This window comes from Thunnus thynnus, chromosome 21 (assembly GCF_963924715.1).
Source record: "Thunnus thynnus chromosome 21, fThuThy2.1, whole genome shotgun sequence".
Classification (NCBI taxonomy): Eukaryota; Metazoa; Chordata; class Actinopteri; order Scombriformes; family Scombridae; genus Thunnus; species Thunnus thynnus.
Genome location: NC_089537.1, coordinates 7,838,813 through 7,982,991, shown reverse-complemented (window position 1 = coordinate 7,982,991; position 144,179 = coordinate 7,838,813). Strand labels below are relative to the sequence as shown.

The 144,179-nt window shown below is 37.9% G+C and overlaps 1 protein-coding gene across 2 annotated transcripts; it reads left to right on the top strand.

Annotated features, from left to right (window-relative positions):
- Window positions 1-36,201: 36,201 nt before the first annotated feature.
- LOC137173299 (RNA-binding Raly-like protein) lies at window positions 36,202-140,112 on the top strand. 2 transcript variants are annotated; one of them, XM_067578061.1, is made up of 9 exons: window positions 36,202-36,640; window positions 74,358-74,631; window positions 124,112-124,187; window positions 125,327-125,374; window positions 128,043-128,221; window positions 133,267-133,380; window positions 135,311-135,480; window positions 137,687-137,725; window positions 139,782-140,112. In XM_067578061.1, the coding sequence occupies exons 2-8, from the start codon at window positions 74,376-74,378 to the stop codon at window positions 137,717-137,719; spliced, it is 876 nt and encodes a 291-aa protein (XP_067434162.1). In that variant the 5' UTR covers window positions 36,202-36,640; window positions 74,358-74,375; the 3' UTR covers window positions 137,720-137,725; window positions 139,782-140,112. The 2 variants fall into 2 exon arrangements, with proteins under 2 accessions (XP_067434162.1, XP_067434161.1); XM_067578060.1 differs by having other exon boundaries at window positions 36,217-36,640; window positions 133,264-133,380.
- The last annotated feature ends 4,067 nt before the right edge of the window (window positions 140,113-144,179 follow it).

The window sequence follows — 144,179 nt, the reverse complement described above, 5'->3', positions numbered from 1 at the left end:
AGTTACTGGACCAAACCAGGGATAAAAAGTGAATGAATATTGGTGTCTGTGTCTAAGGTAATGATACAATAATACTGTTACCAGGTAATATTTTATTGGCCATAAGTGCTTTGTAGGCCTTTAATATATCAAAACTCAGATGCTTGCAAGTTGTTTCTGATTTTTCTTTCCCATTGTGGTCAAAAATGGTTTGATGCAGCTTAAATTTCTTATATTTCCTGAGGAAATGGCAAATGTGCATCTTAACAGCATTTGATTTCTTCATTGCCGGTCTTCCAATTTCACCACCCAACTGAACAACAGCGACTGCACCTTGAAAAAATTCAGGTCATTTTTTGAATAGGCAGTATATTGGAATTTATGAAATTTCTACTTTATTTGACTGGATTCAATACAAAATTGTAGGATACTAAGACTCAAGTTTTGCATTGCATTTATTTACATCACTTCTTTTTCAACAATACTATTTTAATTAATGTCTAACTATTGCAAAAGTGAAGTATAATGCTATAATCCTATAACTTATAACATATTCACAAGTTTTAAATATAGTTCATTAGATAAGTACAATACTTCAGCTATTGGCTCGATACAAAAGTCTAACTAGAGATGCACACATTACATTAATAATGGGTCTTTAGTCACTGCTGATTTCCTATGCTGAACTTCTCACTGAACTCAACAGGAAGATTAGCCTGCAAAATTGCACTCATTAATGGCAAATTATGCACTTAAACTGCCGTGGCAAGCTTGGTCCTGATTCTATTTTCTGCAAAGGTAACCAACAGAATTGATTTGCAGCTCCAGGAAAAGTACATTCTCCTTATTCTTCTGCTCTTCTGTGACTCTGATTGTCTTTCAGAGAAAGATCTAAACAACTGGTGAAAATCTTTCCAGGAAATTTGGCAGGCAGTAGACCTTGGTCCTATTGAAGGACTTTCAAATCTCACTGTGCACTGCTCTCTGCTCTGCTGCATTACAATGTGACAATAACCAGCACAAAGGCAACAATAAAAGGTCCACTACAATGGGTTACTTATCTCAAGCAATGTAGTCTCTTTTAGCTTCGAGAGTTTCTTTCATTATTCTTCCTGAAAAGGTGAAACATGACATTTTCTCTCCACAATCTAAGCTAAACTAGAATTTATTGTACAGGTTAATAAAATTGACTGAAAGTGTGTTCAAACTGAACGTGAAGTTAATTTTTACCTTGTTTTATGTGCATGGTCTTGCCAACTTGCATCGGTACGTCTTCACACCAGTTGATGCTACCTAGAGTGACTTCATGTGTTTTCACACCCTATTATGTCTATTTATTTATGTTTTTTAAGTCTTTGTACACAGTCGTGCTGCATCTAAAATTTGCATTGCATTCAGTCTAAATACACTAAACAGTCTGAACAGACTCAAGTGATATGTTGCTGAATGCTAACAAGATTTACAAATGTATACCTTAAATTTAAAAAAATGTTTACCTTTTTGCAAGAAAATGGGCTTGTAGCTTGCACAATGTCCCAAATTTGGGAAAAAGGAGGCTTTATGTAAAGCCTTGTTATGTCTTATGAACATGGAACAGACATTATTGTCAAACTAACTGTATGGGAGTGTATTGACATAACTTCCTACTTTCCTAGACCTAATTTCCTCCTAATGTCCTGTTTTTATTCTGTTTGTCTGCTATTTTTGCCTCTATAATCACCTTGACATGTATCCCATTATTCATCTACTTCCTTCTCAGAAACAATTAAATGAAAGGTAATTTTGTACATTGAAGAACTACCAAAGTGAGTCTACTACAGCGCTTTTCATCTGTTTAATCTGTTTTTTTTTTTTCAGTAATGTTCCTGCTCTCAGATCATTTCTAGGGAACTGACTCATGACCGGCTATTCTCACACACTGTACTGTGAGGACACTGAACTCATCTTCCATTTCCACCTGCAATGTGCCAAAATAAAAGCTATGCCCACCTGCCTAGACTTCTGATCACTTGTGTTCTCCACAGCAAATACAAGCAGCCGGCACATTTCACAATAACAAAGAAGACTGTTTTTTACAATGATGGAATATCCAAGCAGCCCTAAACCAAGACTCATGAGCTTGCTTTAGATGCATTACTATTTCGGATGTGCAAAACAACCAAAAGACGAATTAAGCCAATATAGATAGGCTGCATTGGGGTTCATCTAAAGAGACAAACAGAATGAAATGAGGAAAACAGTTAATGGTCCTTAAATGGGAGCAAACAGATAAACTGAGACTCTTGTTTGCCAGAGGACATTGTGTTTGATTAAGTTTACATTTGCTGTACATGAAAATTTGCATTGCTGTTTAGTTGTTCTTACCAGGAGTAACTCAGGGGAGCCCATATGATTGTTCTGCAGTGGAACTAACAATGAAGAAAGAGTATTATTACTAATATATGTAACACAATGCATTTGTCTTGGTACTTTGATCAAAGCCATGATGAAAAATTAAAGGTAGTTTTCAGGATGAGCACACTAATATGTGATGTTAACTGACAAACACTTACCTTCACTTATACCTTAATAAAAGTGGGCTTCTTCTAACAGAGCAGTGAGTGCTCCTCGATGAGAAACAGTCTGCTCAAAGCCGTCACAGTTCAGGAGTCGGGTCCAGGTCACATTCATTAGCAGAGACAGAAACAATTATTCTAAAAGGATATGGGTCAAGAATAAACATCAGGTAAAAATGGGAGGTTGGGGGTAACAGAGCCACTTGGTTAATTGGCAAAATCCTTCAAAGTGTTGGTTATAATTGGCTTCACATGACATTTTTACTTTGGCTACCTTTTTGTAGACCTCACTGGAGTCTGAGCGAGCACAAGGTCAACATTTAGTTAGACTTTACAATGAAAAATATAACTCACACAAATGAGCCAGGTGTTCACTAACAACACTATGAAGAGGAGTACAAGTTTGATACAGTATCTCATTGTGACGGTTGACATGGTGCTCCAGGTTAATTGTTCCCAAGGAGGATTTCTCCTGTGATATTTAATACAACATAAGTTACATGATGAAACATGTCAGTTTAATCAAAGGTTGTTGAACTCTTTGGCTGTGAGCACTTTAAATTGAATCAGCCATCTCAAAGGAACAGAATGTGTCTGTGCAAACAGTCTGAGCTGCCCCATGTAAGATTTGTTTGTTTCGGTGTTCATTGAAGCACAGCTAATGGGGTTTTCCTTTTTAGTGATTGTGCGATAGTGGAAACATGCTTGATGTGACCACAAGACAACAAATCAACTAAAACTGTCTAGAATTGTAATTAACAGCATACATAAATTTGCCCTGAACAGTGTTGGAAGGGTGAATTTTGCTATCAGCTCAGGGTTGGTGACCATCACCAACCATTTGATTTGAAGTGTTTGTAGCTCTTCATGTATCTGCTAAAGTAAAGCTTTTCTAACATAAACAATGAACAAAAAGGCTTTTGAATTAGGTGACAATACTCATGATTTTTATTTGTCCGCAGATGTTTCAACAGGTTAAGAACACAGTGGCTCTCTGTTAAATTCTTCATCTTAGATGAAGTACTGCATCAGTGAACATAACAATGTTCTGGTAGACACACAGTTTAGCTCATAAGTCACCACATAGACAAAGGAGCTTCCGACAACAGACACAGTCTATCATTTTTTTATGTATAAGTATCTTAGTTTAGGCATTATTAATCATCACCTTTATACTTTATGCATTGCAGAGCTTGACAAGCTATTTTGTCTCTGATGCTTTAATTTTCGGTACCTTGGAGGGAACACATTGCTCAGCCACAATTCTATGGTGCGGATGATGCATTTCCATACAAAGTATGCACCGCAAAGTCTAACCCGTGATCCTGACTACCTCTACTTTTATGCATGCATACATGTACAGTTTAGATGACAGGATGCAATTTTCATCCATCATATTTTGCTGGCACAAAGGTGGGAAATGAATCAAAGAACACGGGGATGGACTGGACTGTAAAATACTAAAATAACAGCAATGTTTTGTTGCACAAACCTTAATTAAAATTAACCTTTTAGTCATAACAAAAAGAAACATTTTTGTTCATATTGTGAAAAACAATACCAGTGTGAATGCATGCAGTTGGGTGATCTCTTTCTTCATCCTTCTTGCCAGAGCATTAACAGGACTTGATGAAGCATTAGCTTCTGGTTTAGCCAACACAGATTTGGTTCTGCTGCCTGTTGTTTTGGGCATCGATAGTACGCTTGCGGTAATTGTAGATGCTTAAAAATGAGCCAGCTCCATCTGCTTTGCTTGGAAACTGAAACAAAGCATACACATACTGTATTCTTTTTTTGTTGTTGTTATTGTTTTTTGGGTTGTTTTTTTGTGTTATTTATTTATTTATCATCATTTTCAATCCAAGAAAACTGCTGCTTCCACACTGAGCAAAAACAGCTTTTCACTTTTCACTTTGTAATTCAAAGTACCGGCCACCATGTGAGCTCCACATATCTCTCCCGCTAACTCTGAGGTCCAATCTGATGTGTCAGAAAAGGCAAAACAGACAGGAGAGTGGGCGCGTGGCAGAGCAGAGACACAAAGATAATGGGCTTTTAAATGGGTGAGAAATAGGATCCTAAAGTTTTGTTTCTGGCCTCAGCACAGTTTTACCACTGACTGATCATCTGACCTCTGACTACATCTTTGTATCTCTTGACCATCAAGAAATCCTTTTTATCAAACCTTTTATGAACTCACTTTTTTTATTTTTTATATGAAGGAAGTTTTTTTTAAGAATTGTAATTCTGCAAGTATAACTGTAAAATGAGCTGTATTTTTAACTTTTAACTAAACTTTTTAACTAAACAAGCCTCAAAACAGCACCCAACTCATCTCATACAATTCAAAGTAGCACTGACATTTTGAGCCCACCAGATATTAGATGGAAAAGATACAACAGGTCAAACTTTCAGACAATAAACAAGTAAACAAGCAGAATTTTCCATCTGCTAAAATTTGGCAAGATGCAAACAGCTGTTGATTTCACCAGAGAGGACTCATCATCTGTTCCTTTCCCTAACAAGCAATCTTTGGCCTAGTCCAGACACAGACTTCCAGAAAGCACATTAGCTCAACAACACCCGATAATTTCATTTGGCTTTTGGTCCAGTTAATTATGGAATCAGATTTGATTAACTGTAGCTCATATAAACTGCTGCTGGCAACGTTTGTCATTTCAACTCCTGAAAAAGAGAGTTCAGTGTAGGCTAAAAGTGAGACGCATGCTAGCGTATCTTTTCTACATTGCTCTTTTAGAGATAAAATGTTCTATATGAGCGTTGTTAGTGTCGGAGCTGGAATGGCAATGAAACCTAGAAATAAGTAAATATTCCCAAATTGCATCTGTAGAGGAGAAAATTATTTTATCTACTGTCATGTTGTCATGACACCTTTGCCTTTTAAATTTCCCTGGATACCTTAGGTTACGTGGACGATTTCCTTTGTTTTTCAATTTTGCATTCTGAAGAACATCTTTGAATAATTTCCTTATATTACAATACATTTTAGTTTTAAACCTCAAATACAAACAAAACAGAAAAAATAATGACACTATTCAGCCTTTCAAAAAAAAAGATCACATTATACACACAGTAACTTCTGAAGTGCTTACAAGGTGACAAAGCTTGGTAAAATGGTGCACCAGTTTCTTTTGAACAAAAACCAGCTTGCACAGTGTGAAGATGCTGGATGCCTGTTTTCACAACTGGCATAAATCATCATGCACATCTCTCATCCAGATGGAAGGATTTAGACATATGGGAAAGGAATGAAACAAAATAAGGGGAAGACAGTCTTGTCAGTCTTGGAGGAGGGTGATAGGATATGATTTCTGGATGGAGAGTGCGCTGGCATGGATGTGAGTGATGAGCAGGTGTAGGGAAGATAGGACACACATGTGGAATTATTTTGCTATTGAATAGGAATAGGTCATTTTCATCCAGACGTACTGTAAGCTGTCAGAGGATTTTTTTTCTTTCTTTCTTGCACATGGTGAGACTGATAAAGTGGGGTTGTTCAAACTTCTTGATGTCTAATTAAACCCCAACAGAGGCCAGTTCCTGTCTTCATCAAAGACTCTTCGGTCCTCACTCTGTGTTATTATTTTCAAACTTTTCAGCGCATTATGTGGTAAGAGGCGTTTCTAAGAGGTGGTCAGGACTAGTGTGCATGAAGCATATTAGCATGCAGTGCGGCATGCGGCGCAGTCTCATCAGCTTGTCAAACTAAATTACAGGTGCAGAATACACAGTGAATCATTCATCACCTCACACTGTCCTCTCTGGTTTCCAACTGCTTCCTCTTTGTTTAGCCGCAGTTCTCTATTGGAGATTCATCCAATCAATGTAATTGCGGGTGATTGTTTGACTCAATCCAGTGCCTCCTTACAATCACTGCTACGATCAATGACCATTGCTCCCATCTTCCTGCTGTCACAGTAAAGGATTATTCAGGCGCACTACAAGAGGAGAAATTATTTTATGTGAAGATTTATCTGATTATTTCTGAAGGATTAAGCGTTTTTATACCCGCAGACAGCAGTTCCTGTCTGCGGTATAGTGCCTTTGTTACCTCCTGTGTTATGTATTATGAATTGACCGCATTATTTAACAAGTCATACATTAAAATGTGGATTAATATTGGAAATCTAGATCTCTTCCACTTTAATTGCCTCCACTGTCTTTTCACATTCAATACCGTATTGGCCACAGAGAATGAGGTCTTTGTCTTGTGCAAAATTTGCATTAAGTATTACATTTGTCTCTGTGGTTTTACTGTTTTTTAATGATTCTCCTCGTCGCATGAAGTGATATTAGGATTCATAGTTTAGAAAGGATTTGACTGCTCAGCATTACACTGAAACAAAGCCAAATCTTGTGAAATACGTGTATCTTTTTCATGATGAGCTATGTAATAACTCAAGGAAATTAATCAACGTTGGTTGTGCTATTTATGGGTCAGTGATTATGATCAAAGAAAGTATGAACTTGTCTGAAATTATGAAAAAAAAGATTTTAGAAGGTGGCGATCAAGCTAAATACTTCTAATTTGAGGCTGTGACTCAGATATTTCTTTGTGAGACAAAGAAAAAAAAACAACAACTTTGTATCTGCTACATTGATCATCTGTGATTTATTAGATGCTGTATTTGCAAATCCTCTCATTAGATTCTTTAATAAAGATGAACTTTGATGCCACAGACAGCTACATCAGGGCTCTGTCTGCATTCTCCTCCAGCATGCTGACAGGCTGCTAATCCCCTCCCACCCACCCCCCGACCCCCCTCTCATATCAGCTTCTTCTGAAATCACGGCTTAGTTTTCATCAAGCGGGCCAGTGCATGGTAATAAGCTTGGCATTTTCAGAGCCTTCATAGCCATACTGATATGGGTTGTGGTACATAACACAGAGAAACTTCAACTTTAACTGAATAGGTGGTATATTTATACAGACAGATCTCTCTCTCTCTCTCTCTTTTTTTTGTATTTTAAATTACTGGCATCCTTAAAATGAGACCTCTCCCCTGGATGTACAAACTGCTAATGGGTTGAATAACCAGTAATAACAGTAACTATTAATCTAAGGGAAGATAAGTGATTGGGGCTATTTTGGGAGCATACTGAAATGTCAGAATGTAATACGACTGGCTGTGTCTGTGCATCGTTCCCGCTCTGCCTTCTTTCTCGCTCTCTGAATGCTGCTCTTAGATAATGACACAAAATGTGCAGGGTGAAAGTGCGATTTGTCTCTGCATTTCCAGCCAAAGCGGTGTATGTCAGGCTGCGCCTCTGCCACGGTGCTGAACAGTGGCGATGGACCTAAGCTGTGCTGATAGATGACTTGGCTGCAGGCTGCCAGGCGCTGGTGCTCTCCTCGGCTCCCACCGACGCACCGCGACCCTCTAGCCCAGACTTAGAATGCAGCTATTAGAGCAGTCCGGAAGATTTCATGAGCTCATTAAAGTCAAGTGTTGAGCACACATGCACACAGGCAGACACCGACACATATACAGACAAACACAGCAGCCACTTAGGATGCAGTTCCTTGAGCAGAAAGGGCAAGATTTACTGGAGCTTGACAAAAAATCAGCATTAAGACTATAAAGATTGAGCATGGTCACCACGGTGTGTTTAGAAACATTCACAGGAAATTGTCAGCATTTTACAAAAAACCTGAGACAATGAGACAATTTTACAATTTCAGAGTGACGGCATCATTATAGAGGAAGCAGATCTGCAGCAGATTTACACCTCAGGCAGGATGGGTTTTCAGGACTATAACAGGTGCACTGTCAGATTCTGTGACTGTTAATTATGTTTGCTTGCGTAAGTAGAGCTTGTAATTTTGTTTGCTTCCACCAATAGCATTCTCAGCTTCTTTTGCATTCAGTCAAGTTATGTAGGGAAATAGATTCTGTCAGCAATGAAAAGCAAGTGTTACCAAAAGTGTTATCGAATGTGATATAGTTCATTATGCAGGTCAGTATTAATAAAGCTTGCTCTAATGGGTCTTTGATGATAGAATATGCCTAGAGTGGTACCATTTAAAATCATGAGTGTTGAATTTTGTTCATCCAGTTTAATCAATGTTTATTAAAGGGCACCTTTTACTATATTTATGATTATTAAGAGATAATTAATACCATATTAAACACAGGTATACAGAGTTATCCCTAAAGCACATACAATACAATAGCTCATAATGAATATGTATGAATGTCACCAGAGAGCTAAAAGTGGAGAGTCGGCCAGGAAGCACCGAGCCACAGAGCAATTAAGGGTTTAGTGTCTTGCTCAAGGAGACTTTAAGAGAAGTTGACACTCACTGGGGAACCGGAGAGCACCTTTAACATGAAGGCTAACCCAGTCATGACCATTAATGCAGAAAAAAAGTCCCAAGTCATGGCAGTGATATATTATTGCATTCCTAGTTTTAAGCATATCATTTTCATCTTTTATTACCGTAATTCTTTCTCATTCTTCAGACCTATACATTCATGAAAATATATGGTCATATACAAATAATTTGCATAAGCATATAGTATGTTTTGTAGAGAACAAATAATGCTATGTTTCTGCAAATGTCAGTCTGTCAGTCAGTCGGTCCATCACTTTTTAATTCACAATACTTCATTTATTACTAATACTTACAAATTACATTTTCACCAGGCTCAGCTGTGTTTTGTGTTAGCGCTAATTAGCAAATGTTAGCATTATAACATGCTAAACTAAGACGGTGAACATGGTAACCTGCCTAATGTTAGCATTGTCATTGAGAGTATGTTAATGTGCTTGCATTAGCATTTAGCTTAAATCACTGCTGTGTCTAAGTAAAGCCTAACAGAGCCGTAGCATGGTTGTTGACTCTTAGTTAATTTATCAATCAGATTACTATGTGTAAAAGGTTTCATTCATACTGACAGCATTTTTGGCATCTCTTCATTGTTTTTGTTTTCTGACACAGAACTCCAAGCTAATCAACCTCAGTTTCAGCTGCAACAGGCAACTATAGCTGGTGAACAAGGTGGAGTGTTTGGGGCCAGATATTTTTCTCAGGAGGTGGTGGAGACCAAAACATAATTGACGGGTACTGAAAATTGGACTTGACATTTGTCTGATGGCCAGATCCACAACACCAAATAAATGCTAATGTTCTTTTGTGCAATTGTTAGCTAGTTTTTATGCCCCCAGGCCCCAAATATCAGGTTGGGTCGTGCAGACTTTGCAAAACTCATGATTTTTCCCAAATCTTATAACAATCTACATTCGTCCTGTGTTTGGGATGTTTGAACATCCACCTTCACCTCCACTGTATGTCTTCTTTATCTATAAAAATGTATTTTAGGAGATATGGTTTAAGTTGAGCGGTGAAATTGAGAATTGAAGATAAATTGCCTTGCAAATAATTAACCAGTTAATTTTTAGGCTAAAAGACTTTACCTGTCATGCAGTTGGGGAGCTGTTAACTTGATGTCCAGCTTGTATTCTTGTATGTCTACTTTTATGAGGTAAATCTAATAAAATACTCACTGTGATTTCTTTACTGGTGGTAGCAGTATTTGTCAGTAAGTAGAGCTTTGCTTGGCTGGGGCTCTTATAGCTGTAGCTACAGTTATGAAGAACTAAGCCAACTGTTGTGGACAGTAAATCTGTAGTAGGTTTCACTGTAAAGACAAATCAAAAGGGAGTGTTGATGTATTGTGGGAAAACAGGTAAAGTAAGGAATTTGCAATAAAGTTGCTTACAACCTCGGATGTGTGTAGATAATCCCCTGGCTCCTCTCCAAACTGTCACTCAGCTCTTTGTTGACTTACCCAGCTGTAATGAGAAACACTCAGCCATGGCCACCCCATGAGTCCAGTTAGCTTTTTGATTTATTGAAATCCACTGCTGGCCTGTGCTGAGTCACCAGCTCTGTGGTGAAAACTCGACTGATACTTCACAGTTCCTGTCCCCGCTTTCACTCTACTTAGTATCATCATGCTGTCAGATATTTTTCTTTGCTTCTGCTGTGGCAAACGGTGCAGTCATTTATCTAGAAAAGCCACAATTGACAAGGGACACTTGAGTTGGGTGGCTGATAAACCTTGTTACACTTACAAATCCACTGGGTCAAATATCAGCAAAGCATATATTGGGATGTGTATTTATTTTCTGCTGAAATCCACTTTTACCGTCCTTTTGAAGTGAGTTTGAATGCCAAGTAATTTTCCACCAATATACTTAATGTACCACAGTTAGTTTCCGATCATAAAGCATGTCAGCACACTGGATGACATTAGCCCTGCTGGCTCTGGTCATTGTATAGAACATATCACATTGCATTATTCAGGCTTGATGGTAGTCTTTTGTTAAGTCATCCTGAGCCTTTATTTTTAAACATATGTGAATAGCAGTGAACCATATCTAAAGATACATAAAAAAAGAATCAGTGGAAACCCTGCAGAGGATTTATGCTTACAGGCAAAATTTAGTCCCAATACAGGAAGGAGTGTGATGGAAAAAGAGGGTACAATGAGTGGCATACTAAAGCTCCAGAGTTTATATCATGTCTCACTTCAAATGAGCATAGACTTATTCAATATCCAACCATGACCCCAATGTCTCCCCAACCTACTAAGTGGTTTAGTTGCATAAACATAAAAAACTCATTCAGGCTTTAGTTTGCATGAGAGAATGTTAGAAGGAAAAGAAATGGAAAACATGAAGTGAGAACATTTGGCGGTTAGATTGAGTCTGAACATTGTGCACATAGTGTGTTCACAAAGAAGGTATTATATGATTACTGTGTTGGTATGTAAAAAAAAATACAATCTATCTGACATTACATTTTCCCTACAATATATTGAGCTGGAAAATAGTTGCATGGTATTATAACTCAACACAAGCTAGTCCCTCAAGGATTTTGCAGAGTTTTTTTGTGATTATTGTGACCGAAAATGCTTGATTTTACAGCAGCTTTTCTGAAAAATGAAAATAAAGGAAAATAATGAAATCTACTACCAATGAACAGTCATATGTAATCACTTCCTGTACGCTGTGATGATATAAGTTATCACAACACAAAGTGTAACATTTGGTCCAAATCACAAGTGGTCTGTTGATTTGGCCATTTCCCTGCAGAAAAGTTGCAGTAATTCAGCAAAATTGCAAGCTCTCGCATTAATTATTACGATTGCAAAATCACAATTTCCTGGAGGGACTGTTAAATGTGGAAATTTTGCGAAATTGCAGGCCCCTGCAAATATTGTGGATATTGGTTGAATTTGCATTAATTATTGCAACCGCAGGATCATGATTTCCTGGATGCACTAACAAGCATGAATTAACAATGATGAAAAATGATGAATTCTTATGCAGGTACAAGTTATCAACAGATATAATTTTTAGCAACTTTGTCATACTATTCAAAATTATACACACATTTTTGAGACAACCACTATTTTAGATAAGAGTTATGACAAAGGGACAATGTCAGAAGTCATTATTAGTCATTAATTTACACTCAGTATATGCAATATAGAGTTTACTGCATATGTTTGTTAAAGGTGTGATGTTATAACTATTTGAGGAATGATCCATTTTGGTGCCAGTTTATGCTCAGATTGACCTGAATGCTATATTTTGAGCATACTCAGCTTTACATAATGAAAAAGAGAATCCATACATTACCACCAGACCATTAAACAAGGATTTAGATATTATAAAATAATATCCTTGAAATCAACAAAATAAAAGAGCAGCCACACAAACCCGTGCAACTGCAGACACACTTCACTTACCAAATTGTCTTTGACTGACAGTTCTGATAAAACATTCATTTTGCACAATTTTCTTCAAAGCTGCTGCTACTGTTGGTCAAAGATGTGCTTAAAGGTACTTTATGTTAAAAATTTTCTGATGAAAATTGTACCTTGTGTAACTTATCACATATCAACACACAGATATGAATGTTATACTTGGATCTAAAAACAGAACGTTTATTTTAAATAAATTCTTCACAACACTGTTTGTCTCATAAAATCCCAAACACTAGTTGCTCATTCCTTCTTAATCCAATTGATTTAATTCCTTGTAATTCTTAAATGGACCTATACATTCGTTTAGCCTCTAATTGGTGTTTTAAATCTTAATAGCTGCAGTGGTGAGATTGATGCTTTTATCATGCTGTTGCTGTAAGAATAAAAACATGATTATTTCCTTGGCTTATCTTTTCTTGTCTGTTATGATTCAATTTTCACCACAGTACAAGTCCTGGCAAAGACATTTAGAAGCCTTATCAGAGCTTCCTTTCAGCCCTATAGGCCTTTGTAGAAAAATCTCTGTCTGCACTTGCCTCTTCCACTCGCTCCATCTTCCTTTAGCCTGCATCTCTGGAACATTGATGATAATCGCTGAAACTTTAGACATATGCCAGCACCATCACAATCTCTGGACATCCTGTTTTTTTTGCAGTTTTTTGACCACATAAACATCCCCCTACTGTCCTGTTGCTTTGCTTACACGAGTTGTCATCTTGTTATTAATTGCTTTTAGATGAGATACTTGAAAGTCTTCATTTGTTAACCTTCATTTGTCATAGACTCCCCAAGCTGATCCCAGGCAATTACTCATTGTTGAGGATGGGAAGATGAGCAGTCCATAATCAAGCAGCTCAGAGTTAAGAAACTCCTTGTGATTGATAGCGAGTTGTCATTAATGGCGAAATAATAAAGGCACAGTGTGCCACAGGGATGCCTGACAGGCAATGGAATTGAGAAAAGATGAATTAATTACACATCTTCTCATTGAAATAGTCTATGGACCACATTGCCTCTACTCACTCATGTCACTCCTGTCCTTGAAAAAGTTTTCTTTTCAAATTTTACTACACCTCCAATGAATCCGGCCTTAGAGAAATTATTGTTCGATGTGTGTTCAAATATTGTGTTTTGTTTCCTGGGCTAGCTTTTTAAACTACTTTAAAGGACTGTAAATATGGACAGGGTAAAGTCAAAATTGAGATAAAGGCAGAATGAGGTTTTTAAATGAAATTTGGTCATTTCATACAAAAGTTTAATCCATCACTAAAATAAAAAATCTATTTCTCCAGCCAAAGACAAAAACAGTATCCACCATGCTAAGACAGACAGCTCTGAGGTCTTGCAACATCACTTTCATTTGATTCTCTTCTGTTTTTCCTTCAATATGGCAAATTTTCCAAAGGAAATCCACTCTCACACTAACACTGTGGAAATTGTTGCCTCACAAGAACCACAACATTTTCTTCTCTTCAACAAACAAACATACTGTATTTTTTTGCACCATGCTGCATTAACTGTCAATGTTGTGATTTTTTCAGGAGGAGGTGTTAGGAGAAACAGTTCATTACACTCTCAGAACACTGTGAAATATCACCTTATACGCTTCAGATAGACAATCGGTGAACACCAAACTGGTCCCCTGGGGGCCTGCAATGCATGAATGTCAGAAAATGTGAAGTCAGACAGTGATTTTTGCCAAAATGAGATCCTGCAATACTTCAAAATGCTTGGCAGCATATTCTTTAACTTCTTACACTCTTAATATGTCATTATGCTTTCCTAAATTATCAATCCTGCTGGAGGCGAGATCCCTCCTATGTTGCTCTTACTGTGGATTAATTTCATTTTAAAGGATTTTTGTATATTTGTTTTTATAGTTTTGTTAGTGGAGTTTGTGGATAAACTGTACTGATCAATGGTCTAGACATGTGTGTTGTACAGATTTTAAAGTTCTCTGAGGAAAATTTGTCATTTTGAACTATAAAGCCTTTTCACATGTTGAAATTAAATAAACGTTTGCAGGAATATTACATGGAAAGGTGTATATTGTTCATTAGTATCAGCTAATGTTGGTCATATTTTATCTGAAAAAACATAGAAAGACAAAGGTAGGTTGATGACATTTTAGGGAGCTTAAACGTCTGGATAATCACTTCTGAACTGTTTGTACTGAAATAAAAATGTCAGTGTTGCCTCATATAATTATAAGAAAGTTTTCCTGGTGCAACGAAAATGTAGCCTAATTTACTATTTCCATTCACCATTATTTTATTCACCACAATTCAATGCAAGTCACTGGATTTGGTCAAAACTGAGTTAAGACCAGACTCTGACTTTTTGGTGTCTATTTTACCATAAAAAATCTACAGAAATGTGTAATTTCCATGAAAACAACAAGAAAAGTGAACCAGAATAAAGAGTAAAAAATCTAATTACAACTGTACATTGTTGTATAGTTACTGCATTCTGGCATGTGAAAGCTAATTGGTGAGATAGCCATGGTTAGCCTTAGGTAACACTTAAAGTACTTACTTATTGATTTTTTCCTAGCCGTTATCTGTCATTGAAAAATATCCATTTTGATGAGCTCAAAACTTCAGTTTGTTACTACACATAACTAAATGAAGTAGTCACTAAATACAACTAAAAAAACTGCTAAAAGCTAACTAGCTGAGCAGAGCAGTAGCTGTTAGCTCAGCTTTTGACTGACGAAATTCATGTGATTTGCTGTTGTTAAGCTTTGAATTACATTATATTCAATTCAGTACTAATATCGAGACAGATAAACAGTATAGTAAAACAGATACACTTATTCACTATGTACTATAAATCAAAATTTGGAACTTTTTAGCACTTTGTCGATTGTTGCATCACTTTCTTCCTGTTTATGGTATTTCTTATGCTTGCCTACTGCCAGTTGTTTCTTACTTTAAAAAAACAAACCAAAAAATTCTGTCTATTTCTCTTTCTCATTGCACTTGTACCCAGTCAGCTACCTGAGAATTCGTACCACGGCTCTTCTGAGTCACTGTCTTCTAATGCTTGATTGTCTTGCCTTGCTTGTAAGTAGCTTTGGATAAAAGCACCTGCCAAATGACAAAATGTAAATGTAAATGCAATTGGACAAGAAAGCTAAAATAACACATGTTGCATTTTGCCCTCAACATTATTTGAAGATCCAAAAGCAGATTGCAGTATTCACATTTTCCATGGCAATTTTACGCATTATCAGCGTTAAAAAGCATAAAATGAAGGCATCACAAACTTTTCTATTTGTTACACAATTTGCTGGCCAGCCTGAGAAGTTTAAACCTTATTTTTTCTCAAATAACAGCTGCTGTATACCATACTTTGCATAGGGCAGGATTTGTAAATAGTATTTAATTTTGTTAATTATTGATGCTTATAATTATTCTTTAAGTGAAAAACAACTTCCCTTGCTTGTAATAACAGGCTGTGAAGTGAGAAAAAAAGCATAGAAATAAACCAAACAATTCAGAATCATGTTTCATTGTTCGCTGATAGACGTAACGAATCCACTGTCCTACCAGAGACCCGCTAATGAGCTGTTGAGGTTTCAGAAGGCCTGGAATTTCTACAAAAAAGTCAGCTGAGACGACAACGAGTTTACATAGAGTTCAAACATGTGCCTTTCATCGTGGCATGACAAACAACTGAGGTGCAGCAGGGGGTAAAGCAAATAGTAATGTGTACGCCAGGAAGAAGCACAGTGAGGAATATAAACTAGGATGGAAGCAAAGACTTGTGAAAGGAAAGAGGTCGAAGGGAATCTGTTTCAATTATGTTGAGAAAGGTCAACTGCTGATGATGAAAGATTGTTAAACATGAAATGAGAAACCACATTATTAATAATCCATACAATACATTGACATAAGGAACATTCATGAATACTAATTGTTGAAATAAAACACACTGTATGACGCATAATTCATTGTGAATGTATCCTCTTCCCCTCAGGTTCTTTATTTATATTTCCTGGATGTTTTTCTTCGATGATTTCTATACAATGATGCTGACAGGAGATATACCAATTATTTTGACTTGACTTGACATATAGCTCATGCATGTAGTCCCAAAAAAGTACTCTCCTGATGTTGTGGAATCATGTTGGAAGAAGTAGATCATGGATAGAGCCTGGATATTAAATAGATTTTATTAATAAATGTTTATTACAAGTTATTTTCCTTGCATATATATTACATATACAGTATATGAGGAACTATATACCTTCATTCATACATGAATTTGCTGAGGATATTTATTAGAGACGAAACATTTATTTGTCTATTTATTTTTAATTTATTTGAAGAACGTCATTGAAAGTTAAAGATGGTGTCATTACAACCTCAAATTGACCCACTTTATTTGACCCTAACGAACAGTTTTCGGTTCATTCCTGTTCTCTGTGTACATGCTCTCCCTTTGGTCCCATAATTTTCTAACTTTAATCGAAGTATCTCTATGAAGCTAGACACAGTTAGCAAGACAACTAAAGCAAAACTGCTTCAGTGCAATTCATGAATGGATGTCTAAAGAATTTAAAAAATAATTTTAACAAAACTAAAACTAATTTTTTTCTTTGGCCCAGACATTGCTGTGCACAGTTACTCAAATTTGAAGGGGTGTAAAAAAAAAAGTTCTATTTTATTTTCATTAAGTTGACTAAGTTGGCGGCAAAAAGCAGACGCTGAGACATCTTTTACAGCTTTTAGTCAATAAGTCAAACTCCAAAAATGCTGGATCCTACACGGATAGATCATGCAATTTCATAGCATTGTTCAGTAGACCCTCCCATATTTAAAACTGGTGGAGTGCCCCTTCAATTAGCAGGATACACAGTACAAAAATACCAAGTTTTACATCTGTGTATCACCAGCAGGCTCATATTAATAGATTTCTTCAGTCAATGGGACATTAGATGTGAAGAAATATCATCTTTCTTAAAAAAGAAAAGTTACTCAATTAATTTATTTTGCAACATGCTGACTTTCTACACACTCATTTGGCTGGCAGCTTTGAATAAAAGTGTCCAAATGCCTCAAAACAAAACCAATTAACAGAAGTGCAGATTGTGTCTGGATCCCACAGCACAGCACTAAGATGACATACAGGACTAATTAATTATCATCTTATTGGAACGTGATCTCAGCCGTCTGCTTCTCACATTCATTAGTTGCCTTTACCTCTTTCATAGAAACTGTAATTAAGCACTGCCCTCCCTAAGAAAAACAACAGAATCAGTAATTTAGGTGCCCCAAAAAAACCTTTCAACATTCATGTGACATTTTTGTTGGGCAACAATGTCCGTGTAGGAAGGAAGTCAGGGTGGATGATCACTCAGCCCTGCTGCTTATTTGTCCCAGTGGTCACTTGCGGTAGTGCAACAAAAAAATCTCCTGCGGCCCAAAAAGCATTTCCCTTACAGACCACCATTATAAAAGGTATGTCTGTAAAACTATCGACAGGACTCATCAAACTACAAACAAGGTCAATAATTACTCTGTGTATATTTCATTTTTAATCCATGAAGGTTTTATATTCATATAAAAGCTATTTTAAAGGGCCTGACACACAATGCAGAAGCAAACCAGAAGCTAGAAACATTTTTTTGGCTCATGCACTAGGTGAGCAATTTTCCTTCGAGTGAATGTGCACCGTCTTTGATTTAATTATGAGGATGTGACAAATAGATGGGTCAACAAAACATTGGACTATAATACAGGAGATTGCAGCTTGATTCGCATTACCAGTAAGTCAATGTAAATTAAAAAAGCATGACCATGACTGTCCCCTAACCGTAACTACGCGGTTATTGAAGACAAAGGCTGGACCAACAATGAATTTTGTCGTTTAATTTGGAGGAGTGTGTGTTTTCATCTTACAGTCACGACAATGATGAAAATTATAGTTGTACATGTACCTTTCATCATGATTCACTAGATTGCAGCAGTTCATGTAAATATTATGTTAAAGGCAAGCTGTGAATTAATGAAATATAGGAAAATGACTACGTTAACTATGTGTGTCAGTGCAACCCAGGTAAGAGTTGACATTATGTAGGTTTGGCACCGTGAAGCATCCAAGATTGACTGACTTGAATCTGTCCTTCACGTGTTCCCACATGGTTTTTCATACCTCATACTGTCGGTTCATATAACCACTTCAAAACCAATTTAATAGTGCAAAAATACCTTTCTTCAAGCTTTTAACACAGTTGTTTTTCTTTTCTCCTGAAAAGTTCACATTGTGGAAGTACAAGGTTGTATACTGTTTGTTTGTGTCACTACAGGTTAGTAAAAACTCATTGGGAGGGATCTAGTGATGATTTTTTCATCAAAACATAGAAAATAAATTAATTGTTGCTCAGAGGTTTCTGCTGGTAAAAAAAAAAAACAAACAAAAGAAAAACCATCACCAGACAAAAGAATCTTAGAAATACAAAAGGCGGGTGAATTATTTATAACAAATAATAAACAGAGGTAGTGCATTAGCGTGTTAACAGCAAGAGAATGAAAAATACATAAAATTTCTTCCTGTTTTCATGTGTACAGTTAGTAGAAAATAAAAGCCTTTATGTGAGTGTTGACCTTGCTAATGGTGCTCATTTTGCTTGGGTGCTGATGTTGGTGGAAGGATGACGTGTAACAAAATTTTACATTTTAACAAAACATTTTGAAAAGCAGGTTTCTGAATCCTATGTCTCTCTGCTGGCGATTCGTGGAAGTTTTCAGCCTGTAACTTTGTAGCTTGGTTCACTAGTGAGTTAGACATTCTGTAAGTCAAAGTGATCCTCTGTGGATGGGATAAATAAATCAACAGCACTTTCTCACTCTGTAATGTTGGTTGAAGCTCTGGTTTCAAATTCAGTTTTGCCTCACAGTTCTTTAACTTTTCCCTCATCTGCTCTCAGTATCAGATTTAATTTCCAAACAAATGTGAAGAAGAACAAGTCTGAATCCTTGCAAGTGGCTGGAGAATTAAGCTGAGAGTGATAATTAGATGCAGGCTAAGTCTCTTGTGTAAGGCATATAGTTTGAAAGCATAATTAATATTCATGTAGTTAGCATATAAGCTACAAATCCCCGTTGAGTAAGTGCAGCGTTATTGTCACAACTGGCTGTTTATGCAGAGAAACAAGTAGAAAAAGAGCCTCGGTCAGCATTTGCCTATTCATTCTAGTGCTTATAATACAAAACTGAAATTATGAGCAGCTAGTTATCTGTAAACAGATTCAGATCACTGTTTTTTTTTAATGCAGCCAATCAGCACAAATAAAAAGGAGAAGAAAACATACTGCATCTTCTAAAACATTGTTTTCTGTTGAAATCTGACAGAATATGTAACATAAAAAAAACGTCTCAACATTTTCAACATCAGAAAAATGCAAGAAATGTTAACATCCTCAGAAGGCCTCCATAAATGCAAATAATCAGAGATTTCCTGTTTGCCTGTATAGGTAATTCACTAATCTGTTTGTACATCACGAACACTAATAAATGAGCATTTGCTCATTAAGAACCCCATCATTAATTAAGTGTTACATGCTTAAATGGAATTTGGTTAAAAATTAGCTTTGTTTCATTTAGACTTTTTTCTGTTTTCCCACTGAGTTAGTAGAAGAGCCTAAGGTAACATTAGTATAATAATTACATTTATGATGAATAATTGCATGAATAATTCATTGTTGAGTTTTTAATTGCTTTAGAGAAATTGCTCCTACTAATAGAAAAATAAATATAATTTGTCCTTGCTGAGGTTTTTTTATGATAATGTAACTGTGTTCAGATGGGCGCCCTTAACTTTTAGTCTCAGTTTTGCAAAAGTTTCACGTATATGTGAATAAGATGTGGAGTACCGCTACAGTATGAATTTCTCACCAGTAAGGCATTATTTGTTTTCAGTGAATTGATAGATGTGTTTCCTCAGATGTTCCAGATTATGTTCTATGTGCTATCTATCCGTATACTTTAGCACTGAAGGTCACTGTTAGCATCCATGTCATGTAATAATGGCACTTCAACCCCACAGTCACATAACATTTACTTGTTAGACAGCAGACTCCAGAATTGTAGTCAGGCTGTGGGCACACAAATGAAAAACTGCACTCTGAATACCATTTAATTGTAGTTTCGAAAATTTGTAAGACTCTCTGGGGTCAAAGCCACTCTTTAATCATTTTGTCCAAGGCCACAAAACCAAATAAACTTTGTGCAAAGATGGCAGTAACAAAAGGAGTCAATCTAACATTCAGCTACAGTATTTACACAGCAAAAAGGTTTAATTTTCTTTTTGTATTAGTATAATGAAAAACAATAATGCAACACTGTAATACACAGTACAAACACATTGCTGTCCACGTACAAAAAAGAAAAAATGAACAAAAACACTCACTTTTTCCAACCCCACTTGTTTAGTTACTTTACCCCGTACCATCTGATACTGGTTAAGATTATTTTCAAATGCTATTCTTTCTTTCTTTCTTTCTCCAAATTATAGGCTTGTTTTAAATTTCAAAAGAAGAGAGTTTTTCCTCCTTCTGTACATCAAACAATAGATAAAAACAATGGCATGGGGTGTTTTTCACTACTGTAAAGTCTACTATATGTTGGTCATGTATATTTTTGGTCACACTGTACTTTCACTTTTCTCACTTTTACAGAACCAGAACATTGAGGTGACAAAGCGGTTTCAGTAATTATGACTCAGGAGCAAAGGAGGATGTCAGTCGTCTGTAGCAGAATGACAAAGTCCGCAGAGACTGTGAATGCACCGGTCAAAACATGGGACTTTAGGAGACCACAGTTTCCAACCCACAGTCAGCTATGTTTCTTTAACCATGACTGCAGCTGTATTATTATTATTATTATTAAATTATTATATTGTAACCATGATGACATATTTTGTTTCATTTGGATTACTTATTGTTGTTATTGCAGTATAGCAACTTAAAAATCTACAAGTTCTAATATTAAAATCACGTCAGGTATAACCTGATCCTGCATGGAGTCCTCGTGGCCCTGCAGCAAGACTGCAGCACCATACAGTAAGCAGTGCGTTTTAAAGCCAAGAGGCTCGTGGCACACAGCTGAGGCTGGAAGCTTGTCAGCGAGCTGCAAACCTCACATGCCAAAGCCACAAAAAGGCCATTCACTGCCATAAGGAGGTTCAATGGGAGGGAACAATAATGGGCAAACCCTTAGACTCTCTTCTGCCCTCAGTTTTCTGCAGAATGTGTGTAAGGAAAACCTGCATAGAAGCCAAACTACTCCTGGCCATTGTGAAACCTCTTTTCACTATCAGCTTCTGCAGGATCTGATTAAGAAGGATGTTCATGGCTTCTGCAGTGACCACTGGGAGCTCTCCTTCCAATCACCTGTACCTCCAAACCAAAGACCCTCCAGACCCTTTAACTTTGCTTGGAGATGAGCCTTAGGAAACACGCACATAAATACACAGACCACATTCCCCTCTTTGTTTATTGGTCTACCACTTCAGTTCCAAACAAGATCTTCAGTTCCAATAACTAAGACATGCTAAGACATACTTTTTCCCTAGATTAAGGGTTGGTAGTGGGAGAAAATTGCCCCAGTATCAAAAAGACACCTTGGTGTGGATTATAGCCCACTACATATATCATGTTTGCATAATAGAATAATTTAACCTTATATTTCCCCTTAGTGATGTTTGAGAATCTAGACAATGATCTCATTATGAGTCTCAACCTTAGGGCTTGTTTTGTCAATAGCTATAAATGTAAACTGTAAACTATTGTGCCTTTAATGCTTTGCCTCTGCAGCAATACAGTCTCGATATTAACAAAATGAAAGTAGCGCAACATTAAGAGAATAACCAAAACAAATAAAATCTACCCTGTTTTTCTTATCGCATGAAGGTGGAAATATACTCCTTAAATATTTCCATAACACAGAACTTTAGAGAATATTATGATTATTTACTACCTGCATCTTATGCATGAGCGGTAGGCAGTGATGAGGGGAAAATTCTCTTTAAAATGTGGAAGATTAGGGAAGAAAATACAAAAGATTGGCTTGTGTATAGAAAATATTGTAAATGTGTTCTGCGAATTAGCCCTTATCACATCACACCAACACTTTGATAAGACTCTGATCTCAGTAGATTTGATTGACTTCAAAGAGATCAGACCAGCTGACATTCAATAGCAGATACGTATCAATCAACAATATTAAATTGAGTTAAACTTGTAGATAATAAAGTTTTGAATAGAAAGACAAAATCAGGATTGGGTTGGGGCACATGCACTGCTTCAATGGCAACCATATATGGTGTATTGTACACCATATAGATACTGGGTAAGAAAAATGTATTTAAAATTAATTCTTCAAAAACATAACTGACCTGAGTGTAGCTCCACTCAGCTATGAAATTGAGACTAATCAGTCTAATGAAGTTTTGATTCCAAATTTAGCTTACCACTGTATGCTGTGCCACAGTGTCCTGTCTTGTCTTAAGTTTTAGCCTTCATTCATCAACATCAACTGTCACTTGAGGAAATGTTGGCTCAATTTACCTGAACAAACAGGAAGTTAATTAGCCATCATGCTACTGTTAACATTTTACCAGCAACTAACCCTGTATCAAATGCACACATTAGCTTGATGACTTCCCTGTCAAAAATAGTGAATAAATAAAAAAGTTGTCAAGCAAAAGGTGTTTTTTTGTCAACTAACTACAGGGACATACCACCTTCACCATCTAACATGAATATAAGATTAGCAGCTTAATGTTATATGAGGTTAAAATATTATACACCACAACTTGTACAGTATATTTTAGAAATGTAATGAAAAGTGTGACAGGAGCCCTGTGGATAAAACAGCCAATGTAGTTTCACAGTCAAATGGTGGACAGGCATTTATATGGCATTTATATTTACTTGTAATTCTGACTACCAGGGCGCAAACCTTAACTTCTGTTTTCAGCGGACATACTTTTTTCTTTTTCAGCAACACAGAGGCATCAGAAGCAACAAATCAGAGGTGACAAACAGTTATGCAGAGGTCTTTAATATATCAAAATCAAAGGCATCCCATGCAGGTCCTGTTTTTTTTTTTATTACAAGCTTGCAGGCAGACATAAAAATGGGAAACATACAAGTCTTGAATACCAAATAATTCTCTGTACATTTCATAAATGGCCTTGAAAATCCTGAGGACAAATTGACAATTTCAGGTGATTTTTTCCCCCCACATCCACTGCTGACAAATAATGACACTAGCCATTACATAATCTCACTTTACACAGTGCGTTCGGTCTTACCCAGCAGCTGCTTTGCTATTAGGGGACATTTGGAAAAGGGCAGAGAAAAAGAGGAGGCAGCTGGGGGTTGATAATGTCCATCAATACATATATATATCAGTACTCTATTTTTCCCCATCTCAAAGTTGAAACCGACTTTGTACTGCTGTTTGGAGCACATATAGCATTAATTTGGGTATATGAGGAAAAAAACATGCATAAACCAATATGCAGCAGGTAAAGAGATTTTTAAGTAACACATTAAAAATCAGTGAACTCATATTAATTAAGCCACATGCAATTTATTCCCCACAGTCACAGTTGGACCAATTTCATGCTCCTGTGATCAAACAAAGTACTTAAATGGTTTAGTATCTGCAAAAAATACAATAAGATGTCCATCATTAGAAATATTAAAGCCTAAAGCTAATTTGTTCCTACCTGTATCTTCAGCCAGACTGAGTACTGTATGCTCCGATTTGCAATGCAATAACACCATGGAGAAAGGGCAAGGCACACAGAGGAACAGTAACGCCACATGCAAACAGATTAAGTGACGTGGACTTATGTTAATTAATTATCAAAAGGGCATGTGCGGCACACAATACAATCTGCCTGTCTCAATCCCACAATGCTCCTGGCTGTGTAGTGGCCAGGAGTGTCCTGCTACTTTGTGGTGAAAAGGTCATCCTGCCTGTGTCTCTGCGGGAGCCTGTGGCACTCACACCAGAATGGAAATGTCCCTGTGCGATGTGACAATTAATCTGACTGCTGTTAACAATGTAAGTACATCAGACGAGCGCGCATCTGTTCACAGGGGCCTTTCTTCTTCCTCCTTTTGGTTCCTCCTTTTCTGTGTTTCAGTTTTGAATGAGCTCTGACACTGTTTACCTCCCTTTGCAAAGTCAATTATTTTGTTCATCAGCATGTACAACCCAGTCTCACATCAAAATTTGTAACGTTGGTCCACAGTGAAAAACGTATTAGTTTCGCAATAATGGTTCTACAATTGTGAGATGCCTACTTTTTTTTTTGTTTGTTTTTTGGCCTATTCTTTTCTATTGGCCTGCGTTTAAGTCATGTGACTGTCAGGTTTCTGTCTGCGAAAACAAAAACAAAAAACAAATGAAAAACAAGGCTGACTTTCCTTTTATTCTCAGTGGAGAATGCAATATTTTAAGGTAGTTTCTGGATTAGAAAGTGTTTTGATATCATTTCTAGCGAGAAATGTGCATTTTATTTTCATAATCCTCAGTCAGTGAACATATATGATGTTTAGTTTGTCAGTTATTATGAAGATTTTTTCAGGCTTTCTATCGTTGCTATGGTGGTTGCTATGGATGCTGCTATAGCTGAAACCACGTTGCATGCTGTTTGAATCACTGTCTGTCCATTGTGTAATTATGTTACATGAGCTGTTATGTTATTTATGTTGTTTCATGTAACTGTTTGATGATGTTCTTTCAATAAAAAATGCAGATTTTTAGAGTTAAATTGATTTTGAAATCCTGAATTTTAAGCTTTCTTTTAATGATATCTTTAACGTTTCTCAACACAAAAACACTAAAGTGTTCTTGATAACTCAACAATACAATACTTGATAATGTTTACTCAATAAAGTTGAAAAAAAACGGATCAAATTGTCAAACTAGGCAGTGCTGATCAAATATGGATCAAGATTCTGTTACTGCATTGCCTTTTTCTCGCTTTCAGGAACATATTTTAGTGTACAGTTTAGCTGTAATTGGAGAAAGTTTGTGACACGGCCACCATCTTGGAAACAGACATGGGGATTCACATGCACTAAAATGCACACATGGCCAGTGCAGCTACCAAAACAAAGAACAGAGAATCTCGGATAACAACACACACAGAGGGAGTGTGACTTCATTCACTGCTCAGGTCGCCATCACTCCACTATATCCTTACATAGCAAATAGTTGTTTCCAGTGAGGCTCAGTGTCATTTATGCACCTTCAAGGCCATCAATTTTAATTATTTCTCCCTTGATTCTGAGAAACAAAGTGTTTTTGCCAGTTTTTGATAGTGGAGGGTTAAAGAAGTGCCGTCAGTGGGCTTAATTCCATTTCAAATTGCCGCCCGTTGGCTGCAACCTGGATCCAAACACCACCATCTCTGTTAAGAAAAGGTGTTTTATAGCCTGTGATTGTAAAAAAAAAAGTTTCTCATTTAAATTTATATGTCCAAGGATACGTGGCTGAGGATATTTGATATGAAATAATCTTTCTTAAAACATAGTCTTCCTCAATTACTATTTAGCCACGTCATCCAATAAAGCACTCCAACGATCCGTGTGTGTGTATGTGTGAGTGTGCATCAAAGCTTGTACTATGGCCATATAAACAGGATGAAGATGGGGTTATCAAACTGGACTTTACATTTCACCTCCTTCATTTAATCCCTGCACTTGCTACTTTCATATATTTAATCAAACTGGACTTCAGATTGTTCAGTACATTCAGCCTCCACTGTTACATCATTCAATTATTTATGCACATGTCACATTTAATTTTTGCTCTTGTCACCTTCATATATTTCATTCACCTAATTTCTTTGTCCATAGCACAGTCTATATTTCCTTCGTACTGCTGTCAATATTTCATGTCAGGTTTTATATTCCATTTCAAAACTATTCCATTAATAATAATTAATAATTCCATTCTGTAAATAGATTTTAAAATTTCAATTTAATTTGAAGAATACTTTATTATTATTATTATTATTATTATTATTATTATTATTATTATTATTATTATTATTATTGACTTACTTTTGTTATTTTAATTCTTCTGTGCTGCCTTTTTTGGGGGGTGCAAAAACCAAGACACATTCTTCGTATGCTTGCACTAGCTAATAAAACAGATTCTGATTGAATGGACTATGTCATGCTTACATAAAACCACAGAAAATACACACAAAACCAAGAATCATAAAATACAAAAAATCTGCAGGGCTGTGTAAATAGTATCCTCTGCTTGAATGAGAACAGGTTGGTCTTTTCAGTCTTAACCCTAATCCTAACCCTAATCCTAACCCTAACTGAAGCACTTCAGGTCTTCCTCCAAGCCTGTAGAAATGCCCTAGATTGTCAGCAGTATTGTAATTTCTGAAGGTGACTCATATGGTCACTATTTCCATTAAAACAAACAAACAAAAAGCTTAATTTTATATATTTGGCCTTCAAAGTGCTCTCTGAAACTAGGCCTGGGATAGTTTGTGTCCATGAAATGAGAAAATTAAAACTTTGTCATAAAGCTCAACCAAATACATTGTTGGAAAGGTCTCGACCTAGAGAGTAACATACGTCAGTATGAAGATTCTACATGGCTCCTGCTTTGAAATACTGACCTTTGAACCTTGACCTCGGTGCATGTTTGAAGGCTTATAATTCATCAACAAAAGGGGCTGCAGACATGGGACCAACTGTTATAGAGAGCTCCTCTATTGTCATGTGAGTATAGTAAATAACTGTGGGCGCTGTCAAATATGGGTAAAATATGGTTATTAAATTAGATATTTTAAATTTGATTACACAAATTAATTTACTGCCCCCGTAAACTCGTCAGTTTACTCTCAATTACAACTTTCAATTCTAGGAAAAACTGCAATTCCCTAGAGCCGCACCATACAACTTGATACAAATCAGCACCACAGTTGTAGTTCTTCCAGTTTGCAAAGTAGGGTTGTAACTATGGTTGTAAAAAGATATCTACTGCATATTTCAAATATCTAGTACATCGAAACTAGTAATTGAACTGCATCCAGATGATCTATTTTAAGAAAAAGTAAAGATGTTGGTTTATTTCAGATATAACTCTATTTCTCAGAATCAAAGGAGAAATAATTAAAACTGCCTTAACATTAACCTATTGTATTGTTGAGTTATCAAGGACGCTTTTGTGTTTTTATGTTGAGAAATGTTAAAGATATCATTAAAAGAAAACCTTAACATGGTGACAGTGAGGAAAATGTTTCCAGGTGTCGGGTCCTCTGGTCAGCCAATCACAAAGCTTCAAATTCTGGATTTTAAATTCGATTAATCCCTGGCGCACTCTAAAACCTACATTTATCAATAGAACATCATCCAAACAGTTTCATAAAAATAACACAGATAACATAACAGCTCAGATAATTACACAACGCACAGACAGAAGAAGCTACATGGTTTCAGTGATGGAAGCATCCATAGCAACCACCATGGCAACGATAGAAAGCCTGAAATCTTCATAATAAATGACAATCTGATCATCATATATATTCACTGAATGACATTTCTTGCTAGAAATGTTATCAAAATGCATTTTAATGCCAAAACTGTCTTAATATATTGGATTTTCTACTGAGAATAAAAGGAATGTCAACCTTTTTTTTTTGTTGGTTAGTTTTGTTTTTGCAGACAAAAACTTGACAGTCACATGATGTGGACACAGGCCAATAGAAAAGAATAAGCCAAAAAATGTGGGCATCTCACAATTTTAGAGCCATTGTTGTGAAACCAGTAAGTTTTAGCTATTATACATTTTGATGTGAAACTGGGTTGGAATGTAACATGACCTATATTTTTTCCCAGCTCCTTGTCACTGAACCTAATTGGAAGTGTAAACGCTTTTTAAGATGGCAGTGCAGCACGCTGTCAGTTAATCGCCAAACTGAAGTTTGGTGCACGTGTTTGTGTGTGCGTCTACATGTCTGGCTGGCCATTTGACTGTCTGTGTGTGTCTGACCCTTTAACCTGTCAATTCATACTTTTGTTTACCTCTCTTGACAAGACATCAAAATAACTATTACTTGGAAGGGGAAGGAAAAAACAGTGTGAGTGAATATAGAACGCCTGTAATTGGGTCGTATTTCACAGCCAGACAACGCAGAGGAGAGCGCCTTGGTTTGCATGAGAATTACAACAACTGTTGAATGTTATTTTGATGAGAACGATTCAGCCATTCAACTCCAGTACTTATATAGCAAGCAAGCAAATGAGTCAAACAGACAAACAACCAAATGCAGTTCACTGGGGCATAGGTAAAAAAAAATTCTGGGCCCATCTTAAAGAATATTAATCAGAGCCTGGGATTTCTGTGGTGGCCCTAGCGTCATAGCACTCATGAAGTTCTAATAGAAACGGTTATAATTCTTTGGCTGTACAGATAAATAGATTACTGAATGAGTCTTATTAAAGGAAAATTCTGGTAGTTTTCAACCTGGGTCTTATTCTCATAATTGCGGACATGCTGAATAATGGCTGGTAATCATTTCCACTCTCAACCTCCATTGTAGAGATTCAGACGAGGCAGAGCAGTGTGGGCCTCCTCAATCTTTTTCAAGCCTTAAATTTTACATCAATTATCTCAAACACTGATCTCTAAGTCTGACTGAAATAAACAAGGAAAGGAGATGGCTAACTAGCAGACAATCTATTAAGCTGCTTTAATATTACATATTGTGTTCCATTGCATGATTGTACCTCAACAGAGGTCAACAGATGTTACAAAAATGTCCTGAAATTATTTTCCTCCTTTTCTTCCAGTTAAAATTTGGGAGGTGAAACAGTCTTGGGTTTGTTGTATTTACACAGTTGGAATCATTCTCACACATCTAAATTTTCAAAATCTGTCATCAACAAGTCCTACTCTTTGCAGAAAAGTTTTCCTCCTCACTTGACAATAACATGATACAGATGTGTGGCATATAGGATTTCTACCCAGGGCTAATTTGTGACCCCTGTCCCTGGTTGAGTTTTTCTACTTAAAGATACCAAAAATAAATTAGTTAAATTGATCACATAACAAATAGTACAGTTTCCTCCGCCATTTTATTTCGCTCCTTGCTTGTGTTCTCCGGTTCAAACAATATGTTTGTCCATCAAAAGGAAATGACACACGATCATGCTACAATAGCTGATCCGGGGAACACTTGTTCTTTGTTCACTTTTGGTCGGGCTTGTCTTTTTATTTTTGTGGGATTTGCATCTCCCAAATCTCTACAAAGGAGGAGACGCTCAAGTTCAAAATTACTAGGCAGCACAGCCATAAATATGAAAATAGGATTAGGGTTGAAAAATACGGGAATTCCCCTTTAATCCAGATTATACACCAGTGCAGAACCACAATCATGACAAGAAATTTGCATTTTTTTTGTAGGTATAACAAGAAAGGTGCAAAAACATAGTATCTTGTTGTGATGAGAATACCATCCAGTTTAAATGAGAAAAACAATCTAATTATAAAAAATTGAAATTGAAAGTGTTGCCACTTTCTTTCTACAGAAATAGTTGAACATGAGCATCCAGATGAACTAATCAAGTCTTTCTTTCCGAGCTAACATAGAATGAGACCGTGCTCTCCCTTAGCAATATAATATTTAATGGGATTGTCATTAGTATGCGGATACTACAAAGGACTTTTCCTACTCTATCACAGAGAGAACCAAAGTGAAATTTGAGTGCTGCATTATTCTTTATGGGACACCATGTTCCGCTATCTTTGTTCGTCTGTCTAACCTTCAGCTGTGACATGTGAGATCCAGTGCTTGTGTCATGATAAAAGAATCTCATTATGACAAGAGGGTGTTCAAATTATAATAAGATACCGTGGTTTTATTTATTTATTTATATGTTCTGCAGCTCTGTGCCTGTACATTTATTTATACATTGAAATTGTACAGTAATTAACCAGCTTTTAAAGCCTGTACAGGGTTTAAATGAGATAAGTTGTCTTTTTGACTTTCACTGCAGATCAGGAAATGGTCATCAAAGTCGCAAACTGACAGATGTATCAGCAGACCTTTGAGAGTTACAATACATAAGCTCTTAAGTCATGAGTTATAATCTTTTCCTCAAGTCAGGTAAATAGAGGGAAGCCCTTTATGTGGAACTTGGCAGTAGTATTATTATATCAGGCTGATTAATAAAAATCTCAGGGGACATATTTTCAGTTCCAGATTTCTATTATATTATGCAAGCTGCAAGATAATTTCTATGTTACATTGAACTTGACATTCAGAAAGTCATACTTTATCTGTTTTGAGCATAATACGTTTGTTTTGCCTGCAGTATGTCTACCTGACTTTGCCCAAAGTACACTAAATTTTAGCTTGGCCTAATATCTGTGTTCTACAAGATGAAATTCAAATACCAGGCATATTTGTTATGAGTAAAGCATACTGTCAAAACACATGAGCTTCAAAATGTAGTGTTTTCTGTTTCTTCTCTGTTTTAGGTTTTCTCTTTTCCTTTAATGAGTAGGATAAAATGTCTTGAAAGAGGTTTTTTTTTTTTTTTTTCCCATTGGTGTCTCAGTTGCCTTTGAAATTTTTTGCACTTGATGAACCCTGCTTTGTGCTTTATAGCAATGCAACCTAATAGCTGACACTGTAAAGGCCTGTTCACAACAGAAAGTGGCACAGAAAAACTCATGCTAGCATCTTTGTAAAAGAAGAAGCTTGGTGACATTGTGACTACTTGCAGGGTTAGTTAGTTAGTGAACTACTGGGCTGGTGAATTAATGGCTAACATTCTAGCCAGCTGGGATATGCTAATGCTAGTCAGTCACAAGCTTCTTTCTATTCTCACTGTATTGTGCTGTTTACTCCTCCCTTGCATTTTGTTCTCAGAATTGTACACCATTTCATTTTTATTGAAGAGGGTAAATAAGGTTTCGGGGGAAACTTGCTTACTTTCAGCTCGGTAGCAAACAGACAATAATTTCCAACAGTTATTCAACAGATGTATCTGTACCCTTGACCCTTCTGTTTGCAAACTCTCCTCTTTTGTGGAACAATTTATAACCCCACAGAGGAGGGATGAATAAAAGTGGAAGGTGCAACAAACTACAGTAATGAGCTACCACAGCTCCCTCCCTTTGGGCTCACTGGCTCTTCATTCCCTCAAATGTCACCACCGTCAAGACGGCTTTCTGTTGATCAATGGTGTGAATTTCCAGGTCGTAGCTCACCAGAGTTCAAATTGTCATGGAAAATTTCAGCTTTACTTTGCCCCCACTTGCATCCACCAATTGCATCAATTCCATTAGAATTTGTTGTTTTTTGGCACAAATTTTTGTCTAGGCCTTAAGGCTGGTAGAAACTATCAATCTTCTTGCTGATTATCTTGTTTACAATACTGAATCTCTTAAAATCTATACTGTATGTGATAAAATATGACACATAAAACCTTTTAGATAAATCAAAGAACTAGTTGTTTGTTTTTTAGTTAACTGAATTATAGCTATAGCACGTCTTCAAACCTAAAGTGTTAGCGGTAAAATGGTCCAGAGTCTGTTGGTTTTCAGTATACATATTTATAAGACCTCCGAACATGAAGATTCTCTGCAGGGTGACTGCTGTTCATGTCAGTAAGCCCCCCACATGCTCCCAACAGGCTGCTGTGGGTCAGTCAGCTTGGACAGAGTGCAGGCATTGACAGGGACAAAGGATGGAATGAAAATGAAGGTGCCACAAAAACAGATGGGAGTCTGATACCTAAAATGCATTGGTTGACATTTTTCTAACTGACCCAGCCCACACAAGCACAACTCCAACCTCTGAAATATGCATAATGGCAAAAAAAACCCATTCCTGCAATGATTCAAATAAAACCCATATTTCAATCCTGATATTAGCAAACAGAGGTAATGCAAAAAAGGCTTTCAAGTGTATTTTCATTTTTATTATTTGATATAATCCTTCCACCTCAAGCTCGGGATTTATAAATGTAACCCATTGATTGTAATGAGCATTAAATCCCCTTACAGTTATGTGTGCACACTCCATTTATTTTTGATTAAAATATCCAGCATGATTTCTGCAGTCTCCTTCACAAAATGGTAATTAAAGAATGCAAATCCTGTCATTGCATTAATAAAGAAAATTAATTCAGTCTATAGTTTTTTTTTTTCTTTTTTTTTTTGTATTGCCACTGGATCCCGTGCACTCCTTCCACACATTGAAGTGGGCCTCAGTTGTGTAGGAGATGAACATCATGTGACTAAATTATAGAAGGTTCATCCGATTTAACACAAAACATCACAGAAAAAAGAAAAGAAAAGAAAAAAGGGGACATTAGGTCATATTTTCTTAATGAAACAACATTTATTCTTTGCTTTTTTTATTCTTGGCATTTACTGAGAGGGGCATTGATGCTCTCTACTGTATATAACACCTTAGTATCATAAGACGTACCTGGATAACTGAATTGCAATGATAGTCATAAATTTTAATAAGTTTTATTCTTTTCTTTTCTTCATTTCTGTCTTTTAAATTTATTCCAACCTATAAATAATGTGCAAACAAATATTGATTAATGCACCTCGAGAAGAAAAACTCTGGATGTGTGGAAAAGCCCAAAAGCCCACATGTTTTGAGCTCTGCCTCTGATTGGATCTTTATGGCCAACGGCAATGTGTAGTTCTTGCATGGTGCTGTACTAATGAGGATTTCATACCAGGCAATGAATTATGATTCTGTTTAGCTTTATGTCTTATTTAATTTGTAAAACACTGAGATCCAGGTTCGCACAGAAATTAATAGAAAATATGTATGTTCTTGTTTATTTGGCTGTGTCAGTGCTGCTGGTGGCACAGAAAGAGCCCCACCATGTCAAAAGGTTGATATGATTGATATTTCTCATTTCAGATATTCATAAAGGGCGTTCCTTTAACCTAGCATGTCTCTTCCTGATGCACCAGCATGGCTGATAAACTACACAGACATGAAAGCTGTGTGTGTATCGCAGTAAACATGACAGCATCTCCTGTGTTTATGGTCACATATGTATAAATCATGTCGAGTGTGACGTAAATTATTTATTTTCCAGGTATATATCTCCCACAGCATGCATTAAAGGTTATGCAGCATTAAACTCAGAGAAAGGTTGATTAAAGAAAATGCCTATTTGTCAATAATAATGTCATGCATTAGTCAGAGTTTATTATAGGGTGTGGTATTGGATTACAAGGAATTATGCTGGCTGGGGTTTAATTGCATCATGTTCTTTGTCACCTCTACTCAGCCCATGTTTTGGCACCTATCTCTTTACTATCCAAGTCTTAAGTCAGACCTCTGCAGCTTTCTGAATAACCTTATTGACAGTGAGTTAGGTCATGAACACCCCCAGGCATTTATAATTACAGTCCAACATGTCTTGCACAGCAACGCTCTGACCGTCAAATTTAGTTTATAGGCACAGGGACCAATGTGCTATGACACTGTTGACATATCACACCAAATGAGATACAGTAGAAAAAACAATGATGTACAATATGTTGCCAAAGTGACTCTGGTGGTTAAATGAAAGAAGAGGTAAACACACTCAGTGATAAAGGTGCTAGATTTTGCTTCAAGGAAACTTGGATCACTGTTCTTGGACAGCCAATGTATTTTTTAGAGACTGTAAAGCATTTTACATTGTGCCTCCCCAAAGGCTTGGATGTGATCTGAAAAGAAAATTAAATTAGACAGTGCTTAAGGTGGAAACAGTGCACCAACCATGGTTATGATGAATGAATGGTGACAGTTGTCTCCAGCACTGTGTGTTACATGAACTTGTATGAATTTTGTCTGACAACTGCAGTCAGACGCTAATGCATCAATAACACATTATTACTTTCCTGTCTGGCGCAATCAGCAATAACCTATGTTTCTCAGGTGTATTTATTTAACAAATGAGCGTAGGTTTTGCAGAAAATCACGTAGGCACCATGAATCCGAAATGCCATTAAAAAGCTCCCACATAGAATCACCTTTTTGGGTTCTGGACCAAAATGAAAAAAAGGAAAAGAAATAACAAAAACAGCAGGCTCCATCCATGATGCCTGAGCAGTAAGTGTTTAGACACATTGACAACCCAGTTTCAGAACCATGGACAGTGCTGGACAACATAAAGAGTATGATAGTGTTGTTTGTTGTTGTTCTAAATTATGCTATGCTCCCTTAGCTTCAGCACCATGGACAGGGCTCTGGATGATGTTAATTGTATGACACTGATGATTGTTTGCTTTAAATCATACAATTCATCAGCTTCAGCAACATAGACAGGGCTAGGTGATGTTAATTGTATGACACTGTTGATTGCTTGCTTTAAATCATACAATTCATCAGCTTCAGCACCATGGACAGGGCTAGGTGATGTTAGTTATATGACACTGTTAATAGTTTACTTTAATTCATGCAACAAGCCTTCCGTTTCAGCACTACAGACAGGGCTATAGTTGATGTTAAATGAATGACAGCATTGATAGTTTGCTTTAAATCCTGCTCCATGGACAGAGCTGGGTGATGTTAATTGTATGATTCTTTTGATAGTTTGCTTTAAATCATGTGACAAGCCCTCAGTTTCAGAACCTTGGACAGGGATAGGTGATGCTAAGAATATGACTGTGTCCAAAATTGTTCACTATTCACTACATAGTCTCCTTTATGGTGTGTATGCCATTTTGTAGCGTTGACAAAATATATTGTGAGAATTTGTATGAATTATTATAGGCTACCCTATGTTGCAGACCCAAAATATCCCACAGTGCTGCATAAAAACTTGTGTACAATCTATGTTCAGTAACCACAAGCTAGCTACCATCATACAAATTTAAATAAATGCCAGATGAAAGGAATAACCAGTAGTTGTTTTTGCTATTTTGCACATTACATATTCCTTTACATAGAATCCTCTGTCCAGTGGGAATAAGCGAACAATCTGACACAGCCTATTATACTGATGTTTGGTCTAAATTATGCTACAGTCCCTAATGTTCAGCACCATGGACAGAGCTGGGTGATGTAAAAGTATGATTGCTTGTTTAGCGCCATAGACAGTGGAAATATTACTCCCCTTGCCCTCCCTCTGTTTCAGCACCATGGACAGGGCTGGGTCTTGTTGAGAATATGTCTGTATCTGAAACCATTCACTATTCACTATTAAATTCCACTTCATAGTTCGCTCAGCAAGTTTTAGTGCTGTCCAAATGTCAAGTGAGAATTATTAAAACCTATTTAACAGACTCAAACTACTCAAACATAGTACCGCCTGCAAAATAGCATCATGCAGTGTGCAGACAGAATTAAATGCAAATTGAAATGGAAGCCATATTAAAGAAAAGTCTCTGAACGTTGTTTTATTCATTCATCTGACACATTATACTGTACAGTCCTCTACATAGAAATCTCTTTGTAGCGAGTAGTAAATAAGTGAATGATTTTACACATAATACAATACTGGTCTAAATGATGGTTTATTCCCTAAGATTCAGCAGCACGAACAGGGCTGGGTGTTGTTAATATGACAGCTATGTTTGTTTGTTCTAAATTGTTCTTTACTCCCTCAGTTTTAGAGCATTAGACAGAGGTGAAACCATGGTTTGTCTTCAGCGCTCTGCACTGCCTCGGTTTCAGCACCATGGGCAGAGCAGGGCGATGCTAAGACTATGATACTGTTGCTTATTATTTGTCCTACCCCCCCTACATTTCAGCACTATGGACAGGGCTGCGTGATATTACGAGTATGATACCGTTTTTTTTGTTTTTCCTAAATGGGCCTCGTGTACGTACATACGTTGATCAACCCCAGTATAATAACCCACCCGTATGTCTCTTGATTTCTCGTTAGGAGCAGAAACCTGCACTGCATGCTTCCTCTGAGCGAAATGAAAGCATGTCTGGATCCCGCCGCGGCGATGACACCGAGTGAGCTCTGCATCTTTAAAACAGAAAAAAAAAAAAAAAAAAAAAGCAAAAGAGAAACACACAAGCAGCTCAGTCATAACTGTGGGATGATAAGGACTACCTCTTTTTACTTTTGGAGAGAGCCAAGCCGTTAGGAGAGCATTCAGGATCAGCTGTTCAACACTGGTCTCTCATTGCTGGAAGCCGGGGCTGAATCAGTCACATGACAGAACTGGAGGCAGAGATCTAGAGAAAAGGCACAGCATTTCGGCTTGCACCGCCATACTGTATTTTGAGCCATATCACATTTTTATTGCAACATTTTACTCCCGCTCGGTGAGTACATTTCCAATGGCTTTTTTTTGTAAGCATTTTTTGTCTTTTTAATTGCCCCCTTTTTTATTTTTCCTCCTTTTGCTGGTGTTTGAATTGAGCATTGACATGGTGGTTTTGAGCGTTTTTCACATCCAGGCTTCAAGTTTTTAGCATGCAGTTATTCTGATCGAGAGTCCCAAGAGGGTAAACGGGTGCGTTATCGGTCTTGAGAAAGCCTTTACTTGCTTGCAGTTTTGTTTCGAGGGTCGAAACCAAGCAGCTTTTGTCAGTATTGAGATTTTTGAAACATTTATTGGTGGTTTTGAAACATTTTTATTTTTTTGTTTCTGTCGACTTTTGCTGTTGCTATGCTTTGGTTTGCATTTTGCAGTGTTGTTTGTTGCCTTCGAGTTTTGTGATTTTCATGTCTCGGTGAAGACCACCGGTCAGACCCTTGCTTTTACTTTGTTCCTCTTTTCTTTATAAGAAGGAGTCATTTTTAAAGCCCGATGACGTTTTAACGTGATACTTTTCTTGCAGCTGAGCTCACAGGTTTGTTGTTTTTGTGTTTCTCTCTTTTTTTCGATTTCATTATACTTTTGCTGGTGTCAGTGTCAAGTATTTTTGGATGTTATCATTTTTTTGAATAGATGATGCTGGGTGGACAAAGGGAGTTTTGATTCTTGGGGGAGTTCAATGCGTTTTTGTTTTCTGTATCAACGAGGATGAACAGACATTTTCCCTTTTGCAGGTATATAATATGAGTGGATGAGTGACACGTTTCTGTATTTACAATAAAGAATAAGGTGACGGAAATATGCACCTGTGGCTGACGTGTTATTTTATAAGGCTGGCCAAATTGTTCCTTAGAGATGGCATTCTTTATCAATGTTATCTGAAGGTTACCTGATCTGATCGATTTGACCGTAATGCTTCATTAAAAAAAAAACAACAAAAAAAAAAACAAGAGATGTGATCAACAATTCAAGAACAAGGATTGGAAATCACACGCATTTGATCACAGTGTTTTCTTTGTTTTGAGTTCTTCCTTACCAACAACCAAGCCGTCGCAGCTGAGGAATAAATGTAAGTAGCTACATTCAGGTCCGGAAGGATGCACTGTAACGACTGCAATGATCTTCCACAGATAAAGTACATCCAAACTCTATCCATATATTGACTTGGAGGGGCAGGGGAAAAAGAAAAAAAAACAATTTCGGCTTCTTTGCTGCAGCAGGCGTCTCTGCAGTATGCCACCAAGTCAGTAGTTGGGAAAATAATTAGGATAACCTCAGTTTGCACTACAGAGATGTCATAAGCAAATTACTGTGCTACACTTAAGTGCCCTCCTTATTGCTGGACAAACTCAAATCGGCTTTTGTAGGCCTAGATTCATAAATACTCTTGGATTTGTCAAATCTGATTTTGTAGGAAATGAATAGAGCTACTGACAGGACTGAAAGAGGACTTAGAGTGAATTAATCCTTCAAGAGGCAGGTTTAACTTCAGATTATTGGGTGATCTGCAGGAAATGCAAACATGAGTAAATAGATATCATCCCGTCTTAGAGAAGGGCATTGTCTGCAGTTAGTTACTGAACTGACTTTCCAGTGTTTTCTGGTTTTGTAAGCTATTCTGCTGAGTGTTATCTTCTTTGACTTGATCATTTTGAGCCACTGTAACATTGCTGTGTGTCCATGGCAGCGTGCAGAGGAAACTTCCTGAGTAAAGTCTTGGAGAGGACGAGTCCCTACTCAAAAAGTACTGGAGCTAAACTGAAGTCGACAAATCTTATTTTGGACCGATCTAAATTTTTTCTCTGTAAGCCAAAGTGCTGGTTTTAGTTTTGACTCACCATTGTGAGAAATAAGTTAAGCTCATTCACGGGATCTCATCAATTTACTTCATTTGGATCCATATGCATTCAGTTTAACAGAACACAGGTTTTGTCAGTATAATATTGTAGGCCTATAAAATGTATGAGACTGGACCATTAAATCTGAGTATAGACTGTTAAGTCTCAGTGTCATTAAACAGGCTGCCATAGTGGATCATAATCATAAAGTGGTGACATGGAATGTTAATAAACATTGAATGCAAAAGTGGTTAGGTAAATTTCCATTTTTAATAAGGCAAACATATTAGAGCAATCGATTAACAATGTTTTATTAGGTACTGGAAAGTTGTTATCTTGTATTGATTCCCCTGTCTACTGTTAAATCCATGCAGGTCATAAAGTAGATGTAGATAAAGAGCTACAGCAAAGATTTTAATGGAACTGCAAAACTGTCAGGAATGCATACTGTGCCTTATAGTCTGAATGTTTAGTATATGGGTGTATTGCAGGTCCCCTTAGTAACAGAGCTGTCATTAAATTCCCACATTTAAACCAGAGTATTGGTGCGAAGTTGCCACTGTGTCTTGTATATATAAAAAGTGCCTTTACACAGTTCTTAAAAGAGCATCTCACAATCTGTCACTGATTTGATTTGATTAAATTTGATTCTTCATCAAAGTTTTACAAATCTAAAACATAACTCAACTGATTCAGTGATTAAATACATCAAATGACATCATCCCAGAGTGTCTAGATGATATTTTCAGCAACTTCTTCAAGGCACTTTCTTCCTGTTTTAACTCTGCAGATGGTACAGCTAACAAACAACCAGCTTTTATAGCATGTAAAGAGTAGTCTTGTAAGGTTTCAGTAAAACACCATCAGTGACATACCTTCAGTTCACATAGGTTCAAACATTTAAAACAGATGCATTCATTGGATTTCAAACCTCGAATCGTTGCATCACCACACATGGACATTTCCTCACGTCCCTAGTTGAGAGGTGTTTCTGCCACGCCACCACAGTACGAGCTCCTGGACATCTCTCCTGCTAAGCATTATGATAGCTTCTATTACGTCCTGCGGTGTTGTGTCTCCCCTCCAGGCAGGTTTCCTGTTATCTGGGCCGAGCCAGACCTGCTCAGGAGACTTGCGGAGAAATATGATAGCTCATGTGTGGCTATACCTCTGCTACCATGAATAAAACATCTCGCCAGAGCAAGTTGTGTACACTAAGCATGTGCTTAACTATAGGACGTGTGAGTTTTGCATGCATGCTTGTTAATCTGAGTGTAACTGTTTATGCAGTGAGGGAGTGCTTCGACTAGCATTTGTATCTATTCTATTAAAACAGCAGTTTAGTTTTCAGCATGACAGAGTTGGACAAATTGAAACATAATTAACATGCAACGTATTGCATCTTTTATATGCATTTTGTGTAATTATTACAGAATGTTGGATTCAGTAGCACAGTATGAACACTGTAAGCAACATAGATACATGTTACAAGCACAGATGTATCCTCTGCTGTATTTTGTTCGTTAGACAAAGTTTTGGTACAAATGCATTGTATACTTAACCAAAATGTGAACTAAAGAAGATGAGGAATATGTAGAAAAGAATATATGTCAAGATGACTGTTTTTACAGTTAATGTTCTGGGGCAAATTCTAAATATCGTTTTCCTCAACCACTTTAAAATGTTGAAAGGGAGTCTGAAACAAGTGCTCAGAAGCTGTAGAGGAGCTTCACTCAGTTTATTGGCCCTTTTGTTCCATGAAGGCACACAAGTAGTTGATTTTCTGTGTGTGTGTGTGTGTGTGTGTGTGTGTGTGTGTGTGTGTGTGTGTGTGTGTATAAAAGGCCCTTTTATGAGCTAACATCAGCTGAATGTACGGTAGCTACAAAGTCAATCTAAAGTTTACACTTTCAGATTTATCAGCATACATCTCATTTAATCCATTACTGAACCTCAACTCAACTCTTAATATCCATCATCCATATCAATCTAGGAAATAGTAAATTATAATGAAATTAGTTATATTACTTAGCATAATGATGGTAGTGTACCAACAATCACATTTGTTAAATACTTTGTTAATGCATTATTAATGCACTATACCAACCTAAAATGATGTTTAGCTTCTTTGACTGAGAGCTGATACTCAGGCCTACTGATTAGTAATGTTGTATTTACATCTATATTACAAAGAGCACTGTGTTTTACTGCGTTATCTTTGGTTGATGTTCAATTCTGTGTCTTTTAGGAGACTATCAACTATAGATAAAATAGAGATTAAATGTTTTTGTGGGTAGGTATTTCAACCCAGAGTAGTACCTGCAGGCAACAGAGAGGTAAAATCAGCAGCTTAAAAGTTCACAAATCTCTGTTTGCTGCTCTAAAGCTTAATTGCTGTAAGCACACAGTATTAATTGAAGCAACTCAAATGAGCTAAAGATTTTTTTTTTTATCAACCCAGAGTTTCTTTCATCTGTATTTTTGGAAGCTGGACGGTCAAAGTTTAGAGAGATTATAAAGGTAAAAATCAAACTGAAACTGTTAAAAGAACTAAACTAAAATCATGTTTTACTCTCTTAATGAGGCATTCTTTTCCTGCTCCACTCCTTTTAACAGATAAACAGCTTACATTTTCCACGACTCATCCTACTGAAATGAGTGTTAAGTACTTTACTGTCCTTTTCTGAGCTGTTAATTTGATAAGTGAGGGGATCTCACACTTCATATTCTGGGCAATTAAACCCATATCTGGAGAATAGGGTCAGGCTGAATGACTTTCCATTGTCTATTATGGGAACCATTTGAGTTACAGTGCATCACTTAAATGAGCCTTCTGCTCTGACACACTGAGACCTGAGTGTGTTTTCAGAAATTTAGATCAAAGTTTCCTTTTAGTTATTTCATTTCATTAACATTTGCTCTTCAGTGTGTCTTTCTTTGCGACTTGCACAGGTGTTAATAGAGACATCTAGAGAAGTTAGAAAGCAGTGACTTTTAACTAACACAGTAAATGAATATTCTTTTACAGTATTTAACCTTTGATTAAAAATCTAGTAAACAAAACAAGAGTAAGTGTGAGAGTTCCATGTGTTGGGTGTGAAAGGGTAACTTGCAACTGTATCAATGCAATTTAAAAATAGCCAATTAAACAGCAATTGCTTTATTTGTCCTTATTCACAGGGGAACTACTTTTTCTAGCTTTAGAAGGAAATAAAAGTCGTTGGATAAGCATCTGCTAAAAAAGTACATCCTAAAGTCAAAAAGGCAGATGGATCCAAATGTATGCAACATCACTTTTATGCCAGTTCGTTACAGAAAGAAAGTAAGAAGAGTTCATGCTGTTTCACTACTTTATCAGCTCAGTGCTCAGATATCGATCCAGCCAACCTGATTGCTTCCAGGCCACATCTGTTTCAGGTCGAGTTAACATATTCAATACAATTTTCTAATCACGCTGTTCATCAAATTACATTCAGTAGCAGCATCACATGGGATCAAAACATTCCAAATTAGTTTTCAGATTACATATAGATTCTGTTTTGTTTGTCCCTGAAACCTATGTGTATTGTTTTTCATTGTAGACGAGAGTAAATCATTATTAATTCACATCATGGCATTTTCTGCAGCAGCATCTTCCCTTCAACCCCCTCTATTATTAAACTGTAATTTTAGAAAATGGTGAGACTCACTGTGGGTGCACAAGCTTGTTTCATCACATTTAACTTTTTGGCATATTAAAACGTGTTTTTCACATCCGTCTGCTGAGCTTCATCATTAAAGTTTAACCCTCAGGCAGGAAGATGACCGTACTAAAGATGACTTGCCAGTCTCCGCTCTTTTCTGGAAATAATGGAAAGTCTCTGCTCGAATAGGTGCACATATATACCACATGTGTATATACATATATATGGAAATGTGGCTGAACTGTTGTTGCAGAATGTTTCAGTGTTGCTCCATAAAACATCATGAATATTATACAGCGTACATGTACATAAACATCTCACACAAACATGCATTAGTGGGGAGAGAACAGCAGAATTTAACAGAGGCAGTCGAAGCTTTTGCAGTATTTGACTTTGAAAAAAAAACTATTCAATAGTAATATTTTCCTTTCTTTATTATTGATTTATTATTTTATTATTTATTTAATCCCTGTGACAGAAAAACATCATCATTGTTACCTAATACCACTTCAGATAGGTTTATGAAAATGTTTTCAAGGTCTCTGAAGTGCCAAGAAGAACTTTCATTCAATACATATATCTTCTTTCTTCATGGTACTAACCATTCAGGATAAAGCATTGTAGAAACATGAGTAATGCCACATGTGAAGCCAAGCTGATCAACTATTTAGAATAGAAAATAGTTTTATTTACCCCCATCAGGGTGAGAAATTGTCTTAAACTCACTAAAACATAAATTAGTGACCGAAACATTCACAGTAGATCAAATAGAAACAAAGGGCACTGTGTGATACAAAAAGCAGTGTTAAAAGATAGGTAATACAGGTTTTTAGAGTTTAAATGCTGATTGCATTTCGAATTAAATAATTAAAAATATTCTTGGTTGCCAGAGGCAACCTATAAGGCATGCTTAATTAATTAACATTAACATTATAATGCGAAAACCAGTACTGGCAATTTGGAACTGGCTATGGCATGAAAATAATAAGCGTGTATGGGAAACATTTAATTGGGAGATCATTTTTGTTTGCTATTAGATAAGTAGTTGAGCATTCCTCATGGCAATAACGGCATGGGACTTTTATTATACTTAAATTATTGGCAAGAGACACTGTCAGAACTCAGTGTCTTCAGTGCAGAGACACGTGTTCAGACAAACAAAGACGACAACTTGATCTGTGCTTCACGGGCACATATCTGATATGTCGGAGTGGCTGTGTGATGTTCGCTGAGTCCAGGAGAGAAAAGTAAACAAACAAACCCGAAATAAAAAAAGGGCAGAGGAGCTGTGTGAGGCCTTCCAGAGCAGGTGGCAGAGCCCTCCAGATGCTGCAGAGAAGCAGCGAAGCAGATAATGTCCTGCCTAGATTACCTCAGGGACACGATTACAGTGGAGCGTCCTCATCTGGGTCAGCTCCAAGCTGGTTCTGCAGGGATCAGCTGTTCTCACTGTCGTCCTGCTTGCCTCAGCTGTCTCTCACCTGCTCTAGACCAGCCGTGGATGCATCAACACGCCGAGATCCACGGTCTCAAAAGACATGATACCTGCCGTATAGTGACAGCCATAACTGCAAAAGTTTTATTTAAATCTGCATAAAGAAACTTTTTTTTTCTTAAAACAGCCAGAAAGAGGAGACAGAGGTTTAAAAACTTTGATGTTTACATCCAGAAAAAGAGTCACATCATGTCAGCACACAAACTAATGATTACCAGCCTGGACAGCCTGTGATCATTTTATACAAAAGATGCCAAAGGAGAAAAGTAAAATGTTTCATGTTGGTTTGCTTTGACTGGACAGGCTGCTCACATTCTCCTGCTGTTAAGGAGACAGTTTGGACTTTATATTAAGTTTAAATTAGTCTTTTTCTATGACAGAACCTGACACCAAACCTTAATTTACTTACAGAATTCAAACTAAAGAGGTGGGATGGTTCCCTTTACTGCAGCACAATATATTAAGGTGATTTAGACTGATAAGTCAGGTGTATTTACACTACACTCTCGCCTAGGGCTTAAATTTAATAAGAGCTTACTGTGGCTTCAAAAAAGTACTCAAATCCCTTAACCTTTTGCAGGCATAATTATGTTATATATTAAACTACAAGTGGATTAAAATAGCCATTTTTGGAAATTCATTCTACAAACAATAACCTATTATGATTAATTAAGCAAGGGACTAGAAAAATGTCATCTCTCATTTGCATTGGTGTCCAGACTATTTACTTTGGCACTTGAAATTGAATTCCAGTGCATTCTGTTTGGTTTAAGTATTAAAAGTTCTCTTTGTCAGTGTAATTCAGTGTAAAGAAAAAGATATTAATACACAAAGATTGATGCAATACTGCAGTATTATCTACAGAGGAAGATGTACACGGAGAGAAGCAGTGAAAGAATTGTGAACTGTGCAAAAAAAAGGGCTGCAAATTCACATGAGGAAGATGTTTATATTTTGTGTATCAGTGATAGAGAAAGGTTATATACTTAGAAATATCACAAATAGATATTGCAAGGAAATGTACCCTGAAACAGAGAAAATGAGAGATATTTCAACACAGAGGCATCTTGACTCACATACTCACGAGGATCATGACCTCAATTTTCAGTGTCTGCCACTAGGAAAGCACAGGTGCACTCAAGGAGAGACGGCTAGCTACCTGTAGCTATAGCTAGCTATTGAGTTTGTGTACCCCTGGGGGCAAAAACATGTCCACCGAGCAAACCTTTTATGTTTCTCTCAACAAACGGTTCACTCAAGGATAGCGAGGGACTGTTGGTGATGGCAAAAATGCATTCCCCTCCACATTCAAACTTTGATTGAGCTTGACAGGGAATCCTTAACTGACTACAGCATATGGACAGACTTGGGGTTTTTTCATTCAGAGAGGCTCACATAGTCATTTAAATGTTGTCCTTCCTCCTTGTGTTGTTTTGTTCAGCAAAACTTTTACTAACTAGGAGGAGCAAATTGAGTTTAATGCAGGAATTTGCTATTTCCCCTCTTACATTTTATCACCATCTTCTCATCTCTTGGTTTATCAGTATGTGATGCAAAGTGAGCCCAACCCATATGTGATAATCCCCCTTGTGTGTTTGTGTGCGTGCAATTACGCATCCTGAACAGGATTGCACACAAACCAGACTGAGATTAAGAATGGCAAATGCCTGTCTGATTACACTCAGGCTACAAACACCCTCTGAGCTAAATCTGAGTTAAAAAAAAAAAAAAAAAGACAAAAACATCTGTCTCGCTAAAATGTTGCTCTGCTCACCAATGTGTTCATGGGTAAAAAAAGAACTCCCATCATTTAATTCCCCACTTAGCCTCGAAAAGCAATCTTCTCCTGAAACATTAATAGCTTGTTGACATCTTGCAGTGAGCCACAGTCTATCAGGTGGCGTGTGTAAATAAGGCTTCATTCTTCACATTGATTTTTTTCTCCAGGTTTTGACATCAGAGGAAATCAAGGAGCTCATTGCTGTGTGTACTCTCAGATACCAGCAGCTATTACAGCCTTTACTTCTGTTTCCATCCCTTTCTCTAACAAATATCTTGGGCCTGCACTCATCACTCTGCAAAGACATGCTTTAGACCTTTTTTTTATTGTAAATATAAAAAAAAATCTTCAATCTATAATATTGAACCTGTATCAATCAAGTAGCATTATTGAGGGATATTGATTTTACTTACTTATCATTCCTCCGCTTCTTTATGGTAATCTTTTCCTCTGGATTTATGTTTACAGAGAGAGAGAGTAGCACATTTAAAACACAGTTAAGAGTTTTCAGTTTGAATCTACATATCCTATAAACCAGTGATTCCCAACCTTTTTGACCCTTGTGACCCCTCAAAGCAAATCATTGTCTATTTGTGACTCATCATCACCAATCTTTGGACCCCAGAATGTGATTTTCCTCTTGTTCTACATGACTCAAAGTTAGAAGCCTGAATAGGTTAAATTGCACAATCAAGGATTAGAGGAATATCTTGAATGAATTTCTGTTTCCTATCTTCTTCACTGTCTCATGAGGTTTCTGACCTCCAAGTTGGAAACCAATGCTACAAGCATCATTAGCAGGGCCGGATATAGCTGCTCAGGGGTCGCAGGGCAGAAATTAACTGTGGGCCTCCATTCAGCCCCCCAAGCTCCACAACTTAATTTAGTTATAGATTGATTAAATGCCAATTTATTTACAATTATTTGCCATGTAAGCAAAACTATAATCACTCAAACTTCAACTATAGGCATCAAAACTAGATATTGACACAAGACAAGGCTGCAAGATTAGCAAAACCGGGGGAGTTATCTTTCCATTTGAGTTTTTATAAATAATTCATTTAAAATAATTGCCTTGGGGACCCTAAACATCTGGGGCTATGGGGCATTGTCGCTTTGTCCAGTTGGTAATCCAGCCTTTTCTATCTGCACGTTCACAAACTTTGGGAGCAAGTTAATCAACAGTTCGACATATTGGTAAATACACTTATTCACTTTCTTGTCGATAGTTAGATGAGAAGATTGATACTATTATAATATTTGTTGGTTAAATATACTGCAAGGCTAGATCCAGGAGCCATTCATCTTAGCTTAGCATAAAGACTGGAAATAGGGAAACAGCTAGCCTGGCTCTCTCAAAAGGCTAAGATCTACCAGCACCTCTCAAGATCACTAATTAACACATGATATTGTGTTTCTTTAATCCGTGAAAAAAAACAAAAACAGCTAATTTTTAGTTTCATGGGGGGTTCTGTGCTGGACTATTTCTTGGCCAATGCAATGACTTTGTGCTTAGCTAAGCTAACAGCTGCTGGATGTGGCCTTATACTTAACTTACAAATATGGGAGTCCTATTGATGTGCTCATTTAACTCTCTTCAAGAAAGCAAATACGTGTATTTCCCACAATATTGAACTATTCCATTTAGAGCATGTTTCTCCCAGTGGGGGAGGAATAGCTTACTGTGCTGCAACTCCTAAACATATGAGTCATTTGAGGTCATTTCAGTTGTTTGAAAATCTTTCAAAAAAAAAAAATCCTGTTAAACAAATGAAACTGTATTACGAAAGACAACTTGAGCAGATATTTTAACATGTATGAATACTAGATGACTAAAAGTTTCATTAAATAACTAAATAACTAAAATAGAAGAAAGATTCTAAATTTATATCATTTTATTTTATTTTTTTTCTGTTCGTTTTTCACAGCCATGGGGAACTAACTGCAAGGAAAATCCATTTCTGTCATTTTTTTGACAAGTCAGTGGTTGACAGTGAATATATTTGTCAGGGGTAGATGTAAAGTCGTTGTAAGCCACGGGAGCTCGACAGCTCTGTAATGCAAGTAGAGCCACAGTTTCTGCATGTGGTGAAACATCCATAAGAGTTGAATGAACTAGGACATCTGCTTGGGACTCTTCTTATTATACTATACTCTAAAAGACACCTGTCATTGACATCATCAGGGAATACAAACATAATTAAGTAATCAAGCAGACACATTACATATGTAAATGACATTAATTGCAGACATGGGTTTGAAATATTCATTCAAATTAGTCACATCATTTAGGCAGGGATCTCTTCCCAGGGAGTGTAATCATTGAACTAATTAGGTCAGTCAATGCAAGTTGAAACAATTTAAAAAGCAATTCCAGCTTCCAATTAAGAGAATGGAAGTAATATCGGATGTAAATGTGTGAAGCAATAGTAGTAGGATAGAAATGCTTGTTGAGAGAAGAAAAATCAACACACGACCACAAAGTGACAGACTCATACTGAAAGAAATGTCACCGTAAAACTGGAACCTTAGCTTTTATTATTTTTCAAGAGTTATGGGTCAGAAATGTATGTTTGCCAAGTCTGTAAGGATTTTGGAGGTATCTCAGGAACACTATTCACCGCTGTAGTGTTGAATACTGTTAGATGAAAGCCAAACAGTCTTCCACCTTTTCTGATACAAAACAAACCACTTAGGAGAGTTCATAACCAGCTAGAGAGCGCATACCTCGTTCAGACACACACAGAACAAATAGACCTGATGCACTCAGCTAACTGTCTGGTTCAACAGGTACAGGTGCAGAGTCACAGTTTGACATTATGATCACATTTTTTTTTTGGCCAAATCTGAAGCAAAACAGTAATGAAGACACAACATATACAGTATATTGCATTGTCAATCATGAACACAGTAGCTCAGGGTTTCTGAAACCTTAAAAATGTTGATTCAAATAAAATTACAGACCAACAGGGTTTCTAAATAAGAATAAAGGCAAACAGTTATCAGTGGATGAAAAACTACAAATTGGATATGAACAGATACTGCACTCATAACTGCATGTGAATTTTTGCTGTCATATTTGTCCATATACCAGTTATATCTCAGTTAAAGTGAAACACACAGACATTAGGATTTATGTGGTTCATTGGGGATAAATATTCATAAATCTGTTCAGAAATAATAGAAAAAATATTTCAGATCTTGGCTCATAATCCTCAGAATCAGTTTTTTTTCTTCAGTATCAAAGGAATTCAGGTTGTCTCTACAGTAGTAGCCAAAGCAGCATGACTTTCCATGATGTGCAAAAACAGGCTAAATATAAGGAAATGTACATAGTTTTACGTTCAGTATTCAGGCATTTGGGGTCATCCCCAAATCCTTAATAACTTTTCACCAGTTTTCACCAGATTTGTAGTGCAGTACATGCAGGATCAAGTTTGACTGTTGTACCGGTGTTATTTTTACTTCATGGTACCACATTGAAGCCTGACATCTTGAGCAACTTTACAGCAGACAGGAAACTGTCGAGATGATGTTAAGAACTTTCTCAAAAGTGCAAAATGCCCAAGAGATTTTCAGTTTTTTGTCAACAACTTTCTCCTTTTTTTTTTTATCACTGACACTACAGCCCCACTTAGCCCTCCAGTTTTTTTAAGAAAAATCATGCAATATGGTCGAACGCTATTCTGATCCTCTTTCTGCTACTCATTTCCACCAAGACCATAAATGGCTGTACAGTTTTAGACTTAGTTTGGAATTAGTCTTAATAGTTTGGAGATAGGATTCAAACAAATCATGTTTTATTATTTGATTCATTTGGACACATGGTTAAAACACAATGTTATTTTGTATATTTTATTGGTAGAAAAACTTATATGTATGAGTAGAAAGGCAGTAGAAAACAATTTAACACAGAAAATGAATGAATGAATGAATAATCTAACAGCTTCAGGTATAGGACTCTGGTCAAGTGTGATATAAATCCAAACAGAGATACAAATTCAGATATTTTTGTGACATAAACAAATACACATAATACAAACTTTCGGTCTGACTGCATAATTTTGCATTTTTTGCAAAATGTTGTGCGGCTACATCACCCTGAGCAAATCTACAACAAGTACACTGATGAGATGATGTGATGAGACTTGCCCTCATTGGACTCCTGCCCTTTATATCTTCACCTTTTTCATCCTCTTTCTCATTCTCCTCCATTCCCTCGACGACGCCCCGCTCTCCATCCTAAAAGATCTCACCAGAAGCCTGGAGAAAGACAGATGCTTTGTCCATTCATTCAGTAATTACATTCTACTGCCAGGTCTTTGCAGGCTGATTATTTAGCTGTCTGTCTCCTTCTCTTTATCTATTGGCAAGCCACTTCTTCTGTGTTAGCTCTGATTCGGGCGCTCAGGACAGCGGCGCATTCACAGATAAGACTCAAATCCAGAAACATCATCCTGACTGCGTTAAACAATGGAGAGAGTTGAGAGTGATTGACCTGCCAGATTTAGGTTTATTTTAATTCTCATTCATGGAAATTAGCAGGAGGAAAAATAATAATTGCTTTATCAAAAATGACAAACAAATCTAAGTGGCTTAACTGCTTTGGATGTAATGAATTTATTGAAGCAATACAATACGGGGAGAATCTAAACAGTAACATATGGTAGGTGGTTTGTGTAGAACTAAAGCAATTAATCAATGTATATTGCCTATACAGTCACAGTACAAAATGTTTACTGTGGCTTGGCATCTTGATTCAGAGAAAACATGAAGTAAGTTCTCAGCAAAATGGGAACAAATTTCTCTGGGCTTTATTTTTTGCCTTGCTCTGGTTTTTTTCTTTTTTCCTTTTGCCTTTTATCAGAGAGTCACCAGCTGTTATTGCAGATCCATTTCTATGAAAGCACACAAGAAACTGCCTATAGTCTCCTCCGTTTCTGCCTGTCCCACTCACTCGCTCCCTGGCTCCAGCTGTCTCATCTAAGCTGATTTTCCATCCTTTTCTGTGGAGGAGTCAGTGTTGCCACTCTTTGATTTTGACACACAGATCTGCCAACATCAGCCCTCAGTGGCACAAAGGAGAGCGGTGAGGTGCTACAGTAGGTGTCGAAGAGGTTGAAAGTGGCTCGAGACGCTATTAAAGCGAGGTGTAGCAGCGGGAGTTAATGGCAGAAAAGGAAAAAGTTGAAGGTGATGCTGCTTTGATTCACAAATTGCTCAGATCTATGTTTAAAGAACACATGGTGTAATTAGTGGGAGTCTATTATGCTTCTGAAATCTGTTTTACTCTTTTATGCAAATTTTACCAAAGAAGGCATGGGTATTAAACATCCAATTGCCCAAGCAATAACCACCAAACAGCTGCACTATACTCTTTCAGACAGCAAGTGCATTAACCTGTCTTGTTACTGCTGTGGGAATAATGAGAAGCACTGTGGGCACACCAGCATGAAGATGGAAACTCCACATGCATATAAGGGAAAAGGAATAGGAAAGGCAAAAAATATATATATTTTTTTCCCAGGCTTAATGTGTTGCCATAGTTTTATTGTTACCTTCACTTTTCTAATAAGTTCTGGCTCACACATGTCCTTGTTCAGCCACTCCGCATAAAGTGCACAAGTGGGAGGAAGTAGAGAAGGTCACCTTAATAATATTTGTCCTGACTACAACCTCTCAGGGCAAAAATACTTCAACCACACTGAGGGAGTTGTTTCAATCAATTTCAATTCGGAGGCACTACAGGACATCGCCAAGCTGGCAGCTGACGGAGGGCCGTTGCTTATTCTTTGGATAAGAAGCAGAAAGTGTGACTGTGAAGATGGCACAGTAGTTCTTTACGACGTGTTTGGACAATATTCTTGTTTGCTCAAAGTGAAAGCATATCTTACGGAAGGAGACTGTCCTCCCAAGAAAAATGACACAATAGATTGTGATGTCAGTCGCCCAAAAAACAACCTATTTGAGTGACAGATGCAGAAGCAGCGGGACAGTTCAGATGATGTATATTATGTCAACTATTTCTTCATTTAGAGGCGGAGGGGTGGATGCAGATAGCAACCTAACAGACTACTTTGCCACAGGAGACAGCTGTTTGTTTCCCATGTCCAACAGCAAGTGTCACGCCTCCAACTGCAAGTCGAGACAATTTTTTTTTTTAAACGTAACTATGATCTAACCTTAACCCTGTGGTTATTATTGTAGCCATGATGACAAAGGTCGCCTAACTTTAAGGAAGCAGTAACCCACATCACATGTTTCTCTAACCTTAACAAAGTGATCATTTTAATCTAAATTATGATCTTAAATCTAAATCTAACCAAGTGGTTTCGTGCCTAAACTTGACCAGACCTTAACCACAGAGTTGTCACATCATAAAACATCTTTATTTTTTAACAGTTATTCGTAAAGGTTTTGGAAAGCACAAACAAATGATGTTGTCCTGCCGATTACTGCCAATAGGGGCTCCAGGTTAGAAAATGCTCCTATGTATCATTCTGGAGTCACATGGTCAGGTCGTTAAATTTGGAGAACTTGTTGTACCAAAGAAACACTGTTCGTCTTGCAGAGCTCATTTAAAAGTGAGTCTTGATAGACAATATATGTGACGAATGTATCTATATCAGCTATTTAGATACTTCTTGTGTCAAAATGACCTACTTCAAGTAACATAATAGGATTGCTATATTGCAGCTTGGTCCCCTCCTGGAGTCTTAACTCTGTCTGAAGCTGCTTGTCTACAGAAGATGATGATAAGAAATGTTTAAAACACAACTTACTGGATATAAGTTCCAGAAAGAAAAACCCTGATATTTTATAACAAAGGGGGGGAAAAAACTGTTTTCTCTTGCTGCCACAGGACTGCAGTGATGTGAAAAAAAAAATCTTTTGTGACCAATGCCATTATGCTTGAGTCATAAAAATCAGCTCAGAGGCCCTTAAATGTAGGCTGGAGAGTACATTGAAGGAATAATTCAGATCAGCTGGAGGGTAATTACATTTCCTGAGTGGTGTGTGGATACTAAATAGACACTTATTTATAAGGTCAGGGTTTATATCCAAGAACTGGGTCCTGCCTTCCAAATATCTAGAGCTGAAACTTTCCAGCCTCAAACATTACAATAGAATGAAGTAAACATGCATTTTTGGACTTTTGCACTACAAAACTTTAAAATGGATAATGTTGAAAATTAAAATAACTAGATAAGAGAGAAATGTATTGCCAAAATATGAAAATACTACCAGAAATATACAGTATATATATATATAATTTAGTGTAGTATAATATAATTTGGGTTTATGTATATTTAAGTCTGGTAGAAGAATAGTTTTTCTGTAGAGAAGATGACCTGGACCTCCTTAAACTATGTGCCATGCTGCACTAGTATTATACTTGCACCAAAGGATTTGGGACTTTGCTGAGGTCACAAGTTACCTCAATTTAACTTCTGCGCCCATCAGTAAATTTTGACCAGAAGCCATAAGTATTGATATGTTTTTATCATTTGCTTTATTTAATATTTTACTCATTCAGTTAAAGGTAGAGTCAGTCATTCTGGAGAAAGATTATTGATATTTGAACTAAACACCCAAACAAATACACCCTCCCTTCATGCCCCTTCAGAAGCTCCGCCCCCTAAGTTCATGGATGCACGTTGCCAAGGCAACAACCAAAAGAGAAATATGGCGGAATCCAGAGTGATGTGTCAGCTGTAGAGTCACTTCTGTTTCTTTCACACTTTATTGAAAAAAAATTGTCCATCCACACTCTTCTCCGCTCCGCGGCCTCCTCACTTCTCACTCGACCTGCGGACGGACGAACTGCCTTCACCAGACTGACTGACAGCAGGAATTTACTGAACCAAAATAGTTTGCATGTCGGCCACACAGGAAGAAATCAACAGTGTTTGTTTTTAATGATTAACTGATATGTTTAATAAGTATGACACATATACAGCTGTATATTTGTGTGATTTAAACAGCCGCTTGCTCAGATTACGTTTCACTAAATGCAACAGAAACAGACTCAGAGCATAAAAAACATGGGTGGGTCTCCATGAAACTGTCTTTGATAATAAAATGTAAGCATATCTGTTCCATGAGAAAACACTTTTCTATGTGAACGGCCTCTCTCCCACCATTCAGCGGGTCCTGGAGATGGGAGACTGTCATGTTTTCACACAGACAGCTGTTCTTGCTGATTGGCTGGTTTAGTTTTGCGTGGCTCGCTCTGAGCCACTGTGTTTACATGCCCATTGACAGAGCCAGTGCTGTGCATGATCACCAGACTTTTTTTCAGCCCACTCACTGAAGGGACAACTAGTGGACCGTCAGGAGATATTTACTGAATTTGACAAAAAGTATGTTGGATTAGAATCACTGACTCTACCTTTAACTCGTCAGTTATACTGAATGTAAGTTTCATTTTCTAAAATAAAGTTTTATCTAGGTGTATTATTTTGTAGTTCTAAAAGTAGTCAAATTCAAACAAAACATTGAGTCTAAAAATATTGGAATCAGCTTGTAAAATTCCCATTATGTGTATATCTTTAATTGTTGAATGTAAACTCTGCCCCGAGTTGCTAAAAAACTCCAGTTCCCCCAACAAACACAGTACATTATTATTAAACAAAACATTATTATAAAGATGACGCATTAGGAGCAGATAATGGTGAATAAAGTCTTAAAATCTCAAAGCAAAGCTGTCATATTTCCATTCTATTATCTTCTAAGATTATTAGTAAGCACGTCCTGAATAAAATACAATATCCCTTCACTCCAGGTGAGGACATTATAGGCTCCATTTACAATAATATATACTGTCATAAGGAATTATATCCTCGATATCTTTCACTGACCCATGGTCAGAGATATTGTATCTAAAAGGTTGTGAGTGCATCTCCAGTCCGATCCATAACTCGATTTGCAAACCATGCTTGTGCTCTACATAAAAAGCTTTTGTTCTGTTATATAACTTTCGATTTTTGATCCAATTTCGATTCCTATGCAGTATCACTCAGACAGACAGAATGAGTATTCATTGTATGTGTAGTGATGCATTCAGTCCTGATCAGAGATGGCAATTCTGCAACCCACATTTGTAACTACTGCAATACCTCATTTCCCCCAACAAACTGTCTCCAAAGCGAGGCAAAAATGCAAAACATTTTCGAGCAGTGCTGAATCATGCTGTCTCGTAAGAGGAATCAACACATTAAAAGCAACAGAAATACTCCATGTAAACTCTCAAGATGGATTTTCATGGCCTTGTTGTGCTTTCAAGTCTCATCTCCTGCTTTGAATCTGCGCTAGTGTCAAAGTAATGTGTCAGGATGTGTCATTGTCTTATCCAGGCAACACTTTTCAGAGGAATCTGTTAAGGGCTCCCTTTTTTGTGCATTGGCAGAGTGCTGCACACACACCATCAGGAGCCTGTTTATTTTTAGACAGCCCTGCGCTGATTGTATTTTGAGTGATTTAGTAAGTGTCGAGAAATTTGGAGAAACTTTGCAGGGTTTGAGACATCACCCTGGAAAGGTCAGCAGAAATTAGTGGAGTAGGACGGAAACTTAACCTTTCCCTGAGTTGACTGACAGAGAGACAGAAGTGGCTTGATTGCAGCCATTGTGTACTCTTGTGTTTGATGATAATTACACGCCCTGTTGTTTGCCCAGTGGCATAAATATTTCATGAGCTCCCAGATTTAGAAGGAGTGAAGGATTTTTCTGTCCTATAGCACAAAATAACTATAAGATATCTGTGTGGCGGTGTTGCAGTGGGTGTTATACAATCTTAATGACTTCCTCTGGTGATGGCATTTGTGGCTTTCTGCCCTGACTCTTGCAGGTGTCTTTGAATGCTGAGCCAGGAAACAGGCAGTGAAAGTGCTGTAGGATTACACAATCATGTCCAAAAAAACCACTGAAATCGCTATTTTGACCTCAGCAACCACAACCGCCTTTTAAAACAAGCCTGGACCACCGAGTTCCACATGCTGTGACAAGTACAATTTTAATTGTCAAGTTGTGAGACATCAAAGCGATACTAAAATTCATATCATCAGCCATTTTGGAAAAAGAATTGCAGTGTAAATTGACTTTATATAAACATCATGCTTCCCAGTGTGGCAACATAAAATATCTCTACTTATCATGTTTTCCCAAAATATGTGTTCTGTTCTTGTAACTGTACCATTATAGCATGTGAGCACAGCACATTTTGCAGTACTTACCGACACACTGAACTGCAGAGTGGCAGCAGCATCCCTGTCTGCTGCTCTGTGTTGTTCAAAGAGAATTCTTTACGCCAGCAAGATTTGTGTCTGCTATATACACCGCATAATAAACATGACCCAGCGGCACAAACGAGCACACTTCAGCACTTGTATTGATTACTGGCGGAGGGATAAAGAATATAGCATCTGGAGTCACAGTTGGGTTTTGATGAACATACCCCCTTTGGACACTAGCTGATAAATTCAGCTGAATATTAAGATTCATTCCTTTTCTGATGCACTGAACAGTACAATAGAAGCATCTTTTTAAAACATCCTTATAAACTCATGGTTTTATTGTCATAGATTGTAATTTAAAACCATTAAAATCTCTGTTCTCTGTTCACCTACTTTGTCTCACACTGAAGAAAATGTGATATAGAGCCAGTTTAGCAGAAACACAGCAAGGGAGCTGTAGCACAGTCATGGTTCTTTAGGGCATAGCTTTCCATGTGCTTAATCACGAGTATTAACTTGAAATGTTCACAATGACCACGCTGATTGTTTTGTGCAACAATTCTGACCTTGTGAGCATGGAGAAGGTGGTTTAAATTGTAAGAAATTAAGAAAAAATAACAAAAAAAATACATGTTTTTTTAACATTTGTGGGTCAAAAAGCATAAACCTCGTAACTATCCTGTGTATCCTATATATATGACTTAGTTAAAAATGTTATTTTTGATTCCGATGAAATGCCACAACTCTTCATGAAATGTTTCATGCAGAGTCTCTGCTGCCACAAGCCATGCCATGTGTTCACTGTGATTATTCAGACAAGCATTAGTATTTCAGACTGGAAATTATGTCACTTTTTCAGGTGTTTGGGTGTTTGATTCCTGATATTGTTGTGCAAATGATGTGTAAAAAGTGGGAACTACACTTTTTTTTTACATGTTTACTTACAACATCTAAGTAATATATGCATTTAGTATCAGTGCTGTGATATTAAACTACATATAGTTTGAGAATTTGCTTATTGTATACAGCTTCAATGTATGTATTCCTGGTTTTAAATGCTCAAGCGTCACACATTTGGAACCTGGTTTTTCATCCGTCTGTACACATGATTATCATGTTCTCCACATTTCTGATTACTGTTTGCAGCCTAGGACAAAGATATTTTGGTTTTTATCTGCTTTAAAGAAGAAAGGAACCTTGACATTGAGGCATAGAAAAAACTCAGACAACGAAGACTCTCACCTTTCAGTTTGAGCACCAACTGAGCATAATCCAAGCTTTACATTACAAGGCAAACACCATTATCCTCCAACTGAAAAGCTAAAACCAGGAACAGAAGCACGAATAACAGGAGCTGAAAGCCAACAGTTAACGTCAAACAAGGTCAACAGAAAAATCTGACCTAAAATACATCTGACTATCCTGTTTCTAACTGAAAACTTTCAGTTTTTGAAAAGTGTGAGACATACTGTAAGAGGCTTGTGGTGGTTTTTAAGCCTGGCAGCAAACTAAGGCGATAAGGGCTGCATACTGTACGTTAACACCCGCAGGGCAGCATTGTCTATGTGGTTAAAGGGGACATATCAAGCACATTTCCAGGTCTATATTTTTATTCTGGGGCTCTACTGGTAAATCTTTGCATGATTTACAGCTTAAAAAACCCTTAATTTTCTTATACTGGTCCTTTATGCAGCCCCTCAGTTCAGCTTCTGTCTGAAACAGGCTGTTTTAGCTCCTCAGACGACTTCTGGTGGCTCAGGAGGCTACGTCAACAAACATTCTTTACTCAAAATGGAAATTTCTCAAATACATGTTTGATCCAAAATATGTTTGTGGACAACATGGAACAACCTTAGCAACAACCTTAGTAACAAAAGCCACTGAACGGACGACGTTTGTGGGCATGCGCAAACAATCCGATGTCATCACAAGGAGGACAAAATGGTAGCATCTCAAACAAAGTGTTCAGAGCAGGCTGAGGCCCTGTCTTTTGACTTTCAGGGAGCATTTTTACATATTTAACATAGATATCTACCATCATAACAGTATAAAAATGACAGAAAATCACAAAAAGCATGATATATCCTCTTTAATGTTTGTACAACCATGTCACTGCAGAGGGGAATGAAATCTATCATGTCCAGACTGCAGGAGTGGAGTGCATGGAGTGCATCCATTTAAAGAATAATAAATCCATTTTCAAACATTACAATAAAAATAATTTAGAAAGAGAAGACAATCCGTTAAAGAGACCATATACTGTATGTCAAGCTGGAGGCTGAATGGGTGCTACAACAATAGTCTGCTGCTTACAGCTCTGTTACAACTCTAACAACTGCCATAAAATCAATACTTGGGCATTTTCCCAACTTGCCCACTGGCCTAGTGCCGGGAAACGGGACGTGACATGGAAAAGTGACATCACCTGCAGAGGACGACGACAGTGAGCAGGTGTCGTCCACTACATCCTCATCCAGCAGCAGTTGTGGGTCATGGCCTGCAAAGATAATAAATACTGAGGATTTCCCACCTGTCATCAGAGGAAACCATTTAAATGAAGGACACGATGTTTTCTGCTCCACATCAACAAATCCAGTGGATTGTTTCTGTTTGTTCTGACATCTTAACACCTGGATGACTGAGATGACTCTACACACAGCTGTCGGACTATCCCTGTCCAGCAGTGATAAATAACAGGCTGCTCGACCAACTAGTTTGTCAATGAAAAGCACCCTCTGCAATCTTTTTGTATGTATTTCATTGCAAAAAAAAAATACTATCTAGTTATCCTTAGGAGTCTTGAAGATGTTTGTGTGGAGAAATGTGTATGTGTGAGCATTTACAGTGAACATATTTCGTGTCCTTCACCAGCAAGAGATTCACTTTGCTTGCATGTAGGAGACTCTCCAGGTCTTTGTGTAAAACTGAAACATTTTTAGAAGGTCATGGTACAGCACTTGACACGGACAGGCCTAAAGAAAATGTTCAAGTGAGTCCTCAGCTTGTGAAATCTGCAGAAATTTAAAAAAAAAAAACTGCATCTGTATTTGTTTGTTAGTTTTTCTTAACAAGCAGTCAGTACTAACTCATATTTTGCAGCCAAAAATTGGAGATCATTTAACAACCATCTGTAGGAACAGATTTGTTCATAAGAGATATGCACAAGTGATTTAAAGGGACTTGTCACATTCACCGGGTACAAATAAAACTCATGAATGGTCCAGACCTGTCATAACAGTCATGTAGAGTCTGCCTTTCTAAAGAATTATAATGCCTTAATCTGATTTATCTAGAATAAAGACAAAAACCTAAAATATTCTATACACCATTTTAAAAATATTTTACAGAGGGTTCAACAGTGTTTTTATTTTGGCATGACAACTTATACAATACAGTATTTGGGAATTTCTTTCTCTCTTTCTCTCTGACAGTGCCTTTATGCAGGTCTGTCCAGAGGAACATAGTCTGGTATAACACCTAACAGTGTAACATCACCTTCTGTATAATATTCTCTTAAGGCATTGACTACCCACACTGTTAAATCTGTTACGTCAGCTGATTCCCGACAGCAGGATTTAATGCTTAGTGGTGTTAAGTTCTTCTTTTCACTCCCCAGTAACATTTTTGTGAGTGAAACTTTCCCACAGAGTGGAACAGGTAACCCTATATAGCAATTTGGGGGCAATTTGGGTGATTACAATAAAGATTAAATCTCATGGATACAACCTTCTCATTGACAGGTGAGGGCATTTTGGAGGATTCACTGAAACAACTGATGCTGTTCTTGGGAGGACAGTGTCTTTAACTTCTAGTGGTTTCCAAAGATGTATAAAATTATGCACAAAACATCAAGAATATTTCCATGTGATGGAATGGTGCAGCCGTAAATAGTCTCGGGTTAAAATACTTCCCTCAGTGTAAAAATCATAGAGCTCAGATGAAGAGCTTAACCAAGCAGATACAGAATATGCTGTATGTCCGCCGGCGTGGAATAAGATGATTTATCAGCCTCAAAGCTACTTAAGGGGAAGCTGTTTGTGGACATGAAAACACTCTATCAGTGTCACCATGACATGAATTGTGTACAAAATGATTATCTATGGTTCATTGTGAACATTTCAGCTATTGTATACTGCATTAAGCCAATGGAAAGCTATTCCCTAAAGTGCCATCACTGATAAAATGGCCTATAGGAAGCACAATACAGCCAGCGTAGGTTTCTGTCTGTCAACATATTCGTTTTTTTAGAGTAAGTAAAATTACACAGGTATACAAATTAGAAGTTATTCTGAAAGTGACATTGAATTCCTATCAAAGTATCTTCCTTCATATTCTTTTTCATCTCCTGTCTATTACACCCAAATACACCTACATCAATAAGCTCCCGGGTGAGTCATTAGAAGAAAGTCATTACGTGTCTTCTGCATACTGAATAATAGAGCTGGCGGTAGTCGTCTTTGTCATTAAAAATGTTATTAACAGAGATGCAACGTTACGAAGTGGATTCAGCAGGATACTCTAGATTCCCAGTGAAAACACTTTCATTCATTGCTGTGTTACATTCAGTCATCTCATAACCGAAACACAGACAACTAAATTGATCGAGCTGATGTTAGTAATGAGATTTGTACTTCAGACTGTCATAAAAAAAACTTGCAAATTGCTGCTCATAACTGACTTCTTTTGGAAGACTGTTTAAGTTTCCTAGGACGTAATGAATATCTGATGTGACCGCAATGTCAAAAAGACTAACAGACATAGATTAACAATAATAAGACATTTTTGTTTTAGAATTATAATTGTTTCACTGCCTTTAAATACAAATCATTCTCTTTCCATTTTGTTCTGCTGGTAATATTCCTGCCACTATCTCAGGTAAGCAGGAATCGGATTTCCTTACTGTCACCATTGATAAAGTTAGATTTGTTGTACTGTGCATCCATGTTGCATACATCAAAATTTGACAAACTGCAGCCCCAGTTTTTTCTCAGCACTCATTAGAAAGCATCATATTTTTGTCACAGGAAAGGAAAAATCTCTCAGCTGCAGTGTGTGTGTGTGTGCGCTGTCACTGTCTTTTGAAATAACCACTGTGCTGCTGTCATGAGTGATAGACTTGAAAATGTATGTCATGTTGCCAAGGACGTCTGATGACTAACTTGGAAGACAGACAACCACAGAACACATTGCAAGTCACTGAGCGATGGAAGAAAACGCTGCGGTTCAAAACTACAGAGTGAACAAATAACATACAGAAAATCCCACACTAATGGCTGATTTTTGGCCAATTATCTATATGATTATTAGCTGAAATATATATTATATAATAAAATATATTATTTTTAATTTGCCAATGTTAATGTGTAGACTGGTTACTTAAAGCTGCTATAATAAATAAGTTATGTGAAAGGGGTCGCTCTTAACAGAGATTTATCACCCGACTCTGCTGTTCCCTTCAGCTTTCAGCTAATTGTTTTGGTTTTATGGCCCGCGACTGAATTGTTTTGGTTCACACTCATTGCTCTCATCGACTTCATTTTTCAGCGAAAAAGCTCCCAGCTACCCACCCAACACCAAACGCCAGACAGACTAAATTAGAGATTATAGTTTGTGAACAAAGTAAAGTATTTAGTCGCTAAAAAGCCAGATATTTCCTGGTGGAGACCAAAACAGAATTAAAGGGAGAGTGAATATTGGATTAACATTTGTCAGATGGCCAGAAACACAAATACAAATGAATGCTAGTGTTGCGTCATGTCTGCTAGATGTTTAAGCAGCTGCTTGCCAAAGTAAAGCCAAAGTGAAAAAAAAAAAAAAATCAATTCATGCAGGTTTAATCTACATGTCTAATTTTCTCTTAACCCTTTGTTTGGGACACTAAACAATGCTATGTTATTAATATTTTTCTGAAGCCACTTACATCAAAAAACTTTGATCTACATTTTCATAAATTTCATTTCTAAAGCAAAGAATGGGCTTTTAACACAATAACATTGCCTGTATTGCCAATATCCCACAGTCTAAGCATTAGCTCACAGTGCATTACACACTATATGTGACAAACCAGAAACTCTGCAGTCAGTCGCAGCTGTTGGTATATAATGTGGAGGCTCAGGGAGGGGTGCAGTGCAGTAGGTATCGGTAGTGATTTAGCGTGAGAAGGAGCAGAGGTGATGGAGAGAAAAACATCAGGCCTGTCTGTGCGTACCTCCGAGCTCCTCGGAGAGATGTGAGGCAGTAAACACTAAGCTGCCTGCAGCTCTGTCATATTATTGGGTTAGCCATGAAGGGAACCCAGGCTTAATCCTCTTCAACTCTGCAAGGCAAAGCAGGGAATCAGTGCGCTGTGATTATCACATGACAGTGTTTATAGTTTTATTAAAGTAAATCCATAACTTTGCAACGAGGCAAATAACAGCATATGATAAGTGAGAATTTGATTTTTAGATGATTCATTTTGCGGTGATTACAGGATTGTAAAATGTTGCTTTCAAGAGGCGAAAGAGAGAATCCACAAGGGAAGCTTATTATTGTGTAATACTTGTTATTACTCCGCCAGCATGACAAATTAACAGGATTCACTCTTCCATGACAAAGCGGTTTATCTATGTATTTTAAACTCCCTGGGGCTGGTGTGGCGAGGCAAAACGCCCCGTCTGTCATCCATTTCCCCCACGATTCTTTGATCATTTTGTGACCTCTCTGCACTCCTCTTCCGCCATCCTCCGCCACTGAGGTTTATTCACATGATGATTCAGCCGGCACTCTATCAGCATTAATAATAAAATCTGACAGATATTGTATAAGGCAGAGCATGAGGTGTCACTCATGGCAACAAACAAGTGAGGAAATGGATAATACGATAAGGCTTGAGAGGGAGACAGAGAGGAGGATCAAAGGTTTAGCAGTTCACTTCTATCTTAAGGTATTTTAGTATTTTACAGATATAGAGTCCCTAATCTTCATGGATAAGATTTTATTTTGCACAAATCAATTTTTTTTTATCATTTACAAATATTTTTTGGGAAGAGTCATCTTAAGTAATCTTTATTCAGAATGTAGGACATGGAGATAGATTACATTTTGAGAATGAGAACTATTTGTCACACCAACACGTGACAGTTGTCTAAGTGCGGCTAAAAAACAGCCCCGATGGTGTTTCCATTTAAAGGTGGCCCCATCACCCTCAAAGCAACGTTCCCGTCATAGGAACTTATGCCATTTTTGTTGGCCATTTGAGTGTTTGAGTTCATGGATTGCTCTTAAGAGGATCTAAGTGTTGATCCGCAGCTAGTATGTTATTATGTGGTCTGACTTTTGCGCAGTGCTTTAAATCTTACATGTCATCCGGTGTAGCTCTAAAAGGAAATGAAGGGTTTCATTCAGGTCAAGAGCTTGAAATGCATTTTTCTGATGTTCGGTTTCTTCCTGACAGTTATTATTTCTAAAACCAGTATGATTCTATTGTCAGGTATGATGTTTAAAACCTTTTAAAGCAACTTCTGTGCCTTTTGTGATAGCAGTCATTCCAAAAGAGTAGGTGACACCTTTTTTCAGATGATTGATGTCTCATTTTGAAATGAAACCCTTCAGATGCATATGATAATCCACTGAGTTGGTATTTTTTTCTCATGTCTATTTTTAAAAAAGTGTTTGTTTTGCCTCATGCGGTGAAGTTTTGCAAGCTTGTGTAGTGTTATGCATAAAACCATATTCTGTGTGCGTTTATTACTCCAAAAGGAGAAGAAGTGTCGAGGGCAGCAGACAGACTCCATAAGCCTCTTCTGCTTCACTAAAGACAGCATGTGCTGTCAAACTGTCAAAACTTATACTTCAAGGATTGTGATCGGTCCGCCGTGTGAGCTTCTCCATCGCTTTAATATCTGCAATATTTGTGTACAAGTGTGTGTGTGACCGACTTCATGTATCTGTGTTCTGTGTGAGTGACTATACATGTGTATATTTGTCTCTGTCTGTGTGTGTGTGTGTGTGTCTGCTTATGCAGATGTCCTTATGTTTATATATTTTATGAGTATGTCTCCATTTGTGTATATATGGATGTTTGTGTGTGTAGATTCATATGTCTTCCTCGACACTCATCCATTTTACTGAAGTCTGCAGCTCTCATTCAGCGTGTCAGTAGACCTGATAAATGGAAATATGCTAGGGCAAGAAGAAAAAAAAACAAAAAACTGCTACACTTCATGAAGCACGATGACGGCTTCATTGCCCAAGGAGGCCCTTGAGGGTTCCCTTGGGTTCCAACTAGCTAGCGATTTAAAACTCTGTAACTGTGCCTTGCAATTACTGGTTTGGAGTAAATGAGCTGTGGTTTGACTAGTTAAGAATAGGTGGAATTAGCACCAATTACTACCTGCTGCAATTGTGATAGCACATGTGTAAGAGACACACAAAGAAAGAGGAAGAGATAGATATCAGCCCTTTAATCAACCGTATCTTATCGTGTTTCTGCAGATCTTCAAATTCTGAATTATTTAGACATAAAGTGAGCTCTGTAAAGAGTAAAGCTGTCAGCAAACATTGAGACTGTTTTAATTTTACTTTACTGTTATACCACGAACACTGTGCAATTAAAGGGAAATGAAATGAGGGGGCGTGATGAAGTGTCTATTTACAGACAGAGAGGGCGGAAGCCATTTTTAATGGAGGCACCACATGCAGCCAGCCAATTAAATAAAGCTGTTGAACATTCAATTTCCATCTAAGTTTCTGTTTCAATCTTTTTTAGTTTTAACCTTCTTCTGCATGACTCTACTGTACAAATGCAACGACTCGCTTTGGATTCGGTGAGAATATGTGTCATGATCTCAGTAGTAACAGTTTTATGGCTCTTCAGGGACTCCTGGGTTATTGAAATCTAGCTCTTAAATGCAGGGCTGCTAAGTCTCCTTTGATTTTTGGGAACTATGCCCTTCACTACAAGAGGTCCTTCACTACAAGAGACTACTTTGATATGCACATTTTAAACTAAGAGAAATCAATTGAATTGAACACCTAGTGAGCTCTGCTTTTGTCTCAAATTCATTCATGTCTGCAAAAAATATTTTACACATACCTGTTCTGTCTATGACTCAGATCCATAAAGCTTAAGAGGGGGTCAAGCAGGGGCATTGATTATTCTTGGGTTATGGAAAGCAAACCATAAATATACAAACACTCCCACAATGTCTGACCTTCTTCACCTGCTGTATTATGTATGTTTCTTCAAACTGGGTCATATTTATTATCTTTGTCTGCATGTTTTTGAATAGGATAGAGGGAGCGGGGTTATAACTGTAATGAAAGCTGCATAAACCTTTCCACTCAGAGGACATGTGTGTTCATTAAATGTATAATCCTTGAGATTTCCTTTGTATGAAACCCCATTTATGACACCATTTATGGCAAGTATTTCATTTCAGCATCAGCCATTCAATGTATAGTATTTGCCTTCAGTAAATACCTCTCCATACAGTTGTTTTCATTGTATGTCTGATTCGAATGTGTATCCACTCACAAGGCACTCACAGATAATTACAGATACAAACACATGCATGTGCTGGATTTTGTATGGAAGACAAAAGATGTTTTATGCACACATTGCACAACATTCAGAAGACAATGGGCCTAATGCAAGGAACACTTGAACGGAAATATTTCCTCTTAATTACAAAAACTTTCACCAGTTTCCTTATATTTAGAGTTTTCTCTTAGGTATGAAGAAAATGCATAAGTTTGAGTTTGCTGTAAATACAAATACAGTACTTGAGTTGTTCTTCTGTTGTATTTTACTGCTCAAAGTATGTTTTGCTGCCCCCAGTGGTCAATGCATGCGTAATTTCAAACAGAGGTCTTGGAAAAAGCATTTGCTGTCACCGAATTTACCAAGGCTGAAATAAAAAAATAAATGCATAGCCATTAAAATCACAGAGGGTTTCAATGTCTCTACCAAAGATCTGCACAATTTAGAAGATTGTATTGGCTGTGCCCGGCCATTAAATGTTCAAATAACAAGTAAAGTAATTTGGTAGTGAGTTCTTTCTGCATCTTTAAGACAAAGGATACTGCCAATGTCAATTTGTAGGGAAATATCGATTAACCAAGTGCAGAAAGAGAAATTGTAGAAAGTCCTTACGTTAGCAAGTCAATTTCTGTCAAGTTGTAACATCCAAGGCCATTTTTCTTCAAACAATTTCTTGAAATCGCTGTGATGCACAAGACAGCAAAGAGGTAAGATAGATCTACTGTAAACCCTACAACAACTGGAATAGGCCTCCAGGATCACCAGTAATTCCCCAATTTACCTTAATGTCTTGCCTCAACCTTTAATGGTGTATTCATTTGACTGATTGGTTCTCTGGCAGTTGTAATTACCAAATGTCTTCAGCCAGTGGCTTTGTATTTCACACAAGCGAGGGACAGACTTTGTCTCAATTAGCTTTCGGTTTTATCTCCTCTCCCTTTCTCTACACCTCACACCTCAGTGGCGCTGACAAGAATGTTTGTACCTGCTATACACAGCAGCACTATCAGTTCAATCCTTGGCATGACTTTGAAGATAAGTCACCGAACCATGAAGAAGCTTTTGAAGTGTTGGGGATTCTTTGAAGTTTGCGATGCAAGGTTGTTGTTTTTTTTTTTTTCTTTTTTCTTTTTTTTCTTTGTCGATGTGTTACACAAAGTTTGTGATATGCAGATATTACCTTTGAACATTTAGTCTGGCAATAAGACAGGAGAGCAGTCACAGACGTAAACATAACATGATGGAGATTTGTATTATCGAAGTCCGTCTGAGAGGTGTTTCAAACTGATGTCCTGAGCATATGTATCATATAGGTTCCTTCACACAGAACTGTCAATTTTCAGTGATTAGTATCTCCTTCTTTTAAAATACCACAGGAAAGAGAACTTTGTGGGTACTTTTCCCTTATTATCTCTACTCATGTTCACATATTGCAGTTTTATAAGTTTTGCCAACAAGTGGTTCAAGACACTCCAATTGCATAAGATAACTTACCCCGGGCCCTAAGTGGCAACAGTTCTGAGATGTTTATTCCTGTCATGTTTGGAGCCATGAATGACTAGAATAAACTTCTCATCCATTTTGCACTTGGCAGGCAAAATGATTATGAATAAAAATGAAACTGACATTGGAAACAGTGAAGCAGGAAAACCTGCCCATTGAAGCCTGATGGCCGCATAAAAGAGAGCCATGGCCATATTTTCTCGGCCAATTCTGCACGATGTAGGCCGAGTTTCCCTGGCCGCTTACCTCTATATAAAATTAATGAATTTCCGGTGACTTGATTGTTTGTGTTGCTTGCGGTGTAAACGTATGGTCGGGGCAGCTGCAGCTCACAGCATACAAAGAGCTTGACTTTGCCTCTAATTGTGTCGAAGTCACAGCGCCCTGCTACACCACCAGCAGAAATATGTACACTTATAAACCCGATGACAGGCATGCATCTTCTCATTAACCAGTTTCAGTGGCAGGCGGTGCTACAGGGAAGGGCAGCTGCTGCTGAACCAGGCCTCTGGTGACACATAGGTCATGGCAAGGCTGCAGATGGCTAACCAGTCCCTCTGTGCAACGCCACCAGAGAAAAGGCAATGCCAAATACATCCTCCCAGTAACCTCTTGGAATGTGACTCAGCAGGAGCAGAGCACACAGCATTCATAAGTGTAACCCACAATAAGAGTAAAGTGCATAAAATTAGCTTATTTTGATTACATGATACAGATAACATCCCTGCTTTTCTGCATAGTAATTCCATAAACGAAACCTGTGAATTTTGAGGTCATTTAAATTCCACTGAGCTGTTGCCAAGCCTTTGAAGCCAAAAAATTGCCTGTCATCCTCTTACAATAGCACAGTGCGGCTCACAGGGGTGCCCATAAATAAGATATATCCTTCTGCGAACTGTTAATTGGAAGGAGCTGAGAACAAGATTAAATGAAATGTCCCCTACTCTGACAAAACATACTGCTGTTTGGCCACATGACTGTTGCAGATACTGAAGCCTGTGCTGCAGTTTGTGTTTTCATTACAGTCAAACACTTTCTAAAGCATAGATTAATGCTCCTAATGAAGAGTTGGGACTTTGTTTTACCTCTCCTGCAGAGTAGATGTTAACAAATGCTAATTTGCCCCCATTAAAAATTTGTCCCAGCTGCAGCTGCAACTTGGAGCGCTAATGATGACACATCCAGATTTAATGAGGAAAGCAGAACGGTCAATGGCCAAATACCTACAATATAAGACCCTTACAACATCACAGCATGTTTGACACTTTTCTTTGTATGTTATTTTACGTTTTCATTAGTTTTATTGTCACTTTCGATTGATTTCGATGTACAAAATAGCCATTGTATGCAAGTGGACAATTACCAACAGCAGTGTCCCACCAGTTTTACTGTGACTCAATTATTTTGACCTTTAATTGAAACACTATGTGTTCCTACAGTAGGCCTGAAGGAAGTGACAAATCATTAAGTGTTGGGACAGTGTTTGCTCAGGAGCAGAGAGTGGGTCATCCACTAATCACAGGGTTGGCGGTTTGATCCCCAACTCCACATTTCAAAGTGTCCTTGTGCAAGACACTGAACCCCAAATTGTTCCCAATGGTTAGGCCAGCACCTTGCATGGTAGTTTCTGCCATGGGTGTGTGATTGTATATGTGAATGAGCAGCAAATTGCAAAGCGCTTTGGATAAAAGTGCTATATAAATGCAGCTATTTACCATTTTCCATTTACAAATCATTAAGTGCAAGTGAAATACAGTCTTGCTCAAGGTGTGTCCAGAGAAAGCTCACCAACGTATTTTTTTTTTTAAGTGGACATCACAGACCACTGGAGCTGGTAGTGTGCTTTATGCTGACTTATACACATTTCTGGGTATTGAATTTTAAATGTCTTTAGGTCTCACCAACATGCAAAGTTTGCAAGTGTAGTTAAACTGTGGTTATTGCAGTTATAATTTTAGTTAGACTGACAGTTATAGTGATACTGCTGGTATCAGCTGCCCTGTATGACTGTGTCTTAAAGCTGTATATAATATATAGTAGAGGTCATACAGTGGGTCTAGATATAATAACATATATTTCCTCAGTCTCTGGCATAAGACAGGGCTGCAGCCCTCAAGTAAAAATAAACTGTAGTAGAGCTTTTTGTGTCTGCATTTTTCTAAAAAAGTGAAGTGTGAAAGTCAATGCAATAAGCATGAATGTTTAAAGAATGGTGTGTACCCTTCACCACATCTCAGAGAAAATAAAATGCATTCAAAATATCTGATAAGTGCATAAAACATGATACATTGCTACAGTAACCAGTATATGACATATTTAGACCCAGCACCACCTGACTTTGAGTATGTTTCCACTTTTGCTTTGCTACTAGTAGGAAAGTGAAGGATTGCAACTCTTTTCCGACCCTGCTTAAATTGTCGTGTTGATTTTACCCTAAAAAAAAGAGATGTGCCTGATATGCTCATAAACACCCTCATTGTATTTGAGAAACAAATGTTATTTGTCTGTTTGCCCATTATGAGGAGATAGGAATATCCCGCCACACTGTGGAGAGAAAGCTTTTAAATATCCTGTTGAGCTATGTTCCATAGTAGAAAGGAAGCTTTCAAAACAATCATGCGGAGTGGGTTTTATATCATAAAACACCCTGGTGCTATCCTTAGCAATCAAATTGGATTAAGAGCAGACAGAGATTGATCTATTCTGCGCTCTACAGCTCACTGTGTTTGACCAGATTAGTTTCAACTCTGTGCAGCTGTATACTACCGTAGGAAAAAATGAAATCTTGTCATTGCAGTTGAAGTGTTCCCCTGTCCATCACAAACAGTGGACTCCCCCAGGACAATAACAAATTCCACTCGTATATCATCCCATGCCTGCCATGCCCCAGCACACAGGAGTCTCTCCCATCGCATATTACCAATTTCCCTGCTGCAGGTGAATGAGGGCCAACTGAGAAATGGCTCCATTTGCATCTTAGCTAATTGTATTGTTGCTCCAGGCTTTCTAAAAGTCAATGAATTTTCTGAGAACAGAGTTCACGAGGAATAGAAAACGGTGGGAGTTGCAAGGCATATAACCACTATTTGTAGTGAAATGAGCTTTGCTGCAGGGATGAGGAAAAGGCCCTGCTGAGAAAGGCTGTGGTATTGAAGTCAGATAAGATGTATGAGCTTCATCTCCCAAGATCATAAATACAATAAACCATCCCAGTTTTAAAAAAATACTCTGTAAAGTATACTTATTTTTAGTAAACACACTTTTAATGTATTTAAAAGTTGTATGCTTAAGTGTCATAAATGGTTTAGCTTATGATACATCAAGAAGACCCTAAACTCTCATCCCTGGATATGAAGACTTCATATTTGAAATATTTTCACCTTTTGAAATATTTTCCTACCAATTTACAAAAATGTTATATATCGCATCTTAATTGTCATTTTTAATTAAATATTTCTTAAGGACATACTATTGCTACTACTGGCCAAGCAATGTTATGATAATCAACAGAGGTTTTTATGCTAGTTTGAATGCTAACTTTAAATATTATGATATAACCTAAGCTAAAAGTATAGTACTAGATTATTTTGTCACTTGGGGTGCAGCAAAAAAAGCTGTAAAAACTGTTTTGACATATTAACAGCTTATAAAGTTGATATGGCTAACGTGTTAGCAAACAATTGCCTATTTACACGTCCGGAAACATGGAGAAACATAAGCATTCATTTGGAGTCATGTTTCCGACCACATGACAAATGTAAGTCCATAATTCACTTTCCTTAAAGCTCTTTTGCTCTATTTTGACCATTGCTGATGGATATATTCGGCTCTTTACTTGCTAAATGCTCCACTATGTTCACCAGCTTGTCGCTAACCTTGTCTGTCTGCCATTTGGTGCTGGGGGAGATCGAGGCGATGTTGTTATCTGATTCTGCAAAAATGTATGTGGAACATGGTTATCAACAAGGTTTCAAATGCCAAAACAGCCTCAGTTCCATTGCTGAGGCTTGCAGACAAATGCACACACCCCTTGATGTCTCCTCACACTATAAATCTAAAACACACTATATGCAGTAGATTGATAACTTTCTCTATATAACCATTGTTAATAAAAAAATGACCCACCAGTAACGACTTGTTGTAGTCATAAGTAGTGATGTTGTGTAAATGTCCCACTGAAATTCATTTTGCATTTACAGTGCTTCAAGCACCCTTGGCTGGCAAAATTACAGTTGTTCCTCTTTCTTTTATAGACCCTCTTCGCTGTAGCTGTCTACTTACAGAGTCGAATTCCAGCTCGACACTGAGTGCTTTGACTCATAAAGCCAAAGGGCAGCAACTGATTGAAAACGTGAGAAAAATTAGGTTTATCTTCCTTTATCTTGAAGACTAAACTAATTATTCAGGAGGCAGAGTAATAAAGTGGAATGCACTATATGGCATTTAATTGCTTTAATACTATTGTCTTGTTGATAGTGAACTGAATTCCCACGACTGTTCTTTTCTTTAGTCTTTTAAAATCAGACAAAAGGTCCTTACTGTATGCAATTTGTTGTTATAGAGAAGAATATGTTCAGCCTATGACCACAGCCTTTGCAAAAGTGCACAAATATATGGCTGGATGTACCGCAGAGAGCTCTGCATCCTACAATACAAATAGAGGCATTGATTTACAAATAGAGGGGATTTTTTTCTCAGTTGTTACTATTGCTTTCACAGGCAGAGACACATTTTAAGACAAGATATAAATGGAATGAATCCATGAGACAATTATTCAACCTCTGCAGTACATGGCAGCAACCCCATTGGAAAAGGTGTATAAGGCTACCTTTCTGTGTTCTGTTTCACTGAGCAGCGTCTCCAGCCTTACCTCAGCCCGTCAAGCTGCCTTGGCAACAATCAGAGCAGAGTGGCTGAGGCATGGCGAAGAGAAATGTACAGTGGTAGAGTGGTAGGAAATTACAAAAGGAATCAATTCAATGAGTTCCCTCCCTCCATGAAAAAATGTCTATAAATCAGGCAGGTGGCCAGACCCAAACAACAACCTTTTAAGAGCCTGTCTACCAAGGCACAATGCATTACATCGCAAAGTAGAACTCAGTAATATGGCTACTTCTTCACTTAATCCTCTCTCTATCCCAAAATAGAAGTGCTGTCAATCACATGACCTTGGTGTTTTTTTCCGCTGACCTTATCCATATTAGATTGATATTGGCATTAAACTGGGATGCTTTTTTCTACCATATTAGAGGCAAAGTAGGCCAGGATTTTCTATAATGCCAGAACAGCAAAGTGTTTCATTCCAAAAGGAGACATCCACCTTTTGAAAAATGTGACACCTATCTGACACGACCACGCTGGCATGAAAGTGAAAATGAAGACTTATCTGTCTTCTGCTCTTTACTGACAAAAAGGCAGCACTGTAGAAGCTGTAATCATTTTTTAAAAGCGGGCTTTGAACACCAGGTCATCATTTTTCCTCTAAAAGCAGTTTGCTGACTGCGTTTCTGGGATGACGTTTTTCTTTGTGCTTTTGTGATAACAAATGTCAAGTCCTCTGAACAGCCATTTTGCCAATTAGACTCCCGGTGCCTATCAATTCCTATGTTGTTGTCTTCCCATGTTTCTCCTCATGACGCTATCACCTCATAGGATGAGAAGCTTAATGGAGGTTGTAAATAAACTAAACGGCAAGGTCAGCAGGAAAACCACTGATGGAATAAATTAGTGTCCTGCTCTAAAGAAAACAACAGAGGAGACAACATGAAATATAACAGTAAGGCGCTGTAAAAGGGCTCCGTGACCGTTTCCCACTCCTGATTTATCTGTTGAGAGAGGCAATCTAACGCTTCTCCACTGATTTGTCATGTTTTCCTGTGCCCTGTCCATGTACATCAATATGGGAAGGGTGTTAGCTTGTGGGTTTAAACTAACGTTAGGTGGTCATAGTGGAGCTCATTTGAGTTAGGACATGTATGTGTGTGTCTGTGCCACATTAATTTTCAGTGTCTGCCACTGATAAATGTCAAGGCCACTTGAGAGATGGCGACCAGCAGTTTATTCCCACACACACACACCCACACACAGAAACAACACACACCGATGCACCACTGTAAACAGAGAGCCCGTAGGAGCCATGAATCGTCATGCACCCATAGTTGGTATTGAATAGTCATGGGAAAACGAATAGAATTAGACTGTAGGTGAAGTAATGCTAAGAAAATGTGCTGCCAAGTGAAATGATATGTGTTTATCCACCAATGAGCAACTGAATGTCTAGTATGATCTCAGTCTCAGGTGTAACGGATGCCTGACAGAGAATCTTTCCGCTGTAAATCACATGCCTGCTCTCGAATTTCCCGGTTGACTGGACAGTCTCTTCCGTCGTCTACCGTAGGTACAGTGCAAGCGACCTTACAACGGAATTTAACCATCACTCAATGGCGAATTACACGCTGTTTCTGAGATTTTTTGACATAATCACATGCCATGCTATAATTAGCTGAACAAACCCATTATAGGATAGCACTTGACAATAAAACTACATGATGTAATTGGGGAGATACTGAAGCCGCACTGTGTCAAGTCAAAGTGACTGAGCTGTAAGGATCTGCAGTAGAAAATTAAGTTGGAAAAAAGAAAAAAAAAAAAAAAAAAAAAGACTGCCAGTGAGAAAATGTGTGTGCGCATTTGTGTGTGTCTCTGCGTGTGCGTGCGTGTGATATTCCAACAACATCAGTGTTACCTTGGTTACTAATCCTATTTAGTGAGGATTGGATCCATTATTCAGGTCCTTCGTCTCAAAGCTGAATAGTTGTTATCGCCGTATGTCAGGGATGGAGACTCGGAGGAAGCAAATATTGAATATTCAATGTTTTCTTCACATTATTTCACAGTATTTAATGCACTAAATGTAATCCATTTTGGAATATAAACTGTAATGAAAACCTGGATTTCTACAGCTATAATAATGAAATAATGTGTGCATTAGAAAGAGGATCAATGGAAGAACAACTAAATATGAATGAAATATATAGCTTGAATTTTTCAATAGTGCATCCTTGTTTCTAGGGCAGATAATGCTACCATAATCCTGCAGTTGATCATCTTTCAGCTAACGTTCATTCAGGTTATGAAAAGGTTACTTAGAAATAATTGCAGTGGAGGCCTACAAAAGCTGAGGCTAATGTACGTGATAACTTGACAACAGAAAAAAAGTCTGAATAAAACTGTAACATGAATTACAGCCGAGGCATTCTGTGATCAGTGAAACGGCACACAAAGCATTAGGGATGCAACAATATGGGTATTGAGATAGCAAAGCGTTCCCACTGACAACTACTGTATTTGGTTTCTCACAAAGCGGAGAAAACTGCTGCTACACTCACATGCAGTTCTCCCACTCAGCCATCCAGCATTTCAACCATGCAAAAATGTGTCTTAGGTAAGCAGTTGACTGGCCAGTGACCTTGTAGATGACTAAACCTTTAAACCTTACGCATTAATCAAGTGTGTAATCCAAATTTCAATTGACTGATTTAGATTCCAAGAGCAAATTCAAGTACTAACCCTGTCTTTTCTTTAGGAGCAGAATTAGCTGGAGTTGGCCTTTCCAAAACCTCTAAAGCCCTGTCCCTCCCCTCCCCCCCTCTGTCTGTGTCCCAGGAGGGCAACTGGAGGAGAATGACTGGTAAAACCCAGACCAGCAACGTGACCAACAAGAATGACCCACGTTCCCTCAACTCCAGAGTCTTTATCGGCAACCTCAACACAGCAATCGTCAAGAAGACTGACATAGAGGTCATCTTTGCCAAGTACGGCAAGATAGTGGGTTGCTCCGTGCACAAGGGTTACGCCTTCGTACAGTACATGAATGAGAGGAATGCCCGAGCGGCTGTGGCGGGAGAAAACGCTCGTATCATCGCTGGACAGCCTCTTGGTGAGTCTTCTTTGCTTTGTCTTCTGACAAAGAAATTTCTGTAATTGCTCGCATTGCGATCCCACTAAGAACATGTGAGGAGGCAGATACAGTCTACAGCACAAAAAAAAACTTTCCCCTTGAAATACAGAATGTTTCGTCAAAGCCTGTTCTTTGCTAGAGGAATGGATTGTCTCTCTCGGGAACAGAAAACGCCTCGGGCATCTCTCCGATTTTTAGTTTAGAACCTCCCTTGGCTCCTAAATTCTGAAGTGTCTGTGTTTGTTGTCACGCTGTTTTGGAGAAAATCCCTCCTGAATTTGTTAACTGATCCACGAGTGAATGTAAGCACAGCTTGATTTTAACATTTACTAGGCAGCAACTTGCAAAAAGTATGTCAAAGTTCTTGTGACACACCACTTAGAGCAGAGCAGAATATGTTAAGTGGCAGGGGATGCAGCTACAATATGCTGTGCAAGCATCGATTTTGTACTGTGCGTATGCTTTGTAATGGGTTGTTTTTTATGGATTCTGACTGTGAGATGTTTTTTTTTATTCACATTTGTTTTGCTCATTGCTGCAAGGCAAAATATTTGGAATATTTTAGAAGACGGTACCTGCCTGGACAATTTGAAGAAATTGGGAGGTTTCTGTGGCTGACTTTACCTCCAAAAGCATTCAAGTTTGTCCTGTATGATTTGTCCTGAACATTTAGGTTTGAATACACAATTAGTTTTGTCTGTGAATGGTCTCATCTTGGGCTTTATCTTTTTCAAACTTCTTTGTGAAGCCGGGGGGTGAATTTAAAAGATACAACAAAGCACATTCCTAGACACTACTGCTTTAGAAAATAATTCTAAAATTATCACGACTGGATAATACTGCATATAGGCACGAGACCTATTGATTAAAGTCTGCACCATGTTAGGTGTTTCAACTAAGAGACATGGGGTTCAGAGTGTAATAAGTGCATATATCACTGGGTTTTTGTATAAGACAGTTAGAAAATATATATATATAATATATAATAGTAATATATTGCCATGAGATGATCAAAGAGAGCAGTGCATGATGGAGGTTCAGTCAGGAACTGGCAGGGATTATTAATTAGTTATAAGTTAATTGTAGCATCAAGGCTCTGACCTCATCACTCCCCACAAGTATACAGCAAGCTCCACACAGCAGGGATTGGGGAGTGACAATAATATCTTGTCCCCTATTGGAACATAGACTCAAGGCCTACATGTGGACACTGGGGTGGAGGTGCAGCTGACATGCCACATGTTTGGTGTATCAACCAGGGCACATCGGGTCCAGAGAGTAAAGAGTGCAGATATCACTGGGTGTCAGTATGCTACAGAATGAAAAAACATAAGTATGAAATGCTCAAAGACAGAAGTGCATGATGGAAGTTCAGTCAGGATTATTATGATTATAATGTAGAGTTGATATTTGGCATCTAGGCTCGTCATTCCCTACAAGGATACAACAAGCTCCACAAAGCAGGGATTGTGATATGATATGACACTTAATTGATGACAGTGATGGCGTCTGTCCCATCTCAGGGAGGCTAGAGTGCTGATTCAGCTGTGGTTCAACTCGGTATCACGCCAAAGCATGTAATACACCTGGCAGTCGACCGTGTCAGCATCATGTTCTGCCTCGCCTAAGCGTGAAAAGTACACACATGTATGAAGGGGCAGTACCCGCAAAGGGCGATGGTTTTATGATGTGACAACACTGGTTAAAATCTGGTTAGTTTTAGGCACAATAACTACTTGGTAAGGGAAAAATCATGGTTTAGGGTTAGAGTGAGGGTAAAAAACTGTCCTGAGTCGTAGTTGGAAAGCGAATGGCGGTCTCCTGCAGCAAGGTCCACTAAGTCCACTTTTTGCAAGATAGGATTTATCCATCCACCCAACCCGCCACCTCCAAATATGAAAATGTATCACCTTATATAGGCATCATCTGAAGTGCTCCACTAGACAGGCTTTTTAAAAGTCGTACATGCGTGTACTTTTCATGTCTAGGCGAAGCAAAACGTGACACTGACACAGTATCCTCTAGTGGATCAACGGGTGGATTACACGCTCTGGCGTGATACTGGGCTGCGTGCTTTAATTGGCATGTGCATCTCAGCAAGACATGCTTGTCAACTTACTGCAGGCTAAAGATGATCCTTCTAACCACTCATACACTCTGCCACTCCATTATACAGTATCCTCAGGGCAAACTTTGGTGTTAGGGTTAGTAATGAAAGAAAGAAAGTTTTATATGTTTATATATGTATTATATATAATGAACACAGCCGAGGTAAACCATCCTTCAAGTGCATTACGAAGTAAAAATAATATTCCCCAGACTGTTAACTCTTGTGTTAATGAACACAAGCTGGAGCTAACATAATTTATGTGCAGACTACAAGTGGAACATTTACAGGAAGAAGATACAAAGCTGATTTATAGGTTTTTGTGTCTCCTCTGTTCAGCAGGACAGGTTTTATATCAACCTCTAATATCAACCAATAGTCTGACTCGACTGTCCCAGCCCCTTGTAAAATCCATCTGGCTGCTGAGAGACCTAAATGGTTTCCTCATTTACCTTCCTATCGTGAAGGTGATGTTGGCTGTTTATGAAGGGCTGTCTTTTTGGATAGGTATTTAATATTACCTCTGCAAACTTAACATGTAAGGCTTTCTCTGAAAACCGATCTTACTAAAAGAAAAAATATAGCAACAATGAAAGATTTTTTGCATCTTTTTCTTATGATTTCTCCATCAAGACAGAAAAACATCAACAACAAGTAATGAGCTTTCTTCGCCTGATTAATAGTGGCTAATGCGTTTTTGCTCTTTGAGTCTTTCATTAGTTTGATATTTGGCGATATGGATGCTGTAATCAGTGAATAAGCAGCAAAACACATCAATTATTAAAACCTAGTCACAACCAAGACCATTGCCAGTCAGAGCCAAAACCATCACTGAGCACTCTACCATATCCATAATAATAGTATTAGTGATTTATTTGTGACTTCTCTGCTAGTGTGATTGCCTGTTTTTGGTTGAGAAAGTAAACATAATCGAAAGTATTTTCATAAACTAAAGAGTTCATTTCAAACAAACCTTGCAGCGAGACAACCCTGCCCTCATTGTTATCACTCAATCGACAAGTCATGTGGCGGGAGTATTACTGGGAGATACATCCCTAATTGACAATTAAGGACACCCTCAGTCTCATCCTCCCAAGCTGATGCTTTTTATATTAACACGGCTAAGACAAGGATCTGTCTTCCTGTTCCAAAACGTTTCATTAAAGTGTTATTATCTGCAAGTTGATTGCACCTCAATTTCAGAGATCACATCACGTAGGTAAGCTAATATGGCGCCGTGTACCGAAGGAACTGCACTCGAAGATGCGCTTCTAACCATCACTGAGTATGTGAGATCATCCGACGCCCACGTAAAAAAGAAGCAGAACATGTTATTGTGGAGGCAGAGCTACGTTTTGAAAAAGCATGCTTTTTTTTTGCTGGCGGTGGTCACTGGAAAAGAGGTCAGTGGAATAATCACATCATACTGCGACTGCACAGATCCACTTCAGCTGCTCAAATGCATTGGTGATGACTAATCTGTGCACTCAATGATACACAAGTGTCAAAGGTCATAGCCTGCCGCCACCGCAGAAGATGAGACTGTCACTCTGTGTGTGTGAGTGTATGTGTGTGTGTGTGAGCATGGATAAAAAACAGCTGATGAACAAATGCAGAAATTCTATAATAACACAGCTGGCAGCATCTTCCTCCCCTCGCCGCTGAGTGAAAAATGGATGCTCCATTACCCTATCAAATGTGAATAGGAGTTCATGAGATCACATCTAGGATTGTGAGCACAGCAATCATTACTAAATAGCAGTACATGCAATGCTATTCTGAATGGTGTAAGTACTGTATCTCTATGCAATTCATGGTTACAAGCATGAAGAAATTTCTCTATAACCACTTCACACAAGCACGGATGTTGAATATTTAGTCTTGGAGGGGCAGACGCGAAGAATCAGTTCTTCTGTCGCCTCTCTTCACAGCGGTGAAATGTTCAAAAGAGAGAGCAGAGAAAGCAAAATGTCTGTCCAAAGATTAAATACTTTAATCTTGTTCCCCAAGATGTTCTCATCGCCAGCCAAAATTAGTTTTAATGTTCTCCAGTTGCGAGGAGCTCTTCCATTTCCTATGTGCATTGAATTATGGGAAAATGTTGTCAATCAACATCAAAAATCAAGCAGTTAGTAGGCGTACTGAAATCTTAGAGTATACCTCATGTTGTTGCTTTTGTGTCCCTCGTTCCATATTGCTGAGGCATTCAAATCCCAATTGTGTCCCAGATGATACTAGAAAATATGAAAATCTGTTTTTGGAAGTAATTAAAAAATAATACTATTTATATACTCCTGCCAATGTAAAATTTATAACATATACATAAAAGAGAAAGCAAGAATGTTTCCAAAGATTATGTGTTGTTATATGAGATGTTCTTGGAGAGTTCTCATCCAAATTTTTTTAAAAATGTTCTTCCAGCTGTGAGTAGCCCCTCTGTTCTCTGTGTGCATTAAATTATGGGACAATCGTGCCAATCAACGCCAAAAACACAACAACAAAGCAGAGGTTTACATGATTTGATCACTTTAGTGTTTGTCTCCTTCTCACGTTGAAACATCAAAACTCCCAGCAGTGTCCCAATTAATACTATCACAAATGCAGATCTGCATAATATACTGTTTTGGCAGTTAGTATACAGTAGTGTCCTGAATAGTGTTCTTTAAAAAACAGTTAAAACTTATCTTTTTAACATAGCTTTTGATTCATGCATCTGTTTTTTTTTTAAATTGCTATTTAATTGTTTTTTTTTAAATAGTCATTTAATAATAATGTTTTAGCTTGTTTTTATTATTATTCATGGTTTCTATATTGATTTTATTCTGTTTTACTTTTAATTTAGATTTTTTTGTTCTGTTTTTTGTTGTTTTCTTTACATACAAGAAAGTAATACAGATTACAGGAGGAATACTAGCTGTGCAAACATCAATGAAACAATTTGGAATGTTCCACCAATGCAAAAAAAAATTTTTGGCCCATTTTAAGACATGAATTTTGTCATCCAAAACTATGGATGTGTATGTCAATGTCTATGTATGTCTTAAATCATTGGTCAAAATCATAATTTTCTGTGCATGCTCTGTGCAGTTGGTGTGCAGTTCTTTTAATGTTTTCTAGCTGTGAGAAGGCTTTCACTCATTTTGCATTTCATTGTTGGTCATTAGCGTCAATTAAAAGCAAAAATCAAGCAAGACCAAAAAAATCAAGTAAATTTGGTAATACGAATAATACCGACCAATGCTGACATCTTTTAGTAACTAAATTTTACTGGTTTTCTGACATGAATTCTGTGCATATTAAAATCCTGCCTAAAATGTGCATATTGTATTGAATTGGCGCTCTGGACCAGCCTTTCTTTGTGTCTCTCTCCATGGTGCTGAAACAATCAAACCCAGTCTCTCTCTTTCTCCTTTTTTTTTTCATCCCCCAAACTAGTTTTAATTTCACTACAATCACAATAAAGTCACTTACAATGATGTCAGGAAGTGTTCCAGCCATTTGAGGTCAGCTGCTCTGTTGCAGCATACGGCATGTTAGCTGCAAATATCCCTATGTCTCACTTGCATTGATGTGTGTTCCCTTCCCTCTGGCTAAAAGCTGACTGGGGGGGATTCTTCGTGACACACACACAGTGACATGATGATTGCTGGCATCCATGAACCTCAAATGAATCTGAGCAGATTCCGTCCTCACCCGCTGAGATCTATCTGCTGTATCTTTATGGTCTCACTCCTCAATGGACTCAGTGGGCTGCCATGGAGACAAAGACTGACAGATTTTTTCACTCTGAGCTGTCCCAGCATGCACTGAGCCTCCATATCATGCTGGCGCTGACTCTTGAAATCCATACAGTACAATGATAGTATATAACCCGCAGGCTATTTGAACATTCAATGCTGTGCTAGTCAAAATCAAACTTTCAAAGTGTTCTGAGATTTTCTGAGGAGTTATAGTGGTATAAGTCTGCTTTGATGCATTTGCACCAAATGCTTTGTGATGCATACCAACCTTGCCCTTTATGTAATAAGATTAGTATCTGTCTTTTCTTGTTTTTCTCATCTATAGAGGCGGTTGTTTTAACTATGTCTGGATGTGGCACCTTGTGCTTTTTTATGTCTGCCCGGAGGCAGCAGAAGTGTGTGATTGGCAGGTGGTGATTGAAGCCCTGATGGAAAAGGACAACGAAAGAATAACAGTCCATATTTTTCTTAGGGAGGCAATGTATGAAGATACAAGTTGCTGTGCAACCTAGGAGAAAAGGAGAGATGGAGGACAGAAGAAAGAGGTTAATAGCAGAGAGAGGGTGAACTAACAACATCTCTGGAGAGTAGCAAGAACACCTGATAATCTTCCTTCTGTTGACTCCTGTTTTGAGTAGCCTCAGCCTCCCAGAAGAGATCTGCATTCCCTACTACCTGGAAGTTTCATGGTGAAGGTCCATCCCATTACAATATTAATGACCACAGTGAAGGATAATGTGTGATGGATCACCAATCATACTGCCTCCAAATGGCATTGGCAAGAGTTAGGCACATAAATAATAAAGTGATTTAGATGCAAAATCCATCCTAAGCGGATTACAAAGGCAGTGGCACTGCAATCAATCGTCATTTAGGGCCAACATGATGCATAGCAAGCAGCACAGGACACAGAAACTGAACTATATCGGGAAGAAGGAGAAGACGGAGCAGGGACAGGTAGGAGAGGAATGTGCAGGCAGGATTGCTTTAAGTGTGGCCACAGTAATATTTTAGCAGTCTACTGGGGGTGTATGTAGTAATTCTGGATACACGCTAATGTCTGAATTTTTATTTTTATTTTCTTGTGGATTACTGTTCAGATAAAGATGATTCAATGTTATTTTGGAATATTTGCTTCATACCTACTGTGACGTTTGATCGCTTTAAGTTTTTACCTCTCTTAAAAGCGAATTTAGTCTGCACAGTTTTGGGCTGTCCCAGATATAAGTTGACAAATGTGAGAGAAATTTTATATTATGAAATTATATATTATGTGGTTTTCAATCCAAAACTGTGATCTTAGTCCACGAACTGCTGATTTAGAGCTTTGGCAGCCAAAGATCCCAACATGTGACTATTCCTATGAGTCACATTTACACACCAACCCACCAGAGTACAACATGAAATGACTCTGAATACACTGGCCAGCTTGTGTAATGCTCCAGCAAAAAAACATGTTTTCGTTCCTCAAAATCAATTTGCAATATCTCCATTCCATGTTGCCCTCTTTGTCCATGGCTGTGACTGGCTTCACAATATTCTCCTCCCCTCCTCTTCTAAGGTTTTTCGATGGATAGACTTGCAAGCACTATGGCCAGAGCTTGTTTATTGTTTTGCTACATTTACAGATGGATGGTGCAAGGTGATAACATGTCTCTACTCGCGTGTTTTTTAAAAAATTCATAGCGCTACGATTCAGCAGGCATTCATCACGCCATCTGACATGCCTCAAAATTGATCTTGTAGAGCTGGACAAAGATTGTGACCGAAACTTTATTAGACCTGTCTCGCACAGAGTGACATACAAGTAACATACAGGTCTATAGACGCCTTAAGGCATAATTTGGCCTCAGTTCTGCAGTATTAAAAGTGATAAGGCCATTCTTTACACTCAACATTTTGCACAGGTGTCCTACTACATGTGCTGTTGACCTGAATGCAGAAAGATATAAAGGTATTTTGAAAAAAATGCAGGAAATATATGATTCAAGTGAGGCTGTAAAGCAAATAGCAACATTTCCTCACAAAATACGTGCAACTACTTGAATGCAGTGAATACCACAGGCATAAAATAGTGAATATCCGAAGGGGGATTTTTTTTTTCTTTAATGTCTATCCAAACCAATCCTCCTGTATCTTCTCCACCTGGCTGCTGTGATTCTCTCTGTCATTCACCATTAGCATTCACAGGCTCACTCTCACTTTGAAATTTGCATAGATAATTTCAACTATGTCTACAATAACTGCACGTCTCAGTAACTTCATTTTGAGAGCCAGGTTCAGAGGCATGAACAGCCATGTGTGAGAGGCCTTATGGGTTTTGCACTATGCAACTAGATGGGGCCAATTCTTCTTGATCCACTGGACTGTGCTTTGCCAAAGCTAACCCCATAAGGCCCCCTCTGTGTCTTTCATGTCCCCGTGTTTGCTTCTCAGGCTGTGAGAGTATTCAGTGTGTCTGTGCATGTGTGTGTGTGTGTGTGTGTGTTTGTATGTGGGGGCTGTGTGTGCTTGCAGAGGGGGATACGTTGGAGAATTACGGTTTGTGCCTCTCTCAGAAAAAGGATTTTCACGAGAGCAAAGGCACTTCACACGAATTGTAATGTCAATACATAATCTATTTCTCTCTCTTTCTTCCTATTTCCTCTCTCCATCTCTTATTCCCTCTCTTTTTTCCCTTCCATATCTCTCCTTGTCCTTGTGGGTGATTAGAATGCACCCTGGTTGTCTGTCCTCTCCCTCATTAATCACGCTCTGAGAGACTGGGCCAGACGTTGAATGCACAGTTGGCCTGACCCAGCGCTTGACAAAAGCATCCATAACACCAGGTACATAGCAGTGCGCAAGCCCGCAGCCACACAATAACATCAAGAGTATACCCAAGCCAGGAATTTATTTGAGCTGTAATGTATTCAGAATATAAGTGCGTGTTTCTTTTGTGGAAACAATACTGAAGAAATTTAAAGATTGTCATTGTGCACTTAATAGGCTTTAATAAAGCCACCAGGGAAACCAGGAAAGCACATTTCCCCGGCTGCCAGGATCTCTTTCTGTCTCGTTTTCTTTCTTTTTCCTTTCTTTCTTTCTTCTTTCTTTCTTTCTTTTTCTTTTCTTTCTTTTTCTTTATTTCTATCCTTACCTCTCTCTTTCATACATTCTGACAAATGCTTTAGTGGGGCACGAGCCACAGTGTGGACAAAGTGAGATGGATTACTGTGTGGATTTTGGCAGGGGAAACTGCAGCTAATTCTCTGATTAGAAACCTGGGTTCAGAAGGCAGAGAAACACTGAGCTGTGAATCAGAGTCAGAGCGCAGGGCTGAGTGGGCAAGCTGTGTGTGTGTATGTACGTCTGTATGTGCTTTTATTTGTGAGGGGTTACTTACACTCATGTGTAGAAGTCAGAAAACATTGTTTTGGTGTATGTGCATGTTTTGTCTGCAGGTGTCTGTGCTTCAGTTATGATATAGATAAAGTTATTTAAATGATCTTTGACCTTTTTGCTATGATAACATAAGCAAAGTAATTCACCCTCACATTCAATGTTTCATTCTCCATCAGTGCAACAGGCTAGTTAATATAGTGCATTTCTTTCTTGTGCTCTTAGCCAGTAAGTGCCCTTGAGCAAAACAAAGAAACCTGCCTACTCAGCACCAACAAAATGAAAACTAATGCCCACCTGCATATAGCCATCAGATACTCCAGTGGTAAATAAACTGATAGAAAATCAAAAGCACAAGATTAAAACCTTCTTATCGCTGCCAATTTAGGTGACAGCTCTTCTAATGCAACGGCTATCACTAGACGGCAATTACAGTTTTTATTGTTTCTTATGCAGTTACATATGTTTACACATCAATAAAGACATAAACATATCAGAGGAGGAAATACGGCTGTTTTTTTCAATCATGCGCTGATTCTTTGTTAATGAATTGTCTTTAAATGTCTGTGATCCAAAAAATACATATATGAACCTTTATAGCTAACTTTTTAGTTGTTGTTCTTTGCAGTGCACAATACTCTACCCAGATAAGATGGTAACTCATGAATTAATACTTTTTTTATTTGAACTTAATTAGTTATTTAAATTAAAATGGTGTTATATTATTATAAAGTCTTTTTCACAGAACTTCTGTTAGCATAAATAAAACCAGCATCAAAAACAGAAAATCTTATGTAATGTCACAGAGATGAAAGGCTGTTAATAAGAAACACAAAGTCTGTTTGATACCAACAACTTTTCTTTGAAAGCAGAGCTACAGTCTTGCATCACAAAGACTGATAACACTATTGGTAAACAAGTCATATTGTCACAGCACATTTTTTAACACAAATGTAAACCCAGTGTTATGTTCCTCTCTAACAGATCAAAAAACATACATAATACTGATGTAATGATACTTTATATCCTAATTTTAAGAGAATTTCTTGTGAATCTGATTTTGAACTATTGATGTTTCAGAAGTCCTCAGCTGCTTCAATACAACAAGTTCATCTTCTCCATATCAGTAATTGGTATTTACTTACTTTATACACAGCACTACCTCTCCCGAATCCTACATTAAGTCTGTTTGGATTTCTGTTTTTTTGAGCTTTATAACAGTTTGTTCACAAGAATTGAGTTAAACCTCACTGTTTTCTTTTCAAAAAATAATAATAATTACAGTATTTGTTTATGCATAGCCCGTGTATCATATAGAATGAAATGTTTTTCCTTATTTGTCCTAATAACAACAATTTATGGTAATTTTCTTTTTCTCACCTTTATTAAATGTGCAAGTTTGTGGCAAAGGGAAGCCTATATATTGGGTTTTAACAGGGTCAGAAGAGAAGAATATATGTATATATATTTGACAGAAAAAAATTGAAAAATCTTGCAATTATTACTATTTTTACAGCAGTGGAGTCAGTGTGACCTAAAAACAATTAGAAAGTAAGGCCAGTGTCAATAAAACACAAGAGTTCCCGTGTTAACTTTCGAGAAATGCTGCAATGCAACTAATTAGTTTGTAAGGTAGTAAAGTACTACTACTGGTCGTGACAGGATCTGATGTTTAATATTGATGCTGATATGTGTCAGTAAGAAAAAGACACATCCATCTTCATTCCTGTCTTCATGTCTTCCAGCTGACCAGCCAGCTAGCTCAGTCTCTGTCTGAGGCTACATTTCTTTTTCCTTTAGCTGGTAAATAAACTGATGGAAGCCCAGTCTGTAAGGGACGGTGAGAAACAGGATTAGCTCAAAGCCTAACAAGCATCCTGGCTAAGATGTGTTCATTAATATTACATCCATCTACAGAGAAAGGGATGGGGGGTGGGGGGGGGGGGGTGGGGGGGACACAGACAGAGACGCAAAGTGGCTTTGGACCACTGAAGAAGAACGGAGTTGGATAATTGTTCCTCATGCATAATCAAAGATGCCTGTTTACTACTGAGAGCTTAGGTTCATATTTAGGGCATGCTGATGCAGACAGGATGAATGGATCATTTGGGTGAATTTGTTGGTTGAAATCTGCGATCTGGGCTTTCATGTAATGCAAACGATAATACAGTACACTAGATATGCATGTTGGCACACTGCCTGTTCTGATTAGACAACATATTTGGAATAAGCACATTAACTAAAGAGGCTTGTCTTCACTCTGACTTTATCTGTAGTGTTTCTGCGATGTGTATCAAGAGTAATGAGCCTTTTGTGTGGGATTAGTGTTCTTACAGATGCTCTATGTGTGCATGCTGAAAGATAATTCTCCAATAAGAAGCTGTGCATGTGTTCCAGGTGTGCAGCCTTGCTATGACAGAGACCACTGCAGTGTGACCTTCACACAGAGCTTCAGCTAAACAGACAGACCTTCGTAACACACCTGACACAGACCCCAGGGAATGGAAAATCTGCCCTTTAACACTTCATAATAATTGATCCAGTCAGTCATGTCTGTCTCTTAATTCGCGCCATAATTGTCGATATGCACCTCAGGCTGAACGACAAAAGAGAAATCTGGGCGACAAAAGGTGACGTATCATGTGAGTAATGGTTCGTGACTTGTGATTACACATGCAGTGATAATTACTGCGACCCCAGAGGGTTTCTGAGGACCCGTGCTCACAGGACTCTGCAGCGTAACCTCTCTGACTCCCACGCTTAGTGCGCGGATTAAGAATCACTGTGACAGACTCACTGGGGAGTTCGCCCCCCTGAATGAAGATGGACAGTATAAACAAAATAACATTAAAAACAGCCCATAACCTCGCCTTGAGCAATCTCTTGCTCTCTCATGTGTTTGCTTTTCCTCTCACATTTCCTTATTTGACTTCGCATTCGTTCCCCCTCCGTCTCCTCGCTCTCTCACGCTACTTTGCTTCCACCCTTCCCCGTTCCCTCATCCTGTTACTCACAAGGCCTCCTCGCCAATTACACTGCAAAGCTGCGGGCTTGTGAATCATCACGTCCAGTTGTTAGTTTGGAATACTGACTCACAGCTCGAGGACGGGAAATGGCCTTCAATCTTTCAGTCAATCAAACTTTATTTGTATAGCACCTTTCATACAGGTTAGTGGAGTTCAAAATGCCTCACAGATGATTGACAAGCCCTTAATAAGACAGGACAAGTGCAGACCGTAAAAACAACAAAAAAGACATGGAAAACCCCAAAACCAATTTGAGACTGATGCACACAAGAAAACAACAATGTAATAAAATAGATTTAAAAGCTATAATAACGGTAACATTAGTAAAATACAGTGAAATGAAAAATGGATTAAAAACTAGATAAAATAGATTGAAAAGACAAAACAAAATAGAAGGGATAAAAATATATAATAATAACAACAACAAAAATAATAATAATAATAATAATAATAATAATAATGGATACAATAAAATAGAATAACATTTTACAACATAAATACAATAGAATAAGTGAATAAAATAAATTAAATTAACCATTCTTAATCAAAAGCAGGGCTGAAGAGGCAGGTTTTAAGTTTACATATAAAGATTTGAACACTTCCAGCGGTTTGGAGCATAAAAGCTAAAAGCTGTCACACCAAAGGCTTTAGTCCTGCACTTCAGAACAACTAACAGACTTGTGCCAGACAACAAGGGGCTGTACTGATCCAAACACTGTAAACGTGAGATACAGTATATTCCAGTGCAAGACGATGAATTGCTTTAAAAACAAGTAAAAGAATTTTAAAATCAATACAGAAACTGACAGGCAACCAATGTAAGGACTTTAAAACAGATGTAATGTGCTCTCTCTTAACGGTCCCGGTCAGCACTCAGGCCGCAGAGTTCTGAATCAGCTGTGGCTGATTTATAACTTTCTTGGGTAGACCAGATAGAAGAGCATTACAGTAGTCCAGCCTGCTTGCATTAGTCTCTCTGTGTCACTCAGGGAGAGAAATGGTCACACTTTAGCAATATTTTTAAGGTGATAAAAAGCAGATTTGGTGACAAACCATAAGCCTTAAAGTTCAGATGTGAGTCAAAAACCACACCAAGGTTTCTTGCTTGTTGGCTTGGGGTATTTCTGAGGTAATTTAATTTTGCACCTAGTTTCTCTCCCTAAGTTTCAGAGCCTATTAATAAAAGTTCAGTTGTATCCTGGTTGGAGCTGTAAAAAGTTTTGTGACATCCAGACATTAATATGTAAAATACATTTAAAAAGGGAATTGTTCTTGTGTCATCAGGAGACACTGCCACATAAAGTCATGTGTCATCGGCATAACTATGAAAGGAGATGTCGTGTTTCTTGATGACATCACAGAGGGGAAACATACATAGATTAAAAAGAAGTGGCCCTAAAATCTATCATTGGGGAACCCCACAGGTTATTTTGGAGGTTTTGTCATCATCAATTGCAACAAAGAACTCTCTGCCAGAAAGCTAAGAGGAAAACCAGTTAAAAACACTTCCCAACAGTTCAATGTGAATTTTGTGATCAATTGTATCAAAAGCAGCACTCAGATCGAGTAGTACCAACACTGAAAGTTTATTGGCATCTAGGTGTATCCTGATGTCATTACTAGGGCTGTCTCAGTACGATGGTTAGCCCGAAATATTTCTAACTTATTGTTTGAGTTAATAAAATAGTTTAATTGAATGTACAATAGTTTTTCTAAAATGTTACCTAAAAATGGAAGATTGAAGATTGGTCTGTAGCTGCTGGGTATCGAGGGACCACGGCTACTTTTTTTTAAAGAGGGTTCACAAGTGCATTTTTTTAAAAAGGACGTTGGGATTGGCTTAAAGGTGCATGTGGAAGACTTCAGTGTTGTTACCACTTCCCTGAGCATTTCAGCTCAACCAGGCTAAACCTGTCTAGCAAGGCTTCACACTGCATGCTGGCTGTTTCTTCAGTTGCTATGGCGTTGTGTAGTTGACAGATACTAGACCTGATGTTTACTGTCTTCTATTTGAAGTAATCCACAAATTCATCACATTTAGAAACAATGAGATGGTTACTATTGTCTGTAACAGGGTTAATGAGGTAAACAACACTGTTAAAAAGCAATCTGGGGTTGCTTATGTTAGAATTTATCAGGTTAGAAAAATAAAATTGCCAAGCAGTCGGTTTAATTTTTCTGATTAAATCTCTTTATGCTCATGTAACTTAGTTTTGCACCATCTGCACTCTGTCCCTTTTTAATTTAGTGGTTTCATAATTCTTCCATGGCATGCTCCTACTTTAATCGTTTTTCTAATTTCAAGTGGTGCAACAGCATCAAGGGCTGTAGTGAAATTATTGTTAAATGCATTAAGGAGACTGTCAATTGCGGAGAGAGTAGATGTAATCTGGTTTCTGGCGATGTGTGCTAAGAAGTTTGAGGTCACTTCAGGAGTAAGACAGCGTTTTTTTTTTTTTTTACTGCTTGCTCTATAGAAGTTGGCAGTGTACAATAAAAGACATTAAAAAATACACAGTGGTGGTCTGAGAGAGCCAAGTCAACAACAGAGGAAACATTTATGTTCAGCCAATATGAAATTACCAGGTCCAAAGTGTGACCTAAGTTATGAGTTCATGTGACTTCTTTAATGAGTTCACTCATTAACATGCTGCCCATACACTCTAATAAATTAATCTAATAAAGACATTCAAAATAAAAATCATATTTAGCGTGAATGCATGAGAAAAAATTCAGAGAACTCAACCAAAAAAATAGAGAGACTGAATGGCGGCAGTTCAAGGTTACTGCATTATACTCAAAAGAAGAAAACACTCAAATGTCAGCGTCTCTACCCTTTAGAGTTTCAGTGAGTATTGCAGCTGTTCCCACACCTTTCCTGTCTTCTTCACAGGAATGGGAGAACATGTAATTTGCAGGACAGGCTTCTTTAAGTGTTACTGGTGCATCCACACCCAACCAGGTTTCAGTGAGAAATAGATTGTCTAGCTCATTGTCAGAATTGAGGTAATTTATACAAAATGATTTGTTGGATAATGCCCTTACATTAAAAACAGCCATATTTAACTTTGATGCAATATGGACTATGTTTTATCAGCAATTTCAGGAGGTTGTGTTTTATGTATACAATATTTTTCATGACAGTCCCATTAGGTCTGTTTTTCAGATGAGGCAGGCGTGTATTTGGTCTAGTAGCATTTATTGTCTCTCAGTTAAGACTGCTGAGAAACACAATCTATACTTGTAGGGCGTGTCTAAGCTTGAGGAAGCTGTGGGGCAAAGGGGAAGTGACCACATGCTTGTCCACAGTAGCACAGGTGTTATCAATGATCAGTCATTGGCATGGATAAGCTGGGACTGTTGCCTTGGGCTTCACTGTCCGGTAAAGGTCACCAGAAGCATGATGGTGGTTAACTACCTCGAGTTTACTGCACTCAGCACTTCTTTGCATAAGCTGCAGCCAGAGGTAAGCTCCCTGACACCATCCAGATACAGTTTACAGTCAGGCCATAACCATCCAAGGTACTTGGAGCTCTGTTTAGAGCAGTGGTGCATGACAAAACTGGCTACTTGGCCTTCTTAGACCTCAAGCCTGTGCTATTTTGGGGAGTGAAGGAGCAGAAGGATTTCATATGTGAAGCACTTTGTGACATCTCTGCTCTTGAAAGGTGCTATATAAATAGTTACTTACTTACTGACTAAACTGAGAGGGCACTGATTTGTTCCTGACAAAAGATCCACACAGAAACATGTCTAGTTGACTATACAGTAATTAAACAAAACATCTGGTAGTACATCATCCTAATATTCTTGCAGCCCCTTTTGCACAATCTACTTACCTCAAAGCTCTCTTAAAACTCAGCTTCCTCTCCTTTATCTTTGTCTCTTCCTTTGTGACTGGTATAGATTTAATTAGGGAAATCAGTAAGGGATAATGATTTCTACCTAGGTTGACCGCTTTATAAAAAAAAAAAGTGTCCCGAATATTTTGCATATTCAGTGTGGATTTGATTAAGACACCAAACTGCCTGCTCACTTGGCAAAACTCAATTTGGGTTGGAGGGTCAAAGAGAAGAAAAAAAGGTACACACTGTATGGAGCTGACAAGGTGACAAAACATCTATAGAAGCTGTTAAGGGAGAAGAAGTATAACACACAGCTGGCTGTTCTGTGTCTCCAAGGAGAAATTGACAAACGCAAGCTTTATACACGAAGGGAGGGGTTGTCTTCAATAGATAACAGCTGGTTTGATGTGCATTCTTGACCTTGACAACATTCTTATTAGCCTGTAGGCTTGGTGGAGAAGTACAAGTGATAAACTAGTTGCGAATCAAATCATTATATAAAAGGAGGTGCAGTGGTTGGCTAATATGAGGAGAATTTGTACAGAATATTCATAAAAGATGTGTACTAGTGTAGTGCTACATAATGCAATATCAGTACCAAAGCCTTCAAAGACAGTAAAGCTTAGTCAGAGTATGTGAACATACCTAAGAGGGCCTCTGCAACTGATGAGTTCTGGGACTTTGCGTGCTTGACTTGAAAAGTGTGTCACCGTTTTCTCCGTAGCCTACCTGTGTGACAGAATTATTAATGAGCTGTGTCTGTATTTATGCAGCTCATCTAACAGGGGAAGATGGGCTGCCTTCATTACTTTGAGTTGTGGGAGCTGTTCTGTCACATGAAATTTGAGCCCCAGCCAAGACGAGCACTTGTTATAACAAAAGGGGAAATTCATCAAGTGTTCATTTGGTTTGAAATGATGGGTCAATACAGTGTCAGTCTCGTCTACTCATGTTTGGAGTAAATGGAGATCATGAAATGAGGAGTATGTGTCTAAAGAGGCACTTTTTCACACTGTGGTCACTGAGCACCACACTGTGGCTCGCAGCAGTTATTACCACTTGTGACTGACACCAATATGCATTAGGTTGCTATTGTGGCTCGCATTGGAACATTTCTGCCTTATTTTAGCTTGTCTTCCTAAAATACTGGGTGAAGTAATTTTACTGAGTGAAAAATTTTCCTTGATGACTTAATTTCTAACTGGTATCAGTTTCATATTGTCCTTTTGTCAGCTGTTCAGAGGAAAGGGGTCTCAAGGGGGTTTCAAGTCTGTCTTGAAACAACAGTCAGGTACCCATATGAACACTGAAACATTCCTCTTGTCAGTACTGACCAGTATAAGATCCCCACCAAATTTGCAAATACATTTAAGCTAAAATGTATTCAAAGGTTCATCTGAAGATGTTATGAGGCCTCAGCTATCTGAGTTTGTCAAATTAAGTGATTATCTTCCACAGTTACAGTCTTTTTAGTAAAAAAAAATGTGGACAATGTTTTCCTGTTCAGCTGCAGTGGAAGGATCATAACAAAAAAGAGGTAATTTGGCACTAAAATGTCTATAATTTTGAAAGATATTGTCTTGATTTACGAAAGCCTCAACTTTTAACCTGTTAAATGACACTGTACTACCTGTGGGACACTTTAGCCTCTGTAATTTATACTCATTCTGACTTTTTGGTAGTGAAATTTCAAGAATTGCATTTAAAATTATGAACAGTAACCTTTTTCATTTTGGATTCATTATTTTCAGGCTTGTGCACAAAAATAGGGGTGGTTGGTAAGAGGTTAAATACATTTTTGCATAGGAGGAAGACTGTGGATTTTGTTCTCCATCACTTACACTGAAAATACATTATGAAGGGATCTCTTAATAGGAGTGATTACAGCAAGAAAACCATGTGTAAATATTCATTTAGGCACCTGACTATTGTTTTAGAACAGACTCGAAAAGTTGCGAACCTATCCTTTAATGTGCTTATGGGTGAAGACTGAATTTTGGTGCAATCGGATATCAGACACATCAGAATGAAGGCCTGAAGAATAATATTGCTGTACATTATTATGAATTTAAACATCTGAAAGAGGTAAGAGAAGTGTTGCATGTGTAGTCATGTTTTATACTTCGGTGAAGACATTATCAATTCTTGCTAACATTTACAACAGTTAAATATGGTCAGCATGTACAGCTGATTGTCAACTAATCACAGGGTTGATGGTTAGATTCTCCAACTCCTCCCGTCCACGTGTCAAAGTGGCCTTGAGCAAGACGAGGAACCCCATCTACTCCCAATGTTTAAGTCATTGCCTTACAGCAGCTCACTTTCATCTGTGTGTGAATGAGTGAATGAGAGGAAAATTATAAACCCCTATGTACTCTAAATGCAATGAAAGTTTTAGAAATGTGTACTATTAATTATTACAGTATTATAGCAGCACAGTGTGCGGGGGGATTATTTGTCTTCCCCAGGTCATTCTCTGGTCATCTTCTATCTTGGGAGCAGTAGGTCATGATCTGTCTCTTTCAGAGCGGTTCATCTCTCTGCCTACCGAGGTTGGCTAGGATAAGCAGCTGTCTTGATAAGGCTGGCTGTATCCTATGGCAACCAAGGTCGGGTAGAGATACGCTGTGCTTTGTGCAAGACGGTCAGACTGGTCTCCTCTTAGAATGGATTGCATGTGACCTGAGTACAGACTACGTGACTTCAGTTAACTTTAGTGTCCTGTCCAATACCCAACAGAGGCATAGATGAGTAAAGAATAACCTTATTTGGACACAGAGTAAGGTTAAGGGTTTGGTGAAGGCTTTAAATACTCTTGTCTGGAAGTAGACTGCATAATCAAGTGGTATTGCACAGTGTTTTCACTTGTACTGTAACTCTGTTCTCCTTTCCTTAACCAGCTCTCCATTAGTTCCTTCACACAATGCATTACTTCAAATGAGGTACTGCACTCATGGCTCACTTTGTGTATGTGCTCTCACACTGATATCTTTGTGGGGACAAATCTGAGTTACATTGAGAATGTGGATATTTAATAAGTGAGAGGATTTTTGTCACACTTCCAAAAAAAAAGGCTGTTTGGGGGTAAAGATGTGGTTTAAGATTTAAGGTAAAGGTTGGGGTCCATGCATTGTGTTACGTCATTGAGGGTCCTCACAAGTACTGTATAGAAGTGTGTACTGTGTAGAAAGTGCTATTACACATTTTCACATTTTCAAAACTCCTCACAGTCAACAACAGCATGAATGATTTTTCAGTGTTTTGACCAAAACAATGCATAAATCTATGAGTTATTTGTAGTATTTGTTTTTCTCAGGCGAAACTACCAGCAAAACTGTTTTCCTTTAAAGCAATTTCTACTTTGAAAGATGATAAACAGACCAAGCATAGCTGATTTTCATCTCAACGGGAGAGTTACCCAGTTGTTGAAGTACTTGCAGTTGTATGATGATCTATGAAAAAAAGATATATTTGGGGAGGATTTTGTAGAACAATGGCTCCCTCAGGAGAAAGGAGATTACTGGACGTATCAGCTGAAAATTGCTGTGTGTAAAAAGAAAAACACTTTTTTATTTTTTATTTTTGTTGTATTACGGTATAGGAATTCTTACTTTGAATACATGTTTTATGTAATTGCTATTTAAATGTAAAGTTTGTGGTCTGAACAAGTCTTCAGAAGTCTAAAAGTCTGTGGTGTTTGCTGCTGTTTCCTCATTTAGATCTGACTTTTTCTTTTTCATGCAGTGAGCTGGGTGTTCATGCAGCCAAGATGTCAATATTAAGTATAGAAACATTGAAATAAGTGTTACAGAGGTTATATTTGAGTTTAGTAGTGAGTTTCATCAACAATGCTACCATTTATTTCCCTGATCTGTTATTTACAATTTACAGATGTAAAGCATCTCTTACAGTATATAACACATGTTCAATTTTAATCTGCCAGTCAGAACATTATTTTAAAAGTGTACTTTATTTAATAAAGAACTTCATTTCAAACCAAAGCTGACAATGTACCATTTGTTATCTTTGGCGCATGAATCACTCTTTTCATTGGGAATGCCATTTTTTCCAACTCATAGCAAAGAAATTGTTAATCTCAGATGCAGGAGGTAGAATTAATGAAGTGAAATCCATCAGCATTGCTTCTCCTTTTTCTCCCCCTTTCAGTTAAAATCATTCCAGTGGGAAATGGCTAAGTTATTGTGGCTCCATTACATCCAGGAGACATTATTGTCTGTGTATTGGGTTTTTCTAACCCTTGCCGCCCTGTGTGGTTTATATTATCTCTGCCGACTGCGGGTGAACAGCCGTGGCACTGATAGCGTCTGAGCTGAATTAGATTTGGCAGCCTTTAATGCCTGTGTGAATAGCAATTGCGAATGGTTCAACATTTGAATATTTCTTAATGTGATTCTTTGCACTCTGCTGACCCTGACAGATGGAGAGAGAGAGAGCACAGGAAGCAAAAAGAGAGACAAAACTGAGTGAGTGAGTGAGTGAGTGAGTGAGTGAGTGAGTGAGTGAGTGAGTGAGTGAATGAGTGAGTGAATGAGTGAGCAAGTGAGTGAGCTAGTGAGAGAGTGAGAGAAGGAGGGAGGAGAAGAAGGAAGCAGGAGGGAGGGACATTGCAGATTAGATCCTAAATAAAAACCAAATGAGGTCTTGAGAAGATGTAGGCTGGATACATGTAAATCATGTGTAATGTATTAATAGAATAATCTGATTAAATGAAGGCGCGTACTGTGTTAGGGGAAGGATGAGAACAGTGTTTTCTTCCCAGGCTTTAGAAAATAATCCCTCCCTGAAAAATACAATTAAAATAGAGTGTTTGCATGTGTGTATGCTTATCTGTTTACTTCCTGAGGATCAACAGGATCATCAGCCTGGTCAAGGATTTCTTTTGCATATATTGTCAAGTTTTATTCAAGTTATCAGTACAGTAAGCAGAGTTTTGTCATAAAAAAATGTGATTCCCACTATTTCAAAATATGGCACATGCCTTGACATAAAAGATTGTCGGCATTAAAATCAAATTTACAACAAAATGTCAGTGCAACTGTATAATCACTGAGACACACATAGTAATAAATTGGATTTATGGGAAAGTTTGTGTTGTATTTTTGAGATACTGATCGGGCAACAGGGCTCCTCTGAATCATATTTAGCGCTGTCGCCTCACAAAAAGCTCCTGGGTTTCAGTGTCGGCCTTGGTCGTTTCTATTTCTTTCTTCTGTTTACTTTATGTCTCCCTCTGTATTTCTTTCTGTGTTTTGGCTTTAGAAGGTACTGGGAGACAGGTAGTCTCCTACTTTTGGCCCAAGACATACTGGGATAAGCAATAACCCTGAATAAGCAGGAGGGGAAAATGAACAAATGAATTAACACATTTTTCTTGTAAAGAAAAAGAGAACCAAAGCCAGGGAATTTAAAATTAAAGACTGTGTATGTACAAACAGAGACATTTATGACATTAATCAAAAATCGGAGCAAAATATCAGGTGACAAATTTACAGAGTCGGCCCAGTGAAATTTATTACTTGAAGAATCTGCAGGAGGTTTATTTGAATGTAGAGTTTAATCAGCCGAATATGAAAATGCACTCATGCATATAAAAATCACCAGGGCTGCTATTATTGGATTTAATTATTCACTGTGTATGGAGCTGTTCTTGGAATTGTCTGCATGATACTACAGTCTGTCCCTCTGGTGTTCGGCTCATGAAGAAACTAGCTGTAAGTCGTGCAATAAAGAAATAGAAATTTTAGTGTTTAGCTTCAGATTCCCTTTAAATCTCTCAGTTGGAAGCAGCCATTGTTGTCATGCTGTTTTCTCTCCACTAGAGTGTGCAATTTTTCTTCCCAGGTTTGAGTTGCAATCAACACTTGACTCAGAGGTATGCTTTTGTGGAAAACCTGTTGAAATGTTTCCTGTAGTCTTTGACTCATTGACCGAGCAATGTGCATGTGAAGGATCCTTTTGAAACTCCTTAGTTTTGAAGTATTTTGCGTTGCTCACAGCAGTTTGTTGTTCATGTTCCCGGTATGAATTCCCTTTTGAGCACAGTGCCTCCTTTGAGTAATCGCCTTGATTAATCTAATCTGCATGTGTAAACTGAGAAAATTATGAAATGTGCAAGAACAAGGCAATAATGTGGCACCGATTTATGATCAGATGAGTTTTTGTTCATTTGTTAATGCGAAGAATTTAAATGAACAGAATGTGCAGCTTCTAAATTCACCATAGGGAGAGAGAAAAAACCTTGGAGCCTGAGGCAGTTTGTGTTATCTCTTTTTGATACCTTAAGGTTGACACTGGTTTGTGGAGTTGGACTAAATCCAAACAGATGTGTCGCTGTGGCTTTGTAAGCATGGCAAAGAGAGACAATTTGCTGTCACAGACTGCTAAGCAGTTGGGGCAGTTGACACACTAGATATGTTCTCAATTACTCAGTGCCAAAAGCAGTGCCTCTCTAATGAGCTAAGAGAGGGTGTAAGTCATAGGCCAATGAATGTGGTGGCTTGAGCAGATTTATATCCATCATGTAGAAAATCTTCCCCCTGGGCATCCACTGTATCCCTCCATCTCTATAAATGAGGGTCATTTGTTAACAGGAAGTGTTTTTCAAATGTCAGCAGACATTGTCTTAGAATGCAGAGCGCTTTGGATTAAGTTGATTCATGCACATCGTCTAGAAAGCTCTTCATATTAAAAAAAAAAAAAAAAAGGTAATGATGTGCTTAGTGCTTTGAAAACTTTATGAGGTTACTACAAACCCAGGGTATATTCTTCTTCTTTAGGCAATCACCACACCAAGTTAACACCACAATAGTTGGGTAATTTCACATCAATCTTCCCCTCATATTAAGGACAATTAGTTTTACTGGATCTAACAAGCCCCATTGTGCAGTATAGCAGGGGAAATAACCGTGGCTGCTTATGTCCTGAGCAGTGATGGATAGTCACAGTGTAAATTTGACAGCAGGGTGGCCCTGTGGGAGGATGTCTAGAAAGTTTTTACTCTTTCTCACATAGGAACATATGGGATTTAAGGAATATAACACTCGGAGCTGAACTAAGAGTTCAATTGCATCATGGAGATCATGGAAATTTGTTTGAGCTCATGTTTCTGGAAGGATCGACCCTCCTGAGGAGTTCAAGTTTGAGACACTGAATATTTTTATCCAGACAGTGCAGTGACTTTGAGGTTTGGGGCTGTCAGGGAAAAACCTCAGCTAGTGCTGAGATTGAAAGTTCAGGCTTGACCTTGAAAACAGCAGTTGACAAATCAATTTCACCAATAGTTTCATTTAGTTCGGATTGTCCTCATCTGCTGTAGAAGATCTTTTCAGCCGACATGAATGAGTCCTTTAAGTGCTCGAAAAAATCCAAATTTCAACATCTACAGTTCCATTTGACGTGACCAAAAGCTCCAGAACAGCTACTAAATGGATCTTGTGCTGAAGCTGTACTGTCAACTTCAGGTGGTGCAGTTTTTCTCCATTATGTTTACAGCAATTTAAGTTTCACATCCAACTTGAAACATCATGACCATTCTAAGAAAAAGAAGCACTACCACAAGACTACTAAATGCAGCTGCACAAAGGAGCATTTAATGAAAAAACGTTTCTTAAAATGAAAATGTAAAACATTTCAAATGAGGAGCCTTGCTCTGCTCAGAGATTTATTCTGATGCTCATTAAAACAAGGGCCTTGAGGCAGTTGGGAGAATTAAAAACAGCAGGCCTTTTTTAAAGTGATCTCATTTTGAATGCAATAACTCACAAAATGAAGCACATCAAGAGAAGAGCTATTAATTATGATGGATTAAAATGTCCTCACTTTGTATCATTTTGACTGCATGTTTCCTCCTCTAATCTTGAGGCTGTTTATTGTATTATTCCATCATGGACAGCAGATGTCCCTGCTATGCTTTTAAATACAGGCAAGATTTTTCCTTTTTTGCAAGGTTGGCTGTTGATCATTGTAACATGTTTATACCTTCTTTCTGTTTTCCTCATCCACAAAAATATTTAATATAACAGTTTCACAGTGCTAAAAGGCCATTTTTACTATAAATGGTTTTGACCTATAGCCCAGCGTATGAACCAGTAATCATATCTGCCGTATTGATTCATTTGATTTCACAAAATTCACTATGAAACTTAGATTAAATCCATCAAAGCAGAAACCTAAAGAAGACCATTTGTCATTCTGGAGCATGTGAGAGCAGGAGTGGTTTCAGAGGAGAACAATATTGATTGAATTCCTGCACTTCCATGCAGTTGGCTTCAGAGTTGTTTGTTTCTACTGTGCAATTCATCTTGGCCCAAATAAAAAGTGTTGCTATTCAACCCACACAACAATAATGTAATATAGTGGAATGAATCGCACAAAATAAAGATCCAGGCTGCTTCCTTATCCCTGTCTCCTTAGCAACACAATCCCCTTTGCAAGTAAGATGAGATGCACCTTTTCTCAAGTGTGCCCAGAGGTTGTGGAGGGATTTTTTTTTTTTTTTTTATGCCAATGTCACTGTGTACACATGTGGAATAAGATAATAATCAGGCCATGAATGAATATAACAGCACAGTAATTAGCTGCTAGATGCTGCTGCCTTCTTGCCTTAAACACAGAGAGGATCTATCACTGCTTTATAGGCAGAATCTGTGTCACCTTGAAGGTCAAAGACAGCGCTTGATTTTAAGGTTTAGTCCTCTTTCAGAGGTTGGATTGAGATAAAATATTAAGCAAAGGAAGGTTATGGAAGTTTTTTGACCTCTTCTTTCAATTGGAAATGTATTTTACAATTGGCAATTTAATGTGCAATTTGGTCATATGATTTGAAAATGCATTTTGCAGTTATAAGTTTAATGTGCAAAGTGGCAATGCAATCCTCAATTCTTTTTATTAATTATTTTGATTAAAAATTAAAATGAAAGACCAATCAATTGAATTTCATATTGCTGAGGTTTTTTGGTCTCTTTATTCAAATGGCACTGCATTTTGGCATTGGCAATTCAATGTGCCAGCGAAACAATGCCCCCAGTCTAGTACATTTACATTTACTTGTCACCACATTCTTTTGGAGAGAGTCCAGGATCTTCCTAGTGGCACTGGTAGGTAGTGGCACCCCAGTGGCAGTCTGTGGCGACGACTGCCACAGACTGTGCCGCTAGCTGCCACAGCACTCCTGTGGCATCTAGTAGCACTCCTGTGGCATCTAGTGGCACTCCTGTGGCAGTTAGTGGTCTGACACTGACATAAATGGAGTAAATGTTAAAACATTTTCACAATTGTATTTTTTTATATTTTGGGGGAGCATTTTATGTCTTTATTGTAGGTACTATGTAGATATGACAGGAAAAAATAAAGGGAGAGAGAGATGGGGAGTGCAACAAAGGTTGTGGCATGCATCTTTACCAGTCAGCTACCAGAGTGCGCTGTTATTTTTCATTGAACATTTTAATATTTACACCACTTAACTACATCAGTGACAAGTTTGTAATTAAAATGTGAAAACATGTTGCCGACTTTTTTATTTGACCACAATTTCAGTCTTGCAATAAAAAACAGAGGATTAGTAAAGAGTGTATTTTTGTTCCTTTTTATTTCAAAACAGGCAAAAATATGAAAAATAAATGAAAAACAAAAAAAGTAGAACGCAGTTGCTCACGAGCCATGCTAAAACAGACATACAGCTGCCGACAGAGTGCCTCAGGCTGCCACTGCAGTGTCACAGGCTGCCACTGAGGTGCCACTACCTGCCAGTTCCACTAGGAGGATCCTGGCCTTTTCACTGGCACATTAAATTGCCGATGCCAAAATGCATTGCCCTTTGAATAAAGAGACCCAATATATCATCACTATGAAATGCAATTGATATGAATAATATGAATAATTCAAACTGAACTGAGGATTGTATTGCCACTTTGCATATTGAATTGCCAATTGCAAAATGCATTTTCAAACTGCATGACCAAATCGCACATTGAATTGTAAATTGCAAAATACATTGCCATTTGAAGAAAGAGGCCAAAAAACTTCTATAAAAGCGAACAGTGAATACATCTAAATCAAATTATTCTCAGTAGAAAGTCTGAATAAATTTGAGGCATTTTTGAAGAATACAAAGTAGAAAGAAAAACACTTCGAGGACAAAGTTCCTACTCATTTTTCATTTTTAGACATTCTAGCAGCATGGCTCTATTCATGGCAATGTCAGTCCAGACTGAAATATCTCAGCAATTATTGGATGGATTGCCGTGACATTTTATACAGACATTCATAGTCCCCAGAGGATGAGACTTTATTACTTTGATGATCCCGACTTTTCCTCTAGTGCCACCATAAGGTTGACATTTGTGGTTTTAAGTGAAAGGTCTCGACAACTATTGATTGAAGTACAGCCTCCCAGAGCTGCTGGCATGGCTGTAAACTCTATACTTATGCAGAGTGATTTAAAATGAACAAGCTAGTTGAAACCTGATCCTTAACATTTTACAGATACGTTAAAGCTTTAAAGCATAGATAAACCTACACTATATGGTGTTCTGTGGAGAAAATTTGCTGTAACTCTCACTTGTATACACTTTAGAATACAGTATTTCCACAGTTAGTTAACATAAATTAAATCATATTCATCTCCAATTTCTGATGTTAATAAATTGTACTTTTTTATTTTCTATTACTGATTCGTGAGGTATTTCTATCCATTTTTGATTTAGTATGCACTCTTTTTTTATTAAGGGATGATTCATAATTTTCCATTTGAAAGTCATGACTTTTCTTTTTCAATAATCTTTATTAATACAGACAGTAATATACCTTGTGGAAACATAGGGAACAGGGAAAAAGATGATAAAAGAAAAAAATTGTAAAGTGTATTGTTTGACATAGTAATAAGGTCAGAAAAGTTTGGCTCATGGCTTGATAATACTGCTTTATGAATATAAATTGAGGTTAAGAGAATAAAGAAGTTAAACTGAGAGCACACATTGCTGTCATCTTCACTGGATTCAAACTGCGTTTTTTCAAATTAATGAAATTCGAGGGTAGATAAGATCAGCATTAAATCGCGACAGTTCCCTCCAGTTTTTTATGAAGTCAGGACTATTTGTTTCTCCTCGTTTTCTAATCTTTGTCTCCTAATTTCCTGGATTTGTGACGGTCACTGGGTTGATGTCTGTGTGGATTAGATGCGCTGTAGCTCGGCCCCCCCTCTACCGTCTCTGAGCTTGGTATGATCCTCGCTCAAGAAGTGCCTCCAATTCTCCGTCTGAAGGGCTAATTTATTTCTAGTCAGAAAGTATCGCAGCGAGCTCAAGTCCTGACTCCCGGTGTCTCTAGCAAAGAGGATCTGAAAGAGCGCAAAGCTGGACCCGTACATAATGACCATGTATAAGGGGAAGCGTCGCAATCATCGATGTAAGTTTGCACAGCATCATTAGAGCTTCATGTCATCATACACTGAGGACATTTTCTTTATGCTGATGTCGCTCTGTTGTTTGCAGAAGATAGAAGTTGCAGATGTTAAGCCGTTATACATGCATGCAAAGACGCATCCGGATCGCCTTAAATCGGATGCAGGCCTATTTAAGTTGAATAATTTGCATGAAATGTGGTTTTACGCAGACACAGTTTCAGGGGTGACAAAGTTAAAGGCAAAACCAAATCCTGCCTGCCGGGCTGGCTGCAGCTTTTATCTTGTCTTTTTAAAAAAAAAAAAAAAAAATTAATCTTTGCACTGGTCACCTTACCTGACCAGTAGGAAGCCCAGAAACCTGCTGGTTGATCATTTTTGCATCAAGATATCAGTTTGAAAAGCCATCCTTGCACCTGCTCCGTTAAAATATATTCATTCTGTTGACTTTAGCATACATTACAATGAAATGTGTTGACTTATCAAGGCTATGTGTTAGCTATTAATAATGAATTTCAGGTACACTTCACATTCAGGCATGATGTATTACTTACTTACGTTTAAATTCTAGTTTCATATGACATTTGTCCTGCTGGTGCTTTATACACACACACACACACACACACACACACACACACACACACACACACACAGCAGGTTTCTTCTACAGTGAACACAGTATGATCCCAGATTACTTCACTTATGTGGTGGCGAGATAAGTAAAAGGTTTGTGCTGTCTAAACTCAGTTTCTGTTCTAAATTGAGCACCACTAGTGATGTAACAGTAACAGTTGAATGGATTAGTTGATCAATTGATTAGTTGACAGATGATTGATTGAAGTCTTGTTATCTTTCAAGCAATAATGTTAACCATTACCTAGTTCAAGCTTCTTTATTGTGATTATTTGCTGCTTTTCTCAATCTTATTTGATAGTAAACTGAATATATTTGGGTTATGGACCATAAGTGAGACAAAACAATTGATTTGAAGACGTTACCTTGGTATTCAGGTCATTTTGACTGTGAAAAATTGTGATTCATTCCATAGACCAAGTGATGTAATGATTGATTCACCAAGCAAATAATAAGCAGATTAATTGATAATGACCGTAATTCAGTTGCAGGACTATAACAGTATATATTGACGGTATCCAAATGAATGCAAACCTGTTTATTGCATGTTCAGCTAATTAAAGCTAGAGCTGCAATGATTAATCGATTAGTTACCAACTTATTAAATTAAAGTTGCCAACTTTTTTGATAATCGATTAATCGTTTTGAGTAATTTTTTAAGAAAAAAAAATGTCCAAATTCTCTGATTCCAGTTCCTCAAATGTGACTATTTTCTGGTATCTTTAGTCTTCTATGACAGTAAACTGATTATCTTTGGGTTGTGGGCAGACAAAACAAGACATCTGAAGACGTCACCTTGGGCTTTGGGAAACAGTGATCCGAATTTTTCACCATTTTCTGACATTTTATAGAGCAAACAACTAATCGGTTAATCGACAAGATAATCAACAAATTAATCGATAAAGAAAATAATCATTAGTTGCAACCCTAATTAAAGGGCAGATACACTAAATATGCCACTGAGCAATACTGCTTAACTGTTTCCTGCTTTCCTCAAATAAAAAAAAGTCAGAAAAATGCAAAGATAATAGCTCTCTTAACAATTCAAGTGTGTAAACACATTGCTAATTACCAGTTAGCTAATGTGCTGTTGGCTCAGTACATTTCACACTCAGATACCATGACTTCCCTCCCTGTTTGTTTACAGGTTTTGAAGTACTGATTTGTGGTAGATATGCTGTGTTTAGAAAAGACAACTTGATTATTTTCTTTCCTCAACAGAAATGCAAAGATATATTGTGCACTGCACAGGCTACAAATAGACTGCACTGCATAACTTTCTGGATGTACATCTTGTTTAAAAACAAGGTGGGAGGGAACCCAAATTTGGACACAGAGCACAGAACAGTCAGTGTCAAGAGATGACAAGAGCAGGCAAAAAAATCCAGGAGCTCTCGAGCAAAAGAGCGAGGGAGATGGTGGAAAAGCCAAGGAATCTGTGCCAGTAGGCTGAAAATGGTGGAGTAGTGAGCTTGTTTAAGAGGTTGTTCTGAACTTTATCTGTCAGGTATTAGGTCAGAAAGACTGCAAGAGACTGCCAGTGGTTACAGGTCCAAGCCCCTGTGTTTAAGAAACAGTAGTAGTAGTAGTGTAGTGCTATGTTTGAGTTTGATTTATGTGGACAGCAGACAGTAAATCTGTTGACGTCGATGTGTTTATTACAAACTCTCAGGTTTTATTATAGACTGATATACTGATCACTTTAAGCACCTTGGACAGCTCCTGCTCGTGCACAGCAACTTCATCGGGTCTCGGCAGGAATGGAAACTCCTACAATTGCAGATTCAGAGGCTTGTTGGGTGCAAGCACGAGCATTTTAAGTGCTGGAGGAGTGATGATTATTTTTGTTGTGGGACAGTTCTGCCATCAGTTAGTGTAGGGTTGGGAAAAACTTCTTCCAGCAGCATATAAAGATATACAGACACAGTAGTGCAGATTCAGCAACGTTAGAACGATAGATGAGTGAGCGACACACAACTGTAAAGAGGTTTGTGTAGGTGTAACGTTTGGAAAGAGTTAGTTTGAGACTATGGTGATTTATTATTTATTTCCAAAAGCTTAGTTCTGTAATGGTGCTGCATAGATGTGATACAAATGTTAAGGCTTTTATTAATAGTAATTGTGTATTATATAAAAGCTAATAAATTAGCAAGGAAGGCTGTTATATTGATATAAATGTGCCGTGTAAAACTCATCCCTGTTCAGTAACTAATGAGGATCTTTTTGCTTTGCTCTTTATCAAAAGGTGAATATGCACCTTGTTCCCATGTGCGTATCTTTATGGCATTATTGTGATTCATTTAATTAGGAAAAGAGAACCTCTCTGCCTCTTTCTTGTGAGTCTGAGCATTTGAGTATTTGAGTTGAAGGCAGTGTGCGAAATACGGGGGATCCCAGGGGGTCTCAGACTCCCTAATTTACAGCTGGGACCCTTTGAAAATCACAAATCAAAAATTCACCTGATTTTTTTCTATTCATCCACACAACAAGGTTTATTTTTATGTAACTTTTGAAATCTTTTATCATTTTTAAAATAACACCTTAAAGATATATTGTAACCACAGCATTTATGGCATTTAAATGCAATTAGAGTGTAATTTACAGGGCGTCCACTGTGGTTCGCTGTCGCACAACACAAACTACCATTTAAAAGGCTGCTAAAGTTGTAAGCTACTACACAATCGCTTTTTGTTATTCGCGCCAGTGTTACGTTGGCTCACAATGTCAAAGAAGAAACAAAGCGTTCTATTACCAAATTTTGGTGTCACCGCCAAAAAGTTAAGAAACGGAACGGAAAATGAAGATGGCTGTGAACAGGCAGCTAATGAAGATCATGCTAGTGCCTCAGCTGCTAGCTTGGATATGATACCATTGCTGCTCCCACAGTAGGGCCTGCCCGAGCCAGAGAGCAGCACCAATGGGGAAGATGCTATGGCAGATGCGGTTGATGGTGTCCGTCGCTGTAGTGACCTGCTCGGGTTGGACACAAAAACAAATGGAAGAATGGAAGATGTGCAATGCCTGACTTGTCAAAGGTGGAAAGCTAGGTTGTTTTGTCTGCAGGGAAGCTAAAAGTTTGCTGCCTCTGAGAAGTAATCAGGAGTACACCTGGCAGAACAATCTATAAATGGAGATGTTTGTACACCAGATGCTAGGCGGCAATGAAAAAAAATACAAGCACAAAATAGCAAAGTTTTGCTCATGAAAGAGCTGTGGAAATTGCCAGCAAGGCAACAAAACGCCCTGCCCAATCAAGTTGTGGATATGCAACCCAGCTCAATTAAAAAGACTGCTATTGCATTCAGAACGGCATACACCATTGTAAAGGAAAGAAAGTCATTCAGAAAGCTCATGCCCCTTATCAAGATGCAGGAGCTAAATGGCACTGATGTTGGCAATGTTGACAAATCTGACAAAGCTTGTACAGAGATAAATGAGCACATTGTTCACGAAATGTGGCACAAATTTGTTGACAACATTAAAAAGATTGAGCCTCTGTTAAGCTAAACTGATGCGCCAGATGGTTTGTTACACAGAACCATCTGAAAAGTCGTCCATGGAAACTGTTTGGAAAAAGGCAGGCACTTTCAAAAAATATTTTGCAGGTGATTGGATGAACCATCTGTCTATCACCGTCTTACCTTGCGAGACAGCTGGACTCGTGAGAGCACAAGATCATGCACGAATCCTCATAGGTCACTAGCGCATAACTTGAAGCCTGACAAGGTGGATTCTCGCGTGATCTTGTGAATCCGGCTGCATCACAAGGTAACCGTTAAGCATCACAGTAGATGAAAGCATTGTTCACAGCCATACCTATATGATCATTTATGTACGCTGTGATGTAACAGGTGAGGTTGATTTTGATAATGTGTTCCTTGACATGGTGGAACTGAAAGAAGGCCCCGACGCCAGCTTAATCTACAGTGCTTTTCAAGTCTTCATAGGGCAGGATTTGACGACTTCTTGAGGAGAAATCTTATCAGAATCAACAGTAAAATCCACTGGACTGATAACCAGACTCCAAAAGGACTTCCCCGGTGTTCAGTCTGTACACTGCCGTGCACACCGGCTTGAGCTTGCAGTGAAAGATTCGCTCAAAGAAGTAGTTGGCTGCAATAACTTTGAATTTTTCATCCCAAAGCTGTACTCAGTCTATCATCTGTCAACAAGGAATGGAAGATTACTGCAGGAATCTTCTTGCACTGGTATTCACTTTAAAACAGCCAGCAAGGACATGTCTTGCAGTGATGTTGAGAAACAGAAATACGAAGGCCTGTGGAAGCACCTGACGAACTCGGGGTTTGTAGAAGATTTGGCCTTGATGAGAGATGTCCTTCGTGAGTTAAAGAGCTTGTCTCTTAAACTTAAAAAGGCACATTAATTAATATGTTTGATGTCTGTGCTGCTTCTTTCTGCATATTTAAAAAGTCCAATAAATGTGAACTAATTCATATACTAAATAAAAGTCTTTTATTTATCTTGAGGAAAAAAAATTAAAAAGTCCTTAAACAATCCTTATATCAGAACAAATTAACGAATAGACCAATAAAAACCACAACCGTGCATGTTCTTGTATAGTTAGATCGATAGTGGCTGATGTATACCTATATTCTGTTATGGAAGTACCGCCCATGGCACCAGGACCCCCCAGTTGTCACAGGGTATTTCGCACACTGAAGGCCATAAATATTTAAGATTTTGCAGCTCAGGAGTCTTTGGAGATCAAATGGGGTTCCAGCCCTCTGCATCACCGGGATTTGTTTTCTGCGCATGTGAGTGTACCTTATATGTTCTTCTGTGTACAGTATGTGACTGCTATGTGTTTTCACATCTTCAGGCTAGGGAGACTGTGAGGCTCGAGACGTGCTAATCAAAATGAATCACACAAGAAACCTCCTTTAGACAATCACTCTTTAGATTTTTCTCTGCAGATTTTGTTCCAAATGTCTGGGTTTAAGTAGTTCTTGTTTCAGTTGCAATTTCTGTCTTGATAGAAGGGCTGCAGCGCATGACAAATAAATGTGTCTTTCTGTGCTGCAGATGTTAGTTTGTGGCTGTATGTGTGTGCTGTGCTGCTTATTGTGTGGAACGAGGGAGGGATGGAGGGGGAATGAGGGGGCCACAAGAGGCAGGCTGCTAGATCTTCTGTCAGATGTCCTCCATGTATGTGAAGCCATGTGTCAAGGGCAGTTGTGTTTGTGTGTATGTTTGTGTGTGTGTGCGTCTAAGAGTGTTTTTTTCTGCCTTGCAGACTACACTTCTTTTCAGCTTAGCTCCATTTTGTCCAAAATTTCAGTTTGCATGTCCATGGGAAGGAATACAAATCATGCATAACACAATCCTTGGTGGAGCTGTTAGTCGGCTGCTCTACTTCTCTTGAATAAATCACAAGCAATTACAGAATATAATCTGTTCCAGATACTTTAGTTACCACCTAAGATGCAGTTGCTAAAATTAAAAAATTCACAAGCTATGCCTCCGCACTTTTTTGACAGTGTCAAGCATCGACATCCCACTCCACTGTGTACTGGAAGTGTGATTTTATCTGTCAGAAAGGACCTAATGAGTTTCCTATATCGATGATGAAATAATGTGACAGAGCTGTCACAAGATGTCGCTCCCCCAGAGTCCTCGTCTCTCCCACCAGCAGCTCCACTCGCGTTTAGGGGAGCAAAGGCTGTTTGGACTGTTGCCAGGGGAATCGCCAATCAGTGTGACATAAAGACAAGCGTTCAGTGACACACACACTGACATCTGCACACGTACGAGCGCTGACGCACTGAGACAACACTCACAAGTACATGACACCTTATTATCAACATTCCTGTGAGCAACAAGGTTTAGGGAGGAGAAATGTTGCAAAATGGCAGATTCTTTTTTTTTTTTTTGTTCTTATCATGAAGAAGCAGAATATTTAGAGCAACAGGCTTTGGTGAAAGGCATGTATTAATATTGGATCTAATGTGCACAGTTGACAGATGCGACCGCAGCAGTGTACCAGTCTGCAGAATGGTGAAATTAATGTCTGTCAAGTGTCACGGCAAGCACACTGAAATAATTAGAGAACTCGTAACATATTGCTCTCTTTCTCTCTCTCTGTCTCTCCTCCTATCACAGCGCTTGTCTCTCACATTCACACTCACACACCTATGCAGGGAACATGGGTTTTGAATGGCAAGTACAAGATTACATCAGATTTTCATGCATATAGGGCAGCAATATGCCTGTCAAATTTCTCTCAATCAGTAATTCTCTTTATTTCCTGGTTAAAATGAAATATAAATGTCTTAGTGGGAATCATAAAGCAGCATGATGTAAGAACAACTCAAAGATTTCTGTTGTAGGTTCCATACCAAAGAGCCAATAAGGGCCTAATTTTAGCAGTGAGGAAAGTCGTTGGCTATAACCTGATTATCAACGGTTGTCATGATTGTTTCTTAGCACAGAGTATCAGAGGAAAACACTTGTTCTAAATGCATATGTGTTTGCAACCAACTGCTTGGTGTTTGTTTTCCGCTGAATGCCTCGCTCCCCACCGTTAAGCTCAGCGGCAGTTCCCTCGCCGGGTCATGTTCATCCGTCCAACCGCCCGAATCGTCCGCTTTTTGAAGTGCATCATTGTTGACTCATGTGAGACAGCTCACTGGCTTTTACAGGTCACACAGAGGGATGTGATCTCAAACGGATGCCATGCTTTTATCTGTTCTGCCGGTGCCTGAAGGGGCTGAGGATTATGTGCTGATCCCCTTGGACTTTGGTCCATGCATCCGCAGAGAAGCACTGAGGCAAGGCAGCAGACTGAAAGTCACACTTCAGTGTTTACAGAGGGTGCAATGCTCCAGTTTTGTAATGGGATGTTCACTGAGATGTTGTAGTCATGTATAATAAAATGGGTGCTTAGTGAACTCTGGTCTGTATTATAGAGTGGCAGGATGGGAGAGTGGCTGTGATTTTTTGAGGCACTGATCATCGTTTTATAGCCAGGGGAGAAGATGAATTTGGGAAATTCCTACAGCACAGAAATAAGGCTGAAATGATTAGTCGATTAATTGGTGAATCATCAGAAAATGAATCTGCCACAATTTCAAAAATGCAGTGGTTGGAGCCTCTAAAATTGCTGTTTTTGTAGTTTTCTTATATATTAAACTTTAAGTTTTGGACAGTTACTCGGACAAAACAAGCAATTTAAACACGTCAATTTGGGCTTTGGGACAACAAATCTACAAAGTAAAAGAATTTTTAAGGTTTCTTACTTTTTAGTTCTGAAACAGTTAGTTAATTAATAATAAATTAGCTAATCAATAGTTAATAATAATAATAATAATAATAATAATAGTTAATCAATTAGCCAGTTTAGAGAAAACTTCCCAACAACAGTTCTGATAATTAATTATCAGCTTCTCTAATGTGAGGATTTGCTGCTTTTCACTATTTTAGATTAATGCAAATTAAACATCTTTGGGTCTTTTGTTCCAACAAACAAATATTTTGATGATGTCACCTTGGGGTCTGGGAACATGTGATTGGCATTTTTCACATTATATTTATATTTTATTGATGGTTTTATAGGTTAAACATTTAGATAAATTAATCAAAGTAATCAAACATGAAAGTAATATTTGCAGTGTGGCGTTTCTAGTTATTACAGGGTATTTTTGTGGGACTAAAACCAGTTGTGTATTCTCTGCATTTAGTGAAGCAAACCTGGAGATCAAATCTTTGAAATATTTGTGTATAATCATGTCACAAAGTTATGATTCTTTCAATAAAAGATGCAACCTTGGTCACGGATGCCATGCGGATGCCAGGACACATTCTTGTTGTCTTAAAGAAAGGAGAAAGGATTTCTGGATGAAGCTTGTGTCACCTTGAAAGTTGTGAAAGTGCAGGTTTTTCTGTGATTTCTGGAATGCTAAGTGTGAATCATGATGAAACCAAGAAATAATGTAATTTTTCCTTTGACTGTGCTTCTGATAACATAGTAGAGTATGGGTAAGGGATATGCAAATTTTCTATGACAATATATGTATTTTTATATCACAGAATGTATATATACTGTATATTGATATACAATTGTGGAGAATGAATTTAGAAACTGTTAATGGATAAAATAACCAGACATTAATGTCTGTTTTTTGGCAAATCCATCAAATTAAATATTTATGCCAAAAAATGACATGTAGGTCGACCAATTTGGAGCATCTCATGGTTCATATCACCCAACCTTAAGTTAGAGTCAGTGACATGAAATAACCCATATAATGAATTTTAAAAGTGGTTCCTAATGTGATGCAGAGAAATACGATGTGTAAATCAAAATTTTGAATTCAATCAGAGAAATGTAGAGAGCCACATCACCTCACCTTGAACTTTGATGCATGGCTCTCCTGAACAGCCCCGTTTGATGTTTCATCTTCAAAGGTTCCTAGAACAGCACCTTTGATATGCAGATAGTCCCCTCCCGTCTCCTTGCCACTCTTTTTCCCTGTAATTAAACAACAGCCGTCCACGGCGTTTCCCTGCTGAGACTCTCCTCTTGTGGAGAAGTGTCAGTAAACAAGCTGTTTTTCTGCAGGTGCTGAAAATGTCCCAGCGCTTGATAAAGGAAAAGGTAAATGGTTATTTCAGTGTGAAGGGACCAAAGCATCTGTGACCTTGATTGAGGGCTTAGCAGGCACAGAAAAAGTAAGAACAAGGCTAACGTCTGAAAGTGAAGCGAATGAAATGTGAGGTCTGATTCAGTATAGAGCAGGAGCTTTTTTTTTTTTCTTTTTTTGAAAATCAAAACCTGTCCAGCACAGTAAGGATCCACTGTGAATGGCATTTTTGACTGTAATTCACACTGAGATTTTGGGGAAGTCTGTCAATTAAGTTTTATGATACCCAAACCAGTCAAGCACTTGCCTGCAGGTCATGATACAAGATGGCCGCGATAGCTTGAGCATCTCTGACAGGTCCCATGTGGCATTCATGTGGTGTCAGAATAATTGGAAAAATGATGTTTCCAACTGGGAAATACAACACATCTTTGTAGCATCCATGTTGTTTCCACATTATGATGCAAAAGCTCATGAACACACCGAAGTCGGAAGAATGACTTCCCAACTCGGGAAATGGGACCATCTGAGTAGCATGTGAATGCAGCATCAGTCTGCTTCCCTAATTTGGGCCTGTTCTAATTGTTTTCATCAACTCATCTACATCTACTTCGAAGTATAAAAGTTTGATTTTTCTCCTCGCTATAGATCAAGCCGAGGTTTACCTATAAACAATCTGCCAGTCATCGAAAGGGCTCACCGCTCTCCCACCTTCAACTCCAGCTCTAGGTCTGCTCCTAGACCTATCCTGGTCAAGTTCTCACATCTCCAAGACAAAGTGAGGATTTTATGTCTGGCCTAGGAGAGAAGGGAGCTCACCTACATGGGTGCTCAAGTCCATATTTATTCTGACTGCAGTGGTAGTTTGATCAAGAAAAGTTTGATGCTGTCAAAAAGAATCTCCATGCCGTTGATATCAGACACTCTCTGCTGGATCTTTGTACGCTGAGATTGATGGTGGAGGGAAACCCATAACCGTTCTGCTGTTCCGAGGAAGCTCAACTCTTTTTCCATGACCTCTCCTTCTCTTACCCATGACAGTATTGTGAGCAGAGCATCCTGCAAGTTGCCAACCTATTAATTTTTTTTGCTTGACTGATATATTTTAGTTATTTTCTCCTGGATCACATCATGTAACTGGAACATTGACTTCATTATGTCAGTAACTTCAGTTTACTTCTCTCTGTTCTGTTTGCAAACAAAACTTTATTTTGGTTAGCCTATTAAGGGATAATGCCATAATATGACGCCAGTGGCATCAGCTCCAGTCAAGACTCTTGTAATGATGCAATGTCGTCAACTAAATCTGCTAACGGTTTAAAGGTTATTCATATTTATATTAGGAGCCTGGTTTCAAAAATCGATCTCCTTAGAACCAGGGTTACTCTTTACACACCCAATATTATCACTATATCTGAGACATGGCTACATAGTAAAATCACTGATGATAAAATTAAAATTGATCATTTTGTTCTGTATAGAGCTGATAGCGCTTCTAGAGGAGTTGGGGTGGCCACATATATTGCTGCAAATCTTGTTTCTGAGTGTGTCACTCCTAATGAAGAGCCACTTAATTTTGAGTGTCTTTTCAATAACATTGTTCTTCATGATAACAAATTTAACTATTGGCAACATTTATAGGCCTCCCTCTGCTCCAACTCACTCTACAAAATATATTTTGTCAACTATTAATTCTCTCGAGAGGCATAATAAAATGATTATCTTGGGTGACTTCAATAGCAACTGGCTTGATTGTTCCTCCTCCAATGATGGAAATATATTTGGTAGTGTAAACCTCCTTCGGTTAATTAATGAACCTACTAGAGTGGATTATCAATTTTCATCTTTTTTGGATTTGATAGTTGTCACTAGTCCTGAAAGGATAATTAAATCTGGTGTTATGTCAGATTGTTTAAGCGGTCACTCTATTATATTTTGTGTGTGGAAAATTAAGATTCCAAGTTCTCCTCCTACATATATTAGACTGAGACAATGCAAGAATATTAATGTAGATTGTTATATTCAAGACCTAACTTCTATTAACTGGGACAGATTGGATAGATTTCACTTAATTCCTTTTGTTGATTATGAATGGAAGTCTCTTTCTGAAGTTACTAACATAATTGATGAACATGCTCCCATGAAAACAATTAGAGTTTAAGGAGGACATATACCCTGGATCAACTCACATCTTATCAGCCTTTTCAAACAAAGGGATAAAACCTGGGCCAAATATTGCTCGTCTAAAGATTATGCTGATTGGGAAACCTCCAGATACTTTAGGAATTTATGTAAGACCAAAACAAGGAATGCAAAATCCAACTACTATAAAGATAGCTTTTCTCAGGATTTTCAAAACCCTAGACAGTTTTGGAATCCATTGAATCATATTCTCAATAAAATTAACAAAAGCTGCATAAACCAGATATGAATTAATAATGAAATTATTTCTGATCCTTCACTTATTTCCAAAGCTTTTAATCAGCATTTTTTTGTCTATTTGTGGTTCCCAACACTTTAATTCCTATGATACGGCTGGTTCCTCAAACTTTATTACTATTAATGGTTCATTTTCCGTTAGAAAAATCTTGCCAACTGATGTTTTTCATGATTTATATGAGTTAAAAGAAAGCGGTAGCGCTGGTCCAGACAGCTTGGAAGCCAAATTTGTTAAACTTGCTGCTCATGTATTAATGTATCCCCTTGCAGATTTATTTAACTTATCTACTTGTTCAATTCCCTCCGTATGGAAATGTGCCAGAGTTACCCCTCTTCTCAAAGGTGGAAACCCATCCAGTGTGAATAACTATCAACCAATTTCTATTATTTGCACTATTGCACTATTTTTTTTTTTTTTAAATCAAAACCTGTCCAACACAGTAAGGATCCACTGTGAATGGCATTTTTGACTGTAATTCACACTGAGATTTTGAGGAAGTCTGTCAATTAAGTTTTATGATGCCCAAACCAGCCAGGGCCTTGCCTGCAGGTAGTGATACAAGATGGCTGCGATAGCTTGAGAATCTCTGACAGGTCCCATGAGGCATTCATGTGGTGTCAGAATAATTGGAAAAATGATGTTTCCAACTGGGAAAATTCACGTGAATGCCCCCTCAAGTTGGAACAATGACTCAGAAAGTAGGCGAAAATTTTGGTACATGACTTGCCAAAAGTTGACGTCATATACGCAGAAACATGGCAGATGAAAGTAAAAGTTTGGTTGATTGCAAAAAACTTCTTACAAGTTCATGTATTCCATATCAATTTTTTGCTCACATGTAATTTGTGATATGGTATTAGGATGTAACCACTGGTCGCTGTCCACATAGAGTGACCTAGATTAGTTAGAAAAGTTATGTAATAGCATTAACCCTGATAACAAGTCAGGTAAAGCAATACTTTAGTGGTTTTAGGGAATGTACTGGTTCAGTAACAAGTCTGAGACAAAATACAACACATCTTTGTTGCATCCATGTTGTTTCCACATTACGATGCAAAAGCTCATGACACACAAGTCGGAAGAATTACTTCCCAATTGATAAAATCTTTGAGAAAGTTATTTTTACTCAATTATCAGAGTGCATCAGTTTGTCTGCATCCCTCAGGATTTAGACCTAACTTTTCCACCGCGACGTTTCTTCAAAAAATTCACTAATGACATGTTCTCCTCCTTTGATAAAGGCCAACTCACAGGTGCGATTTCTATCGATCTTCCCAAGGCTTTTGATATGGTTGATCACTATTTCCTCTTTGATAAGCTCTATTCTATTGGTTTAACTCAAAATGCTCGCTTCTGCTGCCTGTCTTCATAATAGATAACAGTATGTTGTCTTTCAGGGTTCTTAGTCCGGCTATTTAATTGTTGAAAAGGCTGTTCCACAAGGTTCCACACTGGGACCGCTTCTTTTTTTTATTTTTATTAATGACTTATCTCATATAGGCTCAAATTGTTTTGCTCATCTTTATGCTGATGACACTATTATTAACACTTCTAACTCTGACATACTACAAATCCAGAATTCTTCATAGATTGATTTTAACTCAGTCCAAGACTGGTTTTATTACGACAAACTTGTATAACATAAGAAGTCCTGCAGCATATTGTCTGGTACACAATACAGTTGTTCAATTCAACTTCAAATGTGTTTACTTCAATTGTCCTTCCTATTTGAAATGCTTTTGGTTCTATCAGACATATGCAATATTCTTTTTTTTTTTTGTCCCCAGAATTTTCAAGGAAGTTGGACGCAGGTCATTCAAAGTTCCATCTGACTGGAATAATCTTCCTCTTTTTCTGAGATCTATTACCTCTTTATTTTCTCATCTTAAAACAATCTGTTTATGCTTTCAATTTGTGTGTATTTACAATAAACTGAAAACGAACTGCATCAATTGCTCTTTATGCTGATGTAATTGATTTATTATCTGGGTCATTGTATCCAATTTTTCTTGTACAACAGCTGAGGGCTCGGGGTGTGGGTGGGAGAAGGCGAGTGAGCTGTCTGTATCAGTGTATTTGCAGTTTATGTTTGTTATATAATACTGTTTATTGTTTGTATTTGTTTTATAATTTTATATTTGTGTCTATAGGGCCCCCTTGAAAATGAGATGTTACATCTCAAGGGGCTATCCTTTCAATAAATTCAATTTAATGATGTACAATGTTGGTATTAGATGTCGCAATTCCTTCATTTCAGTCCTTCTGCTTTCCCTGTAGACCGGTCCAGCCTCACAATTCAGTGTGGAGTTCATGTCAAAGACAACCAAGTAGAAGCTTGTGCGAAAATTAATTTCCCACAACCCTACCCGTCCCTTCTGCACGTCCATCACCTGCTGATTCAGCTCCTTCACTCTGTTCTTGTCTCTTTCCTTACGTGTCTCCCGCTGTGGAACAATTTGCATTATTACTTTGTTCAATTAATTAAGACATTGGGGAGATTGGCGCCAGAGTTTCTCGTTCCATGAGGAGATGATCGGCAGATCCCTCTGCGTTGCTCTTTCTCCCACCCTCTCTCTCATTCTTCCTGTTTCTCCCTCTCTGCCTTTAATGTTTACCTCATCAAATAGACAGTTGGTGTTTTCGAAGAGAGGAGAATGAAATAAAAGAACACGCAAGTGAAAAAGTGACAAATGTAGAGCCATCAGCTCTGGTCTGTAGGGAATTTTCTTCTGTTTTTGGAAAAGAAAACACATTTCTCATTCCTTGAAGGTCTTTCACTGATATGTCTGAAAGGGAGTTTATTGCAGTCAGTCACCTGGTCGGTGTGCTGTACATCTGCGATATAACTCAAAAGGGAACGCCAAAGCTTTTTAGGTAATCAGGAAGACAAAAGACGCTTTGCACCTTGATGGTGACAAGGTTTTTTAGTGGTTGGCAAGACTGTCCCATAAATATCACAGGTTTGATCATATGACAGAGCTGGATGACTTAGCTTTTGTGATAAATTGTAATAAATCTATAACAGTTGCTGTTTTGTCATCAAATCCACATTACAACCAACAGTTGCAAAATGGGGGGGAGCCACTGGCTGCAGAGGTATTTTTCCCTACTGTTAATTCCTGTTTTAATTTTTTATTTTTTTTTGCAATATCATCAGTGTTCCTCAACATAGAAACGAGGGGGCTTTGGATATTGTAATATACGTTTATGTCATGGCCATCAGTTATATGCACTTATTTCATCTTAATTTCTGAGAAATCAGGTTTTTCCCATCAATTTGGTTTGGCTCTAAATACCACAATACCAATGAGTGGAAACACAAATCTCAAACTGTTTTTATGCTTGGCTGAGGTGGAAAACTTGATGTATCGTTAAAATCAAAATGTGGTAAAGTGTAATCGAAACAGATGAATAAATGGTGAATAAATCTTGACATACATGAAGTGTGACTTAAACGTCCACTAAACCTTCCATTCCACTGAGACAAAAAATAGCAGCAAACAAAAGCATCAGATCTGTGTGGAGTGAGGAATTGTAATGCTCCTCGAATTAATACATGAAACAAACAGAACTGTCATATATCCATCATGTTCTCTACATCACTTTTTACTATAGTTACCATATTTTTTTTACAATAGTTGAAGAATTGCTCAGAATTTACTCAGAATCCAAAAGTGAATTAATTTAAGCTGCAACTATGTTTTCTAAAATATTTATGATTAACTTCCACTCATCGTTAGCATCACATTTAACACACTTTTAAGGTCAGTGATTGGATGCTTTCCCTGGAAATACACCTTGGGAGTTGTAGTAATGTAGTACTTTTGATTTTTTTTTTCAAAGAGTCAGGCATTTTTTAACATAGTACATCGGGGAGAGTTCCTTTTTCAATTCAAGTCTGGGAAGAGCTTCAGTTGCCAGCCACCTAACATTGTCTATGCAGAAAATGAACAAGACTTTACTTCCAGATCCCTGAACACCCAAAATACTCTCGCACTTAGCAATTTTATTATATATTGATAGCCTCTGAAAATGTTCCAGTGGATAAAAAGCACCATTTGGTATCCCTATTGTTTCATTATTTAAGGTATTCTTTCAAAAATGAACTAGTTCTACTACAACAGCTAATAAAAAGCGATTTTTAATTTTTTTTTTTTAGGAGCATTGTGTCCTTTAAATCCCTACTTGCTTTTTTCAGTCTCTGTATTAGGAACCAGACATACAGTATTAAAGGGGATAACTGACACATCAATTGTTGTTTTTTTCAGTTGTAGCCGTGCTGCACCACAGCAGGTGTCCAAACAGGTCATTTGCAGCAGCAAAAATGTACAAAAAAGCAGCTGTGTTTTGATTGCGAGGTTAATGTTGAGGGAATTAGACATGGAGGAAAGGTAGTTTGACATGCAAATTACTGCTTTTGTTGTTTTTTGGCCATATTGTTGATGTTATTTAAAACAAGGGCATCAGTCACTTTAAATGGATTTTGGTCTAAAACGGTATTGAGCATGTAATGCTTGACATATGTTAAAACAATATTCTTTATCACCACATTTAAAGAGAAGCCTGTGCAAAATGAGTTATTGAAAGCTGAGTGATTGTATTGTCATTATTCCAATAGGCTGGTGAGCACAGCATCTTGCAGAAGGAATATATTTTCAGGAATCTACCCTTCTGTCCATCTTCCAACTCTCTGCCCACACTAATACAAAGAGGTTCTTTGGCTGACCGAGACACAATCTCTCTGTCTCTCCCTCTTTCTGACCTTGTGGTGACCCCTGCTACCTGTGCCTGTTAGCTTTCCTCTGAAGCCTCAGGGTATTAGCTGGTTTCCCCTCCTCTGTGTGAGATAGGAAAAAAAACAAAAAATAGTAGACCATCTCTTTCAGGAAGACACAGAGAGAGCGAGAGAGATGGAGATGAGAAATGAAAGATTGCGGTCTGATTTGCTGTGGCTTCAGCAGGACCAGCGGGTTTTGTGTCTGCTCCAGTAGTTCATTCATATTCTTTCTAGGAATATGACGGTGTCTTCCTGTTCCCCCTATTCCCCTCTCCTTATGTTTTTGGGTCTTGTTGATTTTCACTGGAGCACTTTCTCATCCCAGCGATTCCCCTGCAATATGTTGCCATATGGCACAGTTTATAGCCTTGATTTATTCAAAGCCTCGACTTCCATTGCTCTGGTGTTATTCATCCCTTGCTAATGAAAGGAGGGGAAGAATAAGGCTTGCAAAGCTTTCGTTGGCGGCACAGGTGTCAAATAAAAGGGCCCCACAGGTCACCTTGTGAGTGCGTGTGCGAAGGAAGCGGAGGTGATAGAGGGAGAGAAAGTGAGTGGAATGGAGATAGAGAAAGAGACGTTGAGGGATAGGGCGAGACCGAGGGCAGAGCAGGAAGCATGAGCAAGAGTAGTCTGCGGGAGACAGAGATGTAAGGCAACAAATGAGACCAATAAAACACATGGGCAGGTTCCTCCAGGGAGTCACGGATCCTTGTTTTCTTGACAGAGTAACACAGGTCTGTCTTCAGTGATTACTTATGATCTGTGCCTCTGTCTTTCCAATGCAGTTTACCTCCAGAACCATCCCCTTCAATGATTCCTCAGCCAGTAACAGTGTTACCTTAAATATTTATTCATGCCTGGGTTGTTGTATGTTTCTGTATCTATAGACAGACAGACACCCGCCGTCTCAGAAAATAAGAGTCAAGCTCAAACATATCTATAAATAATTTCAGGGCTGCAAAATTCAAATTGCATCATATGTATGTTCACACAGCTGCAAGGGCGAGCCGTTTTTGTTCTAGTCGCTAGCCAGCTGTAGCAATGCAACAGACCCTTAACAACCCCTTTGTAAGTTGTTCAGCACCACGGGGAGCTCCAGCCGCTTCCCTCTCTGACCAAACTGCAGATTGAGCAAGCAGACAAACCAATGGCAAACAGAATAGCTGACACACGCTGAATAAACCAAACAGTTCTGGTCCCTGACTCAGGGTACAACATATTCATACCAAACTCAGTCCTCAGTGCTGCACAGATACAGTGTTCTGCTCAAAGCTGCATCGAGGATCCTTATTAGGGTGGCTTGTAATTATAATAGTAAGCCCCTAAGCCCCTTTTCATATATGTAGATGAACCAAGCTGAGACTTTGTGCGAAAACAAGGCAGTGAGTTTTGATGGTGGTTTGCAAAAACAGATTTTGCATCAAAGCTGCTGATGGCTAATATGCCTTTGATTTAAAACAACTTTTAGAAACCAAATGTTATAAGTAATCAGTATTCTGTATTTTTTTGTCAGGGTAGAAAACATTTGATCATGCTGAAACAAATAACAGAAAATTAATTGCACAACAATCTTGATGGATTAAACAGTAAAGTAATTTCACAAACGTTTGCTCATTTCAGCTTCTAAGATATAAAGTGTCGCTTTTCTCAGTTTGATATGATTGTAAATTAAATATCTTTGGATGTTTCATTAATGGTCTGACAAAACGAGCAATTTAAAGGTGGAATCTTGCAAACAAGGATACTGTGTTGGCATTTCACATTGTTTTCTAACATTATATAGACTAAATGATTAATCAGTTTGAAAAAGTAATTGACCAATTAAATTACAACTGAAAATATTAATGGGGTTTTACAGAAGGTTTTATATCAGAGGCAGTTAACCTTCCTTTGGATCATTAAATATAATATCAATAAAAGAAGAAGTGCTATTTACTCAGTAAATGCCATATACTGTGCCATATACATGTGTGTACAGAGTAGGTTTTGCCTGAATGTAAACAATAGAGTAGACATACAACAGCTAGTTATTGATTAGTCAATTGACAGAAATACAATTGGCATACTGACACACTAAAACCCAATGATATGTGCACACTTTAAAGTCTGGACCCCATGCTTCCTTGGGAAAATACCAAACACTGAAAAGACTAATATGCCTTGCTTATATGCAGTATTATTCAATCATGATCATTTTAAAATTACTTTTTTACAGCACTAGTATCTAAGAATAGAGCTAAAAGAATTAGTGGATTAATCAATGAGTCTGTCTTAAGAAAGTTAATAGGCGATAGGCAACTACTTTGATTTGATTCATCGTTATACAATAAAGTGCTATTCTCTAGTTCCAGCTTCTGAATTGTGAGAATTTCTTTATTTTCTTTTTGTTATGTGATTGTAAACTGGAAAAAAGTTAATTATCATAATAGGCTCAAGGAAAATTGGGCATTTTTCACTTTTTTCTTACATTTTTTTAGACCAAACGATTAATAATTGTTTCTTTCTGCCCTGCAGTGTAGAAAGTGTTTGGCTTAACAGAGTACTGTATATCAAGTCAAGTCAATTTTATTTATATAGCGCCAAATCACAGAACTGATCTCAGGGCAGTTTTCACACAGAGCAGGGACCCAACATTCCCCCATGAGCAAACACTTGGCGACAGCAGCAAGGGAAAAACTCCCCTTTAATATGAACCATATACTGTAGTAACTCTGTCAAAAAAAGAAGATCTGAGGTCTGGGATATTTTGATTGCTTGAGTTTTTGGATACCAGTTATACTTAGTTGGACAGTTGAGTTCTAATTAAATGTTTGATCTTCATGTGTCTCTAAGTAAACCATCAGATTAATGAGCAAAATCATAATTATCTCCTAAATCAGCATCACGGTCAATCCCAACGTGCTCCGTCAAGTATACTCACACACTCACTGACTCATTTGGCCATGCAGCTCTGCGTTAAAAAGTCTGTGTTCTAGCATGTCTAAGTAGGTAGTATACAAACAGACCAGGGTTTAATCCTATTTCTCATGAGAGCAGCCACTGGGAGAAGGAGGCAAGGGTTTGCCAGCAGCTTATTTTCACCCCAGTGCAATTCCACTCCCGGGGATTGGGGCGCTTCTACTTGTTTGGTGTTGGGGTGGGGAGGGCGGGCGCATAAATAATTTAAGCAAATGTGTATTGCTGGAAGGGACAAAATGATAGCGAGAAGATGGCTGCGTGCAAAAAAAAACAACAATTTGTCAAAAAGTGCTTTTAAAGTGATCCACTACCTATGAAGCACTTAGACTTTTACCCGGAGTGACTTCACCACGTCGAGTTTGGGCTGAGTGTCTCAAGGGCACCTTGTTGATTGATTGATGGCCTTTCTGACTAGCTTGGTTGCAAATGGGTTGTGTGACATCAAAGACAATATAAAAAGCAGATGATGGAATTCTGGTCAGTCTATGCAGAGATTATTTGTTTTTTCTCGCTTTTTGCCTCAAGTGATCCATTTTCTTCCGCCTCCTCTGTGTCGTTTATTCATCTTCTTTTATTTGTACTTCTCGTAACTGACCTCAGATAAGGATTTAATACTGAAGAAGGTGTTATTCTCATGCAGTTTGTTACTTTCGGGAATATAGCTTCATGTCTGCTATAACCATTAAGTTTATGGACTGATTTTCCTCCGCTTTTGAGTGTTTCACTTTGAGTCGGGGTGCTTATTTTGACCCACTGGCTCCTCTCCCAGAAGCCACTCAGTCTCTGCACAAAAATACGAGGACCTTGCAACACCCTTGGCATTGTACAGATAGCAATTTGAAAATTCTGCATCACTGACTGGCTTGGTCACAAAGCTGTACACCTGATGGTAACATTTTTTTTTTTTTAACACAAAGAACGAAGGACCATAAATCAAAGCTCCTCTTACATAGAGCTTTTGTTGGAGGAGGTTTTGCTTTATATGCTTATTCTTTTTCATTGTTTTTATGTTTTCAAGGATTCTCTCCTGCCTTGCAACAAGAATTTCATTGTTGTAATCTTTCCAGTGCACGGTAGCAACGTCTCCAGTCTTGCCATAGAAAATTGGCTCCCGCATTGCACCTTAACATTAGTGAATGTGTCCTAAAGTGCTGCAGCTTTGTGTGTTGCTTATTTAAATGAAAAGCCCAGTTTTTACAATGAAAATGACACAGAGCCTCTGGAGATTTTGAATTGATATTTTACTTTCTTTATCATGAAGTAGTACATTCATTCTCCCGTGTGTTCAGGCACTGAGGCATCGCTCTGTGTTGCGGTTTTCGAAGAAAGGAACGTAATGCGTATTGACTGAAATCCTATTCATGAATTGATTTAGTACAGTAGTTAAATCTAAAACACTTTACTTAAACCCCTATTTAGCATTTATAGTATATAAACACTTAACATGTTGTAATGGAGTTGTTAGCAGATATGAAGACATTTTAATTGTTTATCAATGTATGTACATGACAACACTACCTCTGTAACTGGTGTATAAACAGTTAATGAATGAGTGATAATACAGTATCATATAGCTGTATTATATTTAATGATATATGATTACTGACATGAACAGATCCTTACAAGGTGTTATTAAACATTAATTGATTGTTTATAGATGTGTCCCAAACTTATGAAGACACGTTGAACTTGATGATTCATTCTTGACCTTGGAAAAACAATTCTTAAGGTCCACTTACTGCACTAGATGTCTTGCAGGGCTTTTAGCCACATCTCTTGGTTTTCATCAGTCTATGCAGTTAATAAAATAATTATTATAAATATGAAATATTAAGACATTTTGTATTATTACAACTATTTAATTTTCTATTTATATGATTACAACTGTAGTATGTTGTCCTTCATTATCTGTTTATACAGTTACTTTACATGAGGAGTTTATTTTTTGACAAATACATTGAACACTTAAAAATGTCCTTATATCTGCCAACAACTACATTTTAATGTCTCATAGTGTGTTATAATCATCCGTTAAGTGTTTATTTACTGTCATAAATGCTAAATAGGGGAAGTAAAATGAAGTGTTATCAACAAATCTTTATTTACATGTATGCACAAATTTAGAGCTAGAATGACTGTTTATCTACAGAAAAGTAACAGAAAATCAGTAACTAATTTGATAACTGATTAATCACTTCAATAATTTTGAGGCAAAAATGTCAAGCATTTTCTGGTTTCAGATTCCCTTGTGTGAGGATTTCTCTGTTTTACATCACTGTCAATTGGATATCTTAAGGTTTTAGACTGTTGATCAGACGAAACACTGTGACGACGGCACCTTTTGATGAACATTTTCCACTGTTTTCTGACATGTTGTAGACCAAACAATTGATCAATTGACTGAGAAAATAATCTCCGGATTAATTGATAATAAGAATAATCGTTAGTTGTAGTCCTATATGATATATAAACGCTATTTGCTGAGGTTGAAAATGACTGACAAGTGATTTGTCTGTGTGTGTTTTTTCAGACATAAACATGGCAGGTGAGCCCAAGCCATACAGGCCTAAAGCAGGCTCCAAACGGCCGCTCTCAGCTGTTTACAGGTAAGATTTCTCCTTCTTTCCTTTTTACAACATGCTCTTCCTTCACATGCAAAGGTGCAGCTCTCGTGATACCCATTAATAATCTTCCACGTCCCATTGCTTCATCTGATGTAAATGTGACGTAACATTTAGAATACGAGGATTCCTATTATGGTTTTTTTTCCCTTCTCCTTCTTTTGAACCTTGAATTTCTAATTAAGTTTTTAATACACTCCACATAGCCCAGCCTTGACTGGAGTTGGTTTGGCACGGGCCCGTAAAGCTCAAAGGGGATGCTGTTGTATAAGCTTCATTAAGCATGACCCTGATTTTCTGTCCTGTACACATCTCCTGGTCACAAACAGATCAAAGCCGTGCTTGTTTACTGGAGTCTAATGTGACACAGGGGCAGACTTGCTTTTGTATTCACCAGGATACTTTTCTGTGATAGTTTGACTTTGGCAAAGTTTATATTCCCACTAATTTACTCTATTTTGAATTGTTAGTTTGTTGCATTACACGTCTTATTTTACTAATTTATCAGTTTGTGCATTGTGTTATTATAAACCCTCATTTGCATTTTATAGCTGCAGCTGAAAACAGCCAGGATGTAATATGGTAATTATGGAGCAGGAACAGGAGAGGCAAAAACCAACACTACACCACTCTAAATTGAAATAATAATACATTAATCCTAATTAAAATTCCTGTAAGAATAGCAGCATTTCAAAACAGCTCCTTCTTCGCCCCTCTCTTTTTATTTTATTTTTCTCTTTGAATTCTATATTAGTTACCATCCTGAGCCTCTACTTAACATTGATTTTCTTCTCCAGGTTCTAAGAAAAGATTTTTCTTACGTTCTCTTACTGTACTTCCCCTCTGCAAATGTTTTTTTTTTTCTTTGTTGATCTGTGGTCTTTGCATGCCAGTGTGGCTTAGGCTTACTGCTTAACCTGCGGTGTGCTTTAAGCATAAACTAGAGCGTGTCGGTTCAAGTCCAAACAGCTTGAGTTTGATCTGCTTACTTGATTTTGACAGATCTAAAATGGATCCAGATCCTTTTAATACAACCCATTGCTTTATTTTTTTTATCTGTCTCTCTCCATCCATCTCTGCCCTCCTGTCCCTTCTATCTCTCTCTCTGTCTTTCGCTCTCATAGTGGTTATGAATTTGATTACGAGTACTACAGGGATGATTTCTACAGCAGGTATGTATCATTCACACTATGTTATAAACATTTCAGATATAACCAGGGCACAATCGACTGTTACTGCGTCCTGCCCCTCTTGTACTGTCGCTACACCTGTCAAGCTTTCCATTCTCTCACGGCACACGTATGCAGTTTACAATGATAAAAGTGGCAGATTTACAGCTCAAAACTTACGTAGTAATATTTTAAACAATGGGGTCTTTATTTCAAACTGTTGTAGACAAAAGCAGCCTTCTCATATCTAGTCAGCAAGTGTGAATTTTTCCAGCCGAAATGACAATTGTCACTCAAATACTTAAACAGTGGTAGCCGGCTAGCTAATTAAGCTAACGTTAGCTCCATTACAGGTTTTTTTGTTTGTTTTTTTTTTAGGCTTTTTGATTACCATTGGTTGCCAGCTGACTTTTTAATGTTTCCACCTGACCTTTTACAAAACCCAATCTTGTAAAAGGTGTCTTAACTATTAACTTTATAGCTACATAAACACTATCATGCTAAAAAACAGAGGCTAAAACTGCATGTCCCATGCAAAATATCATCCTCACCAGTTGATGGTCCATGTAGAAGACATAGAAACAGCATTGTTCTATTAGGTAAACCTAGTTAGACCTAGTATAGAGAGCCAAAGTCATCACGTAATGTCTGGGCTGGTATGTGTTCCACTAGCTTCCATAACTTAATGCAATCTCTCATTCAGCGTTCCTTTTATCTGTCTTTCCTGGCGTTCCTGGGGTTTACTTTCCATATTCAAAGACAACTCAGCATCCACTACAGCACTTGCTACCAGAAGTTGAAAACGTGCTGATTTTAACAAAGTTAAACAAAGATAAAGATTGCTTTGTGAGCACAGAAAAAACTACAGTCCCCATGAAAAGACTACAAGCGCAGCGCACACTACTTACATCATTGTAACTTGGGTTATGTCCACATCCATGAGTAGGTAGTAGACAGCAGAGATTAGCTACAACTAGAAAGGCTGAAAAAAACTATCAAATTTCTAGTTGTAACCTCTACCGTCTACAAACTTGTAAAGTTTGCTCAGAGCTCATGGACGCACCTCCTCTGTTGCGCCGTGACATATAGCTAGCCCAGGAACATCTAGGGCTTATGGGAAATGGTGTTCATCAAAGGCTGCTAAAAACATAACTATTGAATTAACAATGATATTAGTTAATTTTTCAAAAAGCTACCATCCTTATCTAAACATATGAAGCAACTGAGCCACACATACTGTTGAGAAAGGCTCTGTTCCAAGGCTGGAATCTTAGTTATTACATCATAAAGGTTTAGAATGAGGTTTTACTTCTTGAACAGAATCCTGAAGTTCCGGTTTAACTTTGGCTCTCCATTAGGACTAACTAGCTCTAATAAAGCTAATACTTCTTTAATACATGTATATACTGTAAGTGCAATAAAGAAAGTCTAAGAACAGACTGATTTCATTCTGACATAAACCTGTTGGGGTTGCTTTGCTTACACACTTGTTCATATTTTCAAACAGTAAGTTTTCACTTTCAACATTACAATGAAAAAGGCAAACATTACACTACCTTGGGTATCTTGGCTGGGCTTGCTGTAGTATAAACTTCCTCCAAATCTAATAAAGAGCAGCACAGAGCTGTCAATGTTACCCTATACTCTCTGATAGCTTCCAGGGCCGGCTTCCACACAGTGGTGAAATACTACACAGTGAATGTGCTGGTTGCAAACAGGGCTTTGTTAACCTATAACTCCAAATTAATGTTGTTAGTGAATCATAGCTGATAAACACTTTAATTAATCTGTTACACTTTTGCTCTTGTGTTATAGAGTTTGGAAAGGCTTGAAAAAAAAACATCATCTCAACTCTTTAAATTGCAAATATTACTCCAACTACAGCCCCATACATGCCACTTAAACAGAAGAAATGCAAAGCTTGACAGACCTGGCGTTATAGTTATAGTATGTTTGCTAAGCTATGATTGGACAGCTCCTGTTTGGGGGAGGGGTTTAGTAAATGGTCGACAGGTTTTCCCTCAAGATCTTGACTCTTCTTTATCAAAAATCCAGTGTTAGATGTAATTCAGTAACCTTCCCACAGTGTAACCTTCAAATAGTCAACTTGTCAAAGTGGCTGAACAGATCAAGCATGCCACTCAAACATGCTGATGAAAGAACACTTGTTTTCTCTGTCATTTATCCACCAGCGATCATAGCGCTTATTTGTGGAGGCATTTTCTAAATGTCAAACTTGTTGAGAGCTGTGACAGACATCTACTGTCACTGAGAGCAGTCGCAACTGACACCTTCATTTGACATTTAGCGCCCTCTTCTTTTCATCCTCTTCACTTTTAGAGGATATGTGAAGTGATTATTTTCATGCATATAATGGTCTGGATAGTTGTACAGAAAGAGAGATATTGGTAGATGTTGTGTCTGCTTTTTGTTTATGTGTGCCGTTTGAAAGAAGAAGAAAAAAAAAAAAAATCCATAGAAAATCTATTTTGAAATACAATGCTGGCAACAGATAATGGGCTTTATAAAGGGGTGAAATAAACGGAAAAACCTTTTAGCTCCACTAGTTGGACATTTTCTGAATGCTGTAGGCTCTCTTATAATAGACAGTGGCTTTATAGAAAAAGTGTCAAAGGTGAAGTGTAATATTATAGGTTTTTCTTTTCTTGAGGCTTTTTGACTACCACGGCCGAGTGGCCCCCCCACCCAGAGCCGTGATCCCTCTCAAACGCTCCAGGGTGCTCGCTCCCTCCTCCCGCCGTGGGAAGACCTCTTTCCCCATCAAAACTACCTCCTCTTCCTCCTCTTCATCCTCCAGACCTCCCACATCATCCTCCTCTGGGCTCAAACGTACGTACAATAAGGTGCTTTCTACTTGTCTTGTGTTTTCCCTAGACTAGTCAGATTATTTTTTTTATTTCATTTTTTATTTTTCACAAAAAAACTGGCTAATTATACTAATGGCATTTTTTGTCCTTTTGAAAAACTGAAAGCTTAATTCAAATCTCAAAACCCTGGCTCCAAGAGAAGAAGCAATGGTATGATTCAGCTGTGCTACTTGTGCTGCGCCACTATAAAAAGCTATTTAATTCACTCCGGCAGCTCAGAACAAGGCACACTGCAATGTAGAGCAAAACACTAAATCACAAACACAAATATAATCCAAGCTTTCAGAGCAGCACCCATTCTGCAAACAGTGTTATTCCTGTCAACCAGGATCCATCTGGATCTCATTTGGTCTTCTGATTAACTGGTGATGCATTATAACGTCCTAAATGTAATTAATGTGAGATTGGGGCCATCTCTGTGGAGCTGTGGTCAGCTGTGTTTTCCTAAACGTTCTCTATCCGTCGCCTGTGTAATTGGCTACAGTGTTTGTTTCATTGTTGCCTGTCTAGGCCAGTGTTATCAGCGCAAGCAGCTTGGTAAGGTCTGTCAGGAGGACCCAGTTGCAGTTGGTATTATAGAGAAGGGAAAAAAAAGCCCATCTCCTATCCTCTTTTTGGAAAGAGTCAATGAATTCTCTCCTCTGTCTAAGCAGTGCTGCTGTATGTTTGGGAGACTAATTTGCCCCTGCCAGTACCATGAAAAATCAGTATTGACTTTGGCATAGATAGATTGGGCAGCAAAATGAGGTTAGCTTGTCCAAACAACAGGGTGGGCAGTTTGAAGCACTTGGGCTGTACGAGTAATGATTCACTTGAGGGGGAAAGAAAAAAACAGCTTTCGGATGCATGGCTCATGAGGATGGATAGATTTGTGTTTCCCACATTAAATCTACTTTGACTTTAATTCACAATCTACTTTGTTCACTGTCAGTTTTTGTAGACATGTTGGGACTGTTGGCCTATTTAAAGACTGTGATTGTGAAAGGAAATTATAAAAACCGCTTAACATGCAGCCCCGTTTCAGAGCAGAGGCACAAACATTACGTTTTTTTTCTGTTCTGTTTTGTATGCACTTTTTTGGCCACTATTTTGGTATGAAATAGGCGAGAAACAGAACATAATATCACTTTCTGAAGGTGATATTTAGTAGGTGACAGGTGCCTATGTTCATTTGTGGTCCTGTTTCTGGCCACCCAACGGATATTAAGTCCAGTATTTACTTTCCCTTTAGCTCTGTTCTGCTCTCTACCTACTTCTGAGGTAAATATTTTGTTCTTTGCTGCTAAATATTTTACTGTGTTCACCAGCTAGTTGCTAACTTTGTCTGTGTACCATTTGGTGCTGAGCAGGTAGTGTGCAGCAGGTTGATCTGACCTTTTTTTTTGAAAACAATGGCTTCCTATGTCTGAAAACAGGATTGATGATCAATAATGAGCCAAAACGGTCAAGTTATGGGCCATAAAACCAAAACAATGAGCTGAAAGACACTAAAACTTTTCATAGAGCTGAGGGAATGTGCAGAGTCAGTTGATAATTCTATGTGGATTTGTCACTGTGAGTCACCCCTTGCATGTTACTAACAGTCATTTGACCCACTGTTTATATCAAAGTATTGACGAGTGCAGCTTTATAATGGTTTACATGGACAGAATCAAGGGCCTAAGAGAGACACCACCCCAAATATGGCAACATCCAGTAGTAATCACAGTTGCTCTGTTTTTTATTGAAATAGCTCTTATTTATTAGAATGTTGATGAAAAATATGCATACATGTACAGGTTTTGCATTATTGGTTACATTTGTGTGCATTGGTGCATTGAGGAAAAGTAATAAAACATGGTATCACTAGAGTTCATAGGTCCAAGCTGGTAACTTTTCAACAACTATTCGTTTCAGTATGAATAACATCAGCAATACCAGCCCCAAAACTCTTTGTCCAGTTTAATCTTCATAGACCAGTGATTCAAGAGATCCTCACTATCCCCAAGATAAAATTTCTGTGGTTCATCATCAGGTCCTAAAATTAGATCCATTACTCATTCCCTAAATCTCTCCTAATGCTTATTAAATAACAATGTCATTTTTTTCCTCCCTTTTCCTTTAACCCATGCTATCTAAAGATGCCGTGTTGGATTAGGATGTGTATGTTTTCTCTCTGCATCTTATGTGACTGATAGCACAAAAGGAAAAAGGCCTGGAGGCGCCGATAAATTAGAGACTGTTCCACACTTTCTTATCATCAAAGGATAACTAGTAAGCTGCCCAGAGCGAGCTCAGATAATGTTGGAATAAGGAAGTAAGAGTAAATGTGGGGGTATACGTACGTGCACGTGTGCATTCGTGTATTCTGGTTTGCGCACATAGAGGCAGGTGATACTGAGAGGCAGATAGAGACACTTCAGTGTGTCCCACCACCGAGATATCATTGTATATCCACAGTTTTCCCCCTTTTTCACCTCAGAAAAGTTAATTTTCTGCTGCTCTGTTGCTTTCCAGTTGATGGCTGCTTTACAAAACAACATGAGATTAGTTCTTTGGATTTCCACACACATATTCCTTATGTATATGGCCTTCAGTGTGGATATATATACTCCTTTTCTCTGTCTCTCTCATGCACACATGAATCATTCTGCTCCATTTTAAGGAAGTAACATACTAAAAAATAACATACAGTATGTATTGGATCTTACCTGGCAGTTGTTTTTCAGCATGAATTCTTCTGAAAGATTAAAATGTCCTTTTGGGAAATCCAGTTTACCGCGAGCTAATATGTCAGAAAATGTTATCATGCGCAGACATCGCCTCTAACTGTAGATGTTGATGTTTTATGCAACGGTTTAGCTCATACATAGCAGCACGCAGACATAGTAGGGGCTCTGCATTGTGATGTGGTGTGGGTGTAAATACACATCAGTGAAATTAACCTAAAGAGCTGCATGGAGACATAATACCAGACAAGTAATGTTTTGATTCTGTGCATGTCTACTGCCTCTTGATTTTCCGGCTGAAGCTTTACAGGAACTCGTGGGTTTGTTTACCGAGCACTCATCCATCCTCTTTCCAGCCTTGACAGAATCTGATAGGTGTCAAAGAGAATTTTATGTTTACTTCTCAACTTCTGGTGTCTGTTTTTCCCTCCTCTCAAAAGATGGCACATTTCAGCTTCCGAGGGTTAAGGAATAAGATTATCTTATTACTTTATGGTCCAAATTCGTTAATCTGCTCAGTTCAAGCTGCTAAGGAGTACACCCTCGTTTGAGCAACCGTGAGACAGACCAGATTGAATTAATGGTGACGTCCCTCGGATAGTTTTTTTTTTTCAGCAGATGTTATTTGCATATGACATATCACGGTTAAGACTCAAACTTTGACATGTTACAGTTACGCTTCATTTACCCAAACCTCATAAATGTATTGTGGAGTGAACACTGAGTGTAAGACCTAAAGCAAAGCAAGAAGGGGAGAGCAATTATTCATAAGGCAGTAAACAGAAGCTGTGGGAGAGAAAATTGTGCCTCCTGTTTCTCTTGCAGTGCTGTTAGTGAGGCAATGATCAGGCAAAGTTGCAATCAGTATATGAAATTTAAAAATGCAATCGAAACACATTATTAGTTTGTTTTTTGTTGTGTTTTTTTTTTAAATCCAGCTTAGTGTTCCAAACAGAAGTGTTGATCATCTAATTTTCCTTTTAGTGGTACTTAAACTAGAATGGATTAACAGACCAAATGCTGTTTTGCATCATATTATGATACACGCCACGGGTTATTTATATTTTAACTGCAAAATGACCTTTAGCAAGGTTTATGGAAAACAATGCACATATAAATATAAAATAGTGAATGAACTGCTATTGTTTTTCATTTGAACATTTCAGTTTTGATGCCAAAGAAATCTGGAGTAATATGAAATGCTAGTTATTAATGTTCTATAGATGAAGTTTAAGTTAAATTCATTGTACTGTATTGTTGAGTTACACAACAATTCGATAGAGCTTTATTTAATTGGTCTCAAAATTTCCTAATAATTTTCTGGAAATAACTGTAATTTAACACTAATTTAAGGGAAAACAGAATATTATGAGACACTTCTTTGAATTTGTTAAAGTCCATAAGCAGTTGACAGTTTTCTGAAGAATTTCCTTAAAGTACTGCTAAAATCTTTATAAGTGGAAAAATTGACCAAAATCTATTTAAACTAAAGTAAAACCAAATTCTTCATATATGTTGAATTGCATGCTTGCCTGAAGACAATTCAATTTTTTTTCCATGATTTGTTGACCTGCTAAGCATTGACAAAAGACTATTTAATTTACACTACCATTTAATTGGAATTACTAAAATGGAAGTGCACCAACTGTCTCCATTTTCCCTATAATAATTAGCACCAAATTATAGTTTTTTCCAGGAAACTTCCTAAGAATTTACCATCGCACTTTCTGTCTAGGAAAATGTTAGGAAACTATGCAACCTGCAAGTATTACCAATAATTCTTTAAACTCTTGGATAACTGGATAAACTCAAAAATGCATTGTCATCAGGCTGACGTTAATGCTGTTTCAGTACAATCTGTTTTCATTTTATAATACAAGACTTTCCAGATATCATCCTTCAGTGGAAACAACCCAATGCCAAACATCTACTGGCAACTGAAAGATAACAGTAGTTTGTTCAGATATTGGCACAGTTGAGCCAAACTTGAGCAGTGCTGAACAGCGTGGTGGACGTAAGCCATGCACTAATCTTCAAATTGAAAGCAGCAGGTTCACATTTTCAGATGGGTAACTTTACAGTTGGACAGATTGAGATGTTCTTTCCTGAGGAAAGTGTGACTCAGAGTTATGATAAAACTAAAAACTTAAAGTATTAACAGATGACAGCATGCAGTCTGTGATAAACCACATGAAAAAACATCATTAAAATGAGTGTACAAATTAGTATTAGGGAAACTAAGCCCATCTTAAAGTCGCAGTATGTGAAGATGTGTGTTTGCTTTTTTGTGCCACAGCAGTGAAGACGGACCAGCTTCAGACTATTAAACGGGAGCTCACTCAGATCAAGATGAAGATTGACTCTTTGCTGGGACGTCTGGAGAAGATTGAGAAGCAGCAGAGAGCCGAGTCTGGTGAGAAACAGACAGCAGAATCCGAGCTAGCAGGGGGAGAAAGGAAAAGGACCACTGAGGGAGGGAAATTAAGAGCACACACTGGCCATAAGTCTTAGTGACATTGTGGGAGATAAGAGCAGCAAAGCTCTCTGTCATAACAGCAGACAGGTGTCAACGCCATGCTGACTCAGTTTATATGAGAGGACTTTATAGATGCCCTGCGCTACAGGACAGTCTCCAAGTGCAGCTCACTGTGAAGGTCATTCTGACTTTACCCCACAAAGCGCATGTTCCAATTTTCACCAAGCATGTTTGCACTGTTTATTCACACTCTGGTGTATTCTCTTTTTAAACTCCATGACAGTTGAACGCCAAATAAATCACATAAATCATAAATAAGTCTTGTATCTCCTCCAGGTGAACCGCTGTGTGATTTATTGGAAGTTTATTGGAACAGCTAAACCACATACAGGAAACAATGAAAAATCCAAGATTATCTGGTCATAAGGTGATGATGGATGTATTTAAAGTGTAAAAGCCAAAATTCACATAAAGGGCCATTGGCGGATCAGGTGGCAAAGCAGTTATTACTATAAAAATGCAACATTTTGGATTTTTTAATTGTTCAGATTTCTTCATTGTTGATATGTTGGGTCCGTTCAATCAGTTTAATTCTACAGTATTCATTTCAAACCAAAATTATGTGGTGTCTACAAATCAAAACTCTAAAATAAAACAAGAAACAGTATACTAGTATAGAGTCTAAGGGCGTTTTCAAACCTGTAGTAGTGCTCTTGTCCGAATCAGTGGATGAATTGGTGAACTTGGTGCTTTTTCCCCTTGATTATGAGTTTCTTTTCACACAGAGAAGAATCCAAGCGAACCAAAATGCATCACCACAAGCCACGCGTGGTTCACTCTGCTAATTGGTCAGATGTGTCTAGGGCAGGAGAAAGAACATAAACACAGGAAGAAGGTTCTGAAGGAACTACTCTAGCGCTAGTTCAGATCAGTTCATTCTTCAGCTAGCTGCTAGCAACTGTTGATTTCGCTCATCTGCAACCCAGTATAAAAAGCACACCTGGCTACAGAGGCCATTTAGCTCAAACTTGCAGAGTATGCCTAGTTGTTGGGTCAGATTGAGGTTGGATCACATTCTTACTACAAACATACCACAGTTTGTTTGGGACCGCACTGAGACAAAATCCTCAAGGGTTTTGGTATGGTTGTTTCAGTCTGCTCCCGAGTACAATTACTGTGTTCAGACTTGCCCAAACCAATGAGGAAGACAAACTAGAGTTCCATTTAACCAAACTAAAAAGTGCAGGTCTGAAAACACCCCTTAAGCAGCAGTTTTCCACAAATTTTTGTAGAGTTAATTTTTTTTTTTTAATCAGATTTTCCAATTTTTGTCCAGTTTTTCTTCCACATACACTACCAGTCAAAAGTTTAGACACATCTTCCCGTTCACTTGAATGAAAAAGTGTGTTCAGACTTTTTGGCTATCATAAATTTCCAGATTTACTTTTTTTTAAAACCAAAAAAGATGTAATTTGCTGACTCTAAATGTGTATGAGAGATTGCAGCATTCAGTGGAATTTCAGAAATAGTTAACCATGCCAAAAGCTTGTCTACACCACCCACGCAGCGACTGCCTGTGTCCATGCCATCATCCATTCATCTACAGTATTACTGTGTTAGTTAAAATGGAAGTGTATTATAGAAATGCGTGGGTGTAGACAGGGTATACAAATTGCAGTCTTAGTCACTTGATTGTTTGTTGAGGTTAAACCATATGCTCAGCACAACAGTGTGCATCGCCTCGGGGGACTGCTGGGGGTCCAGTTTGTTCACAAATTGAGAAAATAGAAAAATTCAGCCAAGTAAACTTCTCTGCTAAGAAACTGTCAGACTGAATTCTTTCTCTCTGCCCTCCTTTCTCACTCAGAGGCTCAGAGAAAGTACGAGGACAACTGCGACTCCCTGCATGAGGAGTCCGTGTCAGAGACGGCAGAGAACTCTGGGGAGGAGGCTGGCGAGGGGGCGCTTGACGTGGAGGCGGGAGAGATGACCGATGGAGGCGAGGACGACTACGACGAGGAGGGCAGCCACCATCTGGTAAGAGAAACGTTTGACAGGGCCTGACAGGGAGGGAGAGAGCAAGGCACTTTGGGAGATCTCAAGTGGGAAGACAGTCTTCGTCTTCTGAAAGTTAATTTTCCAGAATTATTCATGACCAGAGATCTGAGAGAGCAGGGCTTCACATGAGTGAATGGTGAGGGCGCCTGGACTGACAGTTTCTCCCTGTCGACCCTGGCTCAAACAGTGGAAGCATGGCTCTTCACAGGCCCACACACAGGCACAGGCGCTAGCTCACACACATACACGTACAGCCTATAATTAAAGCAGATGGCTGAAGGAACATAGGAGAGCATTTAAGACCAGACCTGCATGGACTGGTGTAGATCTGATGCTGAAGTGGAGGATGCAGAACAGTACATAAGAGGTTTTCTTTAACAAGGACACTAAAGGAATAGATGATCAGAGGATCTGTGGAGGAGACTCATTTTTATTTTGGTTTGTTTTTTAACAATCGTGGTATATAAAATATCAGAAAATAAAAAGATGCCCAGAGCCCAAGGTGATGTATACAGATTACCTTTTTTGTTCGACCTAGCATCTAAAACTCAAAGATGTTCCATTTAAAATGATATAAAATAGAGAAGAGCAACACAATCAAATTTTATGACATTTTTTTTGCTTTGACTTATCAATTAATCAACTCATTGTTTCATTCTTGGTGTTGTCACATTGTCAGAATGATTTACACTCTTCAGCATTGCTAATTTGAATGATTTTTGACCAGTGTTGGTGGTTTAGATTTTTGGGGAGTCACCTTATGCATGACAGTGACTACTTTAATTCACCCACTTTTTACTACAACAAAGCCTTTTTCTTGACATAAAATTGACAATTGCACTCACATATTACTCATGGTTTAACGAATTACTCATTGATTAATCTGGCTTAATGGATTAATCCTTTGGCCTATAAAATGTTGGAAAATGGTAGATACAGTAATGTCCATCACATTTCTTAGTGCTCAAGGTATCCAGTAGATTTTACCAGAACAGAAGACAAAAAAAGCAGCCAACCCTCACAGCTGAACAGAATCTGGAACTAGGGAATATCAGGCTTTTTTAGGGAGTTTTTCCTTATTCGAATCGATGGTCTAAGTATAGAGGATGTTGTATTTCTTTACAGACTGTAAAGCCCCCTGAGGCAAATATGTGATTTTTGATATTGCGCTATACAAGTAAAAAATTACTTAACTTGACTCGATTAATAATAGTTTCCAATTATTTTTACATTGATTGATTAATTGATTAATTGTTTCAGCACTCATTTCATCAGACAAGCTGGCTAACAGGCAAAGTTTATAAAGACTGTATAAAGTGTACAGTCAGCCACAGTCAGTTGATCTCAATCATTTGTGGCTTAGACTTGATCACACCTACAATACTGCCCAAAAAACGCATTGTAGATTACTTGTAATCACAGAAAATTGTAATGTAAAAATGCATTTTACTATATGAAAAATGTGCTGCAAGATGAACTACTGTTGAACTAGAACTCTTAAAACAGTCTGGTGTCTGATGAAGGTCTTGTGCGTAATTCTATAATGAAAATACTGTGCTTTTCCACCATTATATCCATTATCTAATGTTTAATTATGTATGTTTAATTTAGCAATTAAACAAAAAAGATTTAATTACTGTCTTCTCTGTCTGACTTCATGAATTAATCTTAATAATAATTAACAGCTATATGCATGCTGGGGGGCTTTAAGACACCTACAGTGCTCCATTACAAACATTATATCCCCCTAGTATTAATTGAACGATGCGGTCACTCATTTCACACCTCTCAGTGACATCAAAGCCATTATCTTCGGTTTCATCTGGGTTCAGCTGTGCAGTGTGGCTATACTTTTGACAATGCTTTCTCTATTATGGTATATTTATTATCCATTAACCACGTGAGCATGGGCATGCCGTCCGTGATGAAAGCTTTGTGTCTTCGCTAATGGAAGAAATTATTTTTCAGAGACATGCTGGAAGAGATTTATTTGTTTCCTGAAGGTCACATTGATCACAGATTGTGATAATGTACTACAAAGACTGTTCTATAGGTTGGCATGGCTGCTCTTGTTGAGCATATATCAGCAATGACCTTTAGAGGAGATTAAATATAACCTGTGTGCTCCGTTTAAAAGGCTATCGTATGCATGATTTTAACTTTGTCTCTTTGCTTTCCTTTTCAGATAGAGAACCATGTATCGGATATTGACAACTGAGATCAGGTAAGAGGATTTTTTTTTTTCCAATCCAAGTGTCCATAACAGCCATTGTGAGGTTGTTCTACAAGCATGCTAAAGGTCCTGGAGGCTCTTACAGCCAGTCCTCATTAAAGTCCTTACATCCGGTCCTCATTAAAAGCTTTAACCACTGAACTGTGTCTTGAGCATCTCTAAACATTCGTTAATCATTTCCGAAGTCATTAGCTCCATGACATTTGGAAGACCAGCTCCACTGAAGGGCAGCTAATGCCGAATTTGACAGTGGGAGCAATAATGGCATTCCAATGGGCCAGAACTGCCCATAAACAACATTCATCTAATTGAATTGTGTGGAAGGGGGTACAAATGGTGAGCCCTAAGGTAAAGAGTTTCCTGCCTCTCACCTCTCAGGGTGTGGGTAATGATGCAGCCACATCATCAGTTGGCTCGGCGCTGGCTGGCTCTTCATAGCGGGGGTGCTTAGCAGTGTTTATGGGTTGCACACTATTGATGTAACATCGAATTGAGCTATGTTAGTTTTCTTTTGCTTTTGCATTAGCAAAGGAAATCTCAGAAAGCAACTTTGTTCATTAGAGACTATACAGCAGTGTTAACTTTGGCACCTGATTTTTAGTTTTAATCTTTTGACAAAAATGTATTTTACTTTTAGTCATTTGATTATTGCTAGTGTTAAGTCTGAGATTAGTCAAAAAAAAAAACAAGAAATAGGTAATCAATGGCTCACTAACCTTGCACTAGATCAGAACACCTATAACAATGGTAACTGTACACATCAAAGATGGTGACAGCTGTGGGCTCAGAATGCTGAAATGACATTAATTAAAAACACACAAGCGGGACTAAAATTTTACTGACCAAAACAGCCTACAAATGTCTTAAAGGAATACTTTGACATTTCAGAAAATACATATACTCACTTTCTTGCCGAGGGTTAGATTAGAAGACTCTCATGTCTGTGTTAACTACTGAATGAAGCTACAGACAGCAGCTGGCTAGCTTGGCTTAGCATAAAGACTAGAAACAAGGGGGAAACTGCTAGCCTGCTTCTGTCCAAAAGTTTAAAAATAGATGTTTTGTTTGAAGAAAGTAAAATCCTTTAACGGACTAGAATAAAATTTAGATGGTGGACAGCATACATCAGTAGCCTATAAACACAAACAATAACCAACTGTAAGTAGTGCTAGCATTACACCCACATTCACAGCCCTTGACAGTGTTACGTTAGCATTAGCTTAACTTTTTATAAATGTTTTAATAATGCATGCTAGCCTTCATGTTTCATTGTTTATCTTTGCAATTTCTTGTCTAATTTTCTGTGAGATTGCAGATAAATATAGTTCATAAATCTGTTACTTTTTTTCCCTTCCACAAACCGGTAACGTTAGCTAACAATACTGTCAGAGACAATTGATAAAATTGTTGTACCTGCTGTCATAGTTTTGTTTTCAAGGATTAAGCCTATTTTTATTTAGCTTATGAAAAAGGTATATTAAAATATTTTGTCAAGAGTTTTCACTTATGACATGCTGTAAAGTTTATTTGTGCACATGAAAAATATTTCTCTGCTAACACCGCACCTTTTTTTCCCCTCATCTTTATCTGCCTGTCCAGGCATTTGGTGTTCCAGTTCTCCCAGCACATAAAAAAAACCCACACGTTACACTTCAGTTTTCCATTTCCTTTCCATAGGTCTGTCCTTTTAAAATTCTGTCAGTGGCCATTTCACAAAACCTCCTCAGAGCACATACATTTAAAAGCCTGAAAATCCCACTGAAGGTCGTGGAGAATATATGAATGTTTTGCTTGCAGGCCTACCAAGGAAAATCAGAGTGGGAAGAACCTCAATAAGTAATGTCCAGAAGGATTAGAAAAGCAGCTTGGGCTTCAGCAAAATATTTCTGCTCTTCCCAAGATATTTCTGAGGCCTTTCAAAATGGACAAGCTTTAAACTCTGCTTAATCCTCATCAGATTTACAGCATTATAAATAGCCATCGTGTTTTAAGGAGGAGACACAGTCCATAATGTGTTTTTCATCGGTTCTCTCCTTTATCTTGCCAGGGTGAGGAAGCAGACACCCCCAGTCCGTGGTATTAGAATTCATCATCACCTTCAAGAGACAGAAAAGGATCTCTGAGGGGATCAAGACACCCATTCTGGACTGTAAGTTGTGTTCAAGAGATGCTGACTCACATTTAGATGCCCAACTGTGCAGCACAAAGCGAATGTGATGTGCTCTCTAAAGAAAATGTATTCAACACCCATTTTAATGCATTGACTTTACCTCATGGATATTTTGTGGAACTTATATTTCATTGCAAGAGTCTGACAGTATCATGCGCTAATCTTGTTCCTGAGAGACGCAGAAAAAATAAAAGACAAGTGAAGGAAATGAAGGTTTTTTTTTCTGATTTATAAATTGAATTACGTTGAACGAAGGGAACATGACTTTGTTGATCAATTGTTGCTGCTTTTATGAAATGTGATTGCACTGTAATTTCACAAACTGTTTTCCAATGAATTTATGTTGTTGCTCAAAAATCAAATGAATAAACGACCGTCAGAACAATCTGCAAACGCAGTATAACATTCAGAAAATGAATGAAACATCATTTCCGTCTGGTTCGGATTTAACTAAGCCAATAGCTGTGAGCATAACTTTATCCAGCTTTATCCATTTATCACACAAATGCCCTGTGGGGCTGTTCCATCATATATTCCAACTCCTGCCAAGTTTCAGAAGCAGAAAGGGCTTCCTGTGTTTGCGAGCCAACACTGGCACAGGCCTCCTGCCAGGGAGCAGTGCCCTAACGTCTCAATGCGCTCCTCCCTGCTCAGCTTGTGCATCACAACATGGACTGCTACTGTTCAGGAGCCAATGCCCTTTCTCCTTCTCCTTCGCCATCTCCCTCTGCATTCTGCATTGATTCCATCTGATGTAGGCAAGGCAGTGAGGTAAGGTTTCTGGAAATGGTGGAAGTTGTGTTATTTTAAATCACACGTGGAAAGATTTTTAGATTATCTGAGTATAACATACAATGGCTTGTGTTGCCTTAATACAACCTAAATCACAAAGTGGTGATAGAAAACAATATCACATTCCTCTTTAATAACAGTCAATATTAAAGTGAAATACAAACTGTATACATATAAAATAAACTTTCCAACACTGAATCTTTGGTTTCTCTCATTGGTGCAGTTTGTTAACATTAGTTTTCATGATTTGTGCTTGTTGACGTTCACATTTGTCAGGTACATCGCTACCATGTAGAGCTGCTAACATGCAAAAATTCCAAATGCGGCTTAAGCTTCAGCTGAGTGATTATAATTAACCTGATTATAAATAAATTGCTGCAAAGTGAATTATGCCACAAGTGATTGGATGTCAGCATGTTCTACTGTTAATTATTCACATCAAGTTTGCCCATTTGTTTGCGATATGTAATAGTTGTGAAGAGTAATTTTGCTCAAAACAATGACAGAGGCATGTTTGTTTTTTCTCAAGCTTTCAGATTTCCTTTAAAGCCATTCTAAGGAGGAGGTAGGTGTTGGGAACTACTGTTCAGCTATACCAGGTGTTTCCAGGTGATTCCTCAGTAGCATAAATTGGACTGATGGTGTTTATCAGCCAACATCTGTAAAAGCTTTCAGATTCAATTATTAAGCCTGTTTGAACAGTGCTCTGAAAGCTTTTAAAGAAGTCGACTTAATGTAAGATTTAACTGCTGTTGCTCTGTCATTAGCCTAAATGTTTTTGTTTTTTTTTAATTTTAATGTAACCTAATATATTTGACAGATTATTGATACTGTAATAGATAAGGAGACAGATACTATTGTAGGAGCAAAATATTCTACAATATGATTTAAATTTGTATTAGACTGAAAAAATATTAATTTTTGTGCAACTAGACTATAAATACAATATTTCCTTAATTGCCATTTTTTGAGTGAATGTACAGCACTATTATGTAGTGTACCACCTGACACACTTGTGCTATATTAGCTGTATGCTCACCTCCTCCTGACAGTGTTTTTTTAAAGTGAAAGCATAGAAAGAAATATGATTCTGTCATTGTTTTAAGTAACTCTGCTCTTGGCTGAATCCAAATGTCCTGACTTTGTCGCACTTGCAGACACGTGGAATAAACGGTCGCATTACTGGGCAGTTGTGAATTCACAGTTCATCAAGTCCACAAGGGAGCTCATGTGGAGTTGCTGCAGACTCCAACAGAGTCCGCTCAGAGTGGAGACTTCGCTGATTGAATTACCCACAGTTCTTTGCAACTGGGATAAGACACAACAACATTATTAAAGGTATAATATGTAACTGTTCGGCATTATAATGTCTAAAAACTAGACCTATGTTATATATTTTGTTGACTTATGTACTTACATTATCCTAAATGTTTCCAACAATTGAAAATCGAAAACAATTGAAATCGAGGTAATGGCCCATTTCATTTGGTCACCTGTCAATGGCGTCATATCCCTTTGCATATGCGTCAGTGTTGTGGTTGTCTACCAGAAGCTGCTATAAATTGATATATACGATACACTTTTCAGATCTTGGTTGTTTTTAACTATATCTTTTAACCTGATGAAAGATTTTAATCATCGGATGTCTGGATCTTAAGTTATCAAAGAAACAAGCGGAGCAAACATTAGCAGCAGTTCAGCTCGCAGCCCCTCCAGAACTCCTCTGTCTGCCAAACAGAGCCGGAGAAACGTTGATTTTTAACAATAAACTACTTTATTCAGTGTTTTTACTGGTTTTAATCACCATGTCTGTTTGGAGGAGACCTATGCGGATAATTAGGCTCCTGGTAATTCGGCTCCTGGTAAAAACCTCATGAATGATGAACACTGAAGGCATCTTAACCAGGAAAAGCTGATTGTTTGTTGAAGACAACCTCTCCCATGATCCCACACTTCTTCTCAACTTCATCAGACTCTGTCTTTTGTTATTGTTTTGATTGAGAGACCCCTAGTGGCAGAAAATTACGTATTGTGCGTTTAATTGCGAACAAAAAACTTGCCTTGCAAATGCAAGTATAAAAGTATGTGTTACTTGCATCATGTAGAAACAATATTTAACAAAAAATATGCAGAAGAAAAAAATATGACACTAAAAAGCTTTGAAAAATAATAATGGTAAAAAAGCAGTGAAAGCTTATCAATAGTCTTATCAACAGTTGATGACGGTATGTAGTCCTGAAGTCTGCAAGGGTTCAGTCCAAGCCCAAGTCCAGATGGTTGACATTTGGATTCAGCCTTATACTGACTGAATATCAGCTGAAGTCCTGGTTTCTATTTAAAAGTTTAACCATATGATTCTGTGTCATTTATGGTTTAAAGGGTAATTTCACTGAAATTATCGAAAAATAAATGCTCTCTTATCTCTAGTGGTATCTAGTCAAGCACATAGTTGTGGTTTTATGTGCACAGGTTTTGAGATATCCACCCCTGAGACTCGTACTGCCACTTAATACAATCACAAGGTGACTGAAATTCCATTTGTGGTGCTTGAAGCATAAAAAATTACATTAAAAAATTCAACAGTAATGTATGTTTCTCTTGCTATTTTATTTGACCTTGGGTAGAAAATGGTTTCCATGAAAACTGTGGATTAATAACCTGAAGAACGGGTTAGGATTAGAGTTTTTCAAATGTAATTGTTAAATTCTTTGAGCACCACAAACAAAAAAGTGCATTCAGCCAAAACCTGGACAAAAAAAACCATAAACTATCTATCATGGCTGGATAACACTAAGGAAAAGTTAGAACATGTGTTGTTTGGTGATTTGGTTGAAGTGACCCTTTAAACATACATAAACGTGAAGGAAAAATCACCTCGCACAATTTCATTAACACAACAGTCCCTGGCAGTGCTGCCTAAAAAAATACATTAAATAAAATTTTAAAAAACGACTGTCCTGCAGCTCATTCTAAGTAAGTGTCTGGTGAATGATGATAATGTGTAATATTTAGCACTATTTTTGTATTCAGAAAACATGTTTAAGGGAAACAGCTCTGCTACATGTTTATCTTTTTTGCTGGTAGCCTGTTATTTAATGAACAGTATGGTGATGTGTCAAATATTTTGCAAAAATTAAAAAAAACAAAAATAGCCTCATTGCTTTTAACTGTTGTACTTTATCTGGGTCACTTTAGAACATTTTTGGCTCAACACATTCAGTTTTCATTTTCACTGTAAATAGTCCTTATCTTGTTTATTTCAAACGCCAGCTAGAATAGGAAGAGAAATTTTATTGCGTTTAAAATAACGTTGAAATAATATACTGACAGTTTGTTGGAGTTGTTGCAGGTTTTAACCAGAATCACTCTTGGTTTGGGATTCAGTGTGGGGCTTGTAGAGATGTGTAACTGACAACTGTTGTATAGAAATGTACATTTTTTGTAAAGATATTTTTATCAAAAGGCATGTTGACTGTAACTTTG

Bases quoted from the DNA above. Each gene is read 5' to 3' on its own strand.
- LOC137173299 (XM_067578060.1), top strand. From the start codon at position 74,376: ATGACTGGTAAAACCCAGACCAGCAACGTGACCAACAAGAATGACCCA. The intron at 124,188-125,326 runs GTAAGATTTCTC...TCGCTCTCATAG, and splicing joins CCGCTCTCAGCTGTTTACAG to TGGTTATGAATTTGATTACG. The intron at 125,375-128,042 runs GTATGTATCATT...TCTTTTCTTGAG, and splicing joins AGGGATGATTTCTACAGCAG to GCTTTTTGACTACCACGGCC.